Raw genomic sequence first — 144,179 nt, 5'->3', positions numbered from 1 at the left:
ATTTGCAATTTGCCTGTGCCCGATCCCACTGAGGCAGGCAAGCTTTGTGCTGCCTCCTCATTTAGATGATTGTAGAGTTCAAACAAGATGGGCCGTGCCTGCTTGCCAGCTGAATGATCAACAAGGGGCCCAGCAGCATATGTGGCTAGCAGTGAATGCATCTTCAAATGACATCTCCTACCCACCGCACTACCAACCTCTCATGCTGCTCAATGCACTGCATCCACATTACTCACCCATCAGCAGTCCCTAGCAGTCAGGACTCAGGACTAACATTCAGGTGCTCCACCTCACCCTCACACACCCACCAATGATGTCAGCTGCACACCTTCCACAGACCTCCAGCTGTTCAGCTATGGCAAGCATAACTCCCAAATACATTGCAATACACTCATTGACATTCTTCCCTCTTTCTTGCAGGATAAGATGGCCCACAACCACAGGGAACAAAGCAGAACTGGAGGGGGACAGGCACATCCACCTCACCTAAACCCGCTGGAGAAGTTAGTTCTCAGCATCATGAGGCCAGCTGTGTCTGAGGCCATTGCTTCCTCCCCCCGCCAAGAATATTCAGGATGATGGTATGTTCCTACCTTCTGGCCCTTGTCATGACCTGTTTTTTTTTCTCCTCGGGAAATATTGCAGTACACCTTTAAGGCTGTAAAAAGATCAGTACTGCTTTAAGGCAACAAGCTCCAGGAACTGTGAGCCAAAGTGCAGTCTGGTTATCCGGCAACAACCATACAGAGAAGGAGGACAGGACTTCAAATGTCTCCATTTTGACTTTGAAGCTGGCTTTGCAGAGACACACAGTTAACAGACTGCAAGTGAAGGAAATAGGAGAGTTCTCCCTCAGTCTATTTAAACCCTATTTATTATTCTTTCTGAGAATTCTGACGAGTCACGCCAGATTAATTCTTTTTATTAAAAACTATTTGTTGAACTGCTGTGTTTATCACTGGAAAGAAGAGCAACACTTCAACTGCTGAACTAGACTACTGAATCCTCTACTGTTGAAGAACCCTTCTTTTTCCCCATCAGACAACTGCGAAGACCTCAACATTGGGAAGATTCCATTTCGCCAGAAATGTAAATCTGCAAAGACTTTATTGTTACTTCTAATTTTTCAGGCAGCTAATTAAATACCAAACATTTGTTAGTTTGGGTATATGCCTGCGAATGCGGGAGTTAGATTTTTAAAAATAAGTTGTAAAGTCTTTAGATATTGGTTTATTTTAGTAGTGTTTAAGATTTTAGGTTTTTTTCTAATAAACAGTTAATTTGTTGATATCTAAAGATACCTGGTTTGGGTTTACCTCATTCAGGGGTTACTAGATTGGTGCAATTCGGCTGTGGCTTTCTTTGATTTGGGAAAGCTTAAAGATATATGTTATACAACCTGGGGAGCGATGGGACTGAATTGACAGTGCATTGCTCCCACTGCAATCAAAATGATATATATATATATTGACTAGGGGCTTTGTCTTGAGCGATCATGCTATAACACCTTTCTTAAATCCTACTTCACCCTTATTCTGTTATCTGCATGAGGTGCAAGCTGCAGATAGCGTGACCACGGACTTCTTGCTTTCCACCCAAGTCCCTTCCCTCATGCCAACCCTCTCCTCCTGATTTTCTGCTTTCAGATAGCCAAAATTACTGCCTGGCCAGCCACTGTAGCCTCATGAGGAAGGGCGGGAGCTACACCACACCTTCGATGAAGAAGCGCCATCAATTGTTCTGACACTTGCAGTCACCAGCTCACACGCTGGCACTGTGCGTACTTTAGAGACAGGTTCTGTATGTGGTGAGTTACCGGGCATGAGTGGGCTGCAGCCAGACCAGGAGGAAAGAATAGCATGTGTGCCAGCTCTCCGGAGGGTGAAGTCATAGATGAATCCTGTTACAGGGGACTCAGATGAGAATTTAGATGGAGCAACCTACAGGAGAACGCTGATGAGCATGCACAGCGAGATGCTGGGTGCATTGGCAGGTCTGCCAGACAGCCTACTGTCAAGGAGCATGGAGAGGTCTGGCTCCAACCTGGCACAGGGCTTTGTATAGATCTTGGAGCCCATCTTTTCCATTGGCCAATGGTGGCCAACTCCATCATAGCACTAAAATAAAAGCAAAATACTGCAGATGCTGGAAATCTGAAACCAAACAAAATGTGCTGGAAATATTCAGCAGGCAAGCAGAGAGAGAACCTCCCCCACTCCCCTCCCCTTCACTTGCTTAAAACCTAATTCTTTTCTAACCTTTCCCAGTTCTGATGAAAGGTCACAGACTGAAACATTAACTTTGCTTCTCTCTCCACAGATGCTGCCAGACCTGCTGAGTATTTCCAGCACTTTATGTTTTATTCCATCACAGCACTTGTGGACCCACCCATGATGCAGCGTCCTTCCATTGCAACACAGGTGAAAGCTACCAAGCGTCTCAGTGCTACAGTGGAAGCTCAGACTGAGGTCATGAGAGCCATGCTTGCTGCACTGCAGTTTCAGACTGCTGCCATCATGGTTGTGGATCTCAGTGCTCAAAGGAGCATGTAGGCTCTCACAGTAGTCGAGCAATCTGTGCTCCTACAGATTAAAAGGCATCACTCTAGGGGAGTGCCAGTGGATCTGTGGTGCATGAACCTGCTGTCCTCCCTCAGTATGACAGCATTTGTGCTTCCACCACTACCACTCTGCTAGTGCCCTTGCTGTCACCTCTCACCCAGCCAGCCCAGACTGCTGCCGCACATGCAGAGGTGATGTAGTCCAAAGCCGGGCCCTCAAGGCCCAGAGCTTCTTGTGAGCATCCCCTAATGTCATGTACAATCTCCACTATTGAATTTCAGCAGCCTTCTACCAGCCATGCTGCAGTTACTGGGGTAGCACTGCTCAGGAGCGACCACCATGCATTTGGAGACATTCTCCAGCGAGTTTTGTAGGGCACCCCCGAGCAGTCCAGGCAGCGGAACCATTGCTTGAGAACACCAGTGATCTGTCGCACAAAGTTCCTGGTAGCAGCATGGCTCTTGTTGTGGGCACATTGCCCTCATGTGGTCAGGTGGCAGAGGGGAGTCATGAGTCATATGCATAAGGGGTATTCCATGTCTCCAAGTAACCAACCTCTGGTGCTCCGTGGTGTCCCGAAGATGGTGTGAACAGCAGACTCCCTCAGGATGAAGGCATCATGGTTGCTGCCAGGGCATTCACCGCCATGATGGTCTGGGTATAGTTGCACACTAACTGCATGTTAATGGAGTAGAACCCTTTGTAGTTCCTGTACTTCTCCCCATTTTTTGTGAGGCCTGCAGAGTCATGTGCATGCAGTCGATGGCTCCCTGCACTATTAGGAATCCTTCTACCCCGGCAAAACCATGTGCCCCGTCCTCCTGCTTCTCTTCTGGCGTACAGGGCCTTCGTCACCTCTCGGATGCAACAATGGATGGTGAACTGGAAAATGTTGGAAATGTCTCTCTTCCACATGTATGGATTATATAAATAAATTCACTTAATAAGGAAATCACCTTAATACTGTGCCTTGGCACAGTAGTCAACTCATACCCTGGAATTCAAGCACAATTTTCATCTGGAAGGATCTGCTTGCATAGAAGCTGAAAGCGAAGGTGACATCACTGGCCACTGGCAGTGCCATCCTCACTCTGCTCTGAGGCTGCCTGTTGAAGGAGATGCCACAGTTCAGTCAGCACATCCTCAGTGAATTGCAGGCACCTCACACATTGGCTGAGGTGGAGGTAGGAGAAGTGCTCCCTTAAGACCCTTGGTGGGTAGGGCCTCCTCGTCCTCCCTCTGTGCACAGCTTCCCCTCTCCACAGCCTCAGCTCCATCTCCCTGTCATGTTGCAAACCAAAAGGATCTGCAACTACAGTCCCCGTAACTGTAGCAGCCTTTTGTGAACAGGCCACTAAACTCCCCTCACCTGTCTATCAGGATGCAGCAGCACAGCCTTCAGTCAGCAAGTCACCAAAACACCTCAAGAACACACCACAATACTAAATTTCGCAAGAGCAAAAGCAAGTCAAAAGCACCTCACCTGTAAGTTTGGATGGCTGGCCCTTTAAATAATGCCAGCGGAGAGGGGAGTGTCCTCAATCAAGACGTTAACTGAACCTGCACAGGGCGAGTTTACAGAACATGCATCAAATCAGAGGCTGATGCCATGATCTGTCCACTCTGCTTGCTTCCAGAGCACGCAAGGTACATCCACGTTAGCACCCTTTCAAGCATGGGCACAGCGAAGACCACGCCGGAAGGCATCAGAAGTGCTATGCCTGCCAATTTGAAGCCTCCAGCTTCCACAGCATCAGTTCCAGCCGAGACAAATTTTATGGCCATTGAGTTTTGAAGAGAGACTGTATAATGAGGCTTGAATTTAGCAGTGAGGATGAGATAAACATATGGGGTAATACATTTGCAGCTCAGGAGAACAGCTACAGAAAGCAGAAAGGAAATATTCCATGGTGAGAAAGCTCTTCTACATGTATGGATTATAAAAATAGGTGCATTTAATGAGGCAAAAAAAAATCATAAATGCTAGTCAGGGCACAGTAGTCAACTCATACCCTGGAATCCAACCACACTTTTCAATATTTAACACAGAAACATAGAAACAGGAGGAGGCCATTCAACCCCTCGAGTCCGTTCCACCATTCATTTAGATCAGGAGTGTCCAACTTTTTGCATGAGGGGCCACATAACAATTTATGTCCAACACAGGGTGCCGGTGAGCAAATTTCAGAAAGATAAAGGCATGAGAAATTTATCTTACTATTAATCAAAACAACAAAAAATGTGCATTTTCGTGAACAAGCTTTAAATGAGAAGTCTAATTTATTAACTTACTTCATCGTAACTATGTTGAACACTGATTTTGTGAGATTCTGGCGTTGTTTTTGTTTGCACAAGTAGTCAAAGTCTGCCTGCACATTTGATGTAGCGATGCAGAGTATTCCGGATAGATGTCCATCTGTCAGGAGTGATCGTGATCTTGTTTTGATGCTTTTCAATCTTGAAAAAAGCTGTTTACAGCAATATGTGCTGCCAAACAGTGCAATGAATCGAAGGGCATGTTTTGATTGATTTGGATAAGACACTGAGAGAACATATTGATTATAAAATGTCAGAAAGTCATGCCCTGCGAAAGCTCTCTTCATGTCATTGTCATTTTGGATCTCAATTAATTCCAGTTGGAACATGTCATGAGCATCAGTGGCATCAGTTCCAAATGGATCTGCGAACAACTTCACCAGGATGATGGTGGATGCGAAACGATAGTTATCAGCAGGGATTGAGGATACTAGAAATGCTTTTACTGGAGCAGAAGAGCATATTTAATAGAAATTTGTGTAAAATTGTGATAGGTTTTTTGTAAGATGAATAAGGAAACACTATAATCTCTAGCTGGGGAGTCAGTGATGAGGGATTGTCTATTTTAAATTGTCACATTAGGAAAGGTTTGAAGAAATGCCGGTATGTCAAGTTGTTGGAGCATATAATGTTTTACCACAGGGAGTACATCAGTTAAAAGAGATTTCTGAAGTGGAAGAGATGCTGGCAGGTCTACAGCAGAGAGATCAGAGCGGTGGCTGGCACAAACACCATTGTTAAAAAACATGCTGTGCTGTGGACTTCTCTAGTTCTGTAACAGTAGAGCAAAACTGGGAGGGGGGGGGGGTGGGTGTGGCGGGAGGTGGAATTAAAAATGTTTGCTCATTGACAACTTGTCACTAACAATTACAAACTGTAACAAACTGAGAAAATGTAAATTCCTGATGCTCATGGGTTCTCATGTGATAGATAAAGGCAATGAGAAAAATGCTTCCTGACTTTCCCAAGATACATACCATCGCTTTTTAGTGGGCAGACAGATTGATAAAGACTTCATCATCAGGAGTTGATCCACAGCTCAACAACACCACAGAAGACTCTCAGGCATCACTCCAACACTTTCTCCAGTAATTCAATATATCTATATGTTCTATATCTTCCACTGTATTAGGTGAACATGAGTAACAGAGCTCAGCCAATGAACCAAGTGGACTAGGGAACAGAATGTGGAAATATCTTAAAATATAAACAACAAAATATAAGACACCATTCCAGAGAAACAGAGCAAGGAGTTATGTACTCAATTTGTTCATAGTATTTTACATCTACGTTCACCCCCTCTTCCCACTTGCACTATCTCAGATGTTCTTGAATCCTCTGTCAGTAAGGAGTACAAAGCATCTGTGCATAAGACAGGTATGATAGAGGGTTGATTACATCAACCTGTCTTCCCTCTTTACATAGTCCAAATGGGTTACTGTGCATTTCCATCACTTCCTTTTTTTACTTCTCAAAGGGGCTGAATGATTCTACAACTGTATGGAGCGTGAATTCTTTTTTTTAAATTCACCCGCTGCTATTTTAGCACACGCTGGAATCCAGTCAATCAATCACTAGTTAAAAAAATCCTTTTCACTTCAAAGTAAGAGATACCAGATATATCAGCTGTCAAAAAGTCACTTTTAAAATTCAATAAAAGATCTTGTGAGTAAATAGGTTACATTTTATGAAAAAAAAGGACTGGCTGTCAGATGGATGGATAGATAAAGTGAATCTCATACTGTTGGACCAGGTAGGTAAGTGAGAATTTATTCTAATGAATTAGGTCTTGACTGGCACAGAAATTAGGAGCATAAACATGGCAGGATCATGAATGAGGCTAGAAATGTGAGTAGGTGTCATATTGAGACATAAATGCAAGTTGTTGTTGATTTCCTACATTTGCAAAATATCCAGAAAGATTATGTGCCACAGAGTTGTGTTGCTTCAACAGAGAAGTGCAGGCAGCCAGTCATATTCCCAACATAGAACTAAAGAGAAATACACCTCAGAATGATTCAGTTTCTTGCTTCTGCTTTGCCTTTTTGCTCAGGTATCAAACCTAATCCCACGTCCCCAATCTCACCCCATAAAGGCCTGCTCGGGTCTGCAAATGAAACCCAACCCAAGCCCAACAGAACCACATCCAGCCCAATTCAAATCTGGCCCGAGTCCTTTCATTTTTTTCCCGCACCCGACCTGACCCGACCACTGGAATGTTCAGTTAACCTAGCTTCCGTTTTTCACTTTATAAGCTTGTGTAGATAAGCAACAAAAACTGTAACCGGACTTGAAAGGTTGTTTAAAAAGTACATTAAGATTGGAGCCACGTACCAGAGGTGGTGATAAGAGTGTGTCCGACCTGGCCGGCCCGAGCCCGAATGCCGGACCCGGAAGAGCGACCCGACCCAACCTGAACCCGACACATGTCGTCGGGTACCATATCATCCCATACCCCGTATCTTCATTTGAAATGAATTCTTTTTTTTTCTTTTGGGCCTCCTTATCTCGAGAGACAATGGATACGCGCCTGGAGGTGGTCAGTGGTTTGTGAAGCAGCGCCTGGAGTGGCTATAAAGGCCAATTCTGGAGTGACAGGCTCTTCCACAGGTGCTGCAGAGAAATTTGTTTGTTGGGGCTGTTGCACAGTTGGCTCTCCCCTTGCGCCTCTGTCTTTTTTCCTGCCAACTACTAAGTCTCTTCGACTCGCCACAATTTAGCCCTGTCTTTATGGCTGCCCGCCAGCTCTGGCGAATGCTGGCAACTGACTCCCACGACTTGTGATCAATGTCACACGATTTCATGTCGCGTTTGCAGACGTCTTTATAACGGAGACATGGACGGCCGGTGGGTCTGATACCAGTGGCGAGCTCGCTGTACAATGTGTCTTTGGGGATCCTGCCATCTTCCATGCGGCTCACATGGCCAAGCCATCTCAAGCGCCGCTGACTCAGTAGTGTGTATAAGCTGGGGGTGTTGGCCGCTTCAAGGACTTCTGTGTTGGAGATATAGTCCTGCCACCTGATGCCAAGTATTCTCCGAAGGCAGCGAAGATGGAATGAATTGAGACGTCGCTCTTGGCTGGCATACGTTGTCCAGGCCTCGCTGCCGTAGAGCAAGGTACTGAGGACACAGGCCTGATACACTCGGACTTTTGTGTTCCGTGTCAAATGAATATATGGTTGAAATGTGCAGTGCTGACTGGGTTGTGCTATGAACTGATTATAATGCATTTTACTAAAACAGTTCAGTTACAAGTGGCCCTGGCAGTAACTGTAAAGTGTGCTGAGGTGGAGAATGAAACAGTTGGTTTTGTTGGGAATTCCAGCACCAAAACAGACTTGTGTCTATACTCGGTAGTAAGAGTAGGTTTTCCTGTCCGTGTGATGCCATGGGAAAGAATAAATTTATTTGATCTAAGGGAGAGTTGTAAAATTGACATATTTCCCAGATACCTGTAATTCCTGGGGATTCATTGATGGTTGACCATTGTTTATGACCTTATGTCAGGCAGTGCTAAATCGCATTGGTTTTAAGTTGTTCCCAAATCATGTTGTGAACATACAACATGAGTCTAGAAGCAATTGGTGGGCCGGATAGAAACCTTTGGCGGACTGGATTCTGGATGTTAGACAACCCTGATTTAGATCATGGCTGATCTGTATCTTAACTCCAAATACCTGCCTTGGGTCCGTATCCTTTGATACCCTTACCCAACAAAAATCTATCAATATCAATCTCAGTTTTGAAATTTTCAATTGATCCTCAGTCTCAACAGCTTTTTGGGGAGAGAGTTCCAGATTTCCACTACCCTTTTGTGAAGAAGTGTTTCCTGACATCACCCCTGAACGGCCTAACTCTAATTTTAAAGTTATGCTGCCTGTTCTGGACTCCCCTACCACAGACAATAGTTTCTCTCTATCTACCCAATCAAATGCTTCAATCATCTTAACTACCTCAATTAGATCACTGCTTAATCATCTATACTCAACGGAATACAAGCTTAATCTATAGGAAGGATGTGATTGCACTGGAGAGGGCGCAGAGGAGATTCACCAGGATGTTGCCTGGGCTAGAGCATTTCAGCTATGAAGAGAGACTGGATAGCCTCGGGTTGTTTTCCTTAGAGCAGAGGAGGCTGAGGGGGGACCTGATTGAGGTATACAAAATTATGAGGGGCATAGATAGGGTACATAGGAAGAAACTTTTTCCCTTAGCAGAAGTGTCAATAACCAGGGGGCAAGAGTGCCTTTTGAATAACTCCTCCACCTATGAAAATTGAACTAATAAATACCAGCAAAGTCTTCAAACTGAAATGTTGATCGTCAGGAGACTTCAGGCAACTGGCAAACAGGCATGCAACTTTAAAACTTACCTTCCAAGAGGATCCCACAGGTTTTTCCAGAAAACAGCAGACTTTTAAACCTTGAACTCTTAACACCTCTTACCCTTTACCTTATCCATCTTTTCTTGAGTGTGCATGAGAGAGGGAATGCGTGTGTTAATGGTGTTGCAAACATTTTGGGTGATTATTGTTCAATAAATATTTAATATTTAAACTTACAAGAAAATCTGTCACTGTCTGTTTATGCGGCCAACAAAACATAGGGGCTGAAACACTGATTTAAACAGAAACCCAGATCTTGTTCTTATCCCGATGGCAGGTTTTGTGGCAGGGGCCCCAGAGAATCAGGGCAGAATCGCCTGCCACAGAATCCGATGCTGGGATGCTCGGTTCCGATTCATCAGGGAGAGGGATAGACCGATGATGACCTTCCCGCCCAGAGGCCAACTGGGCCCTTAAGTGGCATATTCATGGCCAGTTAAGGGCCTCTTCCCACGCTGCTGGGATCTTACTAGCTTCCGCCAGGTGGGGAGGATACCTTGTAAAACAAGGGGCCCTCCCTGCAGGTTTGGGGGAGGGTCCCTCCTTCGTGGGCACTTCATGGCCCACAAACAGGGACCCCCCCTCAGGGAACAACTTTACTCCCTGAGGAACCCCTCCCCCTGGACCGAACGCCCACCCCCTCCAACACCCCCCCCCCCACCCTCGGCGGTGCCTTCCGGTCTGGTCCCGGCAACCCCACCTCACTTATCTCTTCTCCAGGGTTCCACTGCTGAGCCTGGGTCCAAGGCCTTTGCAGTACTGGCAGTGGGCACCGCTCCCGGTGACACTGCCGACACTGCTGAGCTGCCAGCCCCGTGATTGGCTGGCAGCTCTTAGGGGCAGGATCTCCATCCCTGTAAAGTCTATAAAAGGACAGAGATTCCACCTCCTAAAACTTTGACCTCAAAAGACAGGAGGATCGCTCCAAGCGCCACACCATCTCAGCAGACGGGCGAAACGTGGTGAGGGGAGAAATGATGAACATGACACCATCTGGGTGGCTGTCTTTCTTGATAAAGATAACGGCCAGGGCGGAAGGATTCCAAGTGGCTCAAGTAACGGAGAGGGAAACTCTGAATCCAAACCTACAGCTTGGAGACTTCGCTGCTGCCGTATTAGTTCGCTGGGCCATGACAGATGAGTTCCAGGCTTAAAGGGTGGGGTCAGTCAGCACAAATTGTACTCCACCTTAAAGCACCACTGTGCAGGTTAGAAGGAAATCCATCCACCCCAACTACAACACAACAAGTAAGTCCTGTAGTGACGGGAAAGGGGCGAAAATTGCTAGTGCAATATGGCACTGCCAGCCGCAGTTCCAATCCACATGCAGGCAGTTCAGGATATTGTTCTTTTTGATGATGACCTAGAGATGACATCATCACCCGGTAGCACAGTGAGCGACCAAGCAGTCTTTTTGAAGGACAGGACTACTTGCTCCTGAATTCGAGAGGGGCTTAGAAAAGGTGGCCTAAACAAATGCTCATCTCCCCACGACCCAGTTGGCTTGCTGCGGTCAACGGATATCTCTTAACGCAGCCAAACTGCGACAGAGAAGAAAACACAAACTCTGAACCTCGCTCCAAAAAGTAGTAAAAGAAGAAAAATTCTGAATCTCGCCTGGTGGAACGTGAGAACAATGCTCGACTTTGGTGATAACAGCCGCCCCCAATGATGCTCAGCCCTGGTGGCCCATGAGCTAGCCAGACTAGACATTGATATAACGGCCCTGAGTGAGGTCCGCCTCTCGGAGCAAGGCAGCCTGACAGGATACAATGCTGACCCCCTCTGTTGGTCAGGTAGACCCCAAGGTGAAAAACGCCTCTTTGGTGTCGGCTTCATGGTGAAGAAGACGATCACCACTAAACTTTCAAGCCTGCCAATTGGCCATTCGGACGCATCATGTCCTTGTGCCTCCCGCTCCAAGACCAGCAGCATGCAACTCTCATCAGTGTTTATTCTCCAACTCTGAAGGCTAACCCAGCTGATAAAGATAAATTCTACACAGATCTCCAGAATGCTGCTTCCAAGGACTAAATTGTCATCCTTGGTCATTTCAATGCCAGTGTGGGCCGTGACAGCCTGGCATGGAAAGGAGTGCCTGGAAACCATGGAGTTGGAAACTGTAATGAAAATAGACGTTTACTCTTGGAACTCTGTGCAACACCTTCTTTCAACAAAAATATTGCTTCGAGACCACATGGATGCATGAAGCTGAACTTCTATTTCAAGCCTAAGCCCAAGAACAGGCCTAGAGACAACCCATCAAAGAAATTTCGGGTCAGCAACCTGCAAACCTCATCTTGCAGAGATAGATATCAAGCAATCTCGCAGACTAGACTGGAGCACCCTGATCTCACTGCTGATTCCACTCCAGAAGGACTCTGAGAACACATCAAAGCTGCAGTACTGGATACTTCCAACAAGGTCATTGGACCCAGCACAAAGAAGAAAAGGAACTGGTTTGATGAAAATGACAAGGAAATTCAAGATCTGCGAACAATAAAAAGGTCAGCTCATCAGGCACACCTAGCTCAGCCAGCCAGTCAAGAGAAAAGGATAAAAGCAAAATACTGCGGATGCTGGAAATCTGAAATAAAAACAAGAAATGCTGGAACCACTCAGCAGGTCTGGCAGCATCTGTGAAAAGAGAAGCAGAGTTAACGTTTCGGGTCAGTGACCCTTCCTCGGAACCCTTCCTCGGAACCCAGAAAGAGAAAAGGATAGCCTACTGTCAAACACGCAGCATCCTTCAATGTAAACTGAGGAACATCCAAAATGACTAATGACAAAATGATCCAAATGGTTCGCACTTGCAGAAAAATCTCAACTGTACGCTGATACTGGTGATATAAGAAGTTTCTATGAAGCACTAAAATCTGTATATGGACCAGCACATCAAACCCAAAACCCCTTGAGGAGCGCCGATGGCAAGACCCCACAGACCGACAAGGAGTCAGTCCTGGATCACTGGTCGGAGCACTTTGAAACACTCTTCAGCACCAAGTGTACATGATACTGCCATCAATCGTATCCAACAACATTCTGTCAAAGAAGAACTGGATGAGAGCCCAACTCTGGAGGAAACTGTGACCTCCATCAACCAGATGAAGAGCAACAAAGCCCCCAGAGTCAATGGAAATCCACCCAAAGCCTTGAAGGATGGTGGCCCTGCCCTATACACCAAGCTCCATGAGTTTTTCACAGCCTGCTGGGAACTGGGCTGGATTCCACAGGATCTTCGTGATACTGTCATCATCACCTTGTACAAAAACAAAGCAGAAAAATCAGAATGCTCCAACTACCATGGGATCACCCTCCTTTTGCTGGGAAGACCCTGGCTAGAATATTTCTGAACAGGCTTGTGCCTCCCATTGCAGAAGGAAACCTCCCAGAGAGCCAGCGTGACTTCAGAGCAAACAGAGACACCACAGACATGGTATTTGCACTCAATTGCAGTCAATTGCAAGTAAAGGGTCGTGAGCAAAACAAAGGCGGCACAGTGGCGCAGTGGTTAGCACCGCAGCCTCACAGCTCCAGGGACCCGGGTTCGATTCCGGGTACTGCCTGTGTGGAGTTTGCAAGTTCTCCCTGTGTCTGCGTGGGTTTTCTCCGGGTGCTCCGGTTTCCTCCCACAAGCCAAAAGACTTGCAGGTTGATAGGTAAATTGGCCATTATAAATTGTCACTAGTATAGGTAGGTGGTAGGGAAATATAGGGACAGGTGGGGATGTTTGGTAGGAATATGGGATTAGTGTAGGATTAGTATAAATGGGTGGTTGATGTTCGGCACAGACTCGGTGGGCCGAAGGGCCTGTTTCAGTGCTGTATCTCTAATGTAATGTAAAAAATAATAATGTAAAGGCCTGTACGTCACTTTCGTAGACCTCACGAAGGCATTCAACACTGTGAGCAGAGATGGACTTTGGAAAATCCTTGAAAAATTTGGATGCCCACCCAGGTTCCTGGCCACGGTGAAACAGTTTCATGAAAATCAGTATGGACAAGTCAAGCAAAACAGCTACCTCCCGAGTCCCTTCCATATCTCCAATGACGTGAAGCAGGGATGTGTGCTGGCCCGACTCTATTCACCATCTTTTTCAGCATGATGCTGCAGCAGGCAACGGAAGACAACACATTTTTCTGAGACGGCACAATTCTTCAGACTACAAATAAGTTTAAAGAAAACTGAAGTCCTGCATCAGCCTGCACCTCAAGAAGAAGATAGACCACCAAGCATTGTCATCGAGGTAACCGAGCTGAATGCCGTCAAGCAATTTACCTATTTGGGAGGCATCATCTCATTTGATGCCACCATAGAAAAGGAAATGGACAATAGGCTTTCAAAAGCAAACAGTACATTCGGCAGACTCTACAAACAACTGTGAAGCAACTACAGCCTCAGAGCACAGATTAAACTCAAAGTGTACAAAGCCGTTGACCTCACCACCCTTCTATATGGCGCCGAGTCATGGGTCCTATACTGCCATCACATTCACCTTCTAGAGTGGTTTAATCAGTGCTGCCTCCGCAGCATCTTCAAGAATCACTGGCAGGACCACATCACAAACATTGAAGTCCTGGAAACAGCCAACATCACCAGCATCGAGGCCATCCTCCTGCAAAGCCAACTGCATTGGGCAGGTCATGTTGCCCAGATAGACGACAGTCACCTGCCCAAGATCGTGTTGTATGGAGAGCTGACCAAGGGTAAAATGAACAGAGGGGCCCCATGCAAACGCTTCAAGGACTCCCTGAAGATGTTCTCTGTATGCCACATCGACCATTGCCAGTGGGAAGCACAGACCATAGATCATGATGCCTGGAGATGCTACATCAGGAGGGCTACAGACACCTTTGAGGCTGAGCAAAGAACCAGCGTGAAAGATAAAAGGAGGAGAAGAATAGATCCAATTGCCCCCAGCAGTGACTACACCTTCATTTGTACCCACTGTGGGAGAATCTGCCGGTCATGGATAGGCCTGACTAGCCACCAGCGGGCTTGCAACCGATGACTACAACCTTCCCAAAATCTTCGTCCATGAAGAAATGCCAAGAGAGATCCAAATTGTTTCTTCCAATTCACGATCGTATACAACAGGTTGATGTAGAGGTAGCTGCTGTGATCACTAGCAGCTTAGGGAGGAGGAATTTTGAGATGTAATTTGCAAAGTTACATCAAGAAATAGTGAAGTTGATCAGGGCCTAAATGACTTCCTTGTCTTGAGCAGGTGCATGAATCATAGAAATCCTTTTATGTGACTTAGGTTCTCAGATAGTTCCAAATATTATTCATAGTGATCACGAACTACCAAAAAGAATGCTTTTCAGATGCCAAAAAATAACTTACTCACATCAGTTAAATTGGTTGCGTCCAGTTTTTAGCCATTTTGGACAGCAGTGTGGAGGACCACAGATCCAAGATTGGCCCTGTATTTCCAGAGGATTCAGTCCATTGCTTGATGTGTTTAGTAACTAGAGGGCAAGCTCCCTACACCATGCAGCTGAGCAAAGCTTTTGCTGTTCAAGAGTTGCAGCAGAGTGGAGCATCTATCTAAACTTTCCATTGTAAATATTTGATGGCCAGCCACTGAACCAATACCACATTGTCTGGTGCTCATTCTTAGAGGTCAGTTGGCAGATACTTAGGAGGAGTCAATTCAAACTAATTGGGACACAATCCCCTTGTTCCCAATCAAACTCGACACAACAAATTGTTTCAACGCTTTAAACGTTCTGCCCTCTCCCCAGCTCAAACACAACCAATGTACTCCTCTTGCAAGCATCACATAACCAAAGACTACAATGCTTCACTATGTATATATCTGAATGGGAATTCTTGAAAATATTGTATAATAAACTCTGCTGCAATACTCATTCAACCACTATGTGGTGCACTGGTCATCCTTATACATGGTTTTTATGCGTTCCCACATAATTGCAGAATAAAGCTGAGATCAGTTCTGCTGAGGTCTGTTTTCTTCCCCATCTTTTCTCCTTCTCCGAAAGCATGGGCTCTTTCTGGGATATGGCTCCACCAGTGCCAGCCGCCTTCTGATACCACCCCAGAGGTCATTCTTGAGCTGTGAGTGTAGAGAATGAATATTCAAGAATATGAAAAGAAATCGGCATGTAAATAACAAAAGGAGAGTTAAGACAGGGATTAACAAGATAGGAGGTGACACTGAAATGGCAGGGATATTAATAGATATTTGCCTCATTTTTCACAGAATCATAGCACAGCACAGCACAGAAGGAGGCCATTCAGCCGATCGAGTCTGTGTCGGCTCTTTGAACAAGCTATCCAATTAGTCCTTGCAGAAGCTCAACGCCAACTCACAGACACCTCTTCCTACCTCCCTCTGGACCATGACCCCACCACCGAACATCAAGCCACCGTCCAAAGGACTGTCACTGACCTCATCTCCTCTGGAGATCTTCCCTCTACGGCTTCCAACCTCATAGTCCCACAACCCCGGACAGCCCGCTTCTACCTCCTTCCCAAAATTCACAAACGGGACTGTTCCGGCAGACCCATTGTGTCAGCCTGCTCCTGCCCCACTGAACTTATTTCTTCCTATCTAGACTCTATCTTTTCTCCGCTGGTCCAGTCTCTTCCCACCTACATCCGTGACTCTTCTGACGCCCTACGTCATTTTGACAATTTCCAGTTTCCTGGTCCCAACCGCCTCCTCTTCACTATGGACGTCCAATCGCTCTACACCTCCATCCCCCACCAGGATGGTTTGAGGGCTCTCCGCTTCTTCCTGGAACAGAGGCCCAACCAGTCCCCATCCACCACCACCCTCCTCCACCTGGCTGAACTTGTTCTCACATTGAACAACTTCTCCTTCAACTCCACGCACTTCCTTCAAGTAAAAGGTGTCGCTATGGGTACCCGCATGGGTCCTAGTTATGCCTGTCTTTTTGTGGGATATGTCGAGCATTCTTTGTTCCAGTCCTACTCAGGCCCCCTCCCCCAACTCTTTTTCCGGTACATTGATGACTGTATCGGTGCCATTTCCTGCTCCCGCCCCGAACTAGAAAACTTTATCAACTTTGCTTCCAATTTCCACCCTTCTCTCACCTTTACATGGTCCAACTCTGACACTTCCCTTCCCTTCCTCGACTTCTCTGTCTCCATCTCTGGGGATAGGTTGTCTACCAATATCCATTATAAGCCCACCGACTCCCACAGCTACCTCGACTACACTTCTTCACACCCTACCTCCTGTAAGGACTCCATTCCATTCTCCCAGTTTCTCTGTCTCCGACGCATCTGCTCTGATGATGCTACCTTCCATGACGGTGCTTCTGATATGACCTCCTTTTTCCTCAACCGAGGATTTCCCCCCACTGTGGTTGACAGGGCCCTCAACCGTGTCCGACCCATTCCCCGCACCTCTACCCTCACCCCTTCCCCTCCCTCCCAGAACCGTGACAGGGTTCCCCTTGTCCTCACTTTTCATCCCACCAGCCTCCATATCCAAAGGATCATCCTCCGCCATTTTCGCCACCTCCAGCGTGATGCCACTACCAGTCGCATCTTCCCCTCCCTTCCCCTGTCAGCATTCCGAAGGGATCGTTCCCTCCGCGACACCCTGGTCCACTCCTCCATTACCCCCACCACCTCGTCCCCGCCCCAGGGCACCTTCCCCTGCAATCGCAGGAGGTGTAATACCTGCCCATTTACCTCCCCTCTCCTCACTATCCCAGGCCCCAAACACTCCTTTCAGGTGAAGCAGCGATTTACTTGTACTTCTTTCAATGTAGTATACTGTATTCGCTGCTCACAGTGTGGTCTCCTCTACATTGGGGAGACCAAGCGCAGACTGGGTGACCGCTTTGCGGAACATCTCCGCTCAGTCCGCAAGCAGGACCCTGAGCTTCCGGTTGCTTGCCATTTCAACACTCCCCCCTGCTCTCATGCTCACATCTCTGTCCTGGGATTGCTGCAGTGTTCCAGTGAACATCAACGCAAGCTCGAGGAACAGCATCTCATCTACCGATTAGGCACACTACAGCCTGCCGGACTGAACATTGAATTCAATAATTTCAGAGCATGACAGCCCCCCATTTTACTTTCATTTTTAGTTATTTTTTCTTCCTTTTTTTTACATTCTTTTTTACATTTTTTACTATCTTTTTTTGCATTTATTTCATTTCATCTTAGTTTGTTCAGTTTGCTTACCCACTTTTTTTCAGGTTTTTTTTCAGGTTTGCACTTGCTGCTGTTCAATATTCAGTGTATTCACATCTAATCTGGACTAATGCTTTGTCTTTCAACACACCATTAACATATTGTTTGCCTTTGCTCCGTGACCTTTTGGTCAGCTATGTGGCCTGGTCCAATCTGCACCTTCTCCTTTGTTATCTCTTGCCCCACCCCCACCTCACTTGCTTATAATCTGTGACTTTTCTAATATTTGTCAGTTCCAAAGAAGGGTCACTGACCCGAAACGTTAACTCTGCTTCTCTTTCCACAGATGCTGCCAGACCTGCTGAGTGATTCCAGCATTTCTTGTTTTTGTTTTAGATTTCCAGCATCCGCAGTATTTTGCTTTTATCCAATTAGTCCCATTTCCCTGTTCTGACCCCTAAGCCATGCAATGTTTTCCCCTTCAAGTACATAACCAATTCCCTTCTGAAAATTACTTTTAAATCTGCCTCCTCCACCCACTCAGTGTATTCCAGATCATAACAACTCGCTGTGTAAAAAAATAAATTCTCCCCATCTCCGCTCTGGTTCTTTTCCCAATTATCTTAAGTCTGTGTCCTCTGGTTACCAACCCTCTTGCCAGAGGAAACAGGTTCACTGAGGAAAGAAAGAACTCGCATTTATATAGCATCTTCCACAATGTCCCAAAATGCTTTACAGCCAACTAAGTACTTTTTGAAGTGTAGTCACTTTTGTGATGTAGAAAAACACAGGAGCAATTTGCATACAGCAAGATGCCCCAACAGCAATCAGATAGAGGATCAAATAATCCGTTTTAGTGCTATTCGTTGAAGGATAAATATTGGCCAGGATTCCGGGAAGGGTGGCGAGGATATTCCCCACTCTTCTTCCCAATGAGTGGCTGAAAGAGTGGTGTGGGAGGCAGGGGTTTCAATTCATGGGGCACTGGCACCAGTACTGGGGTAGGAGTGACCTGTTCTGTTGGGATGGGCTCCACTTAAACTGGCCTGGAACCAGTGACCTGGTGAATCAAATAACTAGGGCTGTAGATACAGCTTCAAACTAATAAACAGGGTGGGAGAATTGAGGAATGGATAAATTCAAAAGCTGTAAGAGAAATGTCTAGGCTGCAGAGCAGAGTAGCGACTTGGTTAAAGATAAGTTGTGTAGGTCAGGAAGGGACAGAGATCTTAACAAAGGTAACAGTAATAGGGCATTAGTAACTAAGGTGACATCAGGGACAAATAGAAAGAAGATAAAACTAAAGGCACTATATCCGAATGCATGGCGCATTCACAACAAATTTCATAATTTATAGCACAGATAGAAATAAATGGGTTTGATCAAACAGCCATTACAGAGATATGGCTGCAGAATTACCAAGGTAGAGAATTGTAGTATAAGGGTAACAAAAGGTTAGTCTTGAGAGAATGTAAAGATTACCGCCCACCATGATCATGTAAGAGATCTTGTGGGAGAGACTTGAGAACAGTTACAGCGTGGTTTTTGAAGGAGACACACAGGCTAGTGTGGAGTGTATATAGTTACTACACAATAAAGATTAATATTTAAACAATACAGTCTAAGAACCTCACTGGTTAGACTCTATGCAATAGCAGCATAAAGAACCAAATATATAATATGGTGAACAGCTCTGGGATCAAAATCCTACACCCAGAAGAGAAAATTTGAAGCAACCATCATCCTTCAGCCAGAAGAGAAGAAACTTTAAAACAAGTAGCTGAAGAGAAAAAACAGACTACATACCATAGAAGGCAAGATAAAAGCTCCACAGAACTGAAACGTGGCTGAAAAGCAAGTGATCGGGTGAGTCATTGTGCCAACAATTGAGAAATCCCGGTTTAAAAAAAAGCCTTTGAAGAGCTTAAAAAATGACTTTTCTAAAGGCTCTGTGTGAACGAGAAAAAAACTGGGAAAACCCAATCACTCACGCGGGCTGAATGCGAGGGCGGAGAGCAGGAAAACCCTGAAAAATGCGCTCTCAAATTGTGAAAAAAAAGTCAGATAGTGAAGAGAAAAAAAAGTGCGGGAAACCCCTCAACACAGCAGAGTCTCCATTAAAGCAGTCTAGCTTGAAAAAAATCAATAATCTCTTGCTCTCAAAAAGCAAAGAGGAAAACCCTTGAACTGTCTATCGAACAGCTCCGTCAATTCCAATAGGCAGCTGTGTAAACACATAAGTAAACTGCTTAAGCAAAGGGAAAACTCCTAGATAACCTCTATAAAAGTACAAACAGGGAACACTCTCAAGCACCTGCCACACTCCATCAAAGCAAGATAGCCAGGAAAAAAATAATTTCTTAAAGGGGAACACTCTAAAAAGTCAGTAAAATCAAAAGATGATCACAATTTGGGAGTGCCAGAGTTTCAAAAGTCATGAGAGATCCAATCAGATGGAAAAATGGGAACTATGGAGGAAAAGGTTCCTCATATATAGAAATGCATCGAAATTGGACAGCAGGTCGGAAACAGAGCAAGTGAATACATTATTATATTTAATTGGTGCTGTAGCTGATGATATAATAGCAAGACAACATATTGATGAAACATCAGTCACATTTGACAAAGTCATTAAAGCTTGTGACTCCTACTTCAATTGGTGCAGCAATAACAGACCAATCCTGTGAGGTGAGGAAAGACCTTGGTTCTGGAAACCTCCTGCAATTGTTCAGTTCCTTCACCAGAGGGCTGAACAAGAGGCACCAGGAAAAAAGGTACACTGGGCGGGGATGGTGGGGGGGAGAGGGAGAGCGAAAGACACCTTTAAACTGCCAATACTGTGGTGCAAAAACTTCAACAATGGAACAATGGAACAATGTCCCGCCAATAGAGCAGAATGCTTTTAATGCAGAAAAATAGGGCATTTCAGTAGGATGTGCCGAAATGAAACCTCAACTACCTCAACCTCGAAAGGAAAAGTAGTTAAGAATAGAGAGGTAAATGAAGTTACGCAACTTCCTGCAACAGACCAATCGAAATATTTTCTGGGCGAGAGCAACGATCCAAACAAAACAAGCCTTTTGATCAGCAGACGCATATGTCAATGGACATATCACAAATTTCAAACGCGACACTGGAGCAAGTGTGACAGTCCTGTCAGATAGAGAACCGTGGCTATCCACACATGTTCTGCAACCAACAGAAACTCAGTTACATGGCCCAAGAGGTGTTGTACTTGAAGTAAAGGGGAAGTTACAAGAGATGCTTCAATATAAGGGAAAGCAGATATTAGAAACACTGTATGTCCTAAGCAATCAGGAGTTCTCACGCTTTAAGTAGAAGAGCTTGTATTGGCCTTCATCTTATAAAGAAAGTTGAAGAAGATAAACAAGAAGAATCCAGGAGCCAGGACAGAGGGAGAGCCTCCCAACCTGACCTGAGCACTGCAAAGAGTCTGCATTCCGCCAGAGAGCCCGCACAATGCAGAGAGAACCCACACAACACAGCACAGCCTGCCATGCCGCTCTCCTACAGGAGTGCTACATGAACAAAGAACTTGGGAAGAAGTAAGACCAACAAATTTGTCAGGTACACAGACAAGATCAAAGAGAACCATTACTTTCGACCCAATTCCCAACTGAACCGTGAGAACGGCAGCAATGGATTTATTCTTCTTGGTGGGAAGATCCTATCTAATTATAGTTGATTACTTCTCAAGATGGATCGAAGTTAAGCGGATGTACACAACAACAACTGAAGCAATCATCAGAGTTTTACAAGAGGTTTTCACAACACATGGTATGCCTGATCAAGTAGTATCTGATAATGGACCACAATTTGCAAATGATTACTTCACGCACTTTGCAGAAGAATGTGGATTTGTTCATCTAACAAGCTCTCCTAAGTATCCACAATCAAATGGAGAAGCTGAGCAAGCAGTCAGAACCATTAAAACTATGTTGATGAAAAATCAAGATTTCCAATTAGCACTACTGATATACAGAACTATTGTGTGGATTAGTGCCATAAAAACTCTTAATGGGAAGAAAACTTCGAACACAACTTCCAATTCTACCCAAGAAATTACTTCCAGGATTGCTTAGCAAAGATTATCAGAAAGTACAAGACAAAGAAAAATCGTATCGAAACAAACAGATCCATAATTATATTAGAAGATATCGTACATGAAACCTACCAAAGTTGTCAGAATGGCAAAAGGTATAGAACCACAGAACCAGAGAAAGGTTACAGCACAGAAAGAGGCCATTCAGCCCATCATGTCTGCGCTGGCCGAATAAAATAGCCGCCCAATCTAATCCCACTTTCCACACCTGGTTCATAGCCTTGCATGTTACAGCACTTTAGGTGCAGGTCAAGTAACTTTTAAATTAGTTGAGGGTTTCTGCCTCCTCCACCGATCCAGCCAGCAAATTCCAGACACCCACCACCCTCTGGGTGAAAAAGTTTTTCCTCATGTCCCCTCTAATCCTTCTACCAATCACCTTAAATCTGTGCCCCCTGGTAATTGACCTCTCTGCTAGGGGAAACAGGTCCCTCCTGTCTACTCTATCTAGGCCTCTCATAATTTTGTACACCTCAATTAAGTCACGCCTCAGCCTTCTCTGTTCTAAGGAAAACATCCCTAGCCTATCCAATCTTTCCTCATAGCTGCAATTTTCAAGCCCTGGCAACATTCTTGTAAATCTCCTCGATACTCTCTCCAGAGCAAATATGATCTTCCTGTAATATGGTGACCAGAACTGCAAGCAATACTCCAGCTGTGGCCTAACCAGCATTTTACACTATTCTAGTATTACATCCCTGCTTTTGTATTTGAAACCTCAGCCAATAAAGAAAAGCATTCCATATGCCTTCTTCACCACTTTATCCACCTGTCCTACCACCTTTAGGGACTTGTGGACATGCACTCCAAGGTCTCTCACTTTCTATACCCCTCTCAATATCATCCCGTTATTGTGTATTCCCTTGCTTTGTTTGCCCTCCCCAACAAATGCATGACCTCACACTTCTCTGGATTGAATTCCATTTGACACTTTTCCGCCCACTCAACCAAACCATTGATATCATTCTGGGGCCTACAGCTATCCGCTTCATGATCAACTACATGGCCAATTTTTTTGTGATCTGCACATTTCCCAATTATGCCGCCCACATTTAAGTCCAAATCATTAATATATAGCATAAACAGCAAGGGACCCAACACTGAGCCTTGTGGAACGCCACTGGAAACCGCTTTCCATTGGCAAAAACATCTGTCGACCATTAGCCTTTGTTTCCTATCACTGATCCAATTTTGGATCCAACTCGCCACATTTCCCTGTATCCCCGTATGGATACGAGACAAAAATAGAGAAGGGGTAATTCTCCAGAAAGAGAGAATCAACAGCGATCTTATCTAGTATGAACTCAAGAAGGTTCTATACAGAGAAATAGAAGAAATTTTATGCCTTTACATTAAAGACGTCAATCGGTCATATATTTAGACGACTCAGATGATGAACCGAAAATTCAAAAAGCAGCGAATTTTACAAACCTCAACAAAGTCTGTCCAAGAAACAAGAAATCAGAGAAAGACTACCAATCTTCCACATCTGATGACAACAAGATCAGGGAGAATTGTGAAGCCTTCTGATAGGTTGACCGTATGAAGTCAGAGACTTGGGGGGAAATGGGGCAGCATGTAAATAAAAAAATGAATGTATACAGATATATATTGGGATAAAGACTTGGAGGGGGGGTGTAGAATAAGGGTATCAAAGGGTTAATCTTGAGAGAATGTAAAGATTACTGCCCACCATGATGATTTACGAGATCATGAGAAGAGACTCAAGAACAGTTCCAGCGTGGCTTTTGACGGAGACACACACGCTAGTGTGGAGTGTATATAGTAACTATACAATATAGAATAATGTTTAAACAATACAATTTAAGAACCTCTCTGGCTAGACTCTATACAGTAGCAGCATAAAGAACAAAATCTACAACAGGAATTAAATATTTCAGGATACTTTGGAAGAGATAGACAAAATGGAAAAGGGGGTGGGCGTGTAGCCTTCATAATAAAGGATGGGATAAAGACAGTAGAGAAAAAGGATTTTGTCTTGGCAAATCAAGATGCAGAATCAGTTTGGCTGGAGCTAAGAGAAAACAAGAGGTAGAAAACAATGGTGGGAGTAGTTTATAGGCCTCCTAACAGTAGTTGTAATGTTGGGCAGTACATAAATCAGGAAATTAGAGGTGCAAGTAACAAGAGTAAGCAGTAATCATGGGGGATTTTAATCTTCATATAGACTGGGCAAACCGGTAATACTGTAGAGATCAAGTTCATGGAATGCATTTAAGCTAGTTTTCTAGGTCAGTATGTTGAGGAACCAACTAGGCAACAGGCTATTCTTGATCTAGTATTGTGCAATGAGAAAGGTTTAATTAATAACCTTGTAGTAAAGGAGCCTCTGGGGAAGTGAGCTTATAATATAATCAAAGATTATATTAAGATTGAGAGTGATCTAGTTTAGTCCAAAACAGGAGTCTTGAATCTGAACAAAACAAATTACATACATATGAGGGTTGAGTTGGCTAACGTAGATTGGGAAACAAGATTTAAAAAGACACTAGATAGGCAATGACAAACATTTAATGAATTAATTCAGAATTTGCAATGAACATACATTTCTATAAGAAATATAAACACCACGGGAAAAGCTATGGCTAGCAAAAGGAGTTAAAGATAGTATTAGTATGAAGGAAAAGGCTTAACATGTTTAAAAAAGAGTACAAAAACAAGAAATGCTGGATTCACTCAGCAGGTCTGGCAGCATCTGTGGAAAGAGAAGCAGAGTTAACGTTTCGGGTCAGTGACCCTTCTTCGGAACTGACAAATATTAGAAAAGTCACAGATTATAAACAAGTGAGGTGGGGGTTGGGCAAGAGATAACAAAGGAGAAGGTGCAGATTGGACCAGGCCACATAGCTGACCAAAAGGTCACGGAGCAAAGGCAAACAATATGTTAATGGTGTGTTGAAAGACAAAGCATTAGTACCGATTAGGTGTGAATATACTGATTATTGAACATCAGCAAGTGCAAACCTGAAGAAAAACAACCTGAAAAAAACAGTGGGTAAGCAAACTGAACAAACTAAGATGAAATGAAATAAATGCAAAAAAAGATTGTAAAAAATGTAAAAAGGAATGCAAAAAAAAAAGGAAGAAAAAATAACTAAAAATGAAAGTAAAGTGGGGGGCTGTCATGCTCTGAAATTATTGAACTCAATGTTCAGTCCGGCAGGCTGTAGTGTGCCTAATCGGTAGATGAGATGCTGTTCCTCGAGCTTGCGTTGATGTTCACTGGAACACTGCAGCAATCCCAGGACAGAGATGTGAGCATGAGAGCAGGGGGGAGTGTTGAAATGGCAAGCAACCGGAAGCTCAGGGTCCTGCTTGCGGACTGAGCGGAGATGTTCCGCAAAGCGGTCACCCAGTCTGCGCTTGGTCTCCCCAATGTAGAGGAGACCACACTGTGAGCAGCGAATACAGTATACTACATTGAAAGAAGTACAAGTAAATCGCTGCTTCACCTGAAAGGAGTGTTTGGGGCCTGGGATAGTGAGGAGAGAGGAGGTAAATGGGCAGGTATTACACCTCCTGCGATTGCAAGGGAAGGTGCCCTGGGACGGGGACGAGGTGGTGGGGGTAATGGAGGAGTGGACCAGGGTGTCGCGGAGGGAACGATCCCTTCGGAATTCTGACAGGGGAAGGGAGGGGAAGATGTGACTGGTAGTGGCATCACGCTGGAGGTGGCGAAAATGGCGGAGGATGATCCTTTGGATATGGAGGCTGGTGGGATGAAAAGTGAGGACAAGGGGAACCCTGTCACGGTTCTGGGAGGGAGGGGAAGGGGTGAGGGTAGAGGTGCGGGGAATGGGTCGGACACGGTTGAGGGCCCTGTCAACCACAGTGGGGGGAAATCCTCGGTTGAGGAACTGTGGTTGACAGGGCCCTCAACCGTGTCCGACCCATTCCCCGCACCTCTACCCTTACCCCTTCCCCTCCCTCCCAGAACCGTGACAGGGTTCCCCTTGTCCTCACTTTTCATCCCACCAGCCTCCATATCCAAAGGATCATCCTCCGCCATTTTCGCCACCTCCAGCGTGATGCCACTACCAGTCGCATCTTCCCCTCCCTTCCCCTGTCAGCATTCCGAAGGGATCGTTCCCTCCGCGACACCCTGGTCCACTCCTCCATTACCCCCACCACCTCGTCCCCGTCCCAGGGCACCTTCCCTTGCAATCGCAGGAGGTGTAATACCTGCCCATTTACCTCCTCTCTCCTCACTATCCCAGGCCCCAAACACTCCTTTCAGGTGAAGCAGCGATTTACTTGTACTTCTTTCAATGTAGTATATTGTATTCGCTGCTCACAGTGTGGTCTCCTCTACATTGGGGAGACCAAGCGCAGACTGGGTGACCGCTTTGCGGAACATCTCCGCTCAGTCCGCAAGCAGGACCCTGAGCTTCCGGTTGCTTGCCATTTCAACACTCCCCCCTGCTCTCATGCTCACATCTCTGTCCTGGGATTGCTGCAGTGTTCCAGTGAACATCAACGCAAGCTCGAGGAACAGCATCTCATCTACCGATTAGGCACACTACAGCCTGTCGGACTGAACATTGAGTTCAATAATTTCAGAGCATGACAGCCCCCCACTTTACTTTCATTTTTAGTTATTTTTTCTTCCTTTTTTTTTTGCATTCCTTTTTACATTTTTTACAATCTTTTTTTGCATTTATTTCATTTCATCTTAGTTTGTTCAGTTTGCTTACCCACTGTTTTTTTCAGGTTGTTTTTCTTCAGGTTTGCACTTGCTGATGTTCAATAATCAGTATATTCACACCTAATCGGTACTAATGCTTTGTCTTTCAACACACCATTAACATATTGTTTGCCTTTGCTCCGTGACCTTTTGGTCAGCTATGTGGCCTGGTCCAATCTGCACCTTCTCCTTTGTTATCTCTTGCCCAACCCCCACCTCACTTGTTTATAATCTGTGACTTTTCTAATATTTGTCAGTTCCGAAGAAGGGTCACTGACCCGAAACGTTAACTCTGCTTCTCTTTCCACAGATGCTGCCAGACCTGCTGAGTGAATCCAGCATTTCTTGTTTTTGTTTCAGATTTCCAGCATCCGCAGTATTTTGCTTTTATTTAAAAAAGAGTAGTAAGCCTGTGGATTGGGAGGATTTTAGAATTCAGAAAAGGAGGACTAAGAAATTGATAAAGAGAAAATCGAATATGAGAGTAAACTAGCAAGAGACATAAAAACAGATTGTAAAAGTTTCTATAGGTATGTAAAAGAAGATTAATAAAAGGAAACATGAGTCCCTTAGGGACTGAAACAGGAGAAATTATAATGGGGGAATAAGGAAATGACAGACATTAAATGAATACTTTGTATCTTCCTTCACAGTAGAAGACACAAAAAATATTCCATAATTAATGAGTAACCAAGGGTCTAGTGAGAATGAGGAACTTCAAGAAATTAGTATTAGTAGAGAAATAATGCAGGAGATCTAAAAGTCATCAAATCCCCTGGGACTGACAGCTGCATCCTAACGTTTTAAAAGAGGTGGCTATAGCGATATTGGATGCATTGGTTTTGATCTTGCAGAATTCTCTAGAATCTAGAATGGTCCTCATGGACTGGAAGATTGTAAACGTAACCCAACTATTCAAGAAAGGAGGGATAAAGAAAACAGGGAACTATCGGCCGTCAACCTGACATCAGTAGTAGGGAAAATTCTAAAAGTGTATTTTGTTATTAGAGATTAACTCCTTTGTGTTTTATTTGTCAAATAAACAGATGGCGACAGGTTTTCTTGTAGGTTTAAAATAGAAAATCAATTATTTATTGATCATCACGCCTTAGTCGAAATTGTCACAACCGCATCCACTCATGCACTCGCTTGCTCACACACAGGGACAAGAAGAGACAGGTAGAGAGGAAAAGGCGTAAGCGATTGTAAGTGGGGGGTAAGTTTCGGGGGTCACGTTAAACCCTGTTGAAGTCTCTCGGAAGTCAAGTTTTCTTTGGTTGCAGGCCTGAGGTATTTGTAGATTTCTCTCTTGGTTGAAAGTTCAGTTGAAGACTGTGGATCACTTCACTGCTGTACAAGTGCGGATGTAGAATTCTATAGCAGGGAACGTCCCTTCTGGCTTGCTGGAATTCTCCCAGCCCCTTAGCTGGAAAAGCTTCTTGGATGCTGCTTTCTGGGTGCCTTGCTCTCTTCGAGGGCTGCCCTTTTAAGGTCAAAAGTTCATCATATCATCTTCTAGTAGGAGAGGCTTTGGTCTCTCCCCTATGGTGCTCACACACTGGCCCAGGCTGAAAATAATCTGGTTATGTTGTTTCCACTTCAAACCTTCTTTGTTTCAGAAGAAACCATTCAATTCAGGAAGGTTTCAGAATGGATGTAGGATGGGTGCAATTGACACCTCTTAGCTTTGAAGGTATTCTTTTGTTCTTGGCAGACATTTTGAATTTACAAAGGCCAAGCTTTTTAACCTTTGGTGGCCATTTTGGAGCACATTGCTCACTTTTTAAAAGAAAGGTTCTTTTTTTAAAGACAAAGTCAATATTTATAACTCTTCAGTTTTGGTCCATAATTTTTCATTGTCGCACTTCTTGTACATGTGACAATTATTATTAAGGATCAGTGCTTGGGCTTCAGCTATTTACAATCTATACCAATGACTTAGATGAGCGGACCAAGTGTCATGTATCCAAGTTTGTTAATGATACAAAATTAGGTAGGAAAATAAACTGTGAGGGGGATGTATTGAGGCTGCAGTGGATATAAAGAAAGATTTGGATTTCTATAGTGCTTTTCACGGCCACTGGATGTCCTAAAGTGCTTTACAGCCAATGAAATACTTTTGAAGTATCGTCACTGTCATAATGTAAGAAATGCAGCAGCCACTTTGCACACAGCACGTTCCCACAAACAGCTGATAATGACCAGATAATCTATTTTTGTGATAAATATTGGTCTGAACACCAGGGATAACTCCCCTGCTTTTCTATGAAATAGTATCATGGGATCTTTTCGGTCTACCTGAAGGAGCAAACGGGGCCTCAATTTAACATCTCATCTGAAAGATGGCACCTCTAACAAGTCAGTACTCCCTTGGTCCTGCAGTGGAGTGTCAGCCTTGATTTTTGTGTTCAAGTTCTGGAGCAGGATGTGAACTCATAGCCTTCGGATTTAGCTGTGAGAGTTCTACCATATGAGTTACAGCTGACACAGTTAAATGAGTGGGCAAGGATGTGGCAGATGGAATATAATATGGAGGAATGTGAAGTCATCCACTTCGGTAAGAAAAATAGAAAATCAGAATATTTCTAAAATGGTGAGCGACTAGGAAATGTTGGTAGTCAGAGGGACCTAGGAGTCCTTGTACGCATCTCGTCAGGTGAAAGGTCATTGAGCTGAAACATTAACTCTGTTTCTCTCTCCACAGATGCTGCCAGACCTGCTGAGCATTTCCACCATTTTCTGTTAGAATCTTTGCCAACTGGGGTAGAGGAGCAAAGAGATTTAGGAAAATAAATATACAAATCACTAAAAGTAACAGAATATCTAGAGATTTACATTGAATTATATAGGATGTACAATACCATTCGGCCAACAGGTCTGTGCCAGAGTTTATGCCCCACATGAGCTTCCTCCCACCTTACTTCATTTAATCCATATAATCCTTTCTCCCTCATGTATTTACCTAGCCTCCCCTTAAAGGGCTCTATACTATTCGCCTCAACTATGCCTTGAGGTAGTTAGTTCCACATTCTAACCACTCTCTGAGTAAAAACGTTTCTCCTGAATTCCCCATTGGATTTATTAGTGATTATCTTATAATTTTGGCCCCTAGTTCTGGTCTCCCCCACAAGCAGGAACATCTTTTTCTACACCTACCTTATCAAAACCCTTTCTCATTTTTAAGACTTCCATCAGGTCATCCCTCAACCTCCCCTTTTCTAGAGAAAAAAGCCCCAGTTATTTCAATACTTTCTGTTCGTTATAAGTTCTGGTATCATCCTTATAAATCCTTTAGGAACCTTCTCCAGTGCTTTGATATCCTTTTTGTATTATGGAGGCCAGAACTGTGCACAGATGGAGAATTTAATAAAAAAGAATTTCTCAGACTGGTAGAAAGTGGGAGTGGAGTCCAGCAGGATCTTTGCTAGGAAATATATATATTTATAATATATTATATATGTATATATATATATGTATAAGGAGTTTTCCTCCACACAAGATTTGGGGGCAGGTTGTTCAACCTTGTCCGTCTAAGAGCGAAGTCCAAAGTACGGAAAGTCCTCATCAGGGAACTCCTCTTTGCTGACGATGCTGCATTAACATCTCACACTGAAGAGTGCCTGCAGAGTCTCATCGACAGGTTTGCGGCTGCCTGCAATGAATTTGGCCTAACCATCAGCCTCAAGAAAACGAACATCATGGGGCAGGACGTCAGAAATGCTCCATCCAGCAATATTGGCGACCACGCTCTGGAAGTGGTTCAAGAGTTCACCTACCTATCACCTATCACCTATCACCAGTAACCTGTCTCTCGATACAGAAATCAACAAGCACATGGGAAAGGCTTCCACTGCTATGTCCAGACTGGCCAAGAGAGTGTGGGAAAATGGCGCACTGACACGAAACACAAAGGTCCGAGTGTATCAAGCCTGTGTCTTCAGTACCTTGCTCTATGGCAGCGAGGCCTGGACAACGTATGTCAGCCAAGAGCGACATCTCAATTCAATCCATCTTTGCTGCCTCCGGAGAATACTTGGCATCAGGTGGCAGGACCGTATCTCCAACACAGAAGTCCTCGAGGCGGCCAACATCCCCAGCTTATACACACTACTGAATCAGCGGCGCTTGAGATGGCTTGGCCATGTGAGCCACATGGAAGATGGCAGGATCCCCAAAGATACATTGTACAGCGAGCTCGCCACGGGTATCAGACCCACCGGCCGTCCATGTCTCCGCTTCAAAGACGTCTGCAAACGCGACATGAAGTCCTGTGACATTGATCACAAGTCGTGGGAGTCAGTTGCCAGCGTTCGCCAGAGCTGGCGGGCAGTCATTAAGGCGGGGCTAAAGTGTGGCAAGTCGAAGAGACTTAGCAGTTGGCAGGAAAAAAGACAGAAGCGCAAGGGGAGAGCCAACTGTGTAACAGCCCCGACAATCACATTTTTCTGCAGCACCTGTGGAAGAGCCTGTCACTCTAGAATAGGCCTTTATAGCCACTCCAGGCGCTGTTCCACAAACCACTGACCACCTCCAGGAGTTTACCCATTGTCTCCCGAGACAAGGAGGCCAAAGAAAAAGAAAGTAATATGTATAAGTCATTTGGAGTCAGAAATTGGAGGTATGGCATTGAAATTTGCAGAAACCAAAATAGGGTTATACTTAATAATGTGGAGGATTGCAACAAAATACAGAGCGACATAAACAGCCTTGAGGAACAGGCCGTACTTCAAAAGTAGTTCATAAACTGCAAAGCACTTATTACATCTCAAGGGTCAGAAAGCCACTATATAAATTCAAGTTCTGTCTTTCTTAAGTAGGGCAAGTAACATAAGAGAGGGAGGAACTAATAGACAGGAGGAGAAACTGGTGATTGGAGAGTGAGTGTTGCGGTAATCAAGGTGGAACTTATTAGACGGGATACTCATACATCATTGCCCTTGACTTATCCTACCTAATAATACCACCTCATGATTTTAGAGTTTCCCAATATTCATTTAGTGGTATTTGTAGTTTATAGCATTGACAGTCAGATTAGAGAAAGCTTTCAGAATTAATTAATCATTTTCAGACAATAAGGTAAAAGGAGGAAATAGATGATCCACGAGGATGTAATGTTACTAAATGCCTCTCCAATATTTTATTAACAGTTCAATAAATCTCATTTTTTGTTTTGGATTTCCAGCATCTGCAGTAATTTTGTTTGGTTTAAAACATCCAATAATTATTCTATTACTCATGTAAATTGTAAATAAATATATGGCTGTATCAATGAGGAAGAAAAGTGGAAGCATCTGTGTTTTAATTAATAATTATTATGGCACCAGCATAAGGAATAATCCCTTCCATTTTCACTTTTCTCTCGCTACTGAGTATTTAATGCTTGTGCTGTATTGCCAATCTTTGGTCCTGTTGTAAGGTCTGAGCCATTTTGAGGCCAGGCCTTCATTTACATGCAGTCAGCGAGTTGCCAGCTTTGGGTTGCCAACCCTTCAGGAATCTTTGTGAATTAAAGATTGATCTCTAGGAAACTGCTGCGAGCAACACAGGAGAATAGCCACGGGGCATTAAACAAAATGGTGGGCTTTTTAATTTTCTTTGAAAGCTTATTCATTTATTATAAAAATATTGGATGTAGGGGGAAAAAAGACTGTTGGACTGAAGCCAAAAATCATCCAATCAGGTAACGAAGAGTCTGTTTGCTTCCCAATTCATCATGGGATGGCGAGGCTCTGCAAAGATGGATGTGATGGCTTACCAATCGTGGGAGCAGACAGTTGGAGCAGGAGGTTATACCTTGAAACCTCCAGGAATACATCCAACCAGAGTTGGCAACCCTAAGCCAACTCTAAAACTGTACTCTGAGGCAGCTCACTGGTTGGGGAGGGCAGGAAATGGACCGGTCAACTCTCGCAGCCAGAGGGTTCACGTCTGGTATGTTAACATGTCTGTTGTCTCCACAGAAAATAGTTAACCTGTTTGAGTGCTATAGTATTTTGATTCTTTTTTAAATTCAATCATTATGTTCAGCAATGTTATTATACACAGCTTTTATTTTCATATCGGTATTGAATCTGGATTGCAACCTTCCCAATATTTTTTTATGCATTTCTGTTACTATAGAATAAATAGCCCAGCAATATGCTACAGTATTATGCAGCAACTAGAACTCCATTGCCAAACGGTGGAGGTTCTGCAACGACCTTTGCAGAAGGTCATCATGAAATACATTAGAGCTCGGCACAAATATCAGACAATGGATTTACTAGTTAATTAAAGTACCCACAATCAATACTTACAATTGCAGCAGCTTTTTAGTCATGTTTTGTCCTTTGTTGATTTTGAGAAGCATGGTGAAAATTATTGAGTGCAATCATTATGTTTGTTTTGCCTGTGGTAATCTGTTAGGTGAATCGTGAAAATTAACAGTGGAAAGTTTGCTTTGAAGGCGACAAGTGATCTAAACTGCTCCACAGCCAAAAGCTGTCAGAAACCTGCAGATGATTTTATACCATATCATAGCTTCCTGACCCTGATTTGGTTAGTGATGATACTGAGGTGAAACAAAATCCCACAACCAGTGACTGAGAACTTTTAATGGTGTCAGCCATAGCTCAGTGGGTAGCACTGTCGCCTCTGCATCAGAAGTGGGCTCAAGTCCCACTCCAGAGACTTAAGCACAAAATCTATTCAAAGCAGTAGTGTGGGAATGTTGCTGTGTCGGACGTGCTATCTTTCAGATGAGATGTTAAACCAAGGCCCTATCTGCCCTTTCCGGTGGACATAAAAGATCCTATGGTATTATTTCAAAGAGCAGTGGCGCTCTTCCTGGTGTCCTGACCAATATTTATCCCTCAATTAATATCACTGAACAGATTATCTGGTCATTATATAGCTGTTTGTGGGAGCTTGCTGTGTGCAAATTGGCTGCCATGTTTCCTACATTACAACAGTGTCTGCACTACAAAAGTACTTCATTGGTTGTAAAGTGCTATTGGATGTTCTGAGGTCATAAAAGTCGCTATGTAAGTACAAATGTTTCCAAACAAAGAAACACATCACCTTGTAGTGTTATGTGATTAATGACTGGAAAGGGTACAAGAATGAGGGCTTAGGAACCTCAGTGACTAAATGTAGGACATGTGGTGCTGTAAAGTACTTAATCAGATACAGCAGGGATATCCCACCTCCACACTCCATCCATCAGTAAGAAACACTCAAACAAATATGTTTTGATATTATTCTGTAACATCTAATCAGACCGACTGGACATTGTAACAAAAGGATTGGGAAAACATCAAAACTGCTTGTACCTCATGGGTTTTCTTTGGCTTTTAGTTTTTTTATTTTAGGAATTTATAAAAGAATGTTTAAATGCTATTTAATTGCTAATAATTATTTGTTCATAATAAAATACCTACATCGGAAGATTGAGGAGGAGATTCGAAGAGGAAAGGAGCAATATGACTGATCAACTGTAGACTCGAACATGCTGGAAACACCATCAAATAAGCCTCAGCTGCCAGCAGATCTGACTGGGCTCTGTTGTGATATTGCTTTAATTGCTTTCATACGAATTAACATACTACTGAATATGTAAATAATTTAGTATACATCATCACAGGAAGTGATGCAAGCTACCATGTGATACCGTAGTTGGAGCAGTGTTAGTCAGCAGGTAGCAAATGCATTGACAAGATCTCCTGGAATTCTGTTATTCTGTAATAATGTACCCTTTGTTTAGTTTACAAATCATTGTCATTGTGTTTGGTATGTTTGTGTTAAGAACCTAATAACACAATATGGTGGCAGCGATGCGAAGGTGCTCAATGTGTTAACAGCAATGTTCGACACAGTGACAGTGTTCATCGGTGTGACATCATGGACAATGGCTTCTCCCGTACAAAGCCATAAAAGCCTGGGGCAGCACTGAAGGTAGCTGGAAGAAGCAGCAGCAGCAGTGTAACACAGGTCCATATTCAAAAATCACCCTCGAGAATCGGTACTGCGAGAGAGAGTGGGTAGTCAAAAGACTGAGTTTTATTAAATGATAGTTGGCCAGAAAGGCAGTGTTCTAGTGGAATTGGGCTCAAAAGAGAAAATAGAATTGATCCAAATTGCAGCTGCGAGACTGCACCACCATTAAGCATCATGGTTTTCCTGCTGAAAAGAGCTCCATGGGCAGAGTGTCCCCATGCAGAGGCTGAAAGCTGTGCTGCAGCCACATAGCTCAGGGCATGGCAGAGGTTCAGTGCTCCAGGTACAGTAGACCTGCATTGTTTTTTCCTTGAAGGAAAGCTATTAAAATGAGAATAATTTAAGGGGAAAGCTCTGGCAAAAGAATTCTTGTGAGCAAGAAGTTTTGACGTCAAAACAACAAAATACCCAACTAAGAATTGGAAGGTTCTGGATGTCCTTCACAAATTCCAACTATTTACACAGCGTATGGAATTATGCTTTTTAGATCTTGCAGTCACAGAACTTGACAAGAAAGTGATAAAAATAAAGATGGCGATTGGCAATGAAGGTCTCCATCGCATCAACACTTATGGACTGTCAGAAGCAGACGAGAAAGACCCATCCAAACGCTGGACAACGGTGGAAGACTCCAACAATACTCAAGAAGCTCAACACCATCCAGGATAAAATAGCCCACTTGATTGGCACCCGATCCAGCACCTTCAACATTCACTCCCTTCACCACCGACATACAGTAGCCGAAGTGTGTACCATATACAAGATGCACTGCAGCAACTCACCAAGGTTCCTTAAACAGCATCTTGCAAACCCACGACCTCTAACACCTAGAAGGACAATGGCAGCAGAGGCATGGGAACACCACCACCTGCAAGTTCCCCTGCAAGCTACACATCATCCTGACTTGGAACTATATCGCTGTTCCTTCACTATCACTGGGTTAAAATTCTGGAACTCCCTTCCTAACAGCACTGTTGCTGTACCTACGCCCCAAGGACTGCAGCGGTAGCTCACCAGCACCTTTTCAAGGGCAATTAGGGATGGGCAACAAATGCAGGCCTAGCCAACGATGCCCTTATCCCACGAACAAATAAAAAAAAGACCAATTAAGAGTCAAGGTCAACTTCAGGATCCATCGACTCAAGCTGATGGCCTATAGACAACAGCTCAAAGAAACTATTGACCAGTTCATCAGAAGATGTCTAGAAAAAGACAAAGATTGTAACTTCTCAGGCGCAGAACTCTCTGAGAGAATAATGGAGTTGGTAATCACATTGACCCCAATAGAGGCGTTCTAAAAGGATCTGCTTGGTAAGAATAAAGGATATGACATAGACAGTCTCCTCAGAGATGGCAGAAGGTTTGAAGTCATAGCTGCAAGCAGACAATATATACAAGTGCTTGGAGCAGCAACAACCATTGGTGAGATAACCAAGGCACCGCGACAAGGCAAGACGTGCAGCTAGTGCAGTCTAATGCAACAGCCATGCAACTGTCCTGCATTCAGGATACCTGCAAGGCATGTGGTCCAAAGGGACAACTGGAAAGACTGTGTGGAAAATGTGGCAGCGAAGAAGTGGTCAGAAGCCACAGCAGGCCACAGCTCAATTAAAAAACAGGCACCCCCTAGTGACAAGAATAAAAAAAAGTTTGCCAAGTACTACTTCAAGCACAGGCATGTCCACGAGGTAGGGAAAGCCCTGGACACCAAAGAAAACACTGAAACTGAACAAACTTTCCATTCAGTGACAGTCACACAACACGTGGATGCAATCACACAACACGTGGATGCAATCACACAACTGGAAGCCTTCATCACAGTTGAAATTATGGGCTGAATTTTATGTTCCTTTGTAAGGTGGGTTTTTATGTGGAAGGGCAGAGAATTGGCATGGATTTGTCCATCACGGAACTTGACGCCATAGTGCTGTGTTTCGATTCTGTCGGAGGCAGTGAAGTGCCGTGGTGGGCACTTCTGCACTACTGCAACGGCATTGGCATTTACATATGTTAAACACTCTTTGGCAGACATCTAAATCCAATGAATAGAAACCTTACCATGTGTTTGCAATCTTGTGTTGGGCGTGCGGCACTCACGTGCCTTCAGATTTGCATCTTTAAAAAGCAGGTGGCATCGAGGCGAGAATCCTTGGTGACTGGAAAGGATAATTTACTTTACCACTGCTATCTGGGGGAAGTGGTAGTTTGGGAGAACTCTGCCACTGCATTGTTCTGTGGGTGAGGGGCATGATTTGGGAAAACTCTGCAAGTGGTGTGTTTGTGGTTAGGGGTTTGGGAGAACTCTGCAACTGCATTGTCTGTTGGGGTGGTTTGGGAGAATTCGGCACGTGGTGTGTCTGTGTGGGGGGTGTGGAGGTTGGGAGAACTCGGCACGGGTTGAGGTGGTTTTCTTTCAGCAGGTCTGTCCAGGGCACTAAAATGTTGTTGTTTGCTCATGATGGCTCGCATTTTGGAAATGTTGCAGTCCAACATCAATCGATATCATGGAGCTAATGTAGGCTTCCCATAACCAACATTCCAACATCTCTTTGCACAGATAGTGTTGCGATCAAGGTGGGAGGTGTGCATTGTCCTTTCTAGTTCCACTTCTCCACAGTTCACAACATATATTTAAATGTTTACCCACTTACAAATGCGGTCAATCATATATTCTACTCTTTATCCCAGAATAAAATACACCAACCAGGTTTCTTTAATAAACAACAAAATTATCAGTTTATTATCAAACAAGACTTATCCAGTCATGAAGCAAAGCATTAACACACAGATTGAAATATGAAAGTTCCCTTTTTAAATTCCCTGCACACACACTGAAAAAAGTACAGAAATTCTCTCTGCAGAGGTCTGTTACAAAAAAAAATACTTTGGCCAAATACTTGCTAATTCTTGAAGAAAAAAAAAGATAGGGAAGGAAGTCAATTGTCCCTTATGGTCTGGCATCCGGGTATTCAGAGACGGGTCACTGGGATCTTTTCTAAAGCAGTTCCTTTCAGGCGGCATTGAGAATTAATCTGGCAGGTTTTTCCAGCTTCTCAGGAGAGATGCAGCACCAGAGATTTTAGCTCACCCACATTGGATCTTTGCAGGGTTTCTTCAAAGAGGTAGAGACAGAGGTGAGGTGGGTGGTCTTTCCTTGGCAAGATGATCTCCAACTGTCTTCAAAACATTTCACACCCCAACTGAACTAAAACAATATCCAAACCTCAAACAGAATATCAACTTCTTGCCCTCCATAAACCTTGACATGTGGTTTATCTATAAAAATCTTCCCCAGGTCACCAAGGTTTCTGTCGTTTACTGAGCAGAAAGCACATGATTTCCAGCACAGGTTGTTTTCAGTGAACTGTCAACAACAAAGCAAAGTCCAGCATTTATGAAATCTTCAGCCTTCCACAATTTAAATGAGTCCTCAAAAAAAAACTTAACAAAAAATATAGAAGCATCTTCATAACAATAGGTAAATGTAACCTTTGAAGGAAACCGAAGGACCAAGGAGGATAGAGATGGGTATGATTCACCCTGTTTTCTTGGATCCCTGTACTGTGCTGAAGCGAATCCGCCAGAGGTGGGCCCAAGAGGCAGCTGTGGTGCAAGAGAAGCCTCCCAGATGTGATCATCAGCAGCCGAGAACACAACGAAGAGCACAGATACAGCAGCGAGTATATAGAACTTGCCTGACATACCTGCAGATGTCTCAGCAGAACTCCCAGAGAAGACTACGGCTGTCCAGAGAGGCGGTCACAGACCTCTGCGCACTTCTCAATGACGATTTGCAACCAATGTGTTTTGATGGTCACCCTATGCCTGTGGCCCTGAAGATGACTGCGGCCCTAAACCTTTATGCCTGTGGATCATTCCAGGGATACACTGGGGACATGTGTGGGGTCTGTCAACCTCCAGCGCACTGCTGCATCAAGGAGGTGACCAAAGCTCAGTTCAGGAGGGCCGGCGAGTATGTGCACTACAGGACAGACCTTGAGAGTCAGGTCGAGAGGGCCATTGGATTTGAGGCCATTGTGGGATTCCAACAAATCCCAGGTGTGATCAGCGACACGCATGTGGCCATCAAGGCTTCCACAGACCAACCAGCTGCCTTCATCAATAGGAAGAGTTTTCATTCCATTAATGTACAACAAGTATGCGACCACAGAAAGTGATTCCTACAAGTGTGTTCTCGCTTCCCAGGAAGCTGCCATGATTCATTCATACTTCGGCAGTCCCAGGTGCCACACTTTTTCACCTCCCCACCCCGCCCCACCCACCCCACTCCCACTCACCTTCAAGGATGGATTCTCAGGGATAAGGTTCTCATTGAGAACATGGCTTCTGACGCCAGTGAGGAACCCCACCAATGATGTAGAAGAGCGTTACAATGCCTGTCACAGCTCCACAAGAGTGACCGTCAAGCAGGCTATTTGTATGCTGAAGATGCGGTTCCGCTACCTCGACAGATCTGGTGGAGCTCTTCAGTATGCCCCACAAAAGGTTGGGCACATTGTTGTGGTCTGCTGTATTCTACATAACATAGAACTACAAAAGGGGGAGGCATTGCCAGAGGAAGATACGTGGGAGTATGAAACTTCCTCTGACGAAGAGGATACAGAAGCAGCACAAGTCCAAGCAGTCATGGAAGTTCCTAGCAGAGTGATGGAGGGCAGACATCTTGAGCAGCACGCAAGTGAAGCAAGGCAGAGCCTTATACTAGAGCGTTTCTGAAATCCATGACTTACAATAAATATACTTCTGACCAAAACTCACCCTCATGCATGTAGTATCAAGTTTTCTGCCTCTGTACTATCTTGCCCTCCAGCATGAATGGCAATAACCAATTCAGCCAGTGCCAATGTGATATCTTTTGAGTAATGAAACAATCATGCTCATTGGCATTTAATGATGTCAGTGGTCACTTTGCCAATGTAGTAAGGCGTTTGAGGGGATTGCAGTAGTTACACTCACGCCATGGTGGAATGTGGTTATCTGTGCAGGAAGGCTGAAGATTTGTACCAATAAACTTTTAATTACATTAAACATGAGATAATCTATTTCACCTGTGAATAGCCATGTGTGTCAAGGTGTCTTTTTTATACATTTGTGTGTGCTCCTGCACGGTACATCCCCTACGACAGCAGCTGGACTGGAGCCAGGCTGCTGATTCGGATGCCCCTTGGCTTGGGATGACTTTGGCAGGCATCCTCTGGGTGCCTAAGGCCTGAAGGGCCCCAGTTGCCTGAAGGCTTCCTGCACTGGTGCAGGACTGCACTCAGGCATCACGGCTGCCGGAGCTTGGCTCACTGGCAGAGGGAACGAGGAGCTGGTCTGCACACTTGCATTGCCCTGAGAGGAAACCCAAGATGTGGAGCATATCCTCTCTTCCTTCTTCTCAAGGCTCCTTGGAAATCCCTGCTCACTGGAGAGGAACTAGGAGCTGGATCATTCTTAAGCCTCCTGGTCCTTCTATTGCTCTGCAACTGCTGAGTGGACCTCATGGCCAAGACGAGTGTTTGCAGGTCCTGGCACATCTGTGGAATGCGGCTCTCCAAGAGGGTCACCAACCTCTCAAAGAACAAAGAACAGTACAGCACAGGAACTCGGCCCTCCAAGCCTGCGCCGATCTTGATGCCTGCCTAAACTAACACCTTCTGCACTTCCGGGGCCAATATCCCTCTATTCCCTTCCTATTCATATATTTGTCAAGATGTCTCTTAAACATCGCTATCGTATCTGCTTCCACCACCTCCCCTGGCAGCAAGTTCCAGGCACTCACCACCCTCTGTGTAAAAAAACTTGCCTCGCACCTCCCCTCTAAACTTTGCCCCTCGCACCTTAAACCTATGTCCCCTAGTAACTGACTCTTCCACCCTGGGAAAAAGCTTCTGACTATCCACTCTGTCCATGCCGCTCATAACTTTGTAAACCTCTATCATGTCGCCCCTCCACCTCTGTCGTTCCAGTGAAAACAATCCGAGTTTTTCCAACCTCTCCTCATAGCTAATGCCCTCCAGACCAGGCAACATCCTGGTAAACCTCCTCTGTACCCTCTCCAAAGCCTCCACGTCCTTCTGGTAGTGTGGCGACCAGAATTGCACGCAATATTCTAAGTGTGGCCTAACTAAGGTTCTGTACAGCTGCAACTTGACTTGCCAATTTTTATACTCTATGCCCCGAACGATGAAGGCAAGCATGCTGTATGCCTTCTTGACTACCTTATCCACCTGCGTTGCCACTTTCAGTGACCTGTGGACCAGTATGCCCAGATCTCTCTGCCTGTCAATACTCCTAAGGGTTCTGCCATTTACTGCATTTGCAGCATTTGACTGAGTATGGCATCAAGGAGCCCTGACAATACCGAAATCAATAGGAATCAAGGGGAAATCTCTCTGCTGGTTGGAGCCATACCTAGCACAAACGAAGATAGTTGTGGTTGTTGGAGGTCAAACATCTCAGTCCCAGGACATCACTGCAGGGGTTCCTCGGGGTAGTGTCCAAAGCCCAACCATCTTCAGCTGCTTCATCAATGACCTTCCCTCCATCATAAGGTCAGAAGTGGGAATGTTTGCTAATAATTGCAAAATGTTCAGTACCATTCACAACTCCTCAGATATTGAAGCAGCCCGTGCCCATATGCAGCAAGACCTGGACAACATCCAGGCTTGGGCTGATAAGTAGCAAGTAACGTTCATGTCACACAAGTGCCAGGCAATGATCATCTCAAACAAGATAGAATCTAACCATCTCCCATCCCTGATAATGTCTAATGACATTATCATCCCTGATCCCTTACTATCAACATCCTGGGGTTTGTATTGACCAGAAACTGAACTGGACCAGTCACATAAATACTGTGGCTATAAGAGCAAGTCAGAGGCTGGGAATTCTGCAGCAAGTAACTCACCTCCTGTCTCCCTAATGCCTGTCCACAAGGCACAAGACAGGAATGTGATGGAAGTTATGGAATACTCTCCACTTGCCTGGATGAATGCAGCTCCAACAACACTTAAGAAGCTCGACACGATCCAACATAAAACAGCCTGCCTGATTGGCACCCCATCCACAACCTTCAACATTCACTCCTTTCAGCACTGATGCACAGTGGCCGAAAGTGTGTACCATCTATAAGATGCACTGCAGCAACTCACCAAGGCTCCTTCGACAGCACCTTCCAAACACACAACCCCTACCACCTAGAAGAACAAGGGCAGCAGGTGCATGGGAACTCCATCACCTGCAAGTACCCCTCCAAGCTACACACAATCCTGCTTTGGAACTATATCACTGTTCCTTCACTGTGACTGGGTCAAAATACTGGAACTCCTTTCCTAACAGCACTGATTGTGTACCTACACCCCAAGGACAGCAGGCAGTTCAAGAAGGCAGATCACCACCACCTGAAGGACTGATCTAACAGGAGGTGACCAAGAAGATTGACGAAGGCAGGGCAGTGGACGTTGTCTACATGGACTTTAGCAAGGCCTTTGACAAGGTTCCGCATGGTAAGCTGATCCGGAAGGTTTGAACACATGGGATCCAGGGTGAGCTAGCCAACTGGATACAAAATTGGCTTGGTCATAGGAGGCAGAGGGTGGTAGTGGAGGGTTGTTTTTCAGATTGGAGGCCGGTGACCAATGGTGTGCCACAGGGATCGGTACTGGGCCCTCTGTTGTTTGTCATATATATTAATGACTTGGATGAGAATGTAGGGGGCATGATTAGTAAGTTTGCAGATGACACCAAAATTAGTGGTATAGTGGACAGTGAAGAAGGTTGTCTAAGGTTACAACAGGATATAGATCAACAGGGAAAGTGAGCAAGGGACTGGCAAATGGAATTTAACACAGACATGTGCGAAGTGATGCATTTTGGGAAGTTAAACCAGGGCAGGACATATACAGTAAATGGCAGGGCCCTGGGGAGTGTTGTTGAGCAGAAACTCAGGGTGCAAGTACATAGTTCCCTGAAAGTGGAAACACATTATGGTCGGCATGGACGCGGTGGGCCGAAGGGCCTGTTTCTATGCTGTACGACTCTATGACTCTATGGATTACTAGTCTAGTAACATTACCACTACGCCACCAGTTCGCCTGGTATTGCTGATTGAGCTCTTGCTTATCCAAACAAAGGTTGGACTTCAGCTTCCAGGTCTATCAATTGTTCAATTTATCTTTTAATTACTTTCACTCCTTACTTTCTCAGATCTGGCATGGTCTCACTGAAACTAAAAGAAATAAAATGTAACCTCTTTGTTGCAGTTTTTAAAAATCCCTCTATTACTTTGTGGGATTTCTTGCATTTTGCTTCATTGTTTCTCTCTTAAAATGTCGCTACTGGCAACAATCTAACTTTGGCTAGAATGACTACAAACAAACATGATAACTATTTTTTGCTTTTATTTTACTTCAGCCTTGAGCATAGTCCCATCTACATTCACCTCCTCCCCCTGCAGCCCCCCACCCCCTTATACACAGCTGTACTCATTGCCCAGGATTACACCAAGGATGGCCACTGGAGCACAGTTGTCAATCATGAAACAGTAGTCCAACAAGACTCTATGGCCGGAATTTTACCGGCATTAAACGTGTCTCTTCGGAGGCGTCCGGATGGGAAAATGAAGCGCAATGACGTCGGGCCGTGTCCCCGGCCTCATTACGCGCAGACGTCATTTTACCAACGTCGGAAGTCGGGCGTGAGCGAGTCTGCGCTCTCCGCCCGATTACAAGTAATTGAAAGGTAATTGAGGTCGTTTACAAAGCAATTGACTACAATTTTATGTCTGAGGTCTGATTTAACGTCCGTAAATCGGCTTGTGGGGCGTGTAGGCCAGCCGGCAGCTACATAAGGGCGGCAGGCATTGATTCAGGAGGGAGTTGGAAGTACAATTTTCAGTTTTACTCTGAAATAATTCTAATGCTATTTGTATATCCTGACAAGGTGTGTGACTTGCAACTAGTGCTAAAGGATTCATCTGAGTGTTCTGCACTGCTGATGGGGACCCATCAACTTTGATTTATGTGGTGAAAGGAAGGGGATCTCGTGAGCCTGTCCTAACAGCTGGAAGCTAATACCTGTGGTCAGAGCATCTGGTGTCTGCTACAGCAATGGGAATTGTTCAATGTGGAGGTGGATCATCAGTTGAGGAGGACCTTGCCCCTGTGAGGGACAGAAGGACAAATGTGCAGGGGAACATGCAATAAGCTGACCCAGTGCACCATCGTGATGTGGGAGGGAGAGCAGGTGGCAGAGTCACCCATTAGCGAACACATGTCAGGATACGTACCTACCCACCAGGAGCGGCATACTGGCTGTGTCTGAGCTACCTGCAGCTGTCAGATCGCCAGTGCAGAAGAAGACTGCGGCTGTCACGGGAGACTGTCACATCTCTTTGTGAGATGTTGGCAGTGGATGTTTCCTCAAACTGTATCGGAGGCCATCCAATGCCAGTCGCTCTAAACGTTACAATATTTCTTAACTTCTATGCGTCTGGCTCATTCCAAGCCTCAGCAGCAGACTTGTGCGGAGTCTCACAAGCAGCAGCGCACCACTGCATCAAGGTTGTGACTGATGCATTGTTCCAACATGGTAACCAATTCATCACGTTCAAGGCGGACAACACTTGTGAGGCTGAGAGAGTCAGAGGCTTCAGCACTATATCTGGATTTCCAATGGAACAGGACGTGATTGACTGTACTCATGTGGCCTTCAGAGCCCCAGCAGGTCAGTTGGGGGCATTGATTAACCGCAAGAGATACCATTCAATGAACGTTCAGCTCGTCTATGATCATCGTCGGAGAATCATGCAGGTGTGTGCACGTTACCCTGGGATTTGTCATGATGCCTTCATTCTCCGAAACTCCCACGTACCTGCACTTTTCAGGCCTCCGGACAGAATGGAGGGATGGATACTTGGCGACAGGGGTTATCCTCTGAAGACATGGCTCATGAGACCAGTGAGGAATCCAAGGGGTCATGTGGAGGAACTATACAATGAGAGCCATGCGGCCACCACAGTGACCATCGAACAAATTATAGGCCTGCTTAAGATGAGGTTCAGGTGTCTTGACCGCTCAGGTGCAGCACTGCAGTACACACCTTCAAAGGTTGCAAGAATAATTGTCGTCTGCTGTGCCTTGCATAACCTGGCGACTGAAAATGGAGAGGCCCTGGAGGATGGTCAATGTCAGCGCGATGTGTCATCAGATGACGATGATGTTTCTGATGATGAAGCTGGACACCACTGACTTGATGGTCATGGAGAGGAAGCTGAATTTAATTTGGATCTAAATGCTTGATAGACAAGGGTGTCTTTAAGAGGCAGACGTTTCCATTGAGAGTCTGTAAATTTTCGCACAATTGGGATTACCGTATGACAAGACTAATTGTGAGGCTCTGAAAGGGCAAATTCACTCATCTTCATGGGGAGAGAGAATGCAACGATGCAATCCTTCACATCATGAGGAACATCACCCAGGTGTGAGACCTCACATGTTGAACTACTTTTGTTGAGCAACAATGTTGGAATTGACTTCAGGAAAGCCATGACAAAATCTCAGAGAACCCGATTTTATTACAATATTTTGTAACACATTCAAATAAAAAACCTTTCCATTCACCCTGTGAACAATTAGTGATGTTAAAGTGATTTCTTAAATCTTTTCCGAGTGCTCTTTCGGATGCATGATCCCTCGCCACCAGACACACCAGAGGCAGGTGGCTGAACTGTTTGCTGCCCTGCTTGTGATGACTTTGGTGGATGTCCTCTGCTTGCTCGCAGCCGTGAGGGTCCCGGCATCTCAGGGTTCTCCTGAGAAATCTCATGAGTACCCTGTAACACCCTGGGATTTCGCTGATCACATGTCCCTGGCAGATGGAGCAAGGAGCTGGAGGATGCATCAGAGGCGCCCTGAGAGGAGCTCCCATAGGCGATCTGCTGCCCCTGTGCCCTCGTGAGGCTCGGACGATCCTCAATGGTGACATCAGAGGGATGAGCAGCCTCAACCTGGCGCCAGCGCATCAGATTCTGCTCTCTGATGCTCTGGTCCAGGGAGGCCACAATCGATCTGACGTCACAAAGTGCATCCAAAACTGGCCCCTCCACTGCAGCTGCCAATCTGTCAGTGGGGGAAGCCAGATGTTCAACTGCCTGAGAGGGAGCAGAAATCATACTCTGGATGGATGTAGCCAGTGTTTGATTAATTCCACGCATTGTCTCAGGCAGCTCCGCCAGATTTTCAAGGACCGCTTGCTGCACCTGCAACATCTCCCGCCGAATGGATGTTCTCAAAGGCATGTCATCAGCTTGCTGCTCTGCACTGGCCTGGCCTCCCACACTCCTCCGACTGTGTGAGGCATCGGACGATTCTGCCTCCGGTGGCTGGCCTGGCACCTGTGCTGTGCTGACACCTGGATGTGAAATCGAATCCACGGACACGCAAATCCCAACCGAGGTGTCTGTATCTGCGCTGGTGCTTGGTGTGTCGCAAGGCGCCCTCCTCAAGCTCAGAGGTGCATGGTGGTACAACTGAGACGCTTCCTGTTCCATGCAGTCGGTCATCTGCTGGGAAAATCATATTGATCAGTTTGATCAGAAAGCCAGAGTGGAGAACATGTATTCGACTCCATTATGGTCACATCAGTGTGATGGGACTTTTGAGGGCCTAATTATGTTTATTAGTAAATCATAACAACATTGGCCCATCAACCTCCCCCACCCTGCCCCCTCCCCCCCGGAATGCACTAATACACCACTTTCTGGATCACTCACGATCATGGCCATGTCCACCGGCCTCGCCATCTGCTACGGCTCGTCTTCTTCCTCCCCTGCTATCGTCAATGAGTCCTCCTCCATTCTACTGAGGAATGCTGGATAGGCCAGGCCACCACCTGTCCGGGACCTCTCTCGGGCGTTGTGTGCCCTCTTTTCCTAATAAAAGAAAAAAATTAGGTCAAACATTTGTGTGCGCATTTCACGCAATCACCCAAATGGGTTGATGTGGCTTTTAACTGCTGTGCCATTGCTGAGCGTGCCCTCATCAATCCCTCCTTAATGTTCATCTCACATATGCCCATCTTGCATCCCACTGCAAGGAGGCAGCCAGGCAATGATCATACAGGGGTTTCACATTGCATCATGAATACAAATACACCCTCCCTTGACAAATAATGATTAGATGAATAAGATGACCCTTACCCGGTCAGAGTGAAGCAGGTCATTGAGGCGCTTGCGGCGCTGTATCCATGTGCGCCGAACGACGCCATGGCTGCTGACCTCCTCCGCGACCTCAAGCCAGGCCCTCTTTGTCACTGTCGACGGTCGCCTTCTATCATCTGGGTTGAAGAGGATATCACGCCTCTCCTCAACCACCTGAAGGAGGACCTGTAGTGAATCATCCGAAAAACGGGGGGCTGAGCGAGTGCTTCTCCCCTCCATGACTTCCGCCACCTATGTTTAAATCTCTAACTCCTTCTGCATTAACAGAACTGTAGCCTCTCAGTGAACCACAGCTACTACTGCTGATTTTTAAACAATGAATGAGTACCTGGTCAATTTCATTGAGGTAAACGTTTTTCGAAGGTTTACGTCAGACATTCCCGGATGTGGCTCCGCCCCCAATGATATATATCTTCCCGCCCGCACCAGCCGATTCAGGCCTCAGTTACGCCGCGGGGCCGCTAATTGGCTGTCCCGCGCGTGATGCTGGTGGATAGGAGACGCAGCGCGGAAACGGAGGCCGCATCCGTTTGAGTTCCACCCGTGCCGGAGCCAGCGATTATGGTAAAATTCCGCCCTATGCCTTCAGGAAATGAGTGGAGGAAAATGGGTGAAAATTGTTTCCGACATGGTGTTCCAGTCATTATTTCCCTGCAAGTACAGGATTTTGTTAATAAAAAGCTGTCACTCTGAAACAAAAACAGAAAAAGATGGAACACACAGCAGGTCAGTGACCACCTGAGAGCTGACATTTCTGATGTGTTCCCTTCTTCAGTACTAAAAATTAGACAGAGAGAACATATTAATAGAATCATAAAAAGGGTTGGGGGGGGGAACTAGCAAGCGCACACACTAACAGAGGGAAGAAGCACCAGCAGATTGATTGTTGGGTGATGTAACAGATTCTCTCAGACAAACCATCAAAAGATGCACTGACGAAATAAAACAACAAGATGTTGAAGAAACAAAGAACTCATGGAATAGGAAAATATCACAATTGGAAAAATGGAAACCATAACAAACTTTATACGCAAACAAGCAAATATTAATTTACCAGCAAGGAGGAATTCAGTATTTGGTGAGGTTGTACATTATCAGTTTGTATCACCAAGTCAATGGCCCAGATTTTGAAGTCAGCATTCGCCATTATTACTTCACTGAAGCTGACAGAAAGTTTGGGAGTCTGCACTTTCGCAGAATAACACCGAAATCCAGAAGTTGTTGTGAGTGAATCTACGCTCCTCTGTCGGATATGCTCTAGAGGTTCCTACAGCCTGCACTCTCCATTGCAATAATGGTTTGATGAGAAATTCCACTTCTACGCTGTTATTTTTGCTGTAAAAGTTACACTTTGTTGAATGAGGTATAACTGGGTTTTTAACAGCATACTAATTTCAGATTTTTAAAAATTCTTTCATGGGATGTGGGTGGTGCTGGCAAGGCCAGTATATATTGCCCATTTCTAATTATTGCTAAATGGCCCTATTGGCCCTGGTAAGCTATTTTTTTATATTTGTGGAATATCAAGTTTCTCCTTAATGTTAAAAAAATCCTCATTTTTAAAAAAATACTTCTTTAAAAAATTTTTTAGCTTTATTTTAGCGTCTATCCTAATCCAATCATTGTCATTTATTCCAATCCTGACAATGTAAATTATAAGTGAAGGGATTCAGTGGTTTGCTCTGCATGAACACTTTAATGTGATTGGCTGCCTACCTGCTTGCTGACATTACTGCTGCTGCACACCGAGACATCCCCATGACTTGGCATCAGATATTAAACTACCATCAGGAGATGGGTAACCCATGCAACAGGGATTGCTAGATCTTTGTGGGCAGATTTCTTTGAGGTGAGGAGCGAGCACCCTTGCTTCGCTGCTGACCGCAAATTCCTTGGGCAAGGTTCTAAGATTCTGCGCCATCATCCAGCAGCAGCAAAAAGAGTAAAACTACGATATTTTATGACAAAAATCTTCCTCAACGAGTTGCAGTTGGATAAAAGCAGAATGTATAAAGGTATTAGTAATACCTTATCTATATTAACACAGAGTGGTCGCAATATTTTGATGGCATTGTGCCTGTAAGTAACCCTGGAAAAGTTTCATTATATGATTCATTAACTTAAGGGGGGGGACTCCTCCTCCTATGATGTGATTGACAGCTGTGTCCTCCCTGCCCCCTCCAAGCAATCAAAAAAGTGGCATGAATTCTGAGAATTTTAAATAATGCCTCTATATGCAAACTCACAAAGCTTTGCCCCTTCTTTAATTTGCTGGCATCTAGCAGAAGAATGAAAACCTAAAAGTCTGCTTAGGAAAGTAGAAATGCCAAGATTTTTCAATGGTCGCCTCATGTTTGAAAGGCTCAGACGGCCAATATATGTGTATAGACTCATTCCTCCCCTTCTCCCCCCTCCCCTCTTCTCTTCCCTTCCACTCTCCTCTTTCCCTTCTTACTTTCCACTCCTCTCATTCCTCTACCTTCCCCCTCCCTCAGTACATTTTTTTCAAGATCCATGCCATTCGTTTGTCTTTTGGTCCCTCAACTAACGTTCCTCACTCTAACCAACACCACCAAAGATTAAAATAAAAGCAAAATACTGCAGATGCTGGAAATCTGAAATGAAAACAAAAAGTGCTGGAAATATTCAGCAAGTCTGGCAGTTCTGATGAAAGGTCACTGACCTGAAACGTTAACTTTGCTTCTCTCTCCACAGATGCTGCCAGACCTGCTGAGTATTTCCAACAATTTTTGTTTTTATTACCATCAAAGATTAACTCATCATTCAACTCATTGCTGTCTGTGGGATCATGCTGTGCGCAAAACAGCTGCCATGTTCACCTACATAAAAGCAATGAATGTGCTTCAAAGTAACTCATTTGGGATGCTTTGGAATGTCTGAGACATGTTGTGGCATTATATAAATGTATTCATTAAGCAGAGCGGCGCAGTGGTTAGCACCGCAGCCTCACAGCTCCAGGGACCCGGGTTTGATTCTGGGTACTGCCTGTGCGGAGTTTACAAGTTCTCCCTGTGACCGCGTGGGTTTTCGCCGGGTGCTTTGGTTTCCTCCCACAGCCAAAGACTTGCAAGTGATAGGTAAATTGGCCGTTGTAAATTGCCCCTAGTGTAGGTTGGTGGTAGGGGATATGGGATTACTGTAGGGTTAGTATAAATGGGTGGGTGTTGGTCAGCACAGACTCAGTGGGCTGAAGGGCCTGTTTCAGTGCTGTATCTGTAAAATAAAAAATAAGCGCTGAATTGTCATTGATTTGAAAATTTAGCCAGATCCTTAATTCTTATCCCTGAAATAAAATCAAGAGCATTATGGACCCAATCTGTCGAGGGCAAATGTTCGAGCCGGTTGCGCCAATCCTAGCGTGAAGGCGGGCTTAGGTGATGCTGCTTTTCAGGTTCTTCTACTTCATATCTGTGTTTGGCGTCAGAATTATTTCTGTTTTTTGCAAGGAGGAGGGTGAAAGTGCAACAGCAAGAGAACACAGTTAGCCCCCAAATCAATTTGCAGTTTCACCCGGGAAATGCAGGCGCAATGTTATTGTGAACAGAATTCAGGCTTCAAGCTGCGCGGCGTGTTCTTTCGGTAAACGGTGTGGCGAAAATATAAAATAAGTCTGGGGGGGGGGGGGGGGGAGGAGAGATGAAACGCACCAGTGGATGTGGGCATGGCTTGAGTCATTTGCATTAAGGGGGTTGGAAGGGGCTTTGCTTGTGCAGTCACAGTGATTTGGGCGAAGGGAAGCCGACCCAAGAGCAGGAAGCTTGCAAGGAAAGGAAAGGAGAGGAGAATCAGCTGTCAGCACAGGACATCATGGCTCAAGTGGACATGGAGCAGCTGAGGAGCAGAGGTGCTGGCAAATCCATCGCAGTGCTGACCAGCGGAGGAGATGCACAAGGTAACATGTTCCAAACTCCTCCTCCCCCTTTCAAAGAACAGATTTTTAAAAAATAAAAAGCGATCAATATACCCCCTTCCATGAATACACAGGGGAAAAACATAAGAGGATTAATTTATAGATTTAAACAAAACAGTAGCACCTGGATTATGACTGAATGAGAGATTAAAGCGACGGGAAACGTTAAAACACATTGGATGAGAAAAATGAGGTGGTCGCCATTAAAGCGATGAATACTTTCTAGTGGAAGGCGTGTTCGGTTATTTACTTTCTCACAGATCGATGCTGTGCGGAATATTTGATTTGTAGGTTGATTTCGTTCCGAATTATTTATGAAAGATAATACAGCATGGAGCTGCGCCCCTCCCCACCCTTCCTCCCTCCATCTCGCTGGGCTTTTTTTCTCTTTGCATACCAGTTTTAGTTCTTTATTCACTGACTGAATGGGAAATTAATGTATAATTTGTCACTGACCGGGCGCACCAGCTTCTCTCGCTAACGGACGTTCCTCGAGCGCAACGGCTAACCCCGCCGCCATTTTTGATACGGGCATACACGTGTAGGTGCTTTTTTTTTTAATTTTTGTTTTAAAAAAAAGATTCGTAACCTGGAAATTTGCTTTTTTTTAAAGTGTTTTTTTTGTAAACGCACGAGAAATGAAATAGTGGACGGGCTCGGAAATGTTTTCCGATCTGCCAGTCTCAATGATGGCGGCGGTGGGGGTTGGTCAGGTGGTGCGGACGTGCTGCTTGGCAGGTTGTCTCCTCCTCATTGCAGAGGCTTGGGGGAGCCAGTCTCTGAGACACTGTTTGGGACCTGGTGGCAGAGAGAGAATGCAAAAGTCAGCAGGCACTCACTTCTGCATTGCTCTGGAAAGGTTTTATTCAAGGTTGCTGCCTGCCCAGGCATGTCATGTCTGCATGACTTATGTTTTTAAACATTTTAGCCTGTTTTGGCATATTTCAGTCCCAAGTTTGATGTGTTTGATTGCAATTATAATTTACATTGCCCCATGTCATTTATTTCATTCCTCTACTGTGAAAGCTCTGATTTTTTTTTTGGATGGTGTACCTGTAAATTTCCGAAATAGGGCATCTGTTTGCAAACTCCTATTTTCACGTCACTGTGCCAATGTAAAGCACATGCAGCTCATTCAGAGGTTGTCCTCATTTTCGACATTTCGTTGAGGTTGACTGCTCTAATCAGCACTCCAGCTGCAATCTCAGCTCATCCCAGCATCTGGGTTCCTCTGCTTTTCAGTCTGGACATGGCAAACAGGCAGATAACATTAATGTTAATTCCTCCCACCCACTGAACTCCATTCAGTGCATTTCTAACCTCTCCTTTAAACTTCCTCCATCAAATCATCCTGCTGTTAAATGAACTAACTTTGGCGAGTGTGTAATTGCTGTGGCATAAATTCTGGGCTTAACCTTGGGTTTGGTACTTGAGCAAGTCTGGTTTTTGAACAAGCTATCCAAAAGCTTCTAAAATGCTTAGCAGACATTCTGAGAACGGTTATTGATAGGTCAAGTAATGTGGCAAGGCCCATGTCACTCTAATTCCTGCAATTTTTTACACTTCCTGCAGGAGAAGAAAGAATGAATTTGCATTTATATGGTGCCTTTCACAACCTTGGGATGTTCCAAAGCAACTTACCAGCCCGTGCAGCACTTTCTGAAGTGTAGTCACTGTTGTAATGTAGGAAACTCGGTAGCCACCTTGATCTGAGCAAGCTCCCACAAACAAAAATGTGGGAATGACCTGGTAGTCTGTTTTAGTGATGTTGCTTGACAAGTAAAATACTGGCCAGAACATCAGGGAGAGTTGCCCGCTCTCCTTCCAATATGGAATACCATAGGACCTTTTAACATTCATCTCGGAGGGCAGATGGGGCCTCGGTTTAGCTTTTTCTCTGACAGTGCTGTGCTCCCTTAGTATTACACTGAAGTGTCATTCCAGTCTTTGTAGTGGGAGTTGAACCCAAGAATGTTCTGACTGAGAGGCAAGAGTGCTAACCACAGAGCCAAACATTGCTCTTTCCCTGTTCTGTATTCAGTTTTGAGTTGGGAATATGAAGCAGCACGAGGGTCAATTCTATAAAAGGAGATATGATTAGAGTGCCGTTTCTACTCTCATTTATCCTGTTGATAAGCATCCTTTGGGCAAGTCAGTGCATTTACTTTGTACCCATGACAGTTTCCTTTAATGTGATTGTTTTATATACAGGGCTTGTATACTTTCACTAATACAAGTTTTGATGCCATTTCTCAACTGTATTCATGTTCCTTTCAGAAGTTTTAGCAGCTGAGGCTGCATAACCAGCTAGTTAATAGATCTTTAAAGAGAGACTTGCCATCCTGCTTTGTTGTAATGTAACAGATTGAACTCTTCACAATAATTTGCATTTTAAAGCCTCTTTAATGTAAGATCTGCAATTCCATTTACTCAACCTTTTATCCATATCCTGTGATACCCTTACCCAATGAGAATTTGATCAATCTCAAATTGAAAATTGTTCCATCTTCAGCCTTCTGGGACAGTGGATTTATCCAGATTTCCGCTACCAGTCCTCAAAATCCACATAGACAACATCCATAGACATTGCTCATCTACCACATCAGTGCTGCTCAAAAAATTTAATGGACCAGACAGACATGTCTAGTCTTTCACAAATCCTTGTAGTTCCACATCTTCCCCTACTTCACGTCCATTACCAATGAAACCTTTGTTTTCATCGCCCCCCCCCCCCACTCCCGCAACCTCCTCCCTCCTTAAAATTCCCTAGCTGCCTGCATCCTGTCCTGCACTGAGTTCCACTCGCCCATCAGTGCTGTCCTCATTGACTGAATGAAAGAAGACTTGCATTTCTCTGGTGCTTTTCACAACCTCAGGACATCCGAAAGTTCTTTGCAACCAATGGAGCACTTTTGAAATGTAGTCCCTACTGTAATGTAAGGAGCTTGGCAGTCAATTGTGCACAGCAAGATCCCAAAGACAGCAACGAGATAATGACCAGATCATCTGCTTTAGTGGAGCTGGTTGCAATGAATATAGGCCTGGACACCGAGGGAAAACTCTCTGGTCTTCTTCGAATATGGGGTGCAATGGGATCTTTTACATCCACCTGAGAGGGAAGATGGGGCCTCGATTTAGCATCTCGCTCAAAGCATGGCACCTCTGCCAGTGCAGCACTCCCGCAGTACTACGGTGGGCGTGTCAGACTAGATTTTGTGCTAAAGTCTCTGAATTGAGACTTGAACTTGAACACAACCTTCTAACTTAGAGGCACGAGTGCTACCAGCTGAGCCGCAGGTGATGCTACAGTGGTTCCCTGTTCCCGCAGTACATTAAATTTTAAATCCATGTCTTTCTCTTTCATTTGATGATTTTATAAATTGGTCACAACCTTCTCTATCTTTGGGAAAATGTTTATGCAGTCAGGTAATACTAAAAGTGGATTGCAGGCTGAGGGGTTAATTTACCTGCAGGTAAAATTTAAGCCTTTGGCCTGGACTTGCATCCTGGGTGACAATGTAATGCAAAAGAAACATTGAACTGAGTGTTCGTACAATGCTTTCCAACCGTTGTGGTTCATTGCCTCCATTCAAGTCATTTTCCCGCAACCATCTCATGTGATGAGATTACAAAAACGATGTTAGATAAAATGTTGAAAAACGGAAGTTAGCTCCAGTAACAAGTGGGTTAACTGTTTTGCAGAGATACATCGCGAAACAGAAGTTGATGCCCCTGTAGTAGCGTTAATGACAAGGAAACAATCTGAAACTAGCACTCTTTATAAAATTGCAACAATGCTGAGCTTCTGAAAAGCAAATGATACTGTAAGTTTAGCAGTAGTCGTGGCAACCTGCAGTTGCGTACTTCTTAACACAAGACCAACAAGTGAGTAGTTTGGAAAAGACTGATTAGAAGGTTAGCATGAGAAGTTGGGGAGAGGATTGTATGGACGGGAGTCTAAAAATCTTCCTACGAGATCAATAGGCTTCTAAAAACCCAAACTTGGTATCTTGTAATTGGTGATTAGACTCATTTCAGTGTCATATTGCACCAATATAACATCTAGGAAAGAAATTGGAAATATGGGAAATATCACCCGCACGCTTTAATGTTGTACCATTCCCCTTATTGCATCAGTTCAAATTGTTCCTATCAATACCAACACCACCAGTGACAGTCCTGTAACTGTACCTTGCCCCATGTTAGAAAACTCAGTGCAGATTATAGTGTATGGTCTGAAGGACCAAATCCATTGCATTTTACTGAAATCCCAGTAATATTCACACCCTGCCTCCTGTAAAGACTCCATTCCATTCTCCCAGTTCTCCGTCTCCGACGCATCTGCTCTGATGATGCAACCTTCCATGACAGCGCTTCTGATATGTCTTCCTTTCTCCTCAACCAAGGATTCTCTCCCCCCCCCCCCCCCCCCCCCCACCCCCCTCACAATGTTAGATGTAGGGTAATGCATGGACTACAGTGTATTGCTTAGCAGGGAATGCCTGGATGGGTTCAGATAATTGAATTATTATTGAAAAATACCAAGGTGTGAGATTTTCACTCATGAACCATGTATCTGAGATATCCAGTTGTAATAAAAACTTGACAAAAAAAAACAGCTGCCCCCATCTGTCACAAGGGCCAAGCAGTCGTCTTGTTTTTTTTTCCTTCTTCCACTTGTCCTCTTTCCCCATATTCAACCTTTATGTTAAAAACAAAATCAACCATAAGTGGGGGAATGGGACTGACTGGATTGCTCTGCAGAGACCCAGCATGGACTCTGGTCTGATTGACCTCCTTCTGTGCCATAATGACTCTGTAACTCTTAAGTACATGAGAGCCTGAAGGGGAGATTCAGATTTTGAAGGCAAACATTTCGTGGAACCTTGCAAAAGGTATCCAGGGACAATTTTATTTTAGAATGATGCTTTATGGCTAGTTTTCAGGCATTCTGATTTTTTTTTTACTTATTCATGGGATGTGGGCGTTGCTGGCTAGGCCAGCATTTATTGCCCATCCCTAATTGACCTTCAGAAGGTAGTGGTGAGCTGCCTTCTTGAACCGCTACAGTCCATGTGGGATAGGTACATCTACAGTACTGTTCAGGGTGTTCCAAGATTTTGACCCAGCGACAGTGAAGGAATGGTGATATAGTTCCAAGTCAGGATAGTGTGTGCCTTGGAAGGGAATCTGTAGGTGGTGGTGTTCCCATGCATCTGCTGCTCTTGTCCTTCTAGGTGGTAGAAGTCACAGGTTTGGAAGGTGCTGTCGAAGGAGCCTTGGTGAGTTGCTGCAGTGCATCTTGTGGATGGTACACACTGCTGCCACTGTGCGTCAGTGCTGGAGAGAGTGAATGTTGTGAATGGGGTGCCAGTGAAGTGGGCTGCTTTGTCCTGGATGGTGTCAAGCTTCTTGACTGTTGATAAATAGATTGAGAAAAGCAAACTAGCATTTGGATTGCCAACTAGGCCATCACTTAGCCAAACAATACCTCAACAGTCCCATTCTCATATCCAATGCTCCCTTGCCTCAGTTCACAAAAGCACTCTACTCACACTGGACCCAGTTCAGAGAGGCTACTGTTCCGAAGAAGGGTCACTGACTCTGCTTCTCTTTCCACAGATGCTGCCAGACCTGCTGAGTGGTTCCAGCATTTCTTGTTTTTATTTCAGAGAGGCTGCACCCTGCTCAGCACTGCAGCCTTTCACAGAGTCACTCTTCTCCAATCCTCCTAGTTCTGACTGATACTGTTCTTACTCTCTTCTGTCAATTCAACATGATGTTTAAGGGCGGCGCAGTGGTTAGCCCCGCAGCCTCACAGCTCCAGGGACCCGGGTTCGATTCCTGGTACTGCCTGTGTGGAGTTTGCAAGTTCTCCCTGTGTCTGCGTGGGTTTTCTCCGGGTGCTCCAGTTTCCTCCCACAAGCCAAAAGACTTGCAGGTTGATTGGTAAATTGGCCATTATAAATTGTCACTAGTATAGGTAGGTGGTAGGGAAATATAGGAACAGGTGGGGATGTTTGGTAGGAATATGGGATTAGTGTAGGATTAGTATAAATGGGTGGCTGATGTTCGGCACAGACTCGGTGGGCCGAAGGGCCTGTTTCAGTGCTGTATCTCTAATCTAATCTAATCTAAACTAAAAGCAAAATACTGCAAGTGCTGGAAATCTGAAACAAAAAAGAGAAAAGTCAGGAAATATTCAGCAGGCCAGGCAGCATCTGTGGAGAGGGAAACCGTTAATGGCCTGAATTTTCCTGGCCCTTTGGTGGTGGGCTTGGGGTGGGTGGGTGGGTGTTGGGGTGGGGGGGCCAGTGGGGAGCAGGAATATAGGGGGAGCAGCATCGAGGCCAGTTCCCAGATACACCCCTACCGCAGAGGACCTTTCCCAGGGCGGCTGAGAATCAGATTGGTTGCCTGCTCCATGGAGGCAGGCAGCCGATTAACATTAAGCCCCCAATTAGGGATGAGTTTGCAGCCTTGCCAGCATTTTGTCAGTGGCAGAGTGCCTCCCAGCCATGTGGGGAGGCCTCCAATTCAATGGAGGCAGCTTCCCTGCAGCAGCCCTGAAGGACCATCAAAGCAGGAGGCTCCAACCCCAATCACGGAGACATGGGCAGGATAGGCCGCACTTGCAAAATGATTCCACTGGAAGGGGTTTTGCATCCGATCTGAGGGGCCTACCGGCTTCCGCCATCCATTCCTCCGAGTGCACCTCCGTATTGACACCCCCTCGCGTTCCCTGGCCTGCCTCAGCAGGAAACTACGAAGGTATGAGGTGCGAGTTGGCTATGGTGGATTGGGGAACTTTACGAAAAGGGTTGACGGTGGATAGGCAATGGATAATATTTAAAGAACATGTGCATGAATTACAAAACTTATTCATTCATGTCTGGCGCAAAAATAAAACCGGAAAGGTGGCTCAACCGTGGCTTATAAAAGAAATTAGGGATAGTGTTAGATCCAAAGAGGAGGTATTTAAAATCACCAGAAAAAGCAGCAAGTCTGAGGATTGGGAGCAGTTTAGAATTCAGCAAAGGAGGTCAAAGAGGTTGATTGAGCGGGGGAAAATAGAGTATGAGAGTAAACTTGCAGGGAACATAAAAACTGACTGTAAAAGCTTCTAAAAGTATGTGAAGAGAAAAAGATTAGTTGAAGACAAATGTAGGTCCTTTACAGTCAGAAACGGGGGAATTTATAATGGGGAACAAAGAAATGGCAGACCAATTAGACACATACTTTGGTTCTGGCTTCACAAAGGAGGGCACAAATAACCTTCCAGAAATGTTAGGGAAGCAAAGGTCTGATGAAAAGGAGGAACTGAAGGAAATCAGTATTAGTTAAAAAAAAGAATTGTGCTAGGGAAGTTAATGGGGTTAAAGGCTGACAAATCCCCAGGACCTGATAATCTACATCCCAGAGTCCTAAAGGAAGTGACCCTGGAAATAGTAGATGCATTGGTGGTCATCTTCCAAAATTCTATAGACTCTGGAGCAGTTCCTACAGATTGGAGGGTGGCAAATGTAACCCCACTATTTAAAAAAGGAGGGAGAGAAAAAACAGACCAGTTAGGCTTACCTCAGTAGTGGGGAAAATGCTAGAGTTTATTATTTATTTATTTAGAGATACAGCACTGAAACAGGCCCTTCGGCCCACCGAGTCGGTGCCGACCATCAACTACCCATTTTATACTAATCCTACATTAATCCCATATTCCCTACCACATCCCCACAATTCTCCTACCACCTACCTACACGAGGGGCAATTTACAATGGCCAATTTACCTATCAACCTGCAAGTCTTTGGCTGTGGGAGGAAACCGGAGCACCCTGCGGAAACCCACGCGGTCACAAGGCGAACTTGCAAACTCCGCACAGGCAGTACCCAGAATCGAACCCGGGTTGCTGGAGCTGTGAGGCTGGGGTGCTAACCACTGCCCTGGGATATGATAGCGGAACACCTAGAAAGCATAAACTGGATTGGACAAAGTCAGCATGGGTTTATGAAAGGGAAATCATGCTTAACAAATCTACTGGTGTTTTTTGAGGATGTAACTAGTAGAAGATCAGGGAGAACCAGTGGATGTGGTGTATTTGGATTTTCAGAAGGCTTTTGATAAGGTCCCACATCAGAGGTTAGTGTGAAAAATTAAAGCACATGGGATTGGGGGTAATATGCTGGCATGGATTGAGAATTGGTTGACAGACAGGAAACAGAGTAGGAATAAGCGGGTCTTTTTCCAGGTGACAGGCAGTGACTAGTAGGGAACCTCAGGGATCAGTGCTTGGGCCTCAGCTATTCACAATATATATTAATGACTTGGGTGAGGGAACTAAATTTAACATTTCCAAGTTTGCAGACGACACAAAGCTGTGGGGGGGGGGGTGGTGGAGGAGAATGTGAGCTGTGAGGAGGATGCAAAGAAGCTCCAATGTGATTTGGGCAAGTTGAGTGAGTGGGCAAATGCATGGCAGACGCAGTATAATGTGGATAAATAGCTGGGTTTTAGTTTAGAGATACAGCACTGAAACAGGCCCTTCGGCCCACCAAGTCTGTACCGTCCATCAACCACCCATATACACTAATCGTATATTCCTACCACATCCCCATCTGTCCCTATATTTCCCTACCACCTACCTATACTAGGGGCAATTTATAATGGCCAATTTACCTACCAACCTGCAAGTCTTTTGGCTTGTGGGAGGAAACCGGAGCACCCGGAGAAAACCCACGCAGACACAGGGAGAACTTGCAAACTCCACACAGGCAGTACCCAGAATTGAACCCGGGTCGCTGGAGCTGTGAGGCTGCGGTGTTAACCACTGCGCCACTGTGCTGCCATGTCAGGTTATCCACTTTATTTGTAAAACAGAAAGGCAAATTATTATCTGAATGGTGATAGATTGGGAAAGGTGGAGGTACAAAGAGACCTGGGTGTCCTTGTACTCCAGTCGCTGAAAGCAAGCATTCAGGTGCAGCAAGCAGTTAGGAAGGTGAATGGTATGTTGGCCTTCATTGCAAGAGGATTTGAGTGCAGGAGCGAGGATGTCTTACTGCAATTATACAGGGCCTTGGTGAGACCACATCTGGAGTATTGTGTGCAACTTCGGTCTCCTTATCTGAGGAAGGATGTTTTTGCCATGGAGGGAGTGCAAAGAAGATTTACTAGGCTGATTCCTGTGATGGCAGGATTGACGTATGAGGAGAGATTGGGTCGATTAGGCCTATGTTCACTCGAGTTTAGAAGAATGAGAGGGGATCTCATAGAAACCACAAAATTATAACAGGGCTAGATGCAGGGAGGATGTTCCTGTTGGCTGGGGAGTCCAGAACCAGGGGTCACCGTCTCAGGATATGGGGTATGCCATTTAGAACAGAGATGAGAAATTTCTTCACTCAGAGGGTGGTGAACCTGTGGAATTCTGTACTGCAGAAGGCAGTGGAAGCCAAGTCATTAAGTATATTCAAGAAGGAGGAAGATATGTTTCTTAATACCGAAGGGATCAAGGGAGAGAAAGCGGGAATAGGGTATTGAATTAGATGATCAGCCATGATCTTTTTGAATGGGGGAGCAGGGCCGAATGGCCTACTCCTATTTTCTATGTTTCAGCAGTTCCCATCTCTCCCAGTGGAGCTGCCGAGGCTTCAAAGAACAAGAACAAAGAACAGTACAGTACAGCACAGGAACAGGCCATTCAGCCCTCCAAGCCTGCGCCGATCTTGATGCCTGCCGAAACTAACACCTTCTGCACTTCCGGGGCCCATATCCCTCTATTCCCTTCCTATTCATATATTTGTCAAGATGTCTCTTAAACGTCGCTATCGTATCTGCTTCCACCACCTCCCCTGGCAGCAAGTTCCAGGCACTCACCACCCTCTGTGTAAAAAACTTGCCTCGCACATCCCCTCTAAACTTTGCCCCTCACACCTTAAACCTATGTCTCCGAGTAACTGACTCTTACACCCTGGGAAAAAGCTTCTGACTATCCACTCTGTCCATGCCGCTCATAACTTTGTAAACCTCTATCATGTCGCCCCTCCACCTCTGTCGTTCCAGTGAAAACAATCCGAGTTTTTCCAACCTCTCCTCATAGCTAATGCCCTCCAGACCAGGCAACATCCTGGTAAACCTCCTCTGTACCCTCTCCAAAGCCTCCACGTCCTTCTGGTAGTGTGGCGACCAGAATTGCACGCAATATTCTAAGTGTGGCCTAACTAAGGTTCTGTACAGCTGCAACATGACTTGCCAATTTTTATACTCTATGCCCCGACCGATGAAGGCAAGCATGCCGAATGCCTTCTTGACTACCTTATCCACCTGCGTTGCCACTTTCAGTGACCTGTGGATCTGTATGCCCAGATCTCTCTGCCTGTCAATACTCCTAAGGGTTCTGCCATTTATTGTTTACCTCCCACCTGCATTATACCTTCCAAAATACATTACCTCACATTTGTCCAGATTAAACTCCTTCTGCCATTTCTCCGTCCAAGTCTCCAACCGATCTATATCCTGCTGTATCCTCTGACAATCCTCATCATTATCCGCAACTCCACCAACCTTTGTGCCGTCCGCAAACTTACTAATCAGACCAGCTACATTTTCCTCCAAATCATTTATATATACTACAAACAGCAAAGGTCCCAGCACTGATCCCTGCGGAACACCACTAGTCACATTCCTCCATTCAGAAAAACACCCATCCACTGATACCCTCTGTCTTCTGTGACTGAGCCAGTTCTGTATCCATCTTGCCAGCTCACCTCTGATCCCATGTGACTTCACCTTTTGCACCAGTCTGCCATGCGTGACCTTGTCAAAGGCTTTACTGAAGTCCATATAGACAACGTCCACCACCCTTCCCTCATCAATCATCTTCGTCACTTCCTCAAAAAACTCCATCAAATTAGTAAGACACGACCTCCCCTTCACAAAACCATGCTGTCTCTCGCTAATAAGTTCGTTTGTTTCCAAATGGGAGTAAATCCTGTCCCGACGAATCCTCTCTAATAGTTTCCCTACCACTGACGTATGGCTCACCGGCCTATAATTTCCTGGATTATCCTTGCCGCCCTTCTAAAACAAAGGAACAACATTGGCTATTCTCCAGTCCTCTGGGACCTCACCTGTAGCCAATGAGGATGCAAAGATCTCTGTCAAGGCCCCAGCAATTTCTTCCGTTGCCTCCCGCAGTATTCTAGGGTAGATCCCATCAGGCCCTGGGGACTTATCTACCTTAATGCTTTGCAAGACAACCAACACCACCTCCTTTTTGATAATGAGATGACTGAGACTATCTACACTCCCTTCCCTAGGCTCACCATCCACCAAGTCCTTTTCCTTCGTGAATACTGATGCAAAGTACTCATTTAGCACCTCGCCCATTTCCTCTGGCTCCACGCATAGATTCCCATCTCTGTCCTTGAGTGGACCAACCCTTTCCCTGGTTACCCTCTTGCTCTTTATATATGTATAAAAAGCCTTGGGATTTTCCTTAATCCTGTTTGCCAATGACTTTTCATGACCCCTTTTAGCCCTCCTAATTCCTTGCTTAAGTTCCTTCCTACTGTCTTTATATTCCTCAAGTGCTTCATCTGTTCCTAGCCTTCCAGCCCTTACAAATGCTTCCTTTTTCTTTTTGACTAGGCTCACAATATCCCATGTTATCCAAGCTTCCCGAAACTTGCCAAACTTATCCTTCTTCCTCACAGGAACGTGCCAGTCCTGGATTCTAATCAACTAACGTTTGAAAGACTCCCACATGTCAGATGTTGATTTACCCTCAAACAGCCGCCCCCAATCTAAATTCTTCAGTTCCTGCCTAATATTGTTCTAATTAGCCTTCCCCCAATTTAGCACCTTCACCCGAGGACTACTCTTATCCTTATCCACAAGTACCTTAAAACTTATGGAATTATGGTCACTGCTCCCGAAATGCTCCCCCACTGAAACTTCGACTACCTGGCCGGGCTCATTCCCCAATACCAGGTCCAGAATGGCCCCTTCCCTAGTTGGACTATCTACATATTGTTTCAAGAAGCCCTCCTGGATGCTCCTCACAAATTCTGCCCCATCTAAGCCCCGAGCACTAAGTGAGTCCCAGTCAATATTGGGGAAGTTAAAATCACCCACCACTACAACCCTGTTACCTTTACATCTTTCCAAAATCTGTCTACATATTTGCTCCTCTACCTCCCGCTGGCTGTTGGGAGGCCTGTAGTAAACCCCCAACATCGTGACTGCACCCTTCCTATTCCTGAGCTCCACCCATATTGCCTCGCTGCATGACCCCTCTGAGGTGTCCTCCCGCAGTACAGCTGTGATATTCTCCTTAACCAGTAATGCAACTCCCCCACCCCTTTTACATCCCCCTCTATCACGCCTGAAGCTTCTAAAGCCTGGAACATTTAGCTGCCAATCCTGCCCTTCCCTCAACCAAGTCTCTGTAATAGCAACAACATCATATTTCCAAGTACTAATCCAAGCTCTAAGTTCATCTGCCCTACCTGTTATACTTCTTGCATTGAAACAAATGCATTTCAGACCACCAGTCCCGCTGTGCTCAACAACATCTCCCTGCCTGCTCTTCCTCTTAGTCCTACTGGCCTTATTTACTATGCCCTCCTCATTTACTTCACTAGCTGTCCTACTGCTCTGGTTCCCACCCCCCTGCCACACTAGTTTAAACCCTCCCGAGTGACGCTAGCAAACCTTGCAGCCAGGATATTCATGCCTTTCCAGTTTAGATGCAACCCGTCCTTCTTGTACAGGTCCCATCTGTCCCTGAAGAGAGCCCAATGGTCCAGATATCTGAAACCCTCCCTTCTACACCAGCTGCTCAGCCACGTGTTTAGCTGCACTATCTTCCTATTTCTAGCCTCACTGGCACGTGGCACAGGGAGTAATCCAGAGATTACAACCCTAGAGGTCCTGTTTTTTAACTTACTACCTAACTCCCTAAACTCCCCCTGCAGGACCTCATCACTCTTCCTGCCTATGTCATTGGTACCGATGTGTACCACAACCTCTGGCTGTTCACCCTCCCCCTTCAGAATGCCCTCTATCCATTCAGAGACATCCTTGACCCTGGCACCAGGGAGGCAACATACCTTCCTGGAGTCTCTTTCACGTCCACAGAAGCGCCTATCTGTGCCCCTGACTATAGAGTCCCCTATAACTATTGCTCTTCTGCGCTTTGTCCCTCCCTGCTGAACAACAGTGCCAACCGTGGTGCCACTGCTCTGGCTGCTGCTGTTTTCCCCTGATAGGCCATCCCCCCCAATAGTATCCAAAACGGTATACTTGTTAGAGAGGGGGATAGCCACAGGCTAAAAGGGGTGGGAGAGCTCCCAGTCCTCTGATTGGGCCTGCAGCATTGGGAGTCTGCTGCTCTCCTTTATAGGACAGTGAATGCTGAGATGGCCAATTAGGAGGCCGACTCCTGGAAGATTGTGCTACTGGTCTCGCTGCTGGCAAGTGGGTCTTGGGACCCCCATTTGGTCCCAATATCAGGGTCCCAAAGCCCATGGGAAAATCCAGCCCAGTGTTTCAGCTCGATGAGTTTTCATCAGAACTGGAAGAAGTTAGAGGTATAATGGGTTTTAAGCAATTGCAAAACCAGGGAAAGGACAGGGAGGAGAACAAAAAGAATGTCTATGATTAAATGACAAAAGGGAGTGGCATTGAGACAAGTGAAGAAACAGAAAATGGGTCTCAAGATGATACTGTTCTCCCCCTCCAATTTTGTTAATCCCTTCTTCTACTTTGAAGCTGGAACTTGTCTCCAGAGTTCATGTGGACCATCTTTCCCTACCTCCCTTCGCCTCATATTAATGCTGGCAATCTCTTCCCTCGCCCATTCTAAGGCACTGGTGCCAGCTTTTGCCCTTTTCCCTTATCCTTCATTATCGTCCATTTTCCCTTCCCTCAGTTGCCATCCATTTCCCTCCCCATCATTACCATCCATTTTCCCCCTGTCGTTACTATGCATGCGCCTTTGACTGCCATCCAATCTCCCCTTCCACCCACTCCTATCTGAGTGCGGTGGCTAATACACTGAAACGGGTCTTCTCTCTATACCCGTTGGCAGTGCTAATGACGAGGATTATTACTCCTGTTTACTGTACGTAGAAACTATGAGAGCAGGAGTTCTCTCCTAGAGTATACCAAGAGTGTAATCTCAGCAGCTGGCACTAGACGTGGCGCAGAGAGAGGATGGCGATTGGACTCTGGCTGGGCAAGGGGTCAACAGCTATGCTAACATTTGGCAGAAATCAGTCAGAATAAAGCACTGATGGTTGGCACATATGGTGTTGTCGTTAGGATTTAATTTGAATGGTGGGATGTCAAATTTTTGTACAGTGTCCTTCTGACCTGTGAACACAAATGTCAGATACACTATAATTAGATCAGTAGCTACTCTATTCGTGTCCAAAGATCATGACTGGGCATTTGCTGCACATTATCGATTACCCTGTGTTTTATTTAACCACACGTAATCTGAGTTGACATTCCATTTTGGAGTACTGTGATGTTGGAGGTGCTGTCCTTAAGATGCGATATTAGAAGAAGCCCAGTTTACTGATGGTGCTTTAGGTGGATATAGAAGATCCCATGACACTATTTGAAGCCTCTGCATCCTGACCTACAACATTCCCTCAGCCGACAACACCAAAACAGATTAACTGTTCATTCATTTTATTGCAATTTGTGGGATTTTGCTGTGGACAGAAATGGCAGTAATTTTATTTGCAAGTACTTTGTACATTGGAAGACGTTCAAAAAGCACTCCATAAATGCAAGTCTTGCTTTCTCTCCTTGCTAAAATATGGTTTTATGGTTGCTAACAGTATCATAATAGATCTGCCCTTCCCAGTGTGGATTCTGTCTTGAGAGAGCACTTCCAGCAGTATAACATCAAGTGAAGTACAAATAGGGTCAGGTTTGGGGCTGGATACAATTTGAGACCATGAATTAAAAGCATTGCACAGGAAGCACTTTTAAAATATATTGACTGAAATGGGATTTTTCTATATCCTACTGGTACCAATACAAGTCTAGTAACAGCACTGAACATCATAGTTAACTCATGTATAATCGTATAGCACAGAAGGATGCCATTTGGCCCATCGTGTCTGTGCTGGCTCTTCAAAAGAGCTATCTTAGTCTCGCTCCCTTGCTGTTTTCCCATAGCCCTGCATTTTTTTCCTTTTCAAGTACTTATCCAATTCCCTTTTGAGTTACTATTGAATCTGCTTCCAGTGGCCTTTAAGGCAGTGCATTCCAGATCATAACCACTGTGTGAAATAAAAACAATTCTCCTCAACTCCCCCTGTTCCTTTTACCAATTACTTTAACGCTGTGTCCTCTGGTTACTGACCCTCCTGCCGGTGGAAACAGTTTCTCCTTGTTTACTGTATCTAAATCCCTCATAGTTTTGAACACCTCCATTAAATCTCCTCTTAACCTTCTTTGCTCTAACTAATTGTAGTTCTTGTAATCAACAGGTATGAATGCTGCAGTGCGAGCAGTGGTACGGATGGGGATCTATGTGGGAGCTGATGTTTATTTTGTGTGTGAGGTTAGTGTCCCTTTTGTCCTAATTGTTTAATATTGAGGATCTAATGACTATCTGACTATGTATATGAAGCCTGGCCATGGTCTCTTTATCTCCCTGGTCTGTCAGGGCATTTTATCTATATAAGGTAATTGAAGAAGGGCAATTTAAATCTGAGGGGAGAGGTTTTTCTGGAGTCTTTTTGACCAAAGGTTAAATACACAGTAAACAGTTCGGTTGTAGCAGGTTTTCTGATCCTGATCAGTTTTTTTAAGTTCTTTCTCTCCTGTCGGTCTCCCTCACGAGGGTGCAGTTTCTTAGCTGCCAGCTGCCCTCCAGCGTTTTGACCAAATGGCCATTCTTCATTATGAGCCTAGAAAGCAAGTGCCAAGGAACTCTTCATCTGTGGAGGGCATAACGGCTAAGCCTGATTCCATCCTTAAACAAAGCCATATGTGTTCATCCAGGATAGTGATCAGGGACAGGATCGTGCATTTACCTATATAACAGTGACTACACCTTTAAAGTAATGTATTGGCTGTGAAGTGCTTTATGAGCTCCTGAGGGCAGGGAAGGTGCTATAGAAATGCAAGTAATTCATTTTCTTCCTCCTTGCTCCTAATTGCCTAGTTTTTTAAGCTTGCATTCCCTGGTGTTTGAACTTGCACGCTAGTGAACAATTTACTTGCATCAATATTCTTAATCCCTCCATAAGTTTGGAAACTTCAATTCGGTCACCTTGACATCTCCCTTGCAACAAATTCCTGATCTCTGGAATCATCTTGGCTTTTTGACCTTTGTCCCCTCTCCAGCATGGTTTGCATGAGTCTGGCCAATGCCGAATACAGCAACAGCTCTTCAAATTGGTACTCAATCCCTCTCAATTCTACCCATTACCTTATTTGTGTTTGCTTTTAACTAGCTAAGTCTCCGATCTCCCTGAGAACATATGTAATATATCGACAGACTTTCCCACTTTTGATTCCTTACACCCTTAACTAATTATCTCAGATCAGTTCTTGCTGGAAACTGACAGCATGTTAATGATGCATGCTGTTATTACCGCACAAATTGGCAGGCAAGTTGAAGGGATTAAGAGTTAGACCATGAGTTGTGAATCACCCAGAACTTTCTGGTTGATTTGCACTGCTCCACTGTTTGCTTTGTGCCAATGGCATCTTGCCCTTAGCCTCCTCATCATTTTAAAGAACTTGCTGGATTTGCACAGTAATGGCTTTGAGCAGATAAGTGGAAACTAACATTCGTACCACACAAGTGCCAGGCAATGACCATCACCAACCATCTCTTGACTTCCAGCAGCATTACCCTCGCTGAATACCCCATCATCAACATCCTGGGGGTTACCATTGACAAACTGAACTGGACCAGCCACATAAATACTGTGGCTACAAGAGCAGGTCAGAGGCTGGGAATTCTGCAGCAATTAAACCATCTCCTGACTCTCCAAAGCCTGTCCACCATCTACAAGGCACAAGTCAGGAGTGTGATGGAATACTCTTCGCTTGCCTGGATGAATGCTGCTCCAACAACACTCAAGATGCTCAACACCAGCTAAGACAAAGCAGCTTGCTTGATTGGCACCCTGTCCACCATGGCTGCAGTGTGTACCACTGCAGCAACTCACCAAGGCTCCTTCAACGGTGCCTTCCAAACCCACGACTCTACCATCTAGAAAGACAAGGGAAGCAGACACATGGGAACGCCACCACCTGCAAGTTCCCCTCCAAGCTGCACACCATCCTGACTTGGAATGATATCGCCGTTCCTTCACTGTTGCTGGGTCAAAATCCTGGAACTCCCTAACAGCACTGTGGGTGTACCTATACCCCAGGGACTGCAGCGGTTCAAGAGGCAGTTCACCACCACCTTCTCAAGGGCAATTAGCGATGGGCAAAAAATGCTGGTGACACTCACATCCCATGAATGCATAAAAAAAAAATTTGCCCATTTAAACTCACTGGAACCTAACAGCAGTAATTTTTAACAAAATGATAATTATTTATGCAATGCATGTCAATCTCTCGGGGCCCAGAAAGTGAACAATTTAAATAGTCCAACTTCATTCCTACATGGAGCAAATTGTTAGAAATTTGAAGAGTCGGATCTAAAATGTAGTTTTCTAACTTTTCCATTCTGTCTTTTTTCTCACATAATCCAATCTTTCTTTCCTTTTTCTGTACCTGATTTGACTCTATTTCACGGATTTTCTTTCTCTGTCATTCTTCTGTTTCTTTCTAATGCTTAAACTTAATTGGTTAAGTCGATAGACCCCAAAAAATCTATCATTCATTAAGGTCTCAGATGCCCCAATTGCCCTTGCTATGCTGTTATCAGCTCGTATTTCCAAATTGAGCTGAAGGGTGCAGAAAACAATCTCACTAATGGTGTACGCTGTGAGATACCCATTCCAGCAAGATTCAGCCCAGTATCTTGCCCTAACCCAATTGGCCCAATTTGCTCAAAGACCCAAAGTCCTTTTGAATCTGGTGGCACTATTGCTTATTATTTGGACTTTGTTGTTATTACTTCTAAAATGTTGCCCTCAAAAATTAATTTAACTGAACTCTTCGTATGGGGGAAATCACAGAATGGGGCCACAGTTTATCGTTTATTCACAGATAGACCATCTCCGATCACTTCCTTGTATCTCTCACCACGCACATCCCCCTTCCCAAACCCACTTCTTTCTGTATCCGGCCCTGGAAAAAAAAAATTCTCCCTCAACTCACTTACAGCTGCACTCTCAAATTCCCAGTTTTCTTGTCTTTGGCTTTCAATTCACCCTGACACCTAAGCAGCTATTAATTGATTTACTAAATCACGTCCTCTCTACCACCTTTTAATGTCCTTGTCTCCACTAGAACTCTTACTCTCTCTCGCTCACCTTAATTGATCCTGGTATACCTCTCATCTCTGCTTAACTCCAAGGAATGCAGATTAGAATGTCTTTGGTATATTGTCCACGAGACCCACCTGCTGCTCCTTTGATCCTATTTCGACCTTTATTTTGTGTCAGCTGTGGCTCTGTGGGTAGCACTCTCACCTTTGAGTCACAAGGTTCTGGGTTCAAGTATTGCTCCAGGACTTGAGCACAAAAATCCAAACTGACACTCTAATACAGTATTGAGGGAGTGCTTCACTGTTGGAGGTGCCATCTTTCAGATGGGACGTTAAACTGAGGCCCCATCTGCCTGCTTGGGTGCTATTTCAAAGAAGAGCAGCGGAGTTATCATACTGTTTTTTTTTCAAACTGTTGACCACTCCGATTCCCTTACTGGGCTCCATGTTAGCTGATGTTAACAGTTCTATCTCTTCAGGTACTGGCCCCCATCCCTTCAAATCTGCCGTCATCACCCCGCTCCTCAAAAAACCTACTCTTGATCCCTCGGTACCTGCAAACTAACCCCCCATTTCCAACCTCCCTTTCCTCTCCAAAATCCTTCAACATGTTGTCACTCCCCAAATCCGTGCCCAATATCCCCATGATTCCATGTCTGAATCCCTGCAATCAGGTTTTCAGCCTGGCCACTGTACTGAAACGGCCCTCATCAAAGCCACCAATAACAGTTTATCTGTTACTGTGACAGATAAACTATCACCTCTCCTCCTTCGTGACCTGTCTGCAGCTTTCAACACAGTTGACCACGCCACCCTCCTCCAACACCTCTCCTCTCATGTAGGAGGGTGGAACTGTTCTAGCTTGGTTCCATTCTTATCTTTCTAATCGTAGCCAGAGAATAACCTACAATGGCTTCTCTTCCTACATGCTACCTCTCGGCGATATCATCCAGAAACACATCCGGTTTCACACATATCCCAACAACACTCCGCTCTATCTCACCACCTCCTCCTAGGACCTCATAACTGTCTCTGATTTTGTCACACTGCTTGCCCAGCTTCCAATATCGGATCACAGATTGTTATAGCACAGGAGGCCATTCAGCCCATCATGTTCGTGCTGGCTCTCCGAAAGAGCAATTTACCTAGTGCCACTCCCCCGCCTTCTCCACGGAACCCTGCACATTCTTCCTTTTACAGATAACAATCCAATTCCCTCTTGAATGCCTCAGTTGAACCTGCCTCCACCACACTCTCAGGCAGTTCATTCCAGATCCTAACCACTCGCTGCGTGAAAAGGATTTTCCTCATGTCATCATTGCTTCTTTTGACAATTACTTTAAATCCGTGCCCTCTTGATCCTTTCACAAGTGGGAACAGTTTTTCCCTATCTACTCTGTCCAGCCCCCTCATGATTTTGAATACCTCTATCGAATCTGCTCTCAATCTTTTCTACTCCAAGGAAAACAGCCCCAACTTCTCCAATTTATCTACATAACTGAAGTTCCTCATCCTTGGAACCATTCTTGTTAATATTTTCTGCACCCTTTCTAATGCCGTCACATCTTTCCTAAAGTGTGGCATCCAGAACTGGACGCAATATTTCAGTTGAGGCTCAACCAGTGTTCTATACAAGTTTAGCATAATTTCCTGCTTTTGTACTCTTTGCCACTATTAATAAAGCATAGGATGCTGTATGCTTTATTGACCACTCTCTCAACCTGTCCTGCCACCATCAATGTTCTATGCGCACATGCACCCAGATCACTCTGCTCCTGCATCCCCTTTAGAATTGCACCCTTTATTTTATATTGTCTCTCCGCATTCTTCCTGCATGTCATACAGGCGTCCACCTGCCAAGAATGAGGCACATTAATTTCGCCACATGGACATTAAACTTAAAATTGTTGCTGGGAAGAAAAGAGGGCCTATTGCAAGGAATTGCCAGGCCCCCAGCCGGAAAGACATTTTTGCATACTATCAGAAAGCATAGGAACAAAGGAACCAGTCCCTGCTCCCCAACACACAAAACGTGGTCAAACCAGTTTAGTCGCATGACTAACTGGCTGTTGCAGAGTTTTGAACTGAGAGTTTTAAATTGGCCACAGAGAATTTGAACTCAGAAAGCTGTTTGCTCCTGGACTGAAAAGACCTCTCATGGCTGGCTCGCCACAACCTCTCCTGTCTACTCTCATCATTTTCTCGCCAGCTTCGGAATCCATTGAAGACACAGGAACCCCAAGAGAAAAATCTCCTACAGTGAACAAGGTTTAAGAAGAATACTGGGCCCCAACGAAAAGCAAGAATTACCTACAAGCAAGGACTCCACAATGTGCTCGAAGCACAGTAACAAGAAAATCTTCAGATATTGCCTCAAACCTCTTTCCTTCATTTTTCTTCTCTTTTCTCTCTCTGTTTGCATGTGCGTATCACGTATGCATGCTAGCATGGGGCGCGGTGTGTATCCATTGGCGTTAACCGAATTAGAGTTGAATTTTACGTTTCAATAAATTCCACTTTTCTTTCTTAAACCTGAGAGAGCCTGTTTTATGCTCATTTCATTGCCTTATAATTGGAAAACTGTGAACAAGGATTCACCAAGGGGGAGTTCAAAACAGTGTGTTTAAAATTAAATCATGTTACAGTAAGACCAGGTGAAGGCTGAATGGGAACCCCTAGACAGCTTTCTCACCTGGTCGTTAGACTACCAAAATGAATTACTCCACATTTCTCTGTATTAAATTTCATCGACCGCTTGTCCGCTCATTCCGCTAACTTGTCTAGGTCCTTTTGAAGTTCCATACTATCCTCCTCACGCTTTGCAATGATTCCAAGTTTCAGATCATCCACAAATTTTGAAATTAGAATTAGAACATTACAGCGCAGTACAGGCCCTTCGGCCCTCGATGTTGCGCCGACCTGTGAAACCATCTGACCTACACTATTCCATTTTCATCCATATGTCTATCCAATGACCACTTAAATGCCCTTAAAGTTGGCGAGTCTACTACTGTTGCAGGCAGGGCGTTCCACGCCCCTACTACTCTCTGAGTAAAGAAACGACCTCTGACATCTGTCCTATATCTATCACCCCTCAACTTAAAGCTATGTCCCCTCGTGTTTGCCATCACCATCCGAGGAAAAAGACTCTCACTATCCACCCTATCTAACCCTCTGATTATCTTATATGTCTCTATTAAGTCACCTCTCCTCCTCCTTCTCTCCAACGAAAACAACCTCAAGTCCCTCAGCCTTTCCTCGTAAGACCTTCCCTCCATACCAGGCAACATCCTAGTAAATCTCCTCTGCACCCTTTCCATAGCTTCCACATCCTTCCTATAATGCGGTGACCAGAACTGCACGCAATACTCCAGGTGCGGTCTCACCAGAGTTTTGTACAGCTGCAGCATGTACACCAAGGTCTAGGTCATTAATATACATCAGGAAGAGCAAGGTGTAGGGTAGGGTGGGTAGGCAGTGGTGTAGTGGTATTATCACTGGACTAGTAACCCAGAGACCCAGGGTATTTCTCTGGGGACATGGGTTCGAATCCCACGGCAGCAGAAGGTGGAATTTGAATTTAATTAATAAAATCTGGAATTAAAAGCTAGTCTAATGGCCATGAAACCATTGTCGATTTGTTGTAAAATCCCATCTGGTTCACTAATGTCCTTTAGGGAAGGAAATCTGCTGTCCTTACCTGGTCTGGCCTACATGTGACTCCAGACCCACAGCAATGTGGTTAACTCTTACATGCCCTCTGAAATGGCCTAGCAAGCCACTCAGTTGTACCTAACCACTACGAAGTCAATTTAAAAAAAGGAATGAAACCGGACGGACCACCCGGCATCGACCGACGCATCGGAAACGACAACGGCAAACCCAGCCCTGTCAACCCTGCAAAGTCCTCCTTACTAACATCTGGGGGCTTGTGCCAAAGTTGGGAGAGCTGTCCCACAGACTAGTCAAGCAACAGCCTGACATAGTCATACTCACGAAATCATCCCTTACAGACAATGTCCCAGACACTGCCATCACCATCCCCGGGTATGTCCTGTCCCACCGGCAGGACAGACCCACCAGATGTGGTAGCACAGTGGTATACAGTAGGGAGGGAGTTGCCCTGGGAGTCCTCAACATCAACTTCGGACCCCATGAAGTCTCATGGCATCAGGTCAAACATGGGCAAGGTAACCTCCTACTGATTACCACCTGCTGCCCTCCCTCAGCTGATGACTCAGTACTCCACCATGTTGAACACCACTTGGAGGAAGCACTGAGGGTGGCAAGGGCACAAAATGTACTCTGGGTGGGGGACTTCAATGTCCATCACCAGGAGTGGCTCGGTAGCACCACTACTGACCGAGCTGGCTGAGTCCTAAAGGGCATAGCTGCTAGACTGGGTCTGCGGCAGGTGTTGGGGGAACCAACACGAGGGAAAAACATACTTGACCTCGTCCTCACCAATCTGCCTGCTGCAGATGCTTCTGTCCATGACTGTATTGGGAGGAGTGACCACCGCACAGTCCTTGTGCAGACGAAGTCCCGCCTTCACATTGAGGATCCTGTCCGTCGTGTTGTGTGGCACTATCACCGTGCTAAATGGGATAGATTTCGAACAGATACAGCAATGCAAAACTGGGTATCCATGAGCTGCTGTAGGCCATCAGCAGCAGCAGAACTGTACTCAACCACAATCTGTAACCTCATGGCCCAGTATATCCCCCACTCTACCATTACCATCAAGCCAGGAGACCAACCCTGGTTCAATGAAGAGTGCAGGAGGGCATGCCTGGAGCAGCACCAGGCATACCTCAAAATGAGGTGTCAACCTGGTGAATCTACAACACAGGACTATCTGCGTGCCAAACTGTGTAAGCAGCATGCGATAGCCAGAGCTAAGCGATCCCATAGCCAACGGATCAGATCTAAGCTCTGCAGTCCTGCCACATCCAGCTGTGAATGGTGGTGGACAATTAAACAACTAACTGGAGGAGGTGGCTCCACAAATATCCCCATCCTCAATGATTGGGGAGGCCAGCACATCAGTGCGAAAGATAAGGCTGAAGCAGTTGCAACAATCTTCAGCCAGAAGTGCCGAGTTGATGATCCATCTCAGCCTTCTCCTGAAGTCCCCGGCATCACAGATGCCAGACTTCAGCCAATTCGATTCACTCTGCGTGATATCAAGAAACGACTGAAGGCACTGGATACTGCAAAAGCTATGGGCCCTGATAATATTCTGGCAATAGTACTGAAGACCTGTGCTCCAGAACTTGCCGTACCCCTAACCAAGCTGTTCCAGTACAGCTACAACACTGACATCTACACTGCAATGTGGAAAATTGCCCAGGTATGTCCTGTACACAAAAAGCAAGACAAGTCCAACCCGGCCAATTACCCCCCATCAGCCTACTCTCAATCATCAGTAAAGTTATGGAAGGTGTCATCAACAGTACCATCAAGCAGCATCCGCTTAGCAATAACCTGCTCAGTGACGCTCAGTTTGGGTTCCGCCAGGGCCACTCAGCTCCTGACCTCATTACAGCCTTGGTCCAAACATGAACAAAAGAGCTGAACTCCAGAGGTGAGGTGAGAGTGACTGCCCTTGACATCAAGGCAGCATTTGACCGAGTATGGCATCAAGGAGCCCTAGCAAAACTGGAGTCAATAGGAATCAGGAGGAAAACCCTCCGCTGGTTGGAGTTATAGCTAGTACAAAGGAAGATGGTTGTGGTTGTTGGAGGTCAATCATCTGAGCTCCAGGACATCACTGCAGGTGTTCCTCAGGGTAGTGTCCTGGGCCCAACCATCTTCAGCAGCTTCATCAATGACCTTCCTTCAATCATAAGGTCAGAAGTGGGGATGTTCGCGGATGATTGCACAATGTTCAGCACCATTCGTGATCCTCAGATACTGAAGCAGTCCGTGTAGAAATGCAGCAAGACCTGGACAATATCCAGGCTTGGGCTGATGTGTGGCACGAATGTTACTTGCCACTTAAGTGCCAGGCAATGACCATCTCCAACAAGAGAGAATCTAACCATCTCCCCTTGACATTCAACAGCATTACCATCGCTGAATCCCTCACTATCAACATCCTAGGGGCTACCATTGACCAGAAACTGAACTGGAGTAGCCATATAAATACCGTGGCTACAAGAGCAGGTCAGAGGCTAGGAATCCTGAGGCGAGTAACTCGCCTCCTGACTCCCCAAAGCCTGGCCACCATCTCCAAGGCACAAGTCAGGACTGTGATGGAATGCTCTCCACTTGCCTGGATGGGTGCAGCTCCAACAACACTCAAGAAGCTTGACACCATCCAGGACAAAGCAGCCCGCTTGATTGGCACCCCATCTACCAACATTCACTCCCTCCACCACTGACGCACAGTGGCAGCAGTGTGTACCATCTACAAGATGCACTGCAGCAATGCACCAAGGCTCCTTAGACAGCACCTTCCAAACCCACGACCTCTACCAACAAGAAGGACAAGGACAGCAAATACATGGGAACACCACCTCCTGCAAGTTGCCCTCCAAGTCACACACCATCCTGACTTGGAACTATATCGCCGTTCCTTCACTGTCGCTGGGTCAAAATCCTGGAACTCCCTTCCTGACAGCACTGTGGGTGTACCTACCCCACATAGACTGCAGAGGTTCAAGAAGGCAGCTCACCATCACCTTCTCAAGGGCAATTAGGGATGGGCAATAAATGCTGGCCTGGCCAGCGTCGCCCACATCCCATGAATGAATAAAAAACAAAATCCCAACACTGACCCCTGGGGAACTCCACTACAAACCTTCCTCCAGTCTGAAAAACATCCTTTAACCACTACTCTCTGTTTCCTGTCACTCAGCCAATTTTGTATCCATGTTGCTACTGTCCCTTTTATTCTGTGAGCTATAACTTTGCTCAGAGGTCTGTTATGTGGCACTTAATCAAATACCTTTTGGAAGTCCATGTACACCACATCAACAGCATTGCCCTCATCAACCCCCTCTGGCACCTCATCAAAAAACTCCAACAAGTTAGTTAAACACGACCCTTAACAAATCTTGTGCTGGCTTTCCTTAATTAAACTGCATTTGCCCTGACTATTAATTTTTGTCCTGAATTATCGTTTCTAAAAGCTTCTCCACCACTGAGGTTAAACTGACTGGCCTGTAGTTGCTGGGCTCATCATTACACCCTTTTTGAACAAGAGTGCAATATTTGCAATTCTCCAGTCCTCTGGCACCACCCCTGAGTCTTAAGGAAGACTGAAAAATCCTGGCCAGTGGATGAGCAGAAATTTCCTCCAGCTAAATGTTGGGAAAACTGAAGCCATTGCCTTTAGTCCCCTGCCACAAACTCCATTCCCTGCCTAGCATTTCCATCCCGGGGAACTGTCTTAAGCTGAGTACGAGTGTTTGCAACCTTAGTGTTGTATTTTACTGTGAGTTGAGCCACCTATCTGCATCATCACCAAGACTGCCTACTTCCACCTCCGTAACATCACTCGACTTCAACCTTCCCTCAGCTCATCTGCTACTGAAACCCTCATCTATGGCTTTGTTAACTCTAGACTTGACTACTCCAATGCTCTCCTGGTTGACCTCTCAAGTTGCCAACCTACCTAAACCTCTGCTGCCCGTATCTAAACTCGCTCCAAATCTCATTCACCCATCACCTCTTTGCTTGCTGATCTTCATTGGCTCCCCATTCGATAATGCCTCAATTTTAAAATCCTCATCCTTGTTTTCAAATTGATCCATGGCCTCGCCACCCCCCCCCCCCCCCCCCCCCTCCACTATCTCTGCAATCTCTTCCAGCCCCACAACCCTCCAAGATATCTGCGGTCTTCCATTTCTGGCCTCTTGTGCATCCCCGATATGAATCACTCCACCATTGCCATCCATACCTTCAGCTGTCTCAGGTCTAAGCTCTGGAATTCTCTCCCTAAACCTCTCTGCCTCTCTCTCTTCTTTCAAGATGCTTCTAAAGATCTACCTCTTTGATCACGCTTTTCATCATCCTTCCTGATTTCATGTTCTTTGGCTCGGTGCCAAAAAATGTTTTTTTTATTGACATCACTCTTTTGGGCACCTTGAGGCATTTTACTACACTAAATGTGCTATATAAATGTAAGTTTTTTTCTGATCTTGTGTAGGTCTGGTGTCTGTTTGCCTCCCCTCTCCACACTTGCAGTCTCTCCCCTGTGCTGCTCCCCACAGTAAACCATGGCGTAGGTTGTGTGGTTTATGGACAACGGCTGGCTCCTGGGATGAGGGGATTTTCCTATGAGGAGAGATTGAGTGGATGAGGTCTATATTGCTTGGAGTCTAGAAGAATGAGAGGTGGTCTCATTGAAACATATGAAATTCTTAAGGGGCTTGATAGGATTGTTGCTGGGACAATGGTTCTCCTGGCTGGGAAATCTAGAACACTGGGTCACAGTCTTCGAATAAGGGTCAGTCATTTAGGACTGAGTTGAGGGGAAACCTCTTCACTCAAAGGATTGTGAATCTTTGGAATTCTCTATTCCAGAGCGCTATAGATGCTCAGTTGAGTATATTCAAGACCGAGGTCAATAGGTTTTTGTGTGCTTAGGGAATTAAGGGATATGGGGATAGTGCGGGAAGATGAAGTTGAGCTAGAAGATCAGCAATGATTTTGTTGAATGGCGGACCAGGCCGAATGGGCTAAGTGGCCTACTCCTCCTATTTCATATGTTCTCACAGTTTCGGTAGAAATCGCATGAAATTTTTTTAAAAAGGAAGCTTATTTGTTCAGTCGCCGTTAAGCTGTGGCCAGGTTCACGGGCTGAATGCATTAACTGTCACTTCCTGCTTCCTGGGAGTGCCAACAACAATTTGCACTTGTATAGCACCTTTTAATGTAATGAAATCTCCCAAGGGACTTCACAGGAGCATTATCAAACAAAATTTGACACCGAGCCACATAAAGGGATCTTAGCACAGGTGACCGAAGAGGTAGCTTTTAAGGAGCTTCAAGGAGGAGAGGTAGAGAGAGATTTTTATGGAAGAAATTCCAGAACTTGGGGCCTAAACAGCTGAAATAACGTCCGCCAGTGGTGGGGTGAAGAAAATCAGGGATGCTCAATGTTGTAATGGGCATGTCTTTCCTTTTGCAGGGTTACGAAGGGCTGGTTGGCGGTGCAGAGTACTTGAAGCTGGCAGACTGGGACAGCGTTTCGAATATCATCCAACTGGTAAGCTGTAGGCTTCACTTTGTTTTATTTCTCTTAAGGCTTTGTGCAAATTGGCCCTGATTTAGAAAAAGAAGTTTAGGATAGTCTCTGAAAGTGAGCATTTTTTTTTTTAATTGCTTTGTTTGTTCATCACTTTTAACCTCTGCAATAGGAAGTGTTTTTAAAATAAAGCAGAGAGCAGCACAGTATCTGCAACGCTGGGCCCATGATATTTGAAACCCAGATTCAAAAGCGAGCAGTATTTTACCCCCTAGGGGCGATAACCAAACATCCGAGGACTCTGTTGTTCACCTTCAATGGTGAAACATGAATTCCAGCCCGTACCAGTATCCTGTTCAAGCCAGGCATTAGGAGGTATGAGCACTGGCCTCCATCCTTCTTCCCCAACCTCCCTGGAAAATTATTTATCTATACTTGGTATCTCTTTCTCTCTCTAGCCACCCAGCTGAGACCAGGAACTCATCGTGGGAGAATTGCATGGGTTCTAACCATGGTACGCAGCACTAGATGCTTGCAATGGCAGCCTGTGCCAAAGAAGGGAAAAAGTGGGGGGGGGAGAAAGAAACATAACTGGCTCACATCAAACAGTTGCAGGCCATGTTGCCCTGTATTCATGCCATGTTTGGGGATGGTGTCAGTAGAACAATCTGTGCACTGTTCTCCAGTAATCTAACCCTTTCACTTGTGTAATCTGTCATCACGTGGCACAGCCTACAGTGGGCATAGTGGCCATTGGGTGGCACAGTCTGTGATGGGCACAGTTCGATCTAGAGTATTCACGATGAATGTGGTCTGTCTGCTTAGCAGTTGGTGAATCTCACTCAACTAAACGGTGAAGGGAGTTGGAGAAACAACTGATCAAGTGCCGAGCCTGAACTCTGGTCAGGAGGTTAAATGGTCAGCTTTCTGAGTGACCAGGTCTCCCTTTGAGTGTGCTCATTCATGTGTGCGTGTGATCATTTTTTTTTTTGCCCTCTTGTGCATCTCACCCTCTTTCTGTACATCTTGTAATCTATCTCTGCCTCAGGTTGCCTTCATAATGAAATTGAGTCATTCTCTCTTGTAGCGAGGGAGTCCCATCTGTGGTAAGGTTGTTTTGTTTCTGGCATTGGTTGCTTTGTGCCATTGCAGGGTTAGTTGGGGCAGGGCTGGTGCTGCTTGTATAAAATGTCTAATGTGCCTGCAATCCAGCCTTAGTCTCTGGTAGAAGAGCTGGTAGGTTGAGGCTGAGTTTTTGATCGCATGCTTCCATTGACTGGGTGCGAATGGCTCTGCAATTCATAATTTGGAAACTATTCATCATAGAATGGCATTTAATGTCCTTTAACAAAAATATTGCAACTAAGAACCTAAACCAATTCAGACAATTTCTATCTCCATGGAGCCGGTAACCTCCATTTCAATAACGAGTGATTGCCAAGCACTGTCGTCCAATGGCTGGCTGGAGGAATCCTTTTTTTACCAGATGCGCTGGTGGACAGACTGCTTTTGTTGCAGAGCATTTGAACTAGTTTCTGAATGAACAGCTGAAAGGTCTGTCTGCGGGCATTTTGACGATCAGGTTGACTATGTGTATGTGTTTGAAATGGAGTGCGGCTGGACAGCTGATCCCTACCTGCTGTTGATGAGCAGTCTCGATGAGAATGCTGGTTCACGCTAGCCTATCTGAACAGCTTTCAAGTCTGTGTTGGCATCCATTTAAAGGGGCCGCATGGACCGCAGTGCATGTATTGTACAGTTCAAACCAGTCCATAAGGTGCTTGGCATCAGTGTGGAGGGGTCATAGAGCATGCCTGCAAAGGATGGCACTTCAAGGATGGCGAATTAAATCTACTGCTGTCTGTCAAAAATGACCTGCCTATTAACTTAGAAAGCTAGCTTCAAAACTCACCTTCATTTAAAAGCAGTAAAATATTATGGTAATGTAACCGTTAGTGAAAATAAAGAGTGAGCTTTTGATGTCCTTTGTTCAATATTGGAATAATGGAGGAAGCCATGCAATAGGAATGCAGCTGTTATTGGCCCCACCCAAAGCCTCGACAGTCATTAGCAACCAAGGCAGGGATGGAAGAGGAGAGCCAGACAGATGCAGAAAATGGAAAGGGGAGCAATTCAGAGCTCGAAGGAGGGATGGATAGAGAGGGAGAGGAGAAAGGGGGAAAACGACTGAGAGATTGAGGATATGAAATGTGAGATCATAAATTTATCTATTATACATTCTTAATGTAAAATTATATATATATTTAATATTTAACGGTTTATGCTCATTAAAGAGAAAAAGGTTGAATAAGAAAGAGCAGGTAGATGCAGAGATGTGCCTTAATATGATTGAGAAAATTAGAAGTCAGAGCATATTCCAAACGAGCCTTCCAATCCATCCCATATCAACTGGCTGGACTCCTGAATTTGGAGGTATGGATGTCTGGGATTGCCCTCATTAACTTGTAAAGTTGCCACTTTACAGGAAGGGCATAATTGCTCTGGGGAGAGTACAGAGGGGGCACAGTTTTAATGGTGATTGGTAGAAGGATTAGAGGGGACATGAGGAAAAACTTTTTCACCCAGTGCGTGGTGGGTGTCTGGAATTCACTGCCCAGATTGGTGATGGAGGCAGAAACTCTCAACTCATTTAAAAGGGACCTGCACCTGAAGTGCTGTAATCTGCAAGGCTACGAACCAGGTGCTGGAAGGTGGGATTAGAATGGGCCGCTAGCTTGTCCAGCCGGCACAGACACGATGGGCTGAATGGCCTCTTTCTGTGCTGTAAATTTTCTATGGTTCTATAGTAATGGAGAGCTAGGCTCACTATAATCTGGAGTGAGAGAAGCTTGTTGCATCTGTTTATCTTTTGCATGAATCTGACTAGCTTCCCATGCACCTTCTGCAGATGAAAGGCCATGTTTGAGGCTTTAATACAGGCAGGTGTTGGCCACTGTTTTCAATGGACTCTTTCTTTCATCTGGTGGGCAGGGTGGAACAATCATTGGCAGTGCCCGATGCAAGAGTTTCTGCACCCGCGAAGGTCGCCAGGCAGCAGCTTACACCCTGGTGCAGCAAGGTATCAACAACCTGTGTGTGATCGGGGGAGACGGCAGTCTAACTGGGGCCAACATCTTCCGGACAGAGTGGAGTGACCTGCTGGCTAGTCTTGTTGAAGAAGGTATGTGCCTTAATATACTGACCTACTCCTCCCACAAGCACTTGCAAAATATATATCCGAATGAAAATACAAGAAAGACGCACAGTTAATATTTCATTGGAAATTCTGTCATATTTAGGGAGTCAAATTATCTGCACCAATCCTAGTAAATAATGTCACCACCCAGTGTAGCTGTATGGGGCGCGGTGGGGGATGGGGGGGAAGCAGGGGCACATCACAAACTAAAACGTATTCCGTAGTTTATTCAAATAGGCCATTCAGTTTGGTGTTTATGCTCTATAGGAGCCTCCTCCTGTTCTCCTAACCGTATCCTAACCTTCAGTTCCTTTCTCCCTCATGTACTTGTCTAACTTCCTTGAATGCATTCATGCTATTCACCTCAACCAGTCCAAGTGGTAGCAATTTCCACATTCTCACCACTCTGAGTAAAGAGATATTAAAACTTATCTATAAAAGACACTTCAGGTGTCCTGTCAATATAATCCTCTTGGCTCCTGCTTGTTGGTGGAAATACCTAGCAAAGAAGCTTGTGACCCACAAGGTCACAGGGTCAGTGCTGAAATAGCTGATCTACGCCAGGGCAACAGTTGAGATATTGCAGTTAGTCTCAGGATCTTGGCGCTGAGATCCCTGCTCCTGATCATTATCCGGTGGCCCTGCACAGAAACAGGTCATTTTCCTCATCCACTCGATGCTGGAGGTTTTTCTTCACATGAGCAACTAAATCTAATTTCTACTTTCCTGCTCGCTCCCCTTACCCTTTTAATCCTCTTTCTCAACCAAGCGTTATAATTGTTATTTTAGAATAATTCAAAGACTCTTGCTTCAACCCTGGTTTGTGGCAGAGAATATCACATGTCCAGTGAGGACACGTTTGGGCATGATGGCCTCCACAGTCGAATGGCCTGCTGATGCTCACTACTTCGGCTCATAAATGGAAAGTGAGCATTTGTACAGACCCCTTCCTCCCTGTATCTTTCTGGGTTGTTCCAGCATAAGATGAAATACCTTGAATTCTGCCTGCTCCCCAGCAGCAGTGGGGAAACCTGAAACCCAGGATAACCAGCATTCTTCTGGAAGGACAAGGTCAAAGGGCTGCTGTCTGTAAATAGCTGCATGATTTTAAGAGGGCTGAAAGGAGTGGGAGTGGATGTACTGAGAGGAACAGTTCTTTTTCAAATGCGATGTTTCAAATTAAATGCAATGTTTTGGTGGAGAGGAAAATGTGTATTTCAAGTCCCATTACTACCTCCCTACACCTATGCCAATATTCAGCAGGGTAAGGATTACTCACAATCCAACTGTGTGGAGTTCCCGATTATTCAGCAGGGTGAAGGTGACGGAATAACCAGGAACACTACACTGTGAGTAACCCTTACCCTACTGAATAACCAGGAACTCCGCAGAGTTGGTAGCTAAACATTTAAAAAGATAACACTGACATATTTTCTGTTTGCTATACAGGTAAAATCACAGAAGATGTTTCCCAGCAGTTCTCCCACCTGAACATTGTTGGGATGGTGGGATCGATTGACAATGACTTCTGTGGGACTGACATGACTATTGGTACAGACTCTGCCCTGCACAGGATCATGGAGGTGATTGATGCCATAACCACCACGGCACAGAGGTATGTCCAGCCATGAACAACCTCGATCCTAGTCAGCAGGAAGAGATTGTCAACCTACTGTCAATGCTACAATGTGTGTGGCTGATTTTAGTTCAGCTCAACCGAGTATGAGGTGCATCTACCAGGAGGCCAAATAACAGATGGTGAACTGCAACATAGAAAGACCAAAGATCTCCCAGCAGTGTGTAAAAGAAAGAACTTGCATTTATATCGCTCCTTATCATGTCCTCAGCCCCTCCCTCCCCAAGCTCTTTATAAGTGATGAATTACCTCTGAAGTGCACTCCGTGTTACTTAGTAAAATTAGTGGCAGATTGCTCAGAGCAAAGCCCCTCAGTGACCAGAAAATGAATGACAAGGTAGCTTGTTGGTCAGGACTGTGGGAGACCTCCCTGCCCCTTTTCAGATAGTGTTGTGGGATCTTAAACCATGTTTAGGTAGAAGTTTAATATCTCATTTGATAAGGCAGCAGTCCCTCAGTACTGCACTGAAAGGTCAGCCCAGATTAAGCACTTAGGTCCAGGAGTCCAAAGGCAACCCTTTGGCTCAGAATGCTACCAACTGAGCCAAGCTGTGAGCGCATGCACTGTATTCCTTCCTTGCTGCCAGGGCTCTTGCATACAGTCTCCAAGCACAACTACTATCTCGCTAACTCAGCACAGAACGAGAATCAAACTGAGGTTCTTCTGGCCTGTATGATTCCGTACTAGCCTGGGCGGTGCCCTGAGTTACTAAGCCATTGGGTTTGCAGGTTGTTTTTTGATTGTACCTATTTAAACAGGATGCCTTTGTTTGAAGTGATTGGCAGAATCACTAAAAAGATGAGAGGGCAGGAAGGCAATTTGCTCTGAGGTGACTTTTAATGGCAAACATGCCCCTTTTAAAGAGAGGCGACCTAGGTTCCCTTTTCAGAAAATTCTTGGGTCTCTTTTACCAGCCCATTAAGACAGTTAAGCAGACTGTGTACTTGTTGGATCTGGGCCCAATATTAATGAGCCGGAAGGCATTGAACTGATAACGACATCAAAAAGCTAGCATTTGGAGCGAGAAGCATGGTGACCCTGAATCAGCTGCAACAAAGCACAGTATCTCACGCTCCATTTCCTTCAGACAACAGGCTCCACTAAAGAAATGCGCCAAAGGGAAAACTGAGTACCCTCTAATCACTGAACACTTAGCCAGAGTAACAGCTAGGGTCTAGTCTCCAAACTGCTCGACTCCTCATGGCAAGTCCAGTTAGAAATGAAGTACAGTGACTCCAGTCACGCCCTGCTCCTGGTGCTTTTACCGGTGGCTTTTTCCTTCCTGATGCAGTGTCCCTGGTGCTCCCTCTCCTGCTGGCACCTCCCACTGTATAGGGGGAAAATTCTGTGTTATCATGAAACTCCTCCAATTGAAATTTCTCATCCTTCTATTCAAGCCCCTTGTCCCTCGCTCACTGTAGCTGCCTTCATCCCTACAGCCCTTCGAGATCTCTGCAATTTTCCAATTCTGGACTCTTGCACGTCCCTGATTTCCGTCACTCTGTCGTTGGTGACCGTGTCTTCAGCTGCCTCGGCCCTACGCTCTGGAATTCGCTCGCTAAACGTCTCTGCCTCTCTCTCCTCCTTCAAGGCACTCCATAAAACCTACCTCTTTGACCAAGCTTTTGGTCACCTTATCTCCTTATGTGGGTTGGTGTCAGATTTTGTCTGGTAACACTCCTGTGAAGCTCCTTGGGGCATCTCATTAAGTTAAGGGCATTACATAAATGCACGTTGTTGTGTGTCTTGAGAGCCATCATAACCAGGCTGTGTAAGAATGTGGCTCTTGCAGGGATAGGCTCATCAATAATGGGGCCACCTTTGAGATCTCTCCCCAGCCACTTACCATTTTAAGTTTCTTTTTCGTTTTGGGCTTTTGTGTGTGAAGTCTCAAACTTTATTATTGGGCAGCACATTGTGTATGTGCTGCAAAACTGCTCCCCCCATCAAAGTTTAATCCAATTTATTATACCCTTAACAGAACACACCCTGTAATGACATTTAAAATGAACCTTATCAAACAGCTTATCTATAGTACTCCTAGACATTCTTTTATTGCTCATTTTAACATTGCTGTCTCACAGGATAAGGAAGCCCAAGCCCAGAGCGTGATCAGCCATGATTAAAGTTAATAAATTGAGTTCCTTTTTTTATTAAAAACTATCCAGGCTAGGTGTTTGAAAGAATGTGCTGTGTTGAAATGAAAGCCGATTTAACTGCTTTCCACTGTGACTGACTGAGTGAACCGGAGCAGTCTCTGTGAGTTTGAAGGGTATTGTGACCTTCACACCCAAGTTACAAAGCCTTGTTAGTTCAACTGTGTATATGTAGCTAGTCCATAGCAACATTGATCTCACTGCTGCCCAGAGTACTGCTGTGTGCTTATTTAGGTAATTTATTAGATCTGCCTTTTTTTTGTCTTTCTCTCGAAGTGTTCCAGTGCTTTACAGCCAATGAAGCACAATTTGGAGAGTAGTCACTGTTGTAATGTAGGAAATGTAGCAGCCAGTTTGTACGCAGCAAGGTCCCACACGCATCAGTGTGATAAATGACCAATTGATGTTGGTTGAGGGATCAATATTGGCCAGGACACCTGGGGACAACTCCCCCACTCTTCAGTGTAGTGTCTTAGTATCTTTTACATCTGCCTGAGGACGACAGATGAGGTATGTTTTAATGTCTCATCCGAAAGACGGCATCTCTAACAGTGCAGCACTCCCTTAGTACTACACTGAAGAGTCTGTGGAGATTTTGTGCTCAAGTCTTTGGAGAGGGACTTGGACCCATAATCTTATGAATCAGAGATGCGATAGAGTTTGCGAATGAGGTTCTTATCACAGTTGATTGTGATAACGATTAAAACTTTCTATCCCATTTTTAAAAAAGCATTACGCAGCCCTGGCGAAGACATCCCAGCCAAGGCCACACACATAACATAAGAATTTAACTCTGGGTGACGAATGTGGGTGCAACAATCTATGATGGTGCAAGGAGCCACCGTCTAGCTTTTGGTTGAGACTAATTGGATTTATTTTTGTTGGTGTGTGCAGTTTTGCAGCCTGTAACACAACATGTTTCCCGGAATGTGTCAGGTCCGATAATCTAGTTCAAGGCTTCACACGCATGTCTCAGTCTTAAAAAGACACTTAAAATGGTGACTGGGGTTAGGGGAATGGAGATCTCAAAGAAAGCCCCATGAGTTCATATTTAACCAGTTACCTAAGCCACCAAGACTTCTCTTGAAAAAATGTTCTCTTTTGCACTTCAAGCTAAACTATCAGGATAAGTCTTTCCTCACCCCTTTTCATTAACAGTTGCTTGATGAAGGGAGCTATTAAAGGCAATGAGGAGTGAGCCAGACAGTGGGATTAGAATGGATGTCTTTTCTGATGATTTAACCAGTGGCGTGCAGTCTGAACTGGGAGGCCCAAGCCCGACGTAGTATTGTGTGGGTGAGCTGTTGGCACCTGTTGCACCTCTACAGGCAGCTTAGCCATTTGAAGTAAATGATTTTCAGGCCATGTGCCTCGCTGGCAGCTTGCTCTTCCTAAAATTTATATATTTTTTTAAAAATTGGCAGTGTTTGTTTTAAAAATTCATTCTCGGGATGTGGGCATCGCTGGGATGGCCTGCATTTATTGCCCATCCCCTAGTTATCCTCCCGATTAGCTTGCTGGGCCACCTCTGTGGGCAGTTAAGAGTCAACCACATTAGTGTAGGTCTCGAATCGTGTATAGACTAGACTGGGTAAGGACAATGGGTTTCCTTCCCTCGGGGGTTTTACAACAATCCGACAGCCAGCTTTGTGGTCACTTTTACTGATAACAGCTTTTTTTTCCCAAATTCCTGTGGGGGAATTTGAACTTGTGTTCTCTGGATTATTGATATAGGCCTCTGGATTACTGGCTCAGGAATGTAAGCACAGTGTGATGCATCCATTCCCATCACAGCCATCCTTCTGGGTTTTTTTTAAAATGTAAAAGCATTGCCAATTTTGTGCTGAATTATGGCCAGGTTCAGTTTATTTTCTACAAACCATTTCACTCTGGACTTTTGCATCTGAGAGCACAAGAAGCTCTGTTGACTTGGGCTGGATTCAATCCAAGGTCTCAGCTGGTAAATTAACTTTTTTTTACCTTGTAGTAATCTGCATCTTTTCACTCTGCAGCCACCAGCGAACCTTTGTGCTTGAAGTCATGGGCAGGCATTGTGGGTAAGTTGCAGATTCTTGTGACATTCAGACTCTTATCTTGCAAAGCTAATAATTCAAAAAAAAAAAGTTTGTTGCGTTGCATTTTCAGAAAGAAGGGTGCAGCCACTGAACCAAAACCGGCATCATTGCCTGCTTGTGGCTTCATACATTTGGCATGTGTAGTGTGGACCCAGATACCATGCCACTGCAGAATTGTCTTGAGCTTTAGAATGGTGGCATATCCATGTACCAATGAAGCTGACAGCAATGCTTCTGATCCTTAAACTAAGAAAGGAAGAGGAAAAGCCACTTGTAGAGACCTTGTAGTTTCTGCTCAATCTGTATTCGTCTTTCAGTGCAAACCAAAGCACTGGAGTTTATTTCTAGAGAGATAGATTAGAAAAGCAGGGACGCTATGTTTAAAATTATATAGAACCTTGGTTAGACCACACTTGGAGCACAGTACTCCATATTACAAAAGGATCTAGAGGCACTGGGGAAATTGCTGGACAGATTTACAAGGCTGATACCAGAACTGAGGTTATAACCATCAGGAAAGACTAATCAAGCTGGGTGGGGTTAATTCTGCTAGAACTAAAGAAGTCTGGGAGGTGACCTGATAAAAGTCTTTAAGATTATGAAGCGGTTTGATAGGGTAAACAGAGAGAGGGTGTTTTCACTTGTGTTATGGCCACGTGGTGAGGGATTTGGGTGGTTCCCACTGTTCAACTCCCACCTGACTGCAGCAAGTGTATTTTGTTATTCGGGTTTAACTCCTTTTGTGTTTTATTTGTCAAACAAACAGACAGCGATGGGGTTTCTTCTAGGTTTAAAACAGAAAATCAATTATTTATTGATCAACACACCTTATCCCGAAAATTATTGCAACCACATTCACTCTCGCGCGGGCGTGCGCGCGCACATAAGAGACAGATAGAGGAAAAAGGGGTAAGCAATTATAAGTGGGGGAGGTGTAGGTTTCGGGGGGAGGGAGTAAACCTGTTGAATTCTCTTGGAAGTCAAGTTCTCGTTGGTTGGAGGCCTGAGGTGTTTGTAGATTTCTCTGTTGATTGAAAATTCAGTTGAAGACAGTAGATCACTTTTAATTGTCTCTGTCTCTCTCCATCTCTAGGACAGCCTTTTAAGCTAAAAGTTTGTTTCATATTGCCTCTGCTGGGAGACAGGTATTTTCTTCCCTGTGGTGACTGGCAATGGCCCAGGATGTGGCTACTTCACATTTTTTTGTTTGAAAAGAACCCATTCAATTCGGGAATGTGTTTCAGGATGGGTGCAGTTGACACCTCTTAGTTTTGAAGGTGTTCTTTGTTCTAATCAGATAGTGTGGCAAATTTCGAATACACATGCAGCATGTTTCCATTTTCTTAAAAACGCAAAGTCAGTTTTTATAACTCAGTTTTAGTCTTTTTAATCGTCATACTTCTCGTAAGCATGATACTTGTGCGAGGCTAAAACTAGGGGCCATAAATATAAGATGGTCACTAATCAATTCAGTAAGGAATTCAGGAGAAACTTCTTGAACCAGAGAATGCTCACAATGTGGAACTTGCTACCGCATGGAGTAGTAGAGGCAAATAGCATAGATGTATTTCAGGGGAAGCTAGTTGTATATGAGGGAGAAAGGAATAGAAGGGCCTGTTGACAGGGTGCGATGACGATGGATAGGCGGAGGCTTGTGTGGAGCATAAACACTGGCATAGACCAGTTGAGCTGAATGACCTGTTTCTGTGCTGTAATCCTATATAACCATGGATAGTTCCATCATCAGCAGTGGTTTCCTATTACTGCTTAGCCATGTAACCAATCTGGTCATCTCTTTTGTTCAGCTACCTGGCTCTGGTATCTGCATTGGCTTCTGGTGCAGACTGGCTCTTCATCCCAGAGGCCCCTCCAGAGGATGGCTGGGAAGACCACATGTGCAAGAGACTTGGAGAAGTAAGGATTTCAGAGCCACTTTGTCATTGGGACGTCTTTGAATGTGACTGGTGATTTCCACAGTTCCTAGCTGCACCACATTGGCCAAATATGAGAGCCAACAACATGTCCCGATCAAATTACTGTCTGCACAAAATAGCTCCAGTTATTTATACATTGATTAGGCCAATTAACTATCCTCGGGATATGGGCGTCACTGGCAAGGTCGGCATTTGTTGTCCATCTTCTAGTTTCCACTCACAAGGTCACTTGAGAGGGAAGTTAAAAGCCAAGCACTTTGTGTGGGACTGGAGGCATATAGACCAGGTAAGGTCGGCAGCTTCCCTTCTTTAAAGGACATCAGTGAACAAATTGGGTGGTTACAACAAGCCAAAAGCTTCATACCAACTCCTTTTTTTTATTCCAGATATTTTAATTCAAATTCTCACGGTGGTATTTGAACTCATGTTTTATGGATTATTTGTTCAGGCCTGCACCATAACCACTATGCCTCAATACCCTATTTTTCTTTTAAGTTCAAATTTTTGCTCCCAACCCCTTTGTCCCCTGTTACATTTTCTATTTAAGGGATCGTCCATACGATCTAGTTCCAGGTCTGTGTAACCAGGAGGTAGGGTGACTCGCTCTAGCACAGAATCTAGGCTGATATTCCACTGCAGTACTGAGGGAGTACTGCACTCTCTGAGGTGCTGGCTTTCAGATGAGAGATTCAGTCAAGGCCCAGTCCACTCTCTTGGATGGGTGTAAAAGATCCCATGAAACTATTCAAAAACCAAGGGAGTTCTCCCCAGTGTACTGGCTATATAAATACAAGTTTTTTAATATTCTGTTTACCTTCGAGAGCAAATCTCTAGTTGGTTCCTCTCCGTGCTGTAACTAAGTCTTTGTGGAAGGCTGCCATTTACTCCACCATTGGCTGCCATACCTTCAGTTACAGTCTTAAGCTCTAGAATTCCCTCCCTAAACCTTTCCACTTTTTAAAAAATTTGTTTGTGGGATGTGGGCATCGCTGGCTATGCCAGCATTTATTGTCCATTCCTAATTGCCCTTGAGAAGGTGGTGGTGAGCTGACTTCTTGAACCGCTGCAGTCCTTGGGGTGTAGGTACACCCGCAATGCTGTTAGGAAGGGCGTTCCAGGATTTTTACCCAGCGACAGTGTAGGAACGCCGATATAATTCCAAGTCAGGATGGTGTGTGGCTTGGAGGGGAACTTTCAGGTGGTGGAGTTCCCATGCATCTGCTGCCCTTGTCTTTCTAGGTGGTAAAGGTCTCTACCTCTTTCTCTGTTTAAGATGCCCCCGAAAGCCTGCCTCTTTGATCAAAATTTTGATCGCTGTCCTAATATCGCCTTATGTGGCTTGGTGCCAAGTTTTGTCTGCCAATGCTCCTGTCATGAGCCTTGGGACATTTTGCTATGTTAAAGGTGCTATATAAATGCAAGTTGTTGTGAGGCAAGAAAATGCGGAGTGAAGACTAATGTGGTCCAGGGTTGGGAGATCCACGATAAAGCAGAGGGTGTGCCCTGAGATGCAGGGCTCGTGGTGGGGGGGGGGGGGGGGGGGGGGTGCGGTTACAGAGACACGGAGGGACTTCCCAATCTGCAGTGGTGCCGCTACTTACCGTTCGAAAATTTCCAGAACCCATTTAATTCCCAATCCCCAAAGAATGAATGAAGCATTGGAGCGGGTTTGGCATTTGATATTGCACCAGCATCGTGCTGTGCAACATGAGGATAGCACTACAGGCGGAAAGATCCTTCAGCATCAAGCTCGGCTGATAGTCACAGCATTGGCCCCATAAGTTTATAATAAACCAAGCTCCACCTACTGTGATGCCATGATAATCTCACCCTTCATATTATTTGACTGTAACACCATTATTAAGGACCTGAAGTTTTCCTGGCACCTATTTCATGGAATGATGCAGTACACCGTGAGACCATTTGATCTACTGTGGCCTTGCCAGTCTTTGAAAGAACTATCCAATTTGTCCCACTCCCCTTTCCTCCAAGCCCTGCAAGTGTTTCCTTTTCAATCACATATCCAGTTCCCTTTTGAAAGCTACTATTAAATCTGCTTCCACCATTCATGCTAGTATACCTCTCTGTGCAGTAGCTTGCTGAGGGACCTCTTGCCATTGAAAAGCAAAACGCAGCTTCAGCAAAAGAGATTTCCTTATAACTGACTTATATTTGTCACTTGCAAAAAAGTTGGGCATGGATTTTGCTGTCCTGTGATATTGGTGAACTTTCAGAGACATTAGGTAATCCAATAGATGCTGCTGCTTGTGCCTTATATCCTTTTTTTTAGATTAGAGATACAGCACTGAAACAGGCCCTTCGGCCCACCGAGTCTGTGCCGAACATCAACCACCCATTTATACTAATCCTACACTCATCCCATATTCCTACCAAACATCCCCACCTGTTCCTATATTTCCCTACCACCTACCTATACTAGTGACAATTTATAAAAGCAAAATACTGCGGATGCTGGAAATCTGAAACAAAAACAAGAAATGCTGGATTCACTCAGCAGGTCTGGCAGCATCTGTGGAAAGAGAAGCAGAGTTAACGTTTCGGGTCAGTGACCCTTCTTAGTGACAATTTATAATGGCCAATTTACCTATCAACCTGCAAGTCTTTTGGCTTGTGGGAGGAAACCGGAGCACCCGGAGAAAACCCACGCAGACACAGGGAGAACTTGCAAACTCCACGCAGGCAGTACCCGGAATCGAACCCGGGTCCCTGGAGCTGTGAGGCTGCGGTGCTAACCAGTGCGCCACTGTGCCGCCCTTTGTAAGGGTGTCAGTATAACTGTACTTAACAAAGTCCTGCAGTTGGTTCCAGTGCAGGCGACAAAGCAAGACTTGCATTTATATAGCGTCTTTCATGACCTCAGGATATCCAAAAGTGCAAGTCACTGTTGGAATGTAAGAAACGTTAAGAACCAAATTGTGCACAGCAAGATCCCTCAAACAGCAATGTGATAATGACCAGATAATTGGTGATAGTGATATTGGTTGAGAGATAAATATTGTTCAGGACCCTGGGAAGAACTCCTCTGCTCTTTTAGAAATCTTTGCTCATCTGAGAGAGCAGATGGGACCGAAAGGCCTCACCTTCGATTGTGCAACTGACCCTCAGTACTGCATTGGGGTGTCAGCCTGGATTTTGTACTCAAGTCCCTAGAATGGAGCTCTGAATGCATGCCCTTGTGACTCCAAGGCAAGAGTGCTGCCCACTGAGTCACGGCTGACACCTGCTGATATCAAAGATGCACTAACTGACCTCGTGTGTCCTTTTTCCAGAGTCGCAGTAGAGGTTCTAGACTGAACATCATCATCCTTGCAGAGGGAGCAATTGACCGGCAGGGGAATCCTATCAGCTCTAACTATGTAAAAGAGGTAAGTATGAGAATGTTAGCTTGTATGAGCAAGAGCAGCGCTGACATGGTATGAGAAATTTAGACTTGTCCCTCAATGTGTTTGTGTGCATTTTAATTACTGGACCTCAAAATGGAGACACAAGGCAAGTGATTTTTTTTCATATAGGTCGGGCAAAACGAAGAAGCCTGGGTCTAGGTGCTATTCGAATTATTGATTTCTGTGGAGTACAGTGTAGACCCCAATCTCTGTAAAGCCTGGCTACCCGACTCGAACCCGACTACACGTGTCGGGCTTGGGTTGGGTCAGGTCTGTATTCTGCATCCAGCTTTCGGGGTCGGGTCAGGTCAGCTGCACTGTACTGTTTTGTTTCATATTGTTTCTGTTTTAATCTACGATTTTTTTTTGTTTCATTAATATGTTATTTTTGGGTTGGGTCGGACATTTAAAAAAAAACTAATGGACTCGGGGCCCGGGTCATATTCAGGTTGGCTATTGTTGGGTCGGGTTTTAATTTTATACCTGAGCCAGGCTTTAAATTTCTAGCTATTTAGGTTCTAGTTCAATAATGTCAATTTCAGTCTCTGACTATTTTCTATTTAGGTTCCAGTATGTGGGTATTTTACATACAGTTCATGACAACCAATCAGAGGATTATGTTTTAATGACCAGAATGTATGCAAATTTACAGGCAAATGCATTACATCCTAAATGGCTGAACCATCAAGAGAGCTTTGTTCCAATTTAGATCAGTTGTAGATTGTTCAAAAGCATTGACAGCAGTGCAAGAATTGGGCAAGATGTGATGTCAAAGCTGTCTAATATCAAAAGCAAACAGACTATCACTTTACCAGAAGAGCACGGTTTCCAGCTTAACTACATGCGTTAGAAAGGTTTGCCTAAAGAAAATCCCTAGTGCTCTACTTTGAACTGTCTCAATACCACGTGAGGTGACTTCTATCAGATTTCACAAACGCTCCTGTAAAGAAAGTTGAGCATTGTACTATTCGCTTCTTAGCTGTATCTTTCCACTTTTGTATAAATTATCATGCAGATAAATTCGACTATTGGTTTTAGCCTGAATTTAACAGCCTGCCTGGGAGCTGTTTAGTAGACAGCCCAAATTATCTGTGGTGTTATATATTATAGCTATAAAGTAATTTTTAGTCCCAGTAAGCATGCTGTCTCACTTTGTATACCCAAACAGATGCAGTTTTCAGTTAGAAAAAACATGTTCTGGGTACTGAAACTGCCCCTTTTGCTGTGAACACAACTTAAGTGTCAAGAGAAAGCCAGAATCATAGCAAAGTTATGTGTGCCCCTTGGGTAATGGATTTCCCAGGAGTACATAGGACAAATGGTCTGAGCAAATAAATAAAGCAAAATACTGTGGATGCTGAAATAAAAACAGAAAGTGCTGAAAATACACTGCAGGTCTGGCAGCGTCTGTGGAGAGAAGAACAGAGTTAATGTTTCAGGTCTGTGGCCTTATAGGTCTGCCTGTACATCCTTGATAGCCCAACAAGAATTAAAGAATCTGCAGTAAAGGGACCCCAAGCTCATTTAATGTGAAAAGTCAACAAAATTGTCCACGTTGGCACAGTGGTTGAATTTTAAACAGACATCAGAAAGTATATCCAACAGGCCATTCAGTTCAGCAGATCCATGTTGGTGTTTATGCTCTTCCCACCCCTCTTCGTCTCACCCCATCAAAACATCAGATTGCTTAACTGAGCAAAGCTCATGTGAAACATCCGTTGCATTACTTGAAATACAATGCAGCACAATGCTGTGTCTCCTGCACCATTCATGTTACGAATGCAAGGATTGACCCCTAGCACTGCGGACTCTGGAGGTTAGCTAGAAACATTCCAGCTGGTCTCTGCTGCATGTTATTGTTATGGTGGGGTTAAAGCAACCAGTACCCATTTCTGTTGACACATTACAATGCTGGAATTTATATAAACAATTCCTGATCCTCAGGGCCCAAGTTAGAGTCCCATCCATTAACACACAGGGTCTGAGATTTACACTTTGCACTTTAACCTGGATTACCTGCTCTTTAACCTGATTAAGTAATCAGACTCACAAGCCCATGAAGTTAGCCTGCTCTGAAGTGCAGAGAAGCTGTTGCATTTTAATCCTTGTCCAAGAAGAGAGCTGCCGGTGTGTTATTTTTCTTACCATTTAAAACAGCACACTGTCCATGTTGAAAATGCCTTCAGTTGGGACAGGTTTCCCTCCCTGCATTATGTGTAGCAAAATCATAAACCTGCTCTAGATATGACACGCAAAGGAAATCTCTTTCCCTTCCCTTGCCGCTGTATGTTAACTCTATTTCAGTGAGTCTGAGTTACTGGGTTTACTAAATGCCTTTCTCTTATTCCCTGAGTATTGCATCTGTGGTTCCTTCCTTCCCTCACTCACTGATTTGTGTCTTCTGTTTTTTTTTGACTCCTAGCTTGTTTCTAAGCACCTCGGATTTGACACACGGGTCACAGTCTTGGGACATGTGCAGCGAGGAGGAACACCCTCTGCCTTCGATCGAATTCTGGTAAGCGCAAGTGTTTACTCTGAGCCTCTATGAATGGCACCTACACCATGGCCCTCGCCTAACAGCTCACTGAGTAGCTGAGCCATGCAGACCAGGGTGTTCCAAGCTCCATTTCCAGCCTGTGCTGAGTTAGAGCATCCCAGGCAGGGCAGCAGTAGTAAGAGGTGCCACGATTGGCCTTGGGAACCATTAGTTAGAGAGGAAGAAAGAATAGCCAGGGTTTCTGACCCCCGATCGCTAACTGCAGCTGAGGGCAGGATTAGACTTGGCTGCGCTGCTCCCGGTGGTTGAAAGTATGCTCCGCTCGCCATTGAGGCTCGCACATAAGAAATGGGCACTAGTGGGAGACACCCATGAAACCGTACCAGAAAACTCTTGATATTTTAAGGAGAGGGGCAAGAGAAATCTGGTGAATGGAGGAAAAGAGTAGCATGGATGCCAGCCTTGTTTATGGCACTGCTGCACGAGAGTGTCACATATGCTATGGGCACAGTGGTACGACACCTCAAGTGACCCATGGTGCATCTGGCGACTACAGTCTGCTTAACAGCACTTTCAGTACATTGTCAGCTGGACTCAGTCAGTAGTTCCAGTCTCCAGTATGAAGGTCAGCAGTCGGTCAAAGCTAATCTAGCACAGCATCTAAGCTGGTGCTGCTGTCATTGTTGTGGGAGTGCTGCACTGTTGGATGTGCTATTTTCTAGATACAGAAATGAGGTCCTGTCTGCCCTCTCGGGTAAAAGATCCCTTGGCACTATTTTGAAGAAGAGCAGGAGAGTCCACTCGAGGTCCTGGCCAATATTCATCCCATGACCAAAGTTCCCAGAACACACTATTCATTCCTGATGCTGTTTATGGAATCTTGCTGAGTATATATTAGCTGCCACATTTGTCAGCATAGCAACAGTGATTGCTCGTGAAATTCCATTGACTGTAAAATGCTGCAGTGCATTCTGAGGTGTGACAGGTCCTATATAAATACTAAGTCTTTGTTGCTTTGATCATCAGAGTAATGGAATAGAAAAAAAGGGTTGCCTTTATACAGCACCTTGCACACCTGCAGTGTTCCAAAGCACTTTACAGCCAATGAAGTACTTGTGAAGTATAGTCACTATTTTAATGTAGGAAACGCTGCAACTAATTTTCACACAGCAAGCTTTCAGCAATGTGATTAAGATCAGCTAATTTGTTGTAGTGATATTGGTTGAATGATAAATATTGGTCAGCATGCCCAAAATCCTCTTCAAAACTGTGCCTTGGAGGGGGATTTGAACCCACAACTCTCTGATTCAGGGACAAATGAGCCACCCACTGAGCCACAGCTGAGATGTCAGGCCATGAGGAGGAAAGAAACTAACATACAAGGCAAATCAGTTATTTTTAAAAATTCATTCACAAGTTGTGGGTGTCGTTGGCAAGGCCGGCATTTTTTGCCCACTCCTAATTGCCCTTGAGGTGGTGGTGAGTCGCCACCTCTAACTTGCAGGTGGTGGTGTTCCCATGCACCTGCTGCTTTTGTCCTTCTAGGTGGTTGAGGTCGTATGTTTGGCAGGCGCTGTTGAAGAAGCCTTGGCAAGTTGGTAGATGAGAAAAGATTGAACTTTAAGGATCTTTTTTATTGGTGACTTTTTTTTCAGATCTTTTGTCAGTTTTTATTTTTATCATCAAAAACTGAGGAAATCAAAAGAGGAAAATTAGAACCCTCAAAGCCAGAGGAAATTTAAGGAAAAAATCTGTTTATTTTGAACATCATTAAACTGCAATATAAAATGGGCCTAACATAAGCTCCAGTGTAATCTACAGCCAGGACTTTATTCATGCAACGGGGGTCTCAATGTCCTGAAAATGTGACACTGAGAAACCGGTGTCGCCTCTTGCGTAGGAGGCTCACCAAATCTAGTGTCAATTAGACGCTTAACTGGACAGTGGCAGGCCTTCCACGGGATTGAGGACCCTGGGGTGATGGAAGTCCCGCCCTCTGAGTTGCCAGCCAATCAGAGGCCAGCAGCTCTTTAACTGATCAGCGCCACCGTGGAGGCGGTGGCTGCTGCCGGTGGAGCATCCCGCCGAAGACCGAGGAGTGGCACTGGATTCAGGCCAGAGGTAGGTCAGGGTGGAAGGGGTCTTGGGGAGGGGAGGGGGTTGTCGGGGGGGTGGGCAGCAGCAAGGGCAGGGGAGTGGCTTTCAGTGGGTCCCCTCCCTAACCGATGCTGGGTCCCTCGTTCAGGCACTGTGGGATCCCCCCCCCCCCCCACCCCCCCACCCCCCCCAGCCCCAGAGCTGGCAAGCAACCCGCGTGGTTTTCCCTGCTGTGCTTCCTGTGCGGTGACAGGGCTGCCTGCCGCAGGGCTAATTGCAGTGGTGGCTGGATGAGGCCCTTAATTGGGCATTAATTGCCCAGTTAAGGGCCTCAATTGGTGGCAGGGCGGGAAGGCCGTTAACAGACCTTCCCACCCTGGCTTTAATTTTGGCGGAGGCAAGAAGGTGGCAGGGTGTTTCCCCGGCCCCTCCCCACCACCATCCCGCCTGATTATGTGCTCCCCCTGCCTCCAAACCCACCGTTGGGGGGGGGGGGGGGCTAAGAGCATAAAATTCCCCCCTATGTTTCCACAATTGAACAGTCCTGTTATGTTGTATCGACTGTAAAAGACATTTGCAGTGTTTAGGAAAGTATCCGGTGTAGAATTCCCTGGGAAGGTGGGGTTTCTCTTGCCGTATCTTTGGCAGAAGCAGCCACTTATGCCCTTTCTCTAGGGTTTCTGTCAAAAGTAAGGAAGGAGATCAGGAAAACTCCCTCAGATGTTCCAGGTGCATGTTTGACGCATCACCTCACCACCACCCCCCACCCACCCACCCCTCTGTAATATCATCAAGGACAAATATTTTTAAAGTCTGACTGAAATATGAAATTTGATGTTGGAGAACATGAAGTACGTTGCTGCCATTGCAGGCAGTGTTTCCCGTTTGTTTTAATAGCATAGCTGTAATCATTAGCAAGGCTCTTCAGATATACTTCGTTTTGTACACTTTGTTTCAGAGCCGATCAGCCTCCCAGAGTGTAAAAGCTCTTCATCTTCCTACACTTTCACATAGAATTTGCAGCATGGAAACTGACTATTTGGCCCAGCTGGTCGGTGCCAGTGCTCATGCTCCACACAAGCTTCCTCATTCTACTTGATGTCTTGCTGTCAACATATCCTATACCTTTCTCCCTCATTTCTCTCATTTATTTCCTCGCGCTGCCTGATCTCCTTTCTTTATTCCGTCCTCAGAGCAGCAAGATGGGCATGGAGGCCGTACTCACCCTACTGGACGCCTCGCCAGAGACTTCGTCCTGTGTCGTCAGCCTCTCCGGTAACCAGGCCCTGCGGCTACCGCTGATGGAGTGCGTGCAGCTGGTGGGTGTTTGATGCTTTCCCTGTCGGAATTACTTGCTGAGAGTGGACATCCGATCCTTGTCTTCCATTGTAAACTTTATTTTGAGGTGGCTGCTGCTCCCTCCCTTCACCTCCTTGGTAAATCTCAGTCCCAATCACCCTGATGCCAACTACTAAATTTTGGACCAAAAAAAGGTGGATGAGAGTATTTCTAAATGGCGAGGAGCAGAGAAATTTAGGAATCCATGTGCAGAGATCACCACTAGCTCGTGGGCAGCTAGTCTTTATCTCCAAGGGAGTGGTGTACAAAGGCATGGAAGTTATGTTGCGTGACTGCAGAGCCCTGGTTAGACCTCATCTGGAATACTGCCTTCAGTTCTGTGCACCACACCTCAGGAAAGATTTATTGGCCTTGAAGGAGATGCAGTGTAGATTCACCAGAATAATACTGGGGCTTAAAGGGTTAAATTATGAGGACAAGATGCGTCGACTAGGCTTGTAATAAAAACAGCAAGTGCTGGAAATACTCAGCAGGTCAGGCAGCATCTGTGGAGAGAGAAGCAGAGCAGACCTGAAACGTTAACAAGGGACCGTAATCTTAAAATCAGAGCCAGGCTGTTCAAGGGTGCTGGCAGGAAGCTTACACAAAGGGTAGTCGAAATCTGGAACTCTTTTTTTTTTTTTTCCCCCCCCTCAAAAAGCTGCTGAGGCTGGGGGTCAATTGAAAATTTCAGAAACAGAGATTGATAGATTTTTATTGGGTCAGTGTATTAAGAGATATGGAGCCAAGGTGGATAGATGGAGTTGAGATACAGATCAGCCATGATCTAATTGAATGCTGAACAGGCTCGAGGGGCCGGATGGCCTCCTGTTCCTAATGTGTTCCCTTCGAAGACGCCAGGCGCTGGGGTTTGCAACGCCACTGTATAAATGCTTTCTGCATATTGGGTAACATAATAATGAGTGTCTCCATGAAGGAAGGCAACTCGGACTCGAGTGCTTGGCCATGGAGCTCCCAGGGTCGTAAACAAAGGAGTATTAGACTAAATTTGACGCTGAACCACAGAAGGAGATATGAGGACAAGTGACCAAAAGTCAAACAGGTAGGTTTTAAAAAGCGTCTTACAGGAGGAGAGAGGTTTAGAAAGGGAATTCCTGAGCTTGGGGCCTAGTCAGTTGAAGGTATAGCTGTCCATGGTGGAGCAAAGAAAATCAGGAATGCACAAGATGCCAAGGTTGAAGATCACAGAGGGTTGCAGAGATAGGGAGGGACGAGGCTGTGGAGGGATTTGAACACTAGGATGAGATTATTTAAATCAAAATTGAGGTGATCACTTTATGATGTATGTCACAGTCCTGTGTCCCAGGCTGGGACACCTGCTCTTCTTTGATGTTGGCTGATCTCTAGTGGCTTTATTTCCCCTGAGCTAGTGAGGGAAGAATCAGTGGATGGGGTGGGGTGCGGGGTGTCTTGTTCCTGATCGCACATCGCTGACCTCTGCTGTATGGACATCAGGGGCAAGAATATCCACTGGTTCATGGTGTAGCAAAATCACAACCCTATCTTTTATAAGTGTGGTTGTGATTTTGTTTTATCTAATCACTGAGGGATTGCCCCCTTCCTTCCCAGCTCACCCAGGGGTGGGCATGTCTGTGACGTTCTCCGAGGCTCATTTCTCTTGCATAGCTGTTGGAGGGCTACTGCTGTCCATGGAACTGTACCCCAACAAGAATCTGTGCCTTCAGCAGAGGTGGTGGGGGGGTGGGGGGGGGAGGAGAGAATTGTGGCAGAAACTATTTTTTTGAATTCCGTGGCGTGTTGAATTTTTAATGCTTTGGCTAAAGGTGGCCTGATGCTCACTTTCTTCATTTTGCTTCATTTGAAGACCAAGGATGTGCAGAAAGCGATGAACGAGAAGAGGTTTGATGAAGCCATCACTCTGCGTGGCAGGTAAGGGCTCCAGCTCTGTTCTTTCTCTATATCTTGGTATCTTAAAACAGATAAAGAAAGATTTGCATTTCTATAATGCTATTAATTAACTCATGACCTCCCTAAGCGCTTTGCAGCCAATCAAGTACTCCTTGAAGTCTGTTCACTGTTGTGACGTATGAAACACGGCAGCCAATTTGTATGGAGCAAGATCCCACAAACAGCAATGTGATAATGACCAGATAATCTCTCTCGATGATGTTGAAGGGTAATTGTTGGCCATGTCACTGGGGAGAATTCCCCTGCTCTTCTTCAAAATAGTGTAGGGGTATCTTTTACATCCACCTGAGAGGGCAGGTGAAGCCTCAGGTTAATGTCTCATCTGGAACACAGAACTTCTAATGGTGCAGCGCTCCCTCAGTACTGCACTAGGAGTGTCAGCTGAGATTTTGTGCTCAGGTCTTTGCACTGGGACTCACGACCTTCTGACTCGCTGTATAAAGAAGAACTTCCTTGCGTGGATCCTAAATGTGCCTTGTACCAGTTTGAACTAATGCTCCTTTATCCTGGTGTCATGATTTCAGTCCAACATGGACCAAAGAGCTGAATTCCAAAAGCGAGGTCACCATTAACCAGAAACTGAACTGGACCAACCACATAAATGCTGCGGCTACAAGAGCAGGTTAGCGGCTGGGGATTCTGTGGCAAGTAACTCACCTCCTGACTCCCCAATGCCTGTCCATCTTCTACAAGGCATAAGTCAGGAGTGTGATGGAATATTCTCCACTTGCCTGGATGAGCACAGCTCCAGAATCTCTCAAGAATCTCATGACCATCCAAGACAAAGCAGCCCACTTGATTGGCACCGCATCCACCACGTTAAACATTTGCTCACTTCACCACTGGCACATAGTGCCAGCAGTGTGTACCATCTACAAGATGCGGCAACTCACCAAGGCTCCTTCCAAACCCACAACCTCTGCCATCTAGAAGGACGAGCGGCAGACGCATGGGAACACCACCCCCTGCAAATATCCCTCCATGTCTCTCACCATCCTGACTTGGAACTATATCGCTGTTCCTTCACTGCCACTGGGCCAAAGTCCTGGAACTCCCTTCCTAACAGCACTGTGTCTACCTACACCACAGGAACTGCAGCGGTTCAAGAAGGCAGCTCACCACCACCTTCTCAAGGGCAATTAGGGATGAGCAATAAATGCTGGCCCAGCCAGCGGCGTCCACATCCCATGAATGTATAAGTAAATAAAGTTTGAATTAATGTTTGCTTTTCACCTTTTTTCTGGCCCATTTGCCAGCTTTTCTGAGGTCCCTTCTAACTCAGTACCTTTCAAAGCTGAAAAACTGAAGATACCAATTTCTCCAAACTTTCCTGCTCCCTCAGTCCCATGTCTCCAAGGTTCAGCCAGTGACTCCTTTCTTCACTGTCTCCAAGCTTCTGCTCCCTCATCTTTTGGTTTGCAACACATTTTTTTTTTGTAAGTGTAACTTTAGAAATGGCACGTTTTACATCATGATTTGGAACAGTATTGAACAGTTTTGATCATTAACTTTAATATTTTGCATCAAGAAGGAGAGCTAGTTGGGAGAGATTCTGAGTCGGGTCATGTGCAGAAGCTGAAGTAACACATACTCTGTCGGCTAATCGAACTCAGTAATTTCTCCCTGCTGCTTCCCCGGGGTGGGTTGTTTACAGAGGTGAATGGATAATGAGGGCGGTCGTTATTTTGAAGCAACTGTAGCCAACATTTGCTGCCTTAAGTAATATCTCGGGGACTAGTGGATGGAGAACACTGCACCCCTAAGCAGTCTAAAGAGTGCTTTACACTGTATCTCACCATGGGCTTTTCTCGAAGAGGAGCAGGAATGTTCTCCGTTGTGAGCCTGGCCAATATTTATCCCACATCCACTAAAACAGATTACTTGGTCGTTAACACATTGCTATATGTAGGACCTTGTGCACAAATTGGCTGCTGTATTTCCTACATTTCAGCTCTGTGCTGTATCTGATGTAGCAATATAGAGGGAGATGCATCCTGTTTCTGGGGCTGCTGAAGCTCCTGGAGCTGAGGACCAGATACACAAGTGAGCCTTATTATTACACACACAATTCAAACATCCACACACAAAACTGATAACACCCCATCAACAAAAATAAAATGAGATTGTCTATACATGTGACAATCCAGATGCACCATACACGCTAAACCCAACATTCCCTCTTCCATAAAAAGGGACATATATGAAGCTTTCCTTTACTGTACCCGAGCTTTACCCGATGAGTTAAGAAATGCGGCAGTACGGCCACACTTGATGTCTTGGAACACAATCTGAGTGAATCCTAAATCCTAATGGAAGACTCTCTTGTTCCCTTCACCACAGGAGCTTTGAGAATAACTGGAATACCTACAAGCTACTGGCTCACCAGAAAGCTGCTCTGATCAAGGTAAACTCACAGGCTCAAAGCATTAAGACTCCTGCCACGTGGGGCCAGCACTCGACTAAGAGAACCACAGTCAATCCCCATACTCAGTTGCCACTTGTATCCTACAGGGTGAATTCGCCCATGTGAGCTGGGATGGCAGGCACAGAGAGGGTGTAATATGCTAGGTACAGGGGACAGATAAAGGACTGCTTTCCTCGTGCTGCTAAAATACATCTCTGTAAGTGACTATATTATCTTATATGGGTGGCACAGGTTACCGAATAGTGTACCAGTATTTCTGAGTTCCACAAAGGAATGGAAGTTATTTTATAGTTGTATTGAGCTCTGGTTAGACCCCATCCGGAGTTCTACATTCAGTTCTGGATGCTGCACTTCAAGAAAGATATATTGGTCTTGGAGGAAGACCAGTGCAAATTCACCAGAATTATACTGGAACTAAAAGGGTTAAATTACGAGGACTGATTGTATAGACTAGACTTCTATTCCATTAAGTATAGAAGATTAAGAAGTGATCTAATTGAGGTGCTTAAGAGGATTAAAGGAGTCGATAGTTTCTCTCTATCTATCCTATTTCCTCCAGTGGGGGTGTCCCGAACAAGGGAGCATAACCTTAAAATTAGAGCTAGGCAGTTCGGGGATAATGTCAGGAAGCATCCCTTCACACAAAGTGGAGTGGAAATCTGGAACTCTCGCCCCTAAAAAGCAATTGAGGCTGGGGACCAATTGAAAATTTCAAAACTGTGATTGATAGATTTTTGTTAGGCAAGCATGTTAAGGGATAGAAAATCAAGGCAGATAAATGGAGTTAAGATACAGATCAGTCATGATCTAATTGAATGGGGGTAGAACAGGCTCGAGGGACTGAATGGCCTCTTATTCTTTTGTGCCATAACCAACCGGAGCTGCGGGCACACCCCTCCATAGTGAATCCAGATCTCCGCTTCCTTATTCTTTTCAGTAATAGGATCCTTTGCCAGTATTCTGATCCCCTGACCTGACTCTAGTGCTGTGAGGCTGGTTATGATTACACCACCCACATCAGCTACAGCACAAATGGGAAGCCCATGTGCAAGTTTTTTGATCTGGTTCTCTCAGCAATGGAGACTTCAGCTTTGAGCCCTAGGACGAGGTTCTGAAATTCCCCAGCCTCTTTCACAGGATGTGGGGCTGATTTCTTATGCTCCACAAACACCACTTCGGCATGTGGGCTGTGGAGAGGTGTGCGAGTACTCCTTGTTGCTCAGCTCTCGCTGGTTTCCCACCGAAGGTTACCTGCTACGCAGGAGTTCAGTTGAGCGGGACGTAGACGTTGCATCTCATGACTCCAGTGCAGTGCTGCAGTGCAATGCAGGGCCTCCTGACATCCAAACTGGCAATAGTCAACAACATTGTCTGCACTGGTATTGCTGTATGGGTTACATAGAATCATAGAATGGTTACAGCACAGAAGGAGGCCATTCAGCCTTTCGAGTCCATGCTGGTTCTCTGCAAGAGTAGGTTTAGCGAATCCCACTCCCCTACCATTTCCCCATAGCCCTGCCAATTTTTTTCTGTTATCCGGTTCCCTTTTGAAGGCCTCCATTGGATCTGTCTCCACCACACTCAGGCAGCATATTCCAGATCCTAACCATTGGCTGCGTAAAAAGTTTATCCTCTTTTTTTTTTGTTTTGTTCTTTCATGGGATGTGGGCATCGCTGGCAAGGCCAGCATTTATCGCCCATCCCCAATTGCCCTTGAACTGAATGACTTGCTAGGCCATTTCAGAGGGCATTTAAGAGTCAACCACATTTCTGTGGTTCTGGAGTCATGTGTAGGCCAGATTTCCTTCCCTGAAGGACGTTAGGGAACCAGATGGTTTTTTACGACAACCGATGATGGTTTCATGTCACCCTTCCTGAGACTACTTTTCAATTCCAGATTTTTTTAATTAATTAATTTAAATTATGGAATTTAAATTCCAACAGCTGCCATGGTGGGATGTGAACCCATGTCCCCAGGGCCTTAGCCTGGACCTCTGGTTTACTAATCCAGTGATGTTACCACTATGTCACCATCTCCCCTTTGGTTCTTTTGCCAATCACTTTAAACTGGTGTCCTCTGGTCTGTTCTGGGATTAAGTGGAGCTCGTAGTGAGACCCAAGAGCCATTTGTGGCCCTGGACAGTCTTCCTGCTCTGTCTCTGGACACCCTTGTGCTGTCCAGCCGAAGAAGGCAAGGCAATGCTATGATTGTTACCCCAGCTCCTATGCAGCCTATGGAAGAGTCCTGGTACAGGAAAACTATTGGCCTGGTAGTTCCCCCCACCTCCCTACTCCTCCTGTAGGTGAGTGAACTGGCCTCTAATTGAGAGCAACCCACAGTGATGTCTGTGGAATCATCAGCACCCTCCCTGCCATCACACCACATTGCAGGGTTCTCTCAGAGTTAGTGAGCCAGGATCCTAGACAGTGCTGATATGTCTTTGTTGTTTGCCAATCTCACAGAGTAATTTCAACATAGCCATTGTGAATATAGGAGCTCCGGCAGCAGGGATGAACGCAGCCGTGCGTTCCGCGGTTCGAGTTGGGCTGTCGTCAGGTCACACAGTCTACACTGTTAGCGACGGGCTGGAAGGATTTGCTGCTGGGCAGGTATGTGGCTCTGTTGTTCGAGGGAGATGCGGCCCTACAGTCTTATTCATGTGCATGTCAGGAGGAATGGGCATCGACAAGGTAGTGGCAGGTGTTTAACTATATCTAGGTTGGTGTTAGCAGATCCTCTGTGGCACTACTCACAGTAATGAAAGTGATGCTATTCTCTACCCATAGAGATCAGCAGATCTCCTCTGGAATTGCTCACAGTTGGAGATGTGTTGTGTTTACATATAGATAGACATTAACAAATCTGCTGTGGCATTTCTCACAGTTGCAAGAGATGGGGCCGTATTAACGTATAGTTCGGTGCTAGCAAATCTCTGGTGGCATTGCTCATGGTTGGAGCAGATATCCTGTGGCATTGCTCAGTGAGTCGGAGGCGATGCTGTTTTTATAACAATAGTGGCGTTATCAACATAGTGTGATGTGGAAATGTTACAGGATGTAAATGTGACGCCTACAGGAAGTATGTGCTAGACAGCAGAATTGTAAAATATTTCCGATACATTCACTCCTTGCCTTTTCCTGCAGATTAAGGAAGTGAGTTGGCGTGACGTTGGAGGCTGGACTGGACAAGGCGGCTCACTGCTGGGCACAAAACGGTAGGTATCACCTCAGCACCCTGCTGACCTTTCACCTCATGAGCAGACTACTGAGTGTGGGAGGGCAGGATATTCTCTGTACCATCAGACTCTATGTATTTACTAAGAAACCAAGCGTTTATATTGCTGAAACTACTCGAAATAATCTTCCTCATGCTGGTAGTTCAGATGTTACTGAATCCTCAAGCATTTGTGTTGCCAGAGACACTTTTAACATACCCATTTTTCCATAAGAGGAGAACCATGGAACTATAATCCCCATTGGTATCAGGTTTTTTTTTATAGAGATACAGCACAGAAACAGGCCCTTCGGCCCACCGAGTCTGTGCCAACCATCAACCGCCCATTTATACTAATCCTACACTAATTCCATATTGTTACCACATCCCCACCTTGTACCTATATTTCCCTACCACCTACCTCTACTAGGGGCAATTTATAATGGCCAATTAACCTATCACCCTGCAAGTCTTTGGCATATGGGAGGAAACCGGAGCACCCGGAGGAAACCCACGCAGACACAGGGAGAACTTGCAAACTCCACACAGGCAGTACCTAGAATTGAACCTGGGTTGCTGGAGCTGTGAGGCTGCGGTGCTAACCACTGCGCCACTGTGCCGCCCACTTTGTCTTTGTAGTGCCCTTACTTTTGAGAAACAGGGTCGTGGGGTCAAATCCCACTCCAGGAACACAAGCCTGTATTCTGGGCTGGCACTCCCAGTGCAATACTGGGGGAGTGCTGCACTGTCAAAGATGTCATCTTTCGGATGAGCTAAACCCAGGCCATGTCTGCCACTGCAGGTGAATGTAAAAGATCGCATGACACTATTTGGAAAAACAGGGCAGTTCTCCCCAGTTTCTTGGCCAACTGGTCCTTCGCTGCTGAAAACAGATTATCTGCCCATTCACCACATTGATGGTTGTGGGACTTTACTGTGTGAAAATTGGCAACCATGTTTGCCTACATAATGACAGTAATTGGACATCATGGGAAGCATGTTGAGATATCTTGAAAGATATGATAGTGTTTCTTTTGTACCTTTTTTCTGTTTTTGTTTTCTTTCTTTTGCTCATCTGCTGTTCTCAGCTACCTTATGAAGGTAGCCAAGATCTACTAGGCAGAGTCTGTGGTTCAAATCCAGGAGAGGACAGAGGCCCCACTTTTAAATATTAATTCCCTCCTTTTAAAGGGTTGCCTGAGGTCCAGCTCTCATTAGATGCATGGCCTTTTTTTTTATATAGTCTTTAAAACGAAAGACTTGGATTTCTATAGTACCATTCGTAACCTCAGTATGTCCCCAAGCGTGTCACAGCCAATGAAGTATTTTTGAAGTGTAGACACTTGTAAGGTAGGAAGCGCAGGCGGCTAATTTGCTCAAAAGCTCCTGCAAACAGCGGTGTGATCATGACCAGAGAGTCTGTTTTAGTGATGTTGGTTGAAGGGTAAATATTGGCCAGGGTGATCTACCCTGCTATCCTTCAAAACAGGGCCATGGGCTCTTTTACAGCCACTTGCTAAAGTGTTTCTTTTAATGCATTGGCCTGAATTCGGGTAATTAAAGACGCTGGAAGTTTCTGAACGTCCATTCCCTTTTTAAGCAGCTCGGTGGCACGTCCCCTTTAAACGTTCTGCCTACCTCTGATCTGGCCATTGTACTCGAGTTTGGAAACTTAAATGTCTGACCAGCATGCTACAGCACAGTGTGTTCTGTCACCCGCCTGCAAACCTCACAGTGCCTGTCCCAGCTGTCCTATATTGCCTTTGACCTAAATCAGCGAGTCATAGAATGATATAGCACAGAAGGAGGCCATTCGACCCATCGTGCCTGTGCTGACTGTTCGAAAGAGCTATCCCATTGGCCCCACTCTCCTGCTCTTTCTCCATTGACTTGTACCTGTTTTCCTCATGCATTTATCCAATTCCCTTTTGAAAGTTATTATTGAATCTGCTTCTATCACGCCGTGCGTTCCAGATCATCATAACTCACTGTGTAAATTTTTTGTTTCTTCTGATTCTTTTGCCAATCACCTTAAATCTGTGTCCTCTGGTTGCCGATCTTTGTCATTGGAAATCAGTTTCTCCTTATTTACTCTGTCAAAACCCATCATGGTTTTGAACAAGTCTATTAAATTTCAGCTTAACCTTCTCTCCTCTAAGGAGAACAGCCCCAGCTTCTCTGGTCCCTCCACATAACTGATGTTGATGTTTATAGTTTCAGTGGCTGATGTTGAAGTGTGTCTCTGAGCAGTCTGGCAAATAAATATAAACGTCCAAAACAGCTTGATGTATATTGCTTTCCGGCCACTTTCATTACCAACTAATTCAAAAGTTGAAACGGTCTCAGATTGTCCCACCATAACTGTCTGTGTGGATAACACTTGGGCTGTACTGTCTTTCATCCCTGCTATAATCAGAATAGAAGGATATGCTGATAGGATGAAGAGATGTTGGGAGGAGGTTTATGTGAAACATAAACACCAGCCTAGACCAGAAGGGCTGCATGGCCTGTTTCTGTGCTGCAAATGCTATCCAAGTCCCTCGTTCCTGTTACCATTCTAGTAAAGGTACCATTCGAGCAGTCAGTATCAGCTACTTCCTGACATTCTTGTATTGACTCCGTTTACATCTACTTGTCCAAATTTATGTGCTGCTATTTCATCCATTTTGTTTGCAGAACACTCCCTGAAAAGTGTATGGCACAGCTCGTGAAACAGATCCGCAGTAATTGTATCCATGCTATCCTCATTGTTGGTGGGTTCGAGGTGAGATGTACACATTTTTGTCGAGTCAGGGACCCTCCTGTCACCCTTCGCTGCAGCTCTCGTCAATTCCTGCCGTCATTCTCGGACATTTGCTCACCGTCCCATTTGGCTTTGTTGAGTTGCACATTCCTCGCCCTTGCAGTACCATTAAGCTGCTGACAGGGGGTGATGCTGAGCTCGCAATGAACTGTTTCCAGCATTGCCACCTGCAGATGTACACTGGTACTGCAGCCATGACAACCAGCATGTCATTGAGTTGTATTTTAATTTTTTTATCGCAATTCCTGGAAACTATGGACGTATGAGGTGTGACTGTTTACCTTCCTAAGTCTAAAGGTCCTTTTGTAAACTCCGCCTTCCCCCCCCCCCACCGCCTTTTCTCCCCTCCTCTCCTGAAAGTGCTAACTCTTGCTGTGGTGCAATACAGGCAGCCCATAGAGCTGGCTACATTCACCGAGTGTGAGAGCTATGGCAGGCTGTGTAAGCACTGGAGAGGGAATCAGTTGATGCTGATGTTTACATGGCCGATACTCGGAGTGTCATTGGTAGCATCAATGGACGTGGGTTCAAGTCCCCAATTCAGGGGCCGCAGCACATAAGGTAGGCTGGCACACCCAGGGCGTCAGCAGGTATGATACAGATGTAATGCCCAGCCCCTCCTCGCAGATTTTAGGGGTGTTTATAGTTTAAATGCTCCTGCTACATCTCTGCATTCCTCGCGCTGCTAAAATCAAGACCCATCGCACTTTCCGCATCTGACTGCTTCTTTCCCAAGGTAGCTTCAAACCTACTTAACCTCCCCATCCACCTACAATCTGCGGACCTTTAAAATTTAAAACTTGGCATGACCTCCCAACCTACTCCCCGTCTTCCCTTTTGCAACTGTGGCAGCTTCCTCCGGCACGGGGCCCAGACCCGCCATCTTGACTTCTCTTTTGGAGGATGCCCATGTAGTCGTTTCTGAGGTAAAAGTGGAGCGGTTGCTGCGGTGACGTGGGCGGGTGCATTGACCAGCGTGTGCTTCTCCTTCCATGGCAGGCCTTCGTGGCGGCCCTGCAGCTGACAGAGGGGCGCGAACACTACGAGGAGCTCTGCATCCCCATGTGCGTCATCCCGGCAACCATCAGCAACAACGTGCCAGGCACCGACTTCAGCCTCGGCTGCGACACTGCGGTCAATGCCGCAATGGAGGTAAGGGGGAAGGGAACGTGGGAACAGGAGGAGACCGTTTGGCCCCTCGAGCCTGTTGCATGGGAACAGAACAATGCCATTCAGCCCATTCAAACTGTACCGCCATTCAATTAGATTATGGCTGATCTGTAACCTGGCGCCAGAGCGACGGGGAATGCAGTAATTAGCCACAGCTTTTCAGCTTTGGAAAGAGGTGGAATGGGCCCGATAAGGATCAGTAATGGAATAAAGTACATAGCGGGTGCAGTCCCTGCCCCATATAGCTGATATGATCATGCTGAAACAATTAGCTGCTACACTGGGTAGTCAGTCCATCAGACCCCTTAATAATATCCTCGAAGAGGATTGAACTGCTGCCTGTTCACCCAGTGGAATCCCATTGCGTCTTTCAAAGATGAACATTTGGATTGGGACAGTCCGGGAGAGTTAGGGCAGTGGGAAGGAGCTGACACAGTTCTGACCATGTGGGTCTGCAGGATGCAGGATCTCTGGGGCAGGCTGCTTCACCTCTCTGTGTGTTGCTGATAGTTACTTTCTCTCCTCAGACCTGTGACCGTATCAAGCAGTCTGCATCAGGAACCAAGCGGCGAGTCTTCATCGTGGAGACCATGGGAGGTTACTGTGGCTACCTGGCTTCTGCGACAGCACTGGCTGTTGGGGCTGACGCCGCCTACATCTATGAAGACCCAATTAACATTCACGACTTGACGGTGCGTTCGTGAGACGCTGAGCGACATCTGACTACGGGGCGTTAAGGAGATGTTAGGCGGCAATACTCGATCCCTTACTTTTCCCGCTGTGGTTACTGTCCATCCTCCTGACGATGCTGACTGGCCCTGGGCTACAATCTATCAACCACCACCTAAACAAGTGGCAGTTCTTCAATGGAAAGCTATTCAACTGGCAGGGGAATCACAACCTGCCATCAGCGCTTGCATATTTCTGATTTCAGGCGAAACCCTGCATGCTGGGGTGGTTTTCTCCTTTTCTAGCCCAATGGCAAGTTGTAGTTTCCCACCCCACCATCAATTTCATGCAAAGCAAAGAAGGAGGCCATTCGGCCCATTCTGCCTTTACAGAGTTTGAAAGAACTATCCAGTTAGTTCCGCTCCCCTGCTCTTTACCCAGAGCCCTGAAAATTGTTTCCTTTTCATGTATTTATTTATTTATTTAGAGATATAGCACTGAAACAGGCCCTTCGGCCCACCGAGTCTGTGCCGACCAAGAACCACCCATTTATACTAACCCGACAGTAATCCCATATTCCCTACCACCTACCTACACTAGGGGCAATTTATAATCGCCAATTTACCTATCACCTGCAAGTCTTTGGCGGTGGGAGGAAACCGGAGCACCCGGCGAAAACCCACGCGGTCACAGGGAGAACTTGCAAACTCCGCACAGGCAGTACCCAGAATTGAACCCAGGTCCCTGGAGCTGTGAGGCTGCGGTGCTAACCACTGTGCCACTGTATCCAGTTCACTTTTGAAAGTTATTATTGAACCTGCTTTCACCATCCTTTCAGGCAGCGTATTCCAGATCACAACACACAAAAATAATTCTCCACACCTTCCCTTCTGGTTCTTTTCCCAATGATATTACATCTGTGTCCTCTGGTTACTGACCCTCGAGCCAGTGGAAACACTTTCTCCCGATTTACTCTATTAAAACTCCGTCAGGTTTCTGCCAGCTTCCATTCTGGGCTGCCCCTTCAGGGAGGCTGATCTGTCTGCAAGTGCTCAGTTTCCATGCTCCTCACCCTCTGACACTTTGCTTTGTACCCGCAGGCCAACGTGGAGCATCTAACCGGGAAGATGAAGACGACAATCCAGCGAGGGCTTGTACTGAGGTAGGCTCTCACCGGAAAAAACACGGGAAAGGGTACAGGCCTGGTGGTAAAGCCAGGTAACACTTATGCGCCCCTGCTGTCCTTTCTTAGGTGGGTAGCGTCTCTCACCTCTGAGTCAGAGAGTCATGGGTTCAAATCACCCTCCATAGACTTGAACACAAAATGTAGGCTGAGGGAGTGCTGCGGTGTCAGAGGTGGCATCTTTCAGGTGAGATGTTAAACCGAGGCCCTGTCTGCACTCTCAGGTGGACGTAAAAGAACCCATGGCATGATTTTGAAGAACAGCAGGGTAATCCTGGCCGATTTTTATCCCTCAGCCAACATCACTGAAGTGAATGATCTGGTCATTATCACATTACTGTTTGTGGGAGCTTGCTGTGCACAGATTGGCTGCCACATTTCCTATATTACAACAGTGACCACACTTCAAAAAGTAATTTTTTTTTTTATTAGTTCATGGGATGTGGGCGTCGCTGGCTAGGCCAGCATTTATTGCCCATCCCTAATTGCCCTTGAGAAGGTGGTAGTGAGCTGCTTTCTTGAACTGCTGCAGTCCTCGGGTGTAGGTATACCTACAGTGCTGTTAGGAAGGGACTTCCAGTATTTTCACCAGTGACCGTGAAGGAATGGCGATATAGTTCCAAGTCAGGATGGTGTGTGACTTGGAGGGGAACTTGCAGGTGGTGGTGTTCCCATGTATTTGCTGCCCTTGTCCTTCTAGTTGGTAGAGATTGCGGGTTTGGAAGGTGCTGTCTAAGGAGCCTTGGTGCATTTCTGCACTGCATCTTATAGATGGTACACACTGCTGCCACTGTGCGTTGGTGGTGGAGGGAGTGAATGTTGAAGGTGGTGGATGGGGTGCCAGTCAAGCAGGCTGCTTTGTCCTGGATGGTGTCGAGCTTCTTGAGTGTTGTTGGAGCTGCACCCATCCAGGCAAGTGGAGAGTATTCCATCACACTCTTGACTTGTGCCTTGTAGATGGTGGACAGGCTTTGGGGAGTCAGGAGGTGAGTTACTCGCCACAGAATTTCCAGTCTTGTTCCAGTCCTACTTAGGCCCCCTCCCCAAACTGTCTTTCCGGTACATTGATGACTGTATCGGTGCCGTTTCCTGCTCCCACCCCGAACTGGAAAACTTTATCAACTTTGCTTCCAATTTCCACCCTTCTCTCACTTTTACATGGTCCATCTCTGACACTTCCCTTCCCTTCCTCAACTTCTCTGTCTCCATTTCTGGGGATAGGCTGTCTACTAATATGCATTATAAGCCCACCAACTCACACGACTGCCTTGACTACTTCTTCACACCCGACCCCTGTAAGGACTCCATTCTATTCTCCCAGTTTCTCCGTCTCTGACGCATCTGCTCTGATGATGCCACCTTCCACAACAGGGCTTCTGATATGTCTTCCCTTTTCCTCAACCGAGGATTTCTTCTCTTTGCCCTCTCTTCCCCCCCGCCCCCCCCACCCCGTGGTTGACAGGGCCTTCAACTATGTCCAGCCCATTTCCTGCACTTCTGCCCTCATGCCTTCCCCTCCCAGAACTGCAGCAGGGTTCCCCTTGTCCTCACTTTCCACCCCATCAGCCTCCACATAGAGAGGATTCTCCGCCATTTCTGCCACTTCCAGTATGATTCCACCACCAAACACATCCCCTCCCCTCCCCTCCCCGTCAGCATTCTGAAGGGATTGCTCCCTCCGCGACACCCTGTTCCACTCCTCCATTACCCCCAACACCTCGTCCCCTTCCCACGGCACCTTCCCCTGCAATCGCAGGAGGTGTAATACCTGCCCATTTAGCTCCCCTCTCCTCATTATCCAAGGTCCCAAATACTCCTTTCAGGTGAAGCAGTGATTTACTTGTACTTTCAATTTAGTATACTGTATTCGCTGCTCACAATCTGATCTCCTGTACATTGGGAAGACCAAACGCAGCTTTGCGGAGCTTTCAGTTGCTTGCCATTTCAACACCACCGCCCCCCGCGCTCATGCCAACATTTCTGTCTTTGGCCTACTCCAGTGTTCCAATGAACATCAACGCAAGCTCGAGGAGCAGCACCTGATCTTTCGATTAGGCACTCCACAGCCTTGTGGACGGAACATTAACTTCAGTAACTTCAGAGCATGACTGGCCTTTTTTAAATTTATCTTTTAACCATGTGTCTGCTTTTCCTGTAGTCAGAGCTGCTCATTATTCTGCTATTAACACTGTCGCTGGACTGATGCTTTGTCTTTCACCACAAGCATTAACACACGCTTTGCCTTTGTCCCAGGACAACTTTGATCCCCTTTTGTTCTGTCCCCCACTCCCCTCCACTTGTTTAAAACCTAATTCTTTTCGAACCTTTGCCAGTTCTGATGAAAGGTCACAGACCTCAAATGTTAACTTTGCTTCTCTCTCCACAGATGCTGTCAGACCTGCTGAGTATTTCCAGCACTTTTTGTTTTGTCGCAGCCTCTGACAGTATTTATGTGGCTGGTTCAGTTCAGTTTCTGGTCAATGGTAGCCCTCCCCACCCCAGGATGTTGATAGTGGGGGATTCAACGATGATAATGCTATTGAACATCAAGGGGAGATGGTTAGATTCTCTCTTGTTGGAGATGGTCATTGCCTGGCGCGAATATTACTTGCCACTTATCAGCCCAAGCCTGGATGTTGTCCAAGTCTTAACTGCATCTGGACACTGACTGCTTCAGTATCTAAGGAGTTGTGAATGGTGCTGAACATTGTGCAATCATCAGCGAACATCCCCACTTCTGACCTTATGATGGAGGGAAGGTCATTGATGAAGCAGTTGAAGATAGTTGGCTCTGGGGCACTATCCTGAAGTGATGTCCTGGAGCTGAGGTGATTGACCTCCAACAACCACCACCATCTTTCTTTGCTCTAGGTATGACTCCAACCAGCGGAGGGTTTTCCTCCTGATTCCTATTGACTCCAGTTTTGCTAGGGCTCCTTGATGCCATACTCGGTCAAATGCTGCATCGATGTCAAGGGCAGTCACTCTCACCTCACCTCTGGAGTTCAGCTCTTTTGTCCATGTTTGGACCAAGGCTGTAATGAGGTCAGGAGCTGAGTGGCGCTGGCGGCACCCAAACTGAGCGTCACTGAGCAGGTTATTGCTGAGCAAGTGCCACTTGACACCTTTCGTCACTCTGCTGATGATCGAGAGTAGACCGATGGGACTGTAATTGGCCGGGTTGGATTTGTCCTGATTTTTGTGCAATTTTCCACATTGTCAGGGAGATGCCAGTGTTATATCTGTACTGGAACAGCTTGGCTGTTATGGCTTCATTGGCTGTCATGTGCTTTGGGATATCCTGAGGTGGTGAAGGGCGCTATATAAATGCAAGTGTGTCTTCTTTCTTCATGAACAAGGAAATATTGTGTCTTCTAATAAGATCTTGCTCTGCTGATCTTTGCTGCGAGGGCAATGAGACACCCGAATCTTGTAATTCTTGATTTGTCCGCTCCAGTGTTAAACAGGGCTACTGAGAACAAGCCAATGAGACTCCCGAAGCCAATATGCTGCTTCTAACAGAAAGCTGAGCTCCCACCCTGAGCGTGGACCTGAATTCCATACTCGCAGCAGCAGTGACCTGCTATTCTCCAGCTGGCCACTGGAAGGTGTTTGTGAGCTGCTGAGGAGTGAGGGTGCTTTCCTGTGGTTAATGAAGCCTGTGTTTCTGTTTCACCTCGTGCGTAACTCACCACTGGGGAATTCTATGTGATTTTATCTTTAAATAGGATTGCTTTGCATTTGTCTCTTCTGTTCAGTAATATACCCTTTCTGTTCTTGGCCCTGAGATGAAAAGGCAGCAGAGTTACAGAGACAGAGCCGCTCTAGTCACTGCTGAAAACACTGCGACTGTTCCCTTTGATGTGCAGCAAAGACTTGCCTCGGTTACCAGTCGCTCCGAAGCTAATTTTCACTGGCAGACTTTATCGCTGGCTGAAATCGGGTCCTGGCAAGAGACGTCTGGCGTCTTCCTGCCATCGCCAACCTTTTCACCGACAAGCCGCCCCACCCCTCGGGGCCTGCTCTGCTATCATGGCTCTACAGCCTACTCCCTGACTGAGATCAGTTAACTCAGCACCGACCAGGAATTCATCCTGGCATCTTCTGATTTAACTGCTTTAGCATTCCACCACTGGGCAATTCCGAACTCGAGACTAACACACAAAATTCTTGAACCACTTACTGGTAGCAGAGATGAATTCCTGTTGCCTTCCGCACGGATTGTTTTTTCTCCCGTGTACCTACTCTTAGATGGGCTGCGAGCGTGGTTAAAGAGTCTCCCCCTGTCCTTAACAGTAAGGGATGCCACCCATGCCCATTGGGCACAAGTGCCCACACTGGATCTCATCCCAGTATTTGGAGCTCCAGTCTCGGGGCCTTCCCAGTCAGAGGCTCTATTGCTGTCACTAAGCTAAAGAATGCTATGCTGACCATGAAAGTATTGTCATCTCAGCCCTGAGAAAGTATTGCTGAGCTGTGGTTCCATGTTATTGATTCCCCCGCAGAGATGGGAAATACCCCAAGCATGGGCTGTGGATGCTGGAGGGCCATTGGAATTTTAAAGACCAAGATTGATAGATTTTCATTAGGCAGTGTATTAAGGGTTAAGGAACTAAGGCAGGAAATGGAGTTAAAATTCTTAAGCCAGGATCTAATTGAACTGTGGAATGCGCTGGAGGGGCTGAATGGCCTCTGCCTATTCCTATGGAAAAGCAGATCGTCTGCTCGCCTCCATGACATGTCCTTATGCCCCCATATTGTAATTGGTGCTGACAGAGGTGACTGGACAATCTGTGGCGTTGACTGTTCTATTTGTCAACTAGAGCAGGCTGGGCAGTCCATAGTTTGCAATCTGAGCTGGGCCTGTGGATTTCCCAGTCAGTGCCCCAGTGCACTGGGCCTGGGCAGGTGGTTTCCCCAGTCAGTGCTCCAGCACACACAGCCTGTTTCTAGGCATGTGTATCACCTCCTGGTGAGCTGCCAATCTCCGCCTTGGGGGCAAGGTAAGGGGAAGAATTGGCAACAGAGGGGAGGGCAGGAGGTATGAGCTGCTCACCACTGGACTGCTGTAAGAGAACTAACTGAGGCCTGGGAGACGAATATCTGTCATGTTTCCATAAACATTCGAGGTGAAATTTCTTTCTCTCTTCCCTTCATTTTTTTTTTTCTCAAGAAATGAAAAATGCCACCAACATTACACCACGGAATTCTTGTACAACCTGTACTCTGCCGAGGGGAAGGGTGTGTTCGACTGTCGAACCAATGTACTGGGCCACATGCAGCAGGTAAGAGACACCTCAGGGAAGAGACTGTGGAGCTTTAGGTAATGGTTCAGTGAGAGTGAAACGTGAAGGTGTGTTTGGGGACACCTCAGTCAACCTGTTGAGGATTACAAAGGAAAGTGAGTAAACTGCTCCTGTTAATTGTCGATCCTGGATTCTATGCTCATCCTGTTCTGTGTGTTGATGCATTGGAGTTGTTTTTTATGTTGGTGGGAGGGGAGGGGACACTCACAAGCCAGTTAGTGAGGGGCACACCGGGTGAATCCAGGGACGTGGAAGCCCGGACGATCATTAAGATTCCCAGAGTGCTGGCCCAGATTCACGGCCTGCCCTGCAGGAGTGGGAATTTGGTGCAGGCGGCCGCAGCCAGGGTTCCATGGGGGAGGTGGGGGGGGATTTCTCGCATGGTGGGTGAGAGGCCAAGGCTGGGGAAGCACATGGACTACTTATGGGGCCTCGGAGTGAGGGGGTGGGCAGGGAAAGGGAAGCTCTCCTGTTTCTCCTGGCCCACAAGGAATTCTGGCAGAAGGAATTCTTTACCTTACCTGGGCCTCTCGGGCCAGTCAGCTCCTCCCACGGTGTTCCTGCTGCAGGACACCAGGCTAATGTGGGAGCCCCGCCTGACGTGATGTTAATATTACATCGCGGTGCCAATTGTGCCATCAGACTGCGACATTTGCACCTTGTGTAAGCCCCTGCCTGCTATTAGCGGGAGCCTCTTCCAAAGCCTGAATTGCCAGTGTTAATGTTGCAGAGGCTGGAAATACTGTGGGGTAGAGGTGGGATCATGTCATTTTAACACCTCTCCTGCCCACCTGGTGTTTTAGGGAGCTGGTGTGAGAGGAGTTAAAATCAAGACCATTATGTCTCATCGGTGGGGCAGTCCATCCCATTTGAATCTCCTCATTCATACGTGAGCAAGCCTCCCCATTTATTTTATTTTCTCTGTTGCCAGGGCGGGGCACCAACACCATTCGATAGAAACTTTGGGACAAAGCTGGGCGTGAAGGCCGTGCAGTGGCTGACGGAGAAACTGCAGGAAACCTACAGGAAAGGTGAGCTCTCGGAGCTGGCAGTGCTGAGCGGGCAGGCTGGGAACTCGCATGAGCCAGTCAGCAAAGTAGGGGAGGGTCGTCCCAGGCCATGCTGGGTCTAAACGTGGCCCAATCCTATTGAGGAGATAGAATCTCTGAAGAAATTGGACTACGGAGAATGAGGAAACCTTCCCTCCCAAACAGGGAGGGAGGTGATCCAAAGAGTGCCCCTGAGCAAACGCAGGAGGATTGAGAAAGAGGGGCATCAGGGAAAGTCCTCTGAACCATTGGAGGGGTTGAGAGAAGCCCCTGATAGTTTTGGAGCTGGGAGTAGTGTCAGTTTTGCCTAGTTCACTAAATTTGGAAAATGCTCCCCTTCAGGCTTCCTGCATAATGGAATGTTCCAACCCTAATGAAGAAGGAATTGGGTGAGTGGCTGCAGGATGGGGAGGGATTATCAGCAACATTCCTTATGTCAGAGGTTGCGGGTGCAGGGCTTTTGACAGGGTGTCTACTGTAATTGCCCTTTCTGTAACCCACTTGCCTTTTCTTGGACAGGGCAAGTCTTCGCCAACTCTCCTGAGACCGCCTGTGTCTTGGGAATGAACAGGAAGGCCCTGGTTTTCCGACCAGTAACCGAGCTGAAGGCAGAAACGGACTTTGAGTAAGTAGGGGTGGTTGTTGGGTGGGGGGTGTGATGTGCAGGGAGAGGACAGGTGTGACACTGCTGTGACATTAAGGGGCATTCATCTCCGGAAGCGCAGGCCTAAAGCAGGGAAATCACGGCTAGTGTTGGAGTGGGAGGTCCGGGATGAGAGGAGGATGATTCAGATTTCACCTAGTAAATCCATAACCTGACATTTTTCACTGCAGATTAATAATAGAACGATTTGCTTAAATATAGCGCCTTTAATGTAATAAACTATCGCAAGGTACTTCACAGGAGTATGATCAGACAAAGTTTGATAGCAAACAACATAATGAGATACTAGGTCAGATGACTATAGGCTTGCCTCAAAGAGGTAACTTTTAAAGAGAGTCTTAAAGGAGGAGAGGGAGAGATGTTTCAGGAGGGAATTCTAGAGTTTAGAGCTGATGCAGCTGAAGGCATGACCACCAATGGCAGAGCAAAGAAAATTAGTGATGTTCAAGAGGGCAGCAGAGCACAATAGGCCCTGCTAGGTAGTCCCATTGTTCAACATGGTGATTAGAAGTCACCAGAAGAGCAATCCCACACTCCGAGGGCTGGATTTTACCAAGCCCACGATGTTGGACGCCGTGGCGTTGGGGGGGAGGGGGGGTGCCGAAAGATTGTTCTGACTGAGGCCCAGCATGGAGGCCAATGCTGGGAGGGCCTGGCCCAAGCCTTCTGGGAGTGGCTGCCCTGCCGCTAGGCAACAGGAACTGAATTGCAATATTTAAATGAGCAGAATGAATAAACTTAAAATAAACTTGCCTTCAGTCTTCCGGGCCCGACACGATCCTCGGCATGGCGGCCGTCACTCCCACACCTTCAATTCCCCGTCTGGGGAAAGCCGGTGTGACACTGGTGGGGAGGGGGCAGGAGGTAAGATTCTTAGTGCAGTTGGGGAATGAGGTCAAATAAACGTAATGGGTTGAGGGAATGGTGGGAAGGAATGAACTTTTGCAGTCTTGGGTGGGTGCGAGGTCAGATTTAAAAGGCAAGTGTTTCGGGGGAGTTGGGCAAGTAGTTAATGTAATTATTGGGGGGGGGGGGAGTGGTGGGAAAGGGGCGTTAAAAATTTATTTGATAAATTTTGGGAGGAGGGGGTGTGTATCTTGGGAAAACTTTAAATATGCCAGCAGGGCTGGCCGCCTTTTCAAAATGGCGCCAGCACCTGCGCACAGGCAGCTGAGGCCATTGCCGGGGACGGACAGCCTGCCCCCTCCATGACATTGGGGAGGGGGCAGTGGTGGGGGGGGGGTGGTGGGCAGGCCACCCCAGCTATTTTAAATGAGCCGCTACGTGGGAGATTGCGCAGCTCTTTGGTGTGTGACCCATGTGTGCAAGCCGCCATTTTGCTGAGCTCGTCGCCAATCTCTCCAACCCCTAGTGTGCGAGCCACACTCTCAGAGAATGCATGATACGGATGTGCACATTCTCCGGCCCGCGCTCGCTATTCTGGGAGCACTAAAATTTGGAATGTGTCCGTCAGATCCACGTGTGGGTCCTCCAGCAGCATCGATATCATCAGTGACGAGAAGTGCGACTGTACTTTCAGACACAATAGGAGCAGACGTTCCATGTCTGAGCCTTTAAATTGTCATCTACCATACTGACAATGAAGGCATTGATTAGGAGCATAGAAATAAGAGGAGGCCATTCAGCCCCTTGTGCCTGTTCTACCATTCAATTAGATCATGGCTGATCTGTATCTTAACTCCAAATACTCACCTTGCTTCCCTATCCCTTCATACTGCTACTCAGCAAAAATCGATCAATCTCGGTTTTGAAATTCTCACTTGATTCCTAGCTTTGACAGCTTTGTGGGGGAGAGAGTTCCAGATTTCCATTCCCTTTTGGAGAAGTGCTTCCTGACATACTGTGAGCCTAACTGTAATTTTCTGGATAAGCCCCCTTGTTTTGGAATTGCCCACCAGAGGATATCTGCTGGAGAGAAACGATGGAGAATAAAAGGCTGCTTACTGTACAAGGAGGCTGATGGGTGGAGGTGAAGATTAGTGAGGAGCCTAGAGTTTGTCTTTGTGATATTGGTGCCAAGCTTTAACTCTTTAATTCCACGTGTGTCTGACAGGCACCGGATGCCAAAGGAGCAGTGGTGGCTGAGGCTGCGGCCCTTGCTGAAGATGTTGGCCAAGTACCAGACCCTCTTTGATAACTACATTACCGGAAAGATCGAGCACGTCAACAGGCGGAGCCTGAGTGTCGAGTCTGGTTTCTGAGAGGAGCAGCTGCTTGCAACCACCTTGGGTCTCCCGTCACTGTGTGTTTTAACCTTTGTTAGCATAAATCCACCATCAATTAGCGTAAACCAGCTTGCATTTGTGTAGCACCTGTAACGTAGAAAAATATCCCGAGGTGCATCACAAAGGAGCAATCAGTCAAAAAGGAGCTCTACGTCCAAGGTGGCCACGTTCTCAGCACGAAAAGGTCATGTGTCAGATATAATCCACGAGAAAAATGGTTTCATGCCTGTGAGCACAGTAGTGTCTTCAATCCCTTCCAACACAGCAACCCCCTCCCGCCAGCTCCTCTACTTTGTACCTCTGGCTCAAAGTGGCCCTCTCCTGACACGCACGAGCAACCTGTAGTGGCTGCAAACTGGATTCCTTGTGTCCACTCAGTAACACTCTCAATCTCTCGCTCTCGTCCTCCCTCTCTCTCTCTCTCTCTCTCTCTCTCTTTGTTCCCTGTCCTCCTCTTTTCACCTCTCTCTCGCTTGCCCCTTCTTTCCCTCTCTTTCCCCTCCACCCCCACCCCTCCACACTGTGACTGAACCAAAGGAGCTTGGTATCCTGGCATCCTGTACTACTTGCTACCACACTTTGGGGTATCGCAGCTTTTTGGTACTATTTCCAGATAACGCTTTCCTTTCCGATGAAGGGTCACTGACCTGAAACATTGACTCTTCTTCTCTCTCCACAGATGCTGCCAGACCTGCTGAGTATTTCCAGCAGCACTTGTTTTTATTTCAGATTTCCAGCATCTGCAGTACTTTGCTTTTATTTTAATGCTTTCCTTTGTTTGCTTGAACACAGTGGACTGTTTAACTCCTACAGCAACAGTCCAACAGCAACCCTTCCACTCAGTATCTCCGATGTACCTGAGGGCATGGAGGGAGGTGGGTGCTAACAGTATTCTTTCAGTGGGAAGGGAGGGTCTACCACCTCTCACAGTAACCCTGGGCAAATATGTGAAATACATGACTGATAATGGTTGGCAGGAGGCACTGGGTAGATCAGTCCATGGATGCTGCAGTTGATGCCCTTATGTTTACCTTAATAGAAACCGCAAGCACCTGGGTAGAGCTCCCTCCCCAACCTCACATAGGAAATTCAGGGATGGTGCTGACATAGCTACCTCCCCACATTTAAATGCAGCGTAGCCTCTCCCGAAAGGAAACCCGTAATCCGTAACTATCGTACACCAAGTGTTCTGGAACCCTAATCAAGGCCCTGACCCATTAGATTCGCTCCTGCAATAACAGCTGTTGAGAATACTTGATGATACTGTGCACTTTCTGTGATAATGTCCCATAGAAATACACCAAGACATTCATTTTGGCTTCTCTTGACTGTAATGAAGGCCTGGGATTTAGAAAATTCCAATTGATTCCCTTCTCCAGGATATTGAGCCTGAAATTAATAGCAGACGGTTATTCAAGATTCTTTTAATATTGAGTGGTTTTTTAAAATGCAAATTCTAAGCTTAAAGGAGTGCTACCTTCAAAAAGTATTGACACAGTATTTACAGAGGACAGAGCCATGAATTACTCTCACGTCCCTCCAATAGATATTTATTGTGAAATTGCTTCATGTGTGTCTATATAAATGAAAGTTTGCCCAACACTCATTCAAGGATGACAGTGCTGCTTTAAATATGACTACAGTATTCTCTGATCATGTGACCATTCCAGTGCATCACGTGAACTGGTAAGGAAGACCCTTGTGCTGTGACAAGGGGAGAAAGCTGAACTCTGACAATACAATCAAGGCTCTGTGGGTTAGTGCATGGTCCAAGGTCCATTCAAGCTAGATTGACTGGACGAGTCTCCTTTGCTACCCGGTAAAGACATTCCTCCTGCTATTGGGCACAAAGCTAATGTGACATAGGATGAATGGTCTGGGGAAATGCCTGAAGGTTACAGCAGAGGACTGTCTCCTGAGATTGAGCATGAGGCCAGACTAAGAGTGAGTTTTACTTCACATTTTAGCTGCGCAGTACCTGACCTGGGAAGGTTCGATGCTGCCATTGGGTGTTGTAAGGATCTCCCTAACAATATATGCAGCATTCAAAAATTGCAAACTCCTTCAAAGAAGTAGTAAACATGGCTTTTAACACTGAGAATCAATTTTTACCGGCCAGTATGTCTAACCTGTGCAAGTAGTGCAATGTATCTGTGGGCTGTGTGTACATAAAACTGTTTATCCTGTACTGACAATGGATTGTGACCTGAATAGATTATGTTGTGTCTTGTGATTAAATTTGTATTGTGCAGTGGCTATCGAGTGTGAGCCTGTTGATTATTGGGGGTTTCTGTTTAAAATTCCCCCTTTCCTCTCCCACCCCTGCTCCCAAAATATAAAGGATTGGTCACAAAGATAACCTTTGCCTTTGAGGGATGTGCCCATGTAGCAAACATGGGGCATTGTGAGGAGGAGACAGCAAAGTGGCTCCCAGAATATTGTCCTGTGTTGCAAATCACTTTCCAGCTTTTCTTCCTCACCGGGCCTGAGCTCTTCACACAAGACCCCCATGAGGTGAGATTTCTGCCTGGTGCTCTGTGCCGGGGGTTCACTACAACACGTGAGTGTGAAGATTTCCTCTCTGAAGTATTTCTCGCAGGATTGTAAATGGATTCAGCCGGCAGAGGGAATCTTCACAAATGCACGGTAAGAGTGTCGCCACCCACAGAACGAAAGAATTTGAGTGGAGGTTTGAACCAATGACTGACCTTTTGTCTCCAAGGTGAGAATACTAGCACTGAGCCACAGCTGACCCAGTCATGAGAAAGATAGCGTAAAGGAGTTAGGAAAGAAACTGCCCCATGAGACAACAGCTGATTGGAATTGCTGAAGAACCCCCCCACCTCCCCTCCAGCCCCACAATGGTGTTTTGAATGGGAGGTCATTTCCAATTCTGTATCTCAATTAGATGTTGACAGCATTAAGTTTTGTGAACTTTTATCAGAACTCAAGTGCATGACCCCAGCCTCTGACCGACTTTGGAATGGGAGCAATGTGGGTGGCAACCCAAGACGGGAAGATACCAAAAAGCAACTTGCATTTATCTAGCACCTTTAACATTGTAAGACATCCCAAAGTGCTTCACCAGAGCGCAAGCATATGAAAGTTGACACCAAACCACATCAGGAGATATTAGGAGGGCTGATTAAAAGCTTGTTCAAAGCAGTTCCTTTGAAGGACTGGAGAGATAGGTGGAGAAGTTTAGGGAGGAAACCCCAGAGCTTGGGGCCTAGATGGCTGAAGACATGGCTGCCATTGGTAGGGCAGAGGGAGTGGGGGATGCACAAGGTGGCAGAGCTGGAGGAACACAGTGTCTTTGTAGGGCAGGAGGGGGCTAGTGATGGGGAGGGGTAAGTCCATGGAGGGATCTGAGCATGAGGACAAGAATTGTAGCTGTTGGCAAATCAGCAGCCAATGTAGGTCAGAGAGCACAGGGGTGACGGGTGTATGGGACGTGGTGTGAGTGAGTCAGGATACAGGTTTAGATGAGTCCAAGTTTATGGAAGGAGGAAGATGGGATTGGGGGTGGGGGGGGGGGGGGGGGGGGGATGCGGGGTGACGGTGGTGGTCAGCCAGGAGAACATTGGACTAGACAAATCTGGAAGTAATAAAAGCACAGATCAGGATTTTAGCAGCAGATGGACTGAGGCAAGAGTGGAGATGGAGTGATGTTAGAGTGCACCCAGCATTGTCCTTTTATATCGCTTTGTACTGTTTAAAGTTGATCAGGCAAGGACATTTCGAGCCTAAGTGCCTGTGTGGAATCTTAATCTGGTGCCTCAGAGTTAAAACTCACCAGCTGAGCTTTGGAGCTGATCTACCCAGGGAACACTACTATAGAACAGTATATAATTTTTTAAAAACACATGGGAGTGAGGAAGAGAGTCCATATGCAGTCCGATATGGATGTTTGGTTGCTGCTTGGATTGGATTGAGAGGTAAGCCTGTAATGATCCTTGACAATAGCATTCGTTTCAAGTTATAAATCAGGACCTCTTCCATTGATGATAATGTCACATACATGTGTAAAATTAATTACTCCCATCCAATAAACACTGACTTAATTATGCTTTCATTTGCCTTGCAGTCAGATTTAAATCCTAATCTAGTCAGAGAGGTTCTGCTGATTAATATAACTGAATTATTACAAGACTACGATAAGAATTCTGAATAATTGATTTCTCCCCATCCCCTGTCCTGTTCAATTCTGCCCGTTCTGACCACGGGAAGGTACACTCACTCTGCAATTATGCTTTTAGCTAAAATGAGGCATCTCTGTCCTCGGCGCTTATTGAGGAAGAAGACAAGCCTTTTGAGGAATTTCTAACCTTTATCTCTCCCGATTTTTGCTGCTGAATTTCTCTCTGGTTTGACAGTGTTAGCTCCTGACTGAGGTACAGTTCCATGGCTGCTGGTTGTGCCTACAGCAACCCAACTGCCCTTCTCTACAAGAGCGCCTTTGCCAGTAAGAATTGGCATGCTATTCAACCTTGGGGGGCAGGCACCGGTGCCTCATTCTAACATCCACAGTCTTCCAGCTGGAGTCACTGGATAGTAATCGAAAACCAGAACCGTAGACAATTTTCCCCTTGCCACTGGCCATCACACCCACCCCAGCTTTGGTACTGAGGCCAATTGTTGCAGCTTTGCTGATGTCCTGGCCAAGGTCAGTTTATATCAAAGAGCCAAGTGCGAGCCATTCATGGTCTATAGAGTTTGTCACTGAATAAGCTCACCGAGCTGTTAGAGAGCGTGAAGTATTAACTAAAAACAAAAATACACAAAAGAATTAACATTATAACTGATGGCATTCTTGGGGGTGTCAAAAATCAGGGGTTCCAATAGAATCATTTACTCCTAACAGAGGGACAGCTGTTTCCACGGTGAACCTTGTCCTCCAAATCTGGAAGTTGCCTTTTCATTGATTAATTTTCCCATGTACAGTTGCATTACCCAACTTTACCCCTTGGCTAAATTAAATGTCACCTCATTCTAGGCTGCTGGCTCCCTCTGCGTGACTCAGGGGCATTCTCTCTGAATCATGAAGCATTCAGGGATTCAGCAAATACCTCAAAAACCTGCATTTACGGAGCATCTTTAATGCCGCCAAAAAAAAAACAATGTTCAGAGGAGCGTTAACAAACAAAAGCCGACACCAAGCCACAGAAGGAGCTTTCAGGGCAGGTGACCAAAAGCTTGGTTAAAGAGGTAAGTTTTAAGGATCGTCTTAAAGGGAGAGAGAAAGGAAGAGAGGCAAAGAGGGTTAGTGAGGGAATTCCAGAGCTTAGGGCCTTGGCAGTTGCGAGCATAGGCCCCAGTGGTGGAGTGATGGAAATCGGGGATACGTAAGAAGCCATAATCGGTGGTATGCAAATATGGTCAAGTACAAATATTAAACATTAAGTAGAATAACATTCCAACATTCATAATGGATTAATTACCCTTTCTAAAAGCTCTGGCTATTAACAGAGTAAATTCTCCATCTGCTCATCCCAGTTCCAGTCTTGATGTAAATTGAAATTAAAAGATTTCTGTGATGGGAATCATGCGTCAAGGAGTCGTCAATCCGACCTAATCCCAGAACTAATTCCTGAATCCAAAATACCTCCCAGCTTTTAACCTGTCACTTCCTTCGATGACGAGAGACAGGATTTTCACCAGAACTGCAGCAGATCAGAGCAGGAAATCCAACTGGACAGAAACAGCTTGCCGTTCTACTGCTACTGCACCCTTTTGTGACCTCAGGAGGTCCCACAGAGTTTTACAGCTGATTAAGAACTTGTCAGCCCGTGCGCACAGCGACCAGTCCCATACGTGACGGAGGGAGCCAAGGGATCTCGGAATGTGGGACGGCACCATATTGGTTTTGGGGACTCAGCCTAAAACAGGCATTAGGCCGCTTGAATATGCAATAAGGGGGCCTAACACCCATTCGTAGGCGTCCTCTCCAAAATTGGTCAAAAACTGGGCAGAGTTACTCTGCACAAGCTCCGCCTAGTTTTTGCAGTTCTACAGCGACCCGTTTCCAATTGCCTACCACCTGCACCAACCCACTCTGCCCGCCCTGCCCCCCCCCCCCCCCCCCCCACCAAAGACCTACATGAGCCCCACTGCCTGGGGTCAGGTGTCAACAGCTCATCGGACTTATTAAACTGAGGCCTAAGGTCCAATATCGATTGAGTGGATTTCTGCTCTGGGAGCCTGGACTGAAAAGAGTTCAGTTCCTCAGCATCAACATCCCTCAGCCTGGTGAACAGAAAAGGATCATTAATAATACGATCAGCTCTTAATTAATGTTTATACTAAATCGTCTCCAGTCAGCACTGCAGGCCTCCTGTGAGCAGCCACAGTGTTTATTGCCATAACTGAAACCGCTGGTGAGCGAAGTTAATGTGTTAATTATATTTTACGTTGCCTTAGCGCTATGCTAATTAACCCGACACGCTCGATGACAAATGTTAATCGCCAATTAAAGACAGCTTGGTCATCGTCGCCGTGCCAACCAATGCGAGTGTGGGAGACGGCGTCTGATTGAAGGCCATCACATCCCGGCTCTGAGGCAGGGAGGCAGCAGGCCTGGTTGCCATGACGCCACACATTACCAGGACCCTTGGCCCCACTGCAAGAGGCTGATGGTGGCAGATTTGGGAGAAGGTTCTCGTTGCAAATGAGGTTCAGGGCCCGGCCCATCAAATCTCGCCCTGTGTCAAGGGGAGCGATGGCATGGTAGCTAAATTTGCAGATGACACAAAGATAGGTAGGAAAGTACGTTGTGACGAGGGCATAAGGAGGTTGCAGCCCCATATAGATAGGTTGAGTGAATGGGCAAAAATCTGGCAGATGGAGTATAATGTGGGAAAATGTGAAGTTGTTCACTTTGGCAGGAAGAATAAAAAGCAGAGCATTACTTAAATGGAGAACGACTGCAGAATTCTGAGGTGCAGAGGAATCTAGGTGTGCTGGTGCAGGAGTCACAAAAAGTTAGCATGCAGGTACAGCAAGTAATAAAGAAAGCTAATGGAATGCTATCCTTTATTATGAGAGGAACTGAAATTACAGTTATACAGGGCATTGGTGAGACCACATCTCGAATACTGTGTGCAGTTTTGGCCTCCTTATTTAAGGAAGGATGTGAATGCGTTGGAGGCGGTTCAGAGGAGGTTTACTAGATTGATACCTGGAATAAGCGGGTTGTTTTTGAGGAAAGGTTTGACAGACTGGACTTGTTTTCACTGGAATTTAGAAGAGTGAGGGGAGACTTGATCGAAGTTTATAAGATCCTGAAAGGTCTTGACAGGGTAAATGTGAGAGGATGTTTCCTCTTGTGGGGGAATCTAGGGGGGCACTGTTTTGAAATTAGGGGTCGCCCTGTTAGGACAGAGATGAGGAGAAATTTTTTACTCTCAGAGGGTTGTGCGACTTTGGAATTCTCTGCCTCAGAAGGTGGTGGAGGCGGGGTCATTGAGTATTTTTAAGGTGGAGGTAGATTGATTCTTGTTAGGCAAGGGAATCAAAGGTTATCGGGGGCAGATGGGAGTGTAGAATTCGAGTCAGAAACAGATCAGCCATGATCTTATCGAATGGTGGAGCAGGCCCGAGGGGCCGAATGGCCTACTTCTGCTCCTAATTCGTATGGTCGTATGTAAGTCCTAATCCATTCGCCAGCTCAGTGATATGGCCTCAATCCATCTCCATGACAACATCACCTTTTCCTCTCTTCTGTAACGCGAGGATAAATTCTTGTGGATAACTTCTCCTGACTCTTTCCCTCGCGCTGTCTCTCACTGGGGTTTTAACACCAATCGATACCTATGCCCAGTCAGGAGTCCATTCCTCAATTGTGACAAGGGCAGGGAGGGGGCATCAACCAGCTATTCCACCACGGCAGTCACATCACGCCCCAACTGATCCTGACATCCACGTGCACATGTTTCCTGGAGGAGATCATTTGATAGCGATGAGGAATGGGAATCTGTGGTCTGATGTCCCCCTTTCATTAGCCCAGGGGGCACTGAGGCCAATTGGACCTGCTGCCCACCTGAGGTTATGAAATGTTGACATGGGACTTTCTCATTGTAAACCGTGACACAAGAAACAAGCTGGGCGGCAAGTGAGTGCCAGATGCAAGACTCCTATTGTGTAATATATCGAAAAGCATGTTTTTATTTTCCTTCTCAAGGAAAGGGAAACTTTTTCACTCTGCCCAGTCACACTGGGAGGGGCGGGGTTACTGAGGCCAGCAATGAGAAAGGATTGCAAGAACATCAGTCCTAATGAGCCTTTCTGTGCTAGGTATGTCAATTGAGCTCCCTCACAGCACTTAGCTCGACAAACCATTCCCCATTTTCCATTTAGGATACTCTCCACTTGCCTGGATGGGTGCAGCTCCAAAACGCTCAAGAAGTTCAACACCATCCAGGACAAAGCAGCCCGCTTGATCAGCACCCCATCCATCACCTTAAACATTCACTCCCTCCACCGCCGATGCACAGTGGCAGCAGTGTGTACCACCTACAAGATGCACTGCAGCAAGACTCCTTCAACAGCACCTTCCAAACCCGTGACCTCTACCACCTAGAAGGACAAGGAATTTAAAAATAATCCCATACTACTATTCCTCCTAATGTCATGGGCTCTCATTGTTTAAGTATTAAAAATTTACAGGATTTGAACAAAAGGACGTTAAAGCTTAATATTAACTGAGAAGGTCAGGAACTGGAAATAATGTAGATGGGGTCAGTCCCTCTTTAAACATACAAGGAAACCATCAGCTTTAGTGGGAGTTAGCAACAGGCTGCATTTTTCCACTATGAAGACAAAAGATTTAAGAAGTCATCGCTTGATGTACTGTCCCGAGTGACCAGCAGATGGTAGCCATCGTCAATCTTCAAACAGATTGACAACAAGCTTCATGTTTACATCAATAAGTCCTTCGTCCTTTTCTTTGTCTTTATTTCGAGTGTGAGATTCACAGTATTTTTATTTTCCCACCAGTTTTCTCCCCGCTTCAGCCTCCCTGGGATATTGCAGCCACCTTCTGCTCCCACCATCAACATCTTTCCTTAGATTGTCAACCTTGTACAATGAGGGCAGAAACACACACACACACACACACACACACACACAGGCGCACTCACCAATACACACACACACACATACAGACACACACACACAGACACACACACAGACGCACATACACACACACACATAAACTCACACATACACACTCACACGTACACACACACACACACACACATACACATTCACACAGACACATCTACATGTGCCAACACAGACTCACACATGACACACACACACACTCACACACATACAAATCTACACACACCAATGCACACACACTGACACTCACACACATATACACACACGTATCCAACACACAAACTTACAAACACACACATATACTTACCTAATACACACACACACACCTGCACATATACACAAGCTCACATTCACTCACATACACACTTACCCAACACATACACATACACACACTCATACATATACACATTTACGCATACACACACACATACTCTTATTTCTTATGTTCTCATACACACTCAGGATCACACACTCCCGCTCAGGCATTCACTCACACACATGCTCAGACACATACACACATGCTTTCCAGCAAAAGTCACTGGATAACAGCCAAGGGCAGGAACCCTGGGTAACTTTGCTCCTCCTTCAGCCAGTGGTACTGAGGCTGAATTGTCATTGTAATTCTATGGGCTCCATGGTCCCAAGCTCAGACAGACTGTGCCAGAGGGAGCATATACACTCCCATCGAAGCCCCACTATGGCCTCTTAAATAATTATTGGTGACTAATTATGAGCTGTTACACGTTGTGGGCTCCTACCCTCGAGAAACTGGATTAAGATTAGCCAGAGAACTTTAATGAATGACCCTCATGGCCAGCAGAGAGAGACAGAGAGAGGGAGAGACAGAAAGAGGGATGGAGAGAGGGAGAGACAAAGCGACAGAGATAGAGAGACAAAGATAGAGAGAGAGAGAGACAGAGAGAAAGGCAGAGAGCCAGAGAGAGACAGAGACAGAGACAGAGGGAAAGGCAGAGAGACAGAGAAAGAGAGAGACAGAGACAGAAGGAAAGGCAGAGAGACAGAGGGAGACAGACAGAGACAGAGGGAAAGACAGAGAGTCTGAGGGAGAGAGACAGAGGGAGATGCCAAAAGAGAGACAAAGACAGAGAGGGACAAAGGCAGAAAGACAGAGGGAGAGAGACAGACACAGTGAGAGGCAGAAAGAGAGACACTCAAAGAGAGACAGAAAGAGAGAGGAGACAGTGTGACAGAGACAAGAGACAGAGAGAGAGGCAGAGAGTCTGAGGGAGAGAGTCAGAGAGAGAGACACAGAGAGAGAGTGAGTGAGAAAGAAAGAGAGAGACAGAGAGAAAGAGGGGGAGACAGGGAGCACAGAGATAGTCACAGAGAGAGAGAATCAAAGAGAGAGAGACAGACAGAGAGAGAGTGAGAGTAAAGGCCTGTTACCCGACCGGAACTCGAAGGGACCCGACGACGTGTCGGGTTCGGGTCGGGTCGGGCTGCTCTCCCGGTTCCGGCTTTCGGCCTCGGGTCGGGTCAGGCCGGGTCCGGGTCGGGCCGGGTCCGGATCGGGCCAGGTGCGGGTCGGGCCGGGTCCGGGTCGGGCCGGGTGCGGGTCAGGCCGGGTCCGGGTCGGGCCGGGTGCGGGTCAGGCCGGGTCCGGGTCGGGCCGGGTCCGGGTCGGGCCGGGTGCGGGTCAGGCCGGGTCCGGGTCGGGCCGGGTGCGGGTCAGGCCGGGTCCGGGTCGGGCCGGGTGCGGGTCAGGCCGGGTCCGGGTCGGGCCGGGTGCGGGTCAGGCCGGGTCCGGGTCGGGCCGGGTGCGGGTCAGGCCGGGTCCGGGTCGGGCCGGGTGCGGGTCAGGCCGGGTCCGGGTCAGGCCGGGTCCGGGTCGGGCCGGGTCCGGGTCGGGCCGGGTGCGGGTCAGGCCGGGTCCGGGTCGGGCCGGGTGCGGGTCAGGCCGGGTCCGGGTCGGGCCGGGTGCGGGTCAGGCCGGGTCCGGGTCGGGCCGGGTGCGGGTCAGGCCGGGTCCGGGTCAGGCCGGGTCCGGGTCGGGCCGGGTCCGGGTCGGGCCGGGTGCGGGTCAGGCCGGGTCCGGGTCGGGCCGGGTGCGGGTCAGGCCGGGTCCGGGTCAGGCCGGGTCCGGGTCGGGCCGGGTGCGGGTCAGGCCGGGTCCGGGTCAGGCCGGGTCCGGGTCGGGCCGGGTGCGGGTCAGGCCGGGTCCGGGTCGGGCCGGGTGCGGGTCAGGCCGGGTCCGGGTCGGGCCGGGTGCGGGTCGGGCCGGGTCCGGATCGGGCCAGGTGCGGGTCAGGCCAGACACACACAGCAAGAACTGCAGGTGTGTTGAAAGTTAAAAACTTACCTGAGCTGCGAGTCTAGGACGTCAAAGAAGGAAACTCTGAGTCTGCGCAGGGAGCGTCTCTGTGGCATCATCACGCTCATGCCGCAGCTTCCTGAAGATTGGGAGTCGGAAAGTAAATAACGGGAACATTCCGGTGGTCGGGTCGGGTCAGGCCCAGGTCCGATGTGGTTCCGTCGGGTTCGGGTCGGGTTTTTATTTTGTGACTTGCACAGGCCTTTAAGAGAGAGACAGAGACAGACAGACAAACAGAGAGAGAGAGAGAGAGAGAGGACTATCATCTCCTTTGTCTGGGATGGATTAAATTACAGGTCCCAGGTGCATTTCTCTTATTGCTGAGAATCATGGGTGAAGGGTCAAGGCTGATAATGGAGGACACCAGGAGCTGAATAAAAGTCGGAGGGACAGTAAAGATCCAGGCAGGTCGATTCGGTGATTTATAAAACCCATGCAAAATCATTGAAGAAGGAAACACTGACAGAGGTCAGGAACTGTGCGGTTTTGAGATGCAGAGCAGAGGGTAGGGGGTTAAGGACAGTATAGGGGATGGGATGGGGATGCAGCTGAAATGAGATATGAGTAAACTAGGGATAGATCTGGGATGATTGGTGGGGATGCAGCAGAGGTGGGTGTGAGTGTGACTGCACAACACAGTGTGAGCCACTGGGCACTAACTGGACAGTAGAATTGACAAGAATAGGTGACACAGGAAACTGCGACGTCACTGGGTGCAGTGAGCATATTCAACTAAGCCAATGAGTGGGAGCTTCATCCTGTCTCTTGACCTAGGAATCAAAAGGTAAAATTTTAATATTTTAAGAGGCGGCGTACTTCAGAACGATAGAGAAATGTTCGTATTTACTCAGGGAAAGGCAAAGTAATGGCTTCCCTGGCGAGAGCACTGATGAGTTTAATGGTCCAATTAGTTGACAGTGGAGGAAGAGAAACTTACTGGTCTTGACAACAAGATGGGTTCCTTTATTCCGATTTTCCATCGCCATGGTAACCATGGAAGGGAAAGATCCATTGGGGATTGATCAGCAATCTATAGAATAGTCCTCGGGGACAAGACAGAAATAATTGATTCAGCCTTTTACCCTTTCACTTGAGCTTAGAAATAGACCAGGGTTTGCTCCACACCAGCGGTCAGTGACCTGCGGTTTGAGCCTTTCTTGTGAATGAAAAGAGTGTGTGTAATCCTGCACTCGTGTATTGTTTCCATACTCTACTAGTTGTCAGGTTTAATTGTGTATAATGAGAAGCCTGCTGAGGTAGGCCCGATTATCTCCTCTTCTGCCACTACCCTGTAAGGGAGAGATCAGCAGCAAAAGCCATGACTGACAACTGCACTGTGAGATGATGATCTCCTTTCCGTAAATTGCTTTTCAATTTTTCAACCATTTTCTTTGTGTGTTGGTTACGGTGAGAGACATTAGCAATGGGGATGGGGCACGTTCCCATTTAAGGTGCTCAGTTCCAGGATCAACCACTCCCAGGTCAGGTAGGTAGGGTTGCCAACTCTCCCGAATTGTCCAGGAGTCTCCAGGAATTAATCCAGGAATTCCGTCCAGTCCTGGGCACCACCCTTTATGAAGGACATTGAAGAATTTGGAAAGGGTACAAAGGAGATTGACTAGAATGGTTCCAGGAATGAGGGATTACAGTTATGTGGATAGACTGGAGGAGCTAGAGTTGTTCTCTTTGGACCAGGGAAGGCCAAAAGGAGATTTAATCATAAAGGGTTTAGATAAAGTAAATAAAGAGAAACTGTTTCCAATGGGTGAAGGGCTTGGAACCAGAGGGCACAGATTTAAGGTGAATGACAAAAGAACCAGAGGTGACATGAGGAAAACCTTGTTTACACAGCGAATGGTTAGGATTTTGGAATGAACTGCCTGCTCGGTGGTGGATGCAGCCTTCCAAAGGGAATTGGCTACATACTTCCAGGAAAAACAATTGCTGGGATAGGGGGAGTGGAACTAATGGATTGCTCCTTGTAAGAGCTAACGCAGACTGAATGGGCTGAATGGCCTCCTTCAGTGCTGTACTATTCAATGGGCTGAATTTTCTCCATGGAAGTGGGAAACAGGATCTGGGTTTGTTTCCGGGTCCCAAACTCGCCTCCGATGGGAAACTGCTTAAAAGTCACGATTTCCAGTTTGGTGAGCCCATAATTGATATGGAGATAGGTTCCCTGTCCAATTAGAGTCAGTGGGGGCGGGAACGGAGATGGGTCAGATGAAATGTGAGTCTGACTTCGACTCCCCACAGTCGCCATCACTGAGGCTGCCGGTTTTCCTAAAAAATGATCTGCGGTTTGTGTCAAAGCCTTCCACAGCACCAGAGGGAATCGAGATGAGTCAAGGTTCCATGACCTCATAAGTTATGGCAAGGTGAGAGTGCAATTCCAGCACTCCGGAAAGGTCTCAGGGCTTGCACCCTCCGGCAGACACACTCCCTGAGGAGCCGAATGGTACATGCTCATGGGAGGGGTGTGTGCACAGGGTACTTACTGACCCCTCAGAATGTCTCACAGCCGAAGAGCTGCTGAGGACCTGTCAGCACTGAGACATGCAGCTCCTAATGCATACGGGCAGATGACATTGGGCACAGAGGACACAGTGCCTTACCTCGCTCTCTTTTGTCTTTGCAGGAGAAACGGGCACCCAATGAGAGGGAGAGAGCTCAGACAGGAGGAGGGGTGCCCTTCTTCTTCCCAATTACCCCCTATGGAGCAGACAGCAATGCAGATAGCCAGGATAATGGAAGAGGAGGCAGTCGGGCCTGGTGAAACGGGAGCTGCTGGTGGACCTGGTGATTACAGAGGGCAAAGTGGTCATTAAGGGGGTGCAATGCACTCCACCCCATACAATTGTAACATTGGGTAACCTCAGCACTGCAGAGGTTTCTACTCTCCTTGCTGCCTCTCATCATCTCTTCTTGTGTCTCCCACAGGTACAGACGTCCAATCCATGGCACCCTCTCCCCCTCTGTCCGTGGGCCCAGAGCAGCATCAAAGAGAAGAAGCACTGTCACACCTTACGAGAGCACCGTCTACCAGTGCAGATAATCTCACCTCGGTGGGTCCTGTGCGTGTTTGATATGGTGGCACAGGATGATGATCAGGGCACTAGTGGACAGGAGGGGGTGCCAGAGACAGTGGCAGCTGTGGTCAGTTGCTCTCAAAGGAGGGAGGACAGACACAGTCTTGCTCAGCTGGGCACAGATGTCGGGCCTCAGGAGACATTGGAAAGGAGGCTCTACCTTGAACAGCAGCAGAAGATGTGCTCCCACATGTTGGACTTTCCTGAGGCAGTGCGGGGTCTTGGGCAGAGGATGGAGGAGTCCATCCAGCTCAATGACTCAGGGTAAAAAGCGCATGCGTTCCTCCATAGACAGAGTGGCCAATCTCCTGGACATCCAGCTGCAGCATCACTTGGAGTGTATGCAGGAACTGCGCACTGACATCCAGAGTGTTATGAGGTGGTGAAGGAGATTGCAGGTTCCTCCACGGTGAGGGAAAAGCTCCTGGTCAGATGTGCTTCCTTCATTGATGATGTGATTAGATGTTTCAGGCTATGTCGTGCATGGATATATTGGCACACGCATCTCAGACTCCCTCCCATGCCATGCCCCTCATCCTGGGTCCGAGGGACTCGGGTGAAGCATTCCTGAATCTGATGATCCCTGACATTCATGGCATCTTCAAGACCCCTTCGTGCCCTGTGCTGTGCCCGGCCACCTCTTTGTACAGCATCATCTCCCACTGTCTCCTCTTCCACCTCCTCACTCACTTCCTGCTCCTCCCCCGATGAACTGCCTCCTTCCAGGGCCTCACTGTCCTCAAGGTCCACATCTCACTGGAGGGCCATGTTATGGAGAGTGCAGCAGACCACCACAATGACCGAGACCCTTGCAGGATGGTTTTGGAGGGCACCACCCGACTGGTCAAGGCACTGGAATGGCATCTTCAGAAGCCCAATGGCCTGCCCAATGGTTGTCCTGCTGAGCAGGTGGTATTGGTTGTATCGTCTCTGTGCGTCTGTCTGGGGCTCCAGTAGACGGGTCAGTAGCCATCACGTCAAGGGATATCCCTTGTCCCCTCGGATTCATTCACAAAGTCTGGGGTTAGAGTGAAGTTCTGAGGCAGCCTGGACTGATGGAGGATGAAGAAGTCATGGCAGCTGCCAGGAAAGTGAGCGCACACTTGGAGGAAGCTCTTGTTATGGTCACAGACCAGTTGGACGTTGAGGCAGTGGAAGACCTTCCTGTTGATGAATCTGATTGGGTGGTCGCTGGGTGCCTTGATGGTCACATGGATGCAAGTGATGATGCCCTGCACCTGGGGAAATCCAGCGATGGCACTGAAACTCACTACCCTCTGTGCCTGCGAGGCCACGTCTGTCGTGAATTGAATGTACTGTCCAGCTCTGGCAAAGAGGGCATCGGTGACCTGCGAGATACAGAGGTGTGCTGCCAGTTTGCAAGATGCCACTAAGGTCCGCAGCTGATCCCTGGAAGGAACCAGAAGCAAAGACGTTCAAGGCAACAGTGACTTTGACAGCTATTGGCAGGGCATGGTGACCAGTGGTGTGCGGTGCAAGGTCACAGATGTCTGTGACCATCTGCCTGCAAAGTTGCAGTGTCCTGTGGCACTGGATCTTGGTCATCTCCAGGTAGCTCTGTCTTTGATGGTAGATTCTGTATTGAGGTTATGGCGTCCGTTGCCTTCCTGCACCTCTTTCCACTCCTGTGCCCGCCTGCTGCTTGGGCTTCTGCCCTTCCTGTGGACGGTGTTGATCCTCATCACAAAAATCTGACAGTCATGCCCCCTTTGCCAGCTATACCTTCCTTTTGGACAGGTGAGCTGCCCTTATTGTGATTGGCAGTCTTACACCTGATTTTCTGCCCCCGCGATACCAGGGGGTTTACGACCCCGTTCAATACCCGGGCGCTTGCTGCACACTCTCCCCGCCACCTGGGCAGCGCCAAAGGCGAGACCCTGCCCTGCCGACCCTCTGATGGGGCTGGGGTGATTCCCTGGGGCTACCATGACTGACTCCCCACTCTGTGCCTACCTCCCTTCAGCTGGTCAGCAACAGACAGCATGTGTAACCCACGTCCCCCAGTGAAAATATCAACCTGTCCCGATAACAAGCTCACAATGAGTTCTTTAGTAACTTTGATTGGCTTTAATGGGGAGGCAGACAGGATCTCTGTCACGCCCTCCCCCCCACCCTGGTGAACATTGCCGGCGCCAGGAATGGCATCTCCAAACCGACACACTGGCCGCTGCCGGTATTTTCAGGCCCCGGCCGCCTCCATTCCTGACCCCAGCAGGGCCTGAAAATTCAGCCCCATGATTCTCTCATTCTATGGGGAAAATGGCTGTTTGATTGTAAGTCAGGGGTTATCGAATTGGGTAACAAAGAACCTGCTCGCTTTCCAATTGGCTAAGAAGGTAAACCGCTAACATGCTGAGCAACCAATGACAGGCGCCGGCAGGTGAAGCCACTGGCGACGGGAGGTCATGTGATGAATTCCCCCCACCCGCCTACTTCCTGGAATACGTCCGATCAGAACTGGCAACCAAGAACAACAAATTGCATTTAACCAGACCCTATCAGGAATGGAGAACTGCAAATGTTACACCCTGTTCAGAAAAGGATGTAAGGATTAACCCAGGCCGGTCAGTTTAACCTCAGTGCTGAGCAAGCTTTTAGAAACAATAATCCAGGACAAAATTAACAGCTCTTTGGACAAGTGTGGATTAATTACGGAAAGCCAGCATGGATTTTTAAAAGTCAAACTAACTTGATTGAGTTTTTTGATGAGATAACAGAGAAGGTTGATGAGGGTAATGCGATTAATGTGGTGCATATGGATTTCTAAAAAGTATTTGATAAAGTGCCACATAACAGACTTGTCAGCAAAGTTAAAGCCCATGGAATAACAGGGACAGAGGCAGCATGGAGATGAAGTTGGCAGAGTGACAGGAAACAGAGAGTGAGCAGTTGTTTTTCAGACTGGAGGAAGGCATATGAGGGGTCCCCAGGGGCTGGGATTAGGACCACTGATTTTCTTGATATATATGAATGACCTAGACTTGTATATGCAGGGTAAAAGTTCAAAATTTTCAGATACAACAAAACTTGGGAATATTGTGAACTATGAGGAGGATGGTGATAGACTTCAAGAGAACATAGACAGAATGGGTGGAGATGTGGCAGATGTAATTTAATGCAGAGAAGTGTGAAGTGATATATTTTAGTAGGAAGAACAAGGAGAGGCAATATAAACTAAAGGGTACAAGTCTAAAGGAGGTGCAGGAGCAGAGAGATCTGGGGGTATATGTGCACAAATCGTTGAAGGTGGTAGGGCAGGTTGACAAAGTGGTTAATAAGGCATACAGGATTCTGGCTTTATAAATAGAGGCTTAGAGTACAAAAGCAAGGAAGTTATGGTGAACCTTTCTAAAACACTGGTTCAGCCTCAACTGGAGTATTGTGTCCAATTCTAGGCACCACACTATAAGAAGGATTTGTAGGCTTTGGAGAGGATGCAGAAAAGATTTACAAGAATGTTTCCAGGGATGAGGGACTTCAGTTACATGCATAGATTGGAGAAGCTGGGGTTTGTTCTCCTTAAGGAGAAGGTTGAGAGATTAGATAGCTGTGTTCAAAATCGACAGCGTAGAGAGAAACTGTTCCCATTGATGGAACGTCTGACAACCAGAGGACACCGATACAAGGTGATGGGCAAAAGCAACCACGAATGGAGGAAAATCATCCTGACACAGCGAGTGGTTGGGATCTGGAATGCCCTGCCTGAGAGTGTAGTGGAGGCAGATTCAATCATGGCTCTCAAAAGGGTATTGGATAAACAGCTGAAGGGAAAAATTTGCAGGGCTACGGGGAAAGGTGGGGGAGTGGGACTAGCTGAGTTGCTATTGCAAAGAGATGGCATGAACACAATGGGCCAAATGGTCTCCTTCTGTGCTGGAACTATTGTATGATTAACATAGTAAAACGTCCCAAGGTGCTTTACAGGAGGGCTAGCAAACAAAATTTGGCACCAAGCCATATGAAGAGATATTGAGACAGGTGGTCAAAAGCATAGTCACAGAGGTAGGTTTTAAGGGGCATCTGAAAGGACAAAAGAGAGGTAGAGGCAGAGGGGATTAGGGAGGGAATTCCAGAACTTAGGGACTCAGCAGCTGAAGGCACGGCCACCAATGGATGGGCAAAGGGAACAAGGGGTGGAGAAGAGGCCAGAATTGGAGAAGCGCAGAGCTCCCAGAGGGTTGTAGGCCCCACAGATACAGTTATATAACTTCGAAATATAATCAAATGGATCTTTCAATCTTCCAATCATGCCGGATATTTCAGCAATGGCTTAACTTAAGAATCGCCCACTTTACTGTCCGAGTCTCATACACACAGAGGTTTAGAGAGCAGTCTGGTGCCTGCAGGAATAAACAGACGTCTAGGAACAGATCACATCTCCATCGTCACTTAGAAGATCATAGAATCTTCACAGCACAGTGGGAGGTCATTCAGCCCATCACGCCTGTGCTAGCTTTTGACAGAGCTATCCAATTATAAATCCAAGTCTTTTTTTCTTTCATAGCCTGGCAGTTGTTCCCCTTTCAAATAAATATCGAACTTCCTTTTGAGAGGTACTAGTAAATCTGTTTCCACCATCTTTTCAGATAATCCATTCCAGATCACGATAACAGTGTTAAAACAATTTTCCACACCTCCCTTCCGGTTCTTTTGCCAATTATCTGAAATCTGGGCCCACGTGGTTACTGACCCTCCTGCCAGAAAAATAGGAGAAAATGTGTAGCTCCATTAACAGAAGGGGGCGTTGCCACCCCTCCCCCTACATGCTGCCCCCCACTCCTCACCCCTCCCCCTACATGCTCCCCCCACTACTTCCCCTCCCCCACACACCTTACTCCCCCTCGCAACACACTCCTCTCCCTCCCCCCCCCACACACCCACATCCCCTTCCCTCCCTCTCCAAACACTCCACACACCCTCCCCACACACCCCTCCCCTCCCCCTCAAAACACCCCGCTCCCCCTCCCCATACGCTCCTATCCCTCCCGCTCCCCACACACCCAGGTCCCCTTCCCTCCCCCTCCCCTTCAAAACACGCCCCCTCCCAATCCAAACACACCCCTCCCCTTCCGCCTCTCACCCCCACCACCTTCTGGACATTAAAAGACAAGAAAGACTTGCATTTATATAGCACCTCTCATAACATCCCATGTGTTTTACATCCAATGAAGTACTTTTGAAGTGTAGTCACTGTTGTTATTTTAGAGATACAGCACTGAAACAGGCCCTTCGGCCCACCGAGTCTGTGCCGAACATCAACCACCCATTTATACTAATCCTACACTAGTCCCATATTACTACCAAACACCCCCACCTGTTCCTATATTTCCCTACCACCTACCTATACTAGTGACAATTTATAATGGCCAATTTACCTATCAACCTGCAAGTCTTTTGGCTTGTGGGAGGAAACCGGAGCACCCGGAGAAAACCCACGCAGACACAGGGAGAACTTGCAAACTCCACACAGGCAGTACCCGGAATCGAACCCGGGTCCTTGGAGCTGCGAGGCTGCGGTGCTAACCACTGCGCCACTGTGCCGCAGTGTAGGAAACGTGGCAGCCAATTTGCGCAATTTGCGCAATTTGCGCCACTGTGCCGCAGTGTAGGAAACGTGGCAGCCAATTTGCGCACTGCAAGATCCCACAAACAGCAATGTGACAATCTGTTTTTCTGATGTTGATTGAGGGAAAAAATATTGGCCAGGGCACTGGGGGGAACTCCGCCGTCCTTCTTCAAAATACAGCAATGGGATCTGTTTCATCCCCCTGAAAGGACAGACGGCACCTCTGGCAATGCAGCATTCCCTCAGCTCTACACTGGAGTGTCAGTCTGGACTTTAGGCTCAAGTCTCTGGAGCTGGACTGAACTTGAACACAGGACAGTCTGACCACCACTGAGCTAATACAGACCAGCTGGTGATGTCCATCTCAGGCCTGACCCAGCTTCATTTTGGATAAGGATGATAAGCTCAAGACATTCATTCCAAAGCTTCAATAAAGTGAAACTCAGGGGTTGTAAGATTATAAACCAGGCCCTAGTCCATTTGGATCTGTAGGCTGCTCCAAGGAAACAGAGTTCCATTTCCATCTCCCAGGCCATCTGTCCATGTGGCTGGATTTGAGTGAGATCTAGAAACAATGGTACATCAACACTGATCTGCCGCAAGCTCTTGTTTACGATTAAAGCAGAGTGTCTGAAGGAACCAAATTCTCCTTGTCTGCTTCTCTTTGACTAATAAGAAAACAGCAGACCCCTGCAGCATTATGTATATCAAATTTGGAGTGATGGAGGGAGAGTGGCAGACAGAGATAGAGAGAGAGTGAGAGTGACAGGCACAGAGAGGGACAGAGAGGAGAGAGGGAGGGTGACAGAGAGCATGGGAGAGAAACAGGGAGAGAGAGAGAGAGAAATAGAGAAAGAAGCAACACTAGCTTTACAAATTGTCGCATAGCAATTATTGACAACCAAACCACCAAAGGCAACAGCAATTCATGTCGAACATATGAACATACGAATTAGGAGCACGAGTAGGCCACTCGGCCCCTCGAGCCTGCTCCGCCATTCAGTAAGTTCATGGCTGAACTGATTTCTCCACATTACCACCTACCTCTGATAACCTTTCACCCCCTTGCTTATCAAGAATCTATCTACCTCTGTCTTAAACATATTCCAAGACTCTGCTTCCACTGCCTTTTGAGGAAGAGAGTTCCAAAGACTCACGACCCTCTGAGAGAAAAAAATGTCTCCTCATCTCGGTCTTAAATGGGCGACCCCTTATTTTTAAATAATGACCCCTAGTTCTAGATTCTCCCACAAGGGGAAACATCCTTTCCACATCCACCCTGTCAAGACCCCTCAGGATCTTATATGTTTCAATCAAGTCACCTCTTACTCTTCTAAATTACAGTGGATACAAGTCTAGCCTGTCCAATCTTTCCTCATAATATAGCCCGCTCATTCCAGGTATTAGTCCAGCAAACCTTCTCTGAACTGCTTCCAATGCATTTACATCCTTCCTTAAATAAGGAGACCAGTACTGTGCACAGTATTCCAGATGTGGTCTCACCAATGCCCTGTATAGCTGAAGCATAATCTCCCTACTCTTGTATTAAATTCCCCTCACACTAAACGATAACATTCTATTAGCTTTCCTAATTACGTGCTGTACCTGCATACTAGCCTTTTGCAATTCATGCACTAGGACACCCAGATCCCTCTGCATCTCAGAGCTCAGCAATCTCTCACCATTTAGATAATATGCTTCTTTTTTATTCTTCCTGCCAAAGTGGACAATTTCACGTTTTCCCACATTATACTCCATTTGCCAGATTTTTGCCCACTCACTTAACCTATCTATATCCCTTTGTAGCCTCCTTATGCCCTCTTCACCACCTACATTCCTACCTATCTTTGTGTCATCAGCAAATTTAGCAACCATGCCATCGGTCCCTTCATCTAAGTCATTTATATAAATTGTAAAAAGTTGAGGCCCCAGCACTGATCCCTGTGGCACACCACTCGTTACATCTTGTCAACCAGAAAATGACCCATTTATGCCAACTCTCTGTTTCCTGTTAGCTAGCCAATCTTGTTTCCATGCCAATACGTTACCCCCTATACCATGAGCTTTTATTTTTTGCAAAACCTTTGATGTGGCCCCTTATCAAATGCCTTCTGGAAATTTAAGTACAATATATCCATCGGTTCCCCTTTATCCACAGCGCATGTAACTTCCTCAAAGAACTCCAATAAATGTCAGTCCCTGAAAGGGTTAATAGAACTGTCTCTGCAATATTATCGTGTTCTATCTCCCTGCCAAAACACATCAATTCTCCTCTCTCCTCCCTCCCCCTAACTCTGTCTTTGATCCTGAAATATAAAATAAAGGTGCATTTGAAATAACTGAATGTTTTGCGTGATCCTCGTTTTTTCACCCACTCCTCTGTCACCATTTCACTCTTCAGCATTTAAAATTGACGAATCCTAAACCTTCTCCAAATTGCTCCCTGGACGTTACTGCAAAAAAAAAATCACTGCACTGATTTTTTTTGTTGCTGTTAGTTAACATCCCCCCACCTCTCCTCCCTCCTCTCCTCCCTCCTCTCCTGAAGACAATACTTCCAGCTGGGGAGCCACATGCACAGTTGGATCTCACCCAAGAGGCCACTCTTTATGTGTGTGTCTACACAGTAACGTGAGCAAGGGACATTTAACCATCAAAGACCTAAAACCAAGCTCGATCCTATCTTCATCTAACAACACCATATATACACACTCTCCAGCAGTGATCTCTGAGTGTTTTTCTTGTCATGCATTTATGCATTTTTTAATTCATTCATTGAATGTGGGCATCGCTGGCAAGCAATGTTCCCACGAAGCTGCACGGATGCTTGGCTGCACAGCAGTCGGGAACAAATAGGACATGCATAGGCGATGTTCCTGTTAAGATACACTCAGTCTTAAAGGGACCATACAGCACAACAAGCCAACCACGCACAGCAAACTGAAGTTAGAGGGAACATTGCTGTTGGCAAGGCCATTTATTGCCCACCCCTAATTGCCCTTGAGAAGGCGGTGGTGAGCTGCCTTCTTGAACTGTTGCAATCCATGTGGTGCCTTGAGACAGGGAGTTCCAG

At 46.2% G+C, this 144,179-nt stretch overlaps 1 protein-coding gene across 1 annotated transcript; it reads left to right on the top strand.

Annotated features, from left to right (window-relative positions):
• The first annotated feature begins 50,116 nt into the window (after positions 1–50,116).
• Positions 50,117–123,232, top strand: LOC137372309 (ATP-dependent 6-phosphofructokinase, liver type-like). Its single transcript, XM_068036124.1, has 22 exons — positions 50,117–50,338; positions 65,861–65,934; positions 77,909–77,986; positions 80,957–81,146; positions 82,611–82,776; positions 86,967–87,011; positions 88,835–88,943; positions 92,254–92,349; positions 94,790–94,882; positions 98,155–98,280; positions 100,146–100,210; positions 102,590–102,653; positions 105,138–105,284; positions 105,819–105,889; positions 108,565–108,652; positions 109,691–109,843; positions 110,389–110,553; positions 111,631–111,692; positions 116,887–116,998; positions 117,951–118,050; positions 118,588–118,693; positions 120,807–123,232. The coding sequence occupies exons 1-22, from the start codon at positions 50,254–50,256 to the stop codon at positions 120,952–120,954; spliced, it is 2,343 nt and encodes a 780-aa protein (XP_067892225.1). The 5' UTR covers positions 50,117–50,253; the 3' UTR covers positions 120,955–123,232.
• Positions 123,233–144,179: the final 20,947 nt, after the last annotated feature.

The sequence above is a fragment of the Heterodontus francisci genome, chromosome 7, assembly GCF_036365525.1.
Source record: "Heterodontus francisci isolate sHetFra1 chromosome 7, sHetFra1.hap1, whole genome shotgun sequence".
In the NCBI taxonomy this organism is placed as follows: Eukaryota; Metazoa; Chordata; class Chondrichthyes; order Heterodontiformes; family Heterodontidae; genus Heterodontus; species Heterodontus francisci.
Note: the sequence above shows the minus strand (reverse complement) of the source record. Positions and strands in the feature narration are given on the sequence as shown.

Coding starts and splice junctions, on each gene's coding strand:
- LOC137372309 (XM_068036124.1), top strand. CDS start 50,254: ATGGCTCAAGTGGACATGGAGCAGCTGAGGAGCAGAGGTGCTGGCAAA. Junction 118,051..118,587: donor GCAGGAAACCTACAGGAAAG/GTGAGCTCTCGG, acceptor TTTCTTGGACAG/GGCAAGTCTTCGCCAACTCT. Junction 118,694..120,806: donor AAGGCAGAAACGGACTTTGA/GTAAGTAGGGGT, acceptor TGTGTCTGACAG/GCACCGGATGCCAAAGGAGC.